Source organism: Peromyscus californicus, unplaced genomic scaffold (genome assembly GCF_007827085.1).
Source record: "Peromyscus californicus insignis strain IS unplaced genomic scaffold, ASM782708v3 Scaffold_8__1_contigs__length_139910024, whole genome shotgun sequence".
In the NCBI taxonomy this organism is placed as follows: Eukaryota; Metazoa; Chordata; class Mammalia; order Rodentia; family Cricetidae; genus Peromyscus; species Peromyscus californicus.
The window spans coordinates 57686372-57829963 of NW_026294606.1; the positions used below are offsets into that span (position 1 = coordinate 57686372).

The 143592-nt window shown below is 46.7% G+C and overlaps 1 protein-coding gene and 1 long non-coding RNA gene across 13 annotated transcripts; one reads left to right on the forward strand and one right to left on the reverse strand.

Moving 5' to 3' along the window:
• Positions 1 to 9008: 9008 nt before the first annotated feature.
• Positions 9009 to 15584, reverse strand: LOC128103024 (uncharacterized). Its single transcript, XR_008215615.1, has 3 exons — positions 14453 to 15584; positions 14239 to 14332; positions 9009 to 11761 (listed from the first exon to the last, which is right to left on the reverse strand). It is a non-coding gene; the product is annotated as an uncharacterized LOC128103024 (long non-coding RNA).
• Positions 15585 to 15694: 110 nt separating this feature from the next.
• Positions 15695 to 102757, forward strand: Pfkfb3 (6-phosphofructo-2-kinase/fructose-2,6-biphosphatase 3). 12 transcript variants are annotated; one of them, XM_052727070.1, is made up of 18 exons: positions 15695 to 15888; positions 79984 to 80109; positions 81561 to 81657; positions 84065 to 84131; positions 84621 to 84695; positions 85655 to 85711; positions 87862 to 87986; positions 89741 to 89948; positions 90268 to 90414; positions 90576 to 90680; positions 92098 to 92227; positions 92560 to 92622; positions 92728 to 92792; positions 93411 to 93497; positions 94355 to 94528; positions 96654 to 96676; positions 98819 to 98871; positions 100193 to 102757. In XM_052727070.1, exons 1-17 carry the CDS (start codon positions 15747 to 15749, stop codon positions 98859 to 98861), a joined length of 1734 nt encoding a protein of 577 aa, XP_052583030.1. In that variant the 5' UTR covers positions 15695 to 15746; the 3' UTR covers positions 98862 to 98871; positions 100193 to 102757. The 12 variants fall into 12 exon arrangements, with proteins under 12 accessions (XP_052583030.1, XP_052583032.1, XP_052583031.1 ...); XM_052727074.1 differs by lacking the exon at positions 15695 to 15888 and adding an exon at positions 70195 to 70697; XM_052727078.1 differs by lacking the exon at positions 15695 to 15888 and adding an exon at positions 75714 to 75960.
• The last annotated feature ends 40835 nt before the right edge of the window (positions 102758 to 143592 follow it).

Genomic DNA, 143592 nt, shown 5'->3' on the forward strand with positions numbered 1-143592 from the left:
ACAAATATTCTTTGCATCTTAAATTTAGGAAGAAGTGACCACAACAGAGGTCCCAGGAATACCCCCTAGGGCAGTGGTGCTCAACCTTCCTAATGCTACCACCTTTAATACAGTTCCTTGTTGTGATAACCCCCACATAAAATTATTTTCATTACTTACTTCATAACTGTAGTCTTGCTACTGTTATGAATTGTAATGTAAATTTATGTTTTTCTGATGGTCTTAGACAGCCCCTGTGAAAGGGTCATTTGATACCAAAGGGGTTGTCACCCACAGGTTGAGAAACACTGCCTTAGGGCATACCGATCTTGTCGCCAGAATGGACTTGGTCACAATCTTTCCCCCACTGGCTTGATTCTCTTGTTTTCTTTCTGTTTTGTTTTGAAACGGTCTCATGTAACCAGGTTGGTCTTGAACTCCTGATCCTCTGGATTCTACCTGCTGAGTCCTGGGATGACAGACATGAGCCACATGCCTGGTTGGTATGGTTTTTATCTGTCAGTTTGGCCACTGAAGTGTCCTTATTAGGGGTGGGGTGAAACTTCACAATGAAGAGTTGTCTTTTCCTTGTGGGAATGATGAGGTGACATGAAGAAGCCTGCGGAGCTGCCCTCCCCAGAAGCCAGGCAGCAGAGAGGAGCAGCCACTCCATCCCTGAGATGGTGAGCCTGATTTCTGGGAAAAGGGCAGCAGGGCTCCTCAGATGTAAATAGGTCATTAAGACTCAATTTGCTAAGACTGAAGGCTCTGGGTTCCCAGGGGGACTAACCCCAAAGGACTGTGATGTCTTTACCTTAGCATGCGGCTGGAGGAGAGGACCAAGTGCCCCAGAGAAGGATGCTGTGGTAACAGCAAGCAAACAGACATAGAGGTGGGACTCTCCTATGCCCTTGTCTGGCTTAATATCTAGGTCAAGTCATTCCTCCAGTGGAGGGCAGCTCTGTTGTCAGTGAAAATAGGATGAAGTCTTGCCTCTGAATCAAAAGTTGTCAGGGCTAGGCTTCATGGGGCAGACTTGTAATCCTAGGCACTTGAGAGCCGCTGCAGAAGGGTCAGGAGTTCAAAGACTGCCTGAGTGACTTATAAGTGCCTGTCTCAAAATTTCAAAAAGAGCGGGGCAGTAGTGGTGCACACCTTTAATCCCAGCACACGGGAGATAGAGACAGGTGGATCTCTGTGAGTTCGAGGCCAGCCTGGTCTACAGAGCGAGATCCAGGACAGGCTCCAAAGCTACAGAGAGAAACCCTGTCTCGGGGAAAAAAAAAATTTTTTTTTTTTTTCAAAAGGAAAAGAATATAGAGGATGTAGTGTAGGGCTGCAGTTCAGTGGGAGAAACCCTTGTCAAAGCCCTGGGGGTCCTTATCACGACGAAAACACACACACACACAAATAATAATAATTATAATTTTTAAAGGTTGTTGGGATGCTATGAAAGTGACCCTGTGAAGTCTGTAATATTGTACAGCAAAGGAAACAGCCAAGAGGCCAGCCATACAAGAAGAGGAGGTAATGCCAGTGACATCTCATCAGGAAGCAGGTATCTGAATGTAGAAGGAACTCCACAAACTCCACAGCAAAAGCAAGCAAGCAGTCAGCCAACCAACAGTGGACAGCCAGTAGAGCTAGGAGACAGTTCTCAGAAGAGAACAGACAGATAACCCACAAGCAGATGCCACACGTTCAACATCACCTTAGGGAGATGAATTCAAAGCCACTAGGAGGCACCACTTCACCCCAGTCTGAATGGCTGTTAAGTATGTGCCTGTGAGGACGTGGAGGAAAAGAAACCCTTCAGTGTTGTTAGTGGGAATATGAGTCAGCCGTTACGGAAAACGGTGTGGAGGTTCCTTAAAAACTAAGAATAGACCTGCCACATGATCCAGTATTCCCACTACCAGGTATATCTATTCAACGAAAATGAGAGCAGTATAATATGCACTGTGTATTACTTTGTTGTTTCTGCTGTTTTAGATAAGGACTCGGTATAGCCCAGGCTGGCCTCGAATTCCTTATTGTAGCTGAAGAGGACTTTGAACTTCTGATCCTCCTGCCTCTACCTCCCAAATGCTGGGTTGCAAGCAGGTGCCACCATGTTCCATTTATGTGATATTGGGGGTAAACCCAGGGTTTGGGGCATGCTAGACAAGGATTTTACCAACTGAACTATAGTCCAGGCCTTATTTGTTTTTTTGAGACAAACTCTGAAGTCCAAACTGGCCTGAAACTCACTATGTAGTCCAGACTAACCTCAAACTCCTAGTGATCCTCCTGCATCAGCTTCCAGAGTGTTAGGATTATAGATGTACTATGCCCTGTTGGAATCAGTATTTTTGTTATTTTCTGTTGTTGGTGATTTTTTTTTTAAATTTTTGAGACAGAATCCCTCTCTGTAGCCCTGGCTGGCCTGCAGCTCATTATGTAGACCAGATTGACCTTGAACTCACAGAGATCCACCTGTGTCTGCCTCCCAATTAAAGGCATGTGCCACCACTCCTGGCTCTTGGTAATTTTTTTCTTTTTGGAATAGGGTCTCATGTAGCCCAGGCTAGCCTTGGACTCAATAGGCAGCCAGGGATGGTCTCAAACTCCTTATCTTGCCTGTACCTCCAGTGCTGTGGTTACAGGCACATGTCACTATAGCTAGTTGAAATTAATATGTTTTAATTTTTAAAAAGATGTATTTATTTTTTATTTTATGCATGTGAGTGTTTGCCAGCATCTGTGAGTTACAGATAGTTGTGAGCCACCATGTGGGTGCTGGGAACAGAACTTGGGTCCTCTGGAAGAAGAGCAAATACTCTTAACCACGGAGCCATCTTTCCCACCTTTAAAATAAATAAGTAGAAGAGATAACTGCACTCACTCCCCTGTGCTCTCTGCAGTCCTATTTCCTGTAGACATTCAATGGAAAGAACTTGTCAGCTGATGAGCACATAACAGAAGTGTGGTACAGATCCACAACTGAATACTTTCCAGCCGCGAGGGAAGAGATGGGAGAAGGCTCATCAACATGAAAATAATAGAAGCAAGAGGTTCTGGTCTGTGATTACATCAGTCCAGTAACAATGACTGCACCTTTCATAAAAAGTTTTCATCACAAAGAAGTGGTAAGTGGCTGGGCAAGGAGGCTGGGGTGAGTGGATCTCTGTGGATTCCAGACCAGCCTGGTCTACTGTAGTGAGTTCCAGCCAAGGGTACATAGTGAGACCCTGTTTTAAAAAAATAAATGAAGGAAGGAAGAAGGAAGGAAGGAAGGAAGGAAGGAAGGAAGGAAGGAAGGAGAGAGAGAGAAAGGAGGAAGGGGAGAAAGAGGGGGAGGAGACGGAAAAGGAGGACCCAGACATAGAAGTAGATGCCTGTAATCCCAACACTCAGAAGGCTGAGGCAGAAGGATTGCCAGGAGTTTCAAGATATTCCCATGGAACTGGCAAACCAAAGAGGAGGCATTCACATTAAACCTGGGGTAAGCATCACACATTGTATGTGTGGGTCAAAACATTAAGCGACCCCATTAATATGTGCAATTTTTGTTTTTATATTTCTGTTCAATGTTGATTCATAAATAAAGAAAAAGAGAAAACTTGATTGCATTCTGACCTAAGGAGGGTTTCCTACAGTAGATGAAGTTCAGCCATGAGTCTTGTATGCTCTACTCCTCCTGTGGCTCCATCTTTACAGTGGCTCCATCCTGTCGTCTGGTGAGATTCAGAGGTACCAGGGAAGCCTTCTGTAGGTGCCCTTTCTCTCTGAAGCAAGTGTGTGGTCTAGGGGCACACATTTCCAGAAGCGCAGGGTTAGGCTGCACCTGCAGGATCTTAGTCAGGCAGTTCCCGGCACCCACCTCAGGTGACCCTCCAGCTCCCAAGAGCTCCCTGCATGTATGGGTTGCACATAAATGCATGGCAGGCACACATACATACATACAAGTAAATAAATCTTCAAAAAAAAAAAAAGAATCTCTTTCGAGACCAAATCCAATGCTGACTTCAGCAGAGGAGGAGAAAGGATAACTAATTGAATCCTTCCCATCAGGGATGTACATAAAAGTTGATATGGATGGATAGAGATAATATGGATGAATTGATTTACTGAGACAGTCCCAAAATGCATCCCAAACAGACCTTGAAATTGTTTTGTAGCCCAGGCTGCTCTCACACTCATGAGCCTCCTACCTCAGCCTCCTGAGTATTACAGATATGTGCATTACAGATATGTGCATTACAGATATGAGCATTACAGATATGAGCATTACAGATACATGCATTACAGATATGTGCATTACAGATATGAGCATTACAGATATGAGCATTACAGATACATGCATTACAGATGTGCATTACAGATATGTGCATTATAGATATGTGCATTACAGATATGAGCATTACAGATATGAGCATTACAGATACATGCATTACAGATATGTGCATTACAGATATGAGCATTACAGATACATGCATTACAAATGTGCATTACAAATATGTGCATTACAGATATGAGCATTACAGATATGTGCATTACAGATATGAGCATTACAGATACGTGCATTACAGATGTGCATTACAGATATGTGCATTATAGATATGTGCATTACAGATATGAGCATTACAGATATGAGCATTACAGATACATGCATTACAGATATGTGCATTACAGATATGTGCATTACAGATATGAGCATTACAGATATGAGCATTACAGATATGAGCATTACAGATACATGCATTACAGATATGTGCATTACAGATATGTGCACTACAGATATGAGCATTACAGATACATGCATTACAGATATGAGCATTACAGATACATGCATTACAGATATGTGCATTACAGATATGAGCATTACAGATATGAGCATTACAGATACATGCATTACAAATGTGCATTACAGATATGTGCATTACAGATATGAGCATTACAGATATGTGCATTACAGATATGAGCATTACAGATACGTGCATTACAGATGTGCATTACAGATATGTGCATTATAGATATGTGCATTACAGATATGAGCATTACAGATATGAGCATTACAGATATGTGCATTACAGATATGTGCATTATAGATATGTGCATTACAGATATGAGCATTACAGATATGAACATTACAGATATGTGCATTGCAGATATGAGCATTACAGATATGAGCATTACAGATATGTGCATTATAGATATGAGCATTACAGATATGTGAATTACAGATACATGCATTACAGATATGAGCATTACAGATACATGCATTACAGATATGTGCATTACAGGTATGTGCATTACAGATATGTGCATTACAGGTATGTGCATTACAGATATGTACATTACAGATATGTGCACTACAGATACGTGCATTACAGATATGGCATTACAGATACGTGCCACTACACCGGGCTCAGGATTTGAATTAAACAGGAGGATTATTTGCGAGAGAAAGGATATGCGATCTGTGAAGCCAGGTCAGGCTGACTGAGGCCATGGACACGCCCACAAGCCATTGCTGCATTAGGCCCATCCCCTCCCAATGCAAACCAGCTGCCAATTGATCGCTGATTGTTTTAATAAATCACTAGCAGAAGAGGGTAGAATTCTAATAGGCGCTCCACATTCCCAGCTCTTGCATACAAATCAACTAACTTACAGGGTTTTGCAGGTGTAATTAAAGTCAATTAAGTAACAATTGACTTTAAGATTGTCTGAGGCAGAGGGCTGGAGAGATGCGAGGGTAGACTGGGGATATAATATTATATATTATCAGTTGGTGGAGTGTTTGCTTAGCAGGCACAAAGCCCTGGGTTCTGTCCCAGCACCTCATCAACTTGGTATAGTTTGCCCATGTCTGTAATCTCAGCACTTGGAAGTTAGAGGTGAGAAGATCAAGTCAACTTCAGTGCAGGAGGTAGAAATGAGTTGGAGGCCAGCCTGGGCTACAGACTCTGTCTAAAAGGGGAAAAAAAAATGTTGAGGGGAGTCTGAGTCCCTTAAAGCAAATTTTTCTCTAGAAGAAGTCAAAGTGTAAAACCCCTGGATGAATTCAGTCCCTGACCCTGGCCACCAGAACACCACATGGTGAGCAAGAAACAACTTCCAGGGGTGGCGTTGGGCTGACGGCACGGGAGAAGGGTGAGGGAAGTGAGATGCTCTTCTGTTTCGGCCAAACGAATCTCAGGACTGTGCTCGGTCATGTGGATTAGCCCACCCAAGCGAGGGATGCCTTTAGAGGTGATCAAGAGACCCCACCCCCAGTCCTCTGTGTGGCCTAGTACCTCACCGGAAGGCTAGGAATGCAGATACCTGGGGTGTGTGTGTGTGTGTGTGTGTGTGTGTGTGTGTGTGTGTGTGTGTGTGTGTGATCCAGCTATCTTTAGGGAGTTAATTTAAATGTTCACCCAGATTGAGAGACCCTGTAATCCCAGCACTTGGGAGGCTGGCGAAGGAGGATTGCAAGTTTGAGGCCAGTCCAGTTTGCATGGTGTAAGGCCCTGTCTCAAAACAACACCAAAAACAAAACCACAAAGGATTAGGGGTGTCGCTTAGTTGGTAGAGTGCTTGCCTAGCTCTAGTATTTGCAAAATTGATCCTAACACCAAATAAAGAGGGTGTCTTGGCACTTGCCTGTAATCCCAGTGTTCAAGAGGTGGAGGCAGGAGAATCAGAAACTGAAGGTCGTCCTTGCAACATAGCAGTTTAGAGAAGCCTGGACTATGTCTCAAAACAAAACAAAAAAATTATGGCCCTCAGGGCACACAATGATTTCACCGAAGGTGACAATCCTGTGGTGATAGACAAAGAAAAGGTGGAGGAAGTCTGGAGCCTGGCCGTGTCTCCTCGAGATCCCTGGCAATTAGGTTAGAGTTTTAAAACACCGCTGTGGTGAGCCAAGATCGCCCGAGGAGCCTTCTAATCGATACGCATTAGACGGGGCCGATGAGGCAGCGACACAGTTGAAAGTTTAGTGAGTAATGATGAAATTACATTCTCTGACTCATACTATATTGTCAAGGCCTGAGGACATCGTCCCAATTAAAATGGCTTCAGATCCATTCTCCGTGTCTGAAAATCCTCACAGACTGTGTTCCATACCTCTGCTGCCTTCCTCCAGTACTGGCCATGCTAACTTTGTTCTTCAGCTCTGGATGGCTCAACAGACTCACCCCTCCTTGGCCCACCCCATCATCAGGAGTTTCCCTTCCTCCCTCCTTCCCTCCCTCCCCTCTTCCCTTCCTCCCTTTCTCTTTTCTCCTCTCCTCCTTCTTCCTTTCTCTGTCTCTTTCGACTCTGTCTCACATAACTAGGTTGGCCTTGAACTCACTGTATAGCCAAGAATGACCTTGACTATTGTCCTGTTTCTGCCTATGGAGTGCTGGGGATTACAGGCATTGGGCACCCTGCTTGGGTTTTTTTTTTTTTTAATTGTTATCCTTTGTTTTTAAAGATTTATTTATTTACTGTGTACTCAGTATTCTGCCTGCATGTATTCCTGCAGGCCAGAAGAGGGCACCAGATCTCATTACAGATGGTTGTGAGCCACCATGTGGTTGCTAGGAATTGAACTCAGGACCTCTGGAAGAGCAGCCAGTGCTCTTAACCGCTGAGCCATCTCTCCAGCCCCAGTTTGTTTGTTTTATATGCGCTAGAGATCTAACCCCAGGGTTTGTGTGTATAAGGCAAGCACTTTACCAAGAGAGCTCCATCCCCAGTCATCACTGGGTGTTTTCCCACCAGTCCCTCCTAGCAGGTGTCTTGATGCTTTCTTCGAGGACACACCAGAAGCACCCTGAGTTATTGGCCGATTCCAGTTGGTAGCAAGGGAACAAATGTTCCCAGGATTGTTAAACAACAACTGAAATCAGGGGGTGCTGTCGTTACTTGAACATGGAATGGAACAAAGCCAGCTGTGGTGTTCTTTGTCTTCTGTTCCCAATTAAAAAACAAAAGAGAGGTCAGAATATGTCAGTCAAACCTGTTTTCACTCATAGGCCTTCACATACTAATTGTGTGGGGGCTCCCCTTCAACAACCCAGTCTCCTATTCTCCGGACGCCAGATGGTCATCCTACGATCCTGTCCCATTCTGATGGAAGCCACAGTTTGAGAGGCTCAGCATAAGACCCAAGAAAGTATTACAGAAAGGGGTGGCTGACAGATGGCTAGAGGTTGAGAGCACTGGCTGCTCTTCCGGAAGACCTGAGTTCAGTTCCCAGAATCTACATGGCAGCTCACAACCTTTTGTAACTTCAGTCCCAGGGTAACTGATGTCCCTCTTCTGGCCTGTGTAGGCACTGTAAAAGGTGGTGTACAGACAAGATGCAGGCAAAACACCCACGTACATGAAATAATACAATTTAAAGAACTTTAAGAGATTTAGCTCAGTGATAGAGTGCTTGCCTAGCAAGCACAAGGCCCTGGGTTCAATCCTCAGCTCAAAAAAAAAAAAAAAAAAAAGAACTTTAAAGTATTTGAGGCAGTGGGTAAAGGCACATACTATCTGGCCTGATGACTTAAATTTTATCCCTGGGCCCCATATGGTGAAAGGAGAGAGCCAACTCCCACAAGCTGTCCTCTGACCTCCATATGTCTGTGGCATGTGTGTGCCCACACACATACACACAAACACAAGTAAAATAAATGTACGAAGGAAAAAAAGGAGAGTGTTGAGTACCTAGCTTACCCATACTTCTGTCCAAACTGGCTGTAAAATCAGGATGCCTTACTCTTCTTAAACTCCTGCCTTCATTTCCGGGTTCAGTTACTTACTAGAATAACTCAGAACTGGAGATGGCCATTTACTTAGTATCACAACTTTTTTTTTTTTTTTTTTTTTTTTTGGTTTTTCGAGACAGGGTTTCTCTGTGTAGCTTTGCGCCTTTCCTGGAACTCACTTGGTAGACCAGGCTGGCCTCGAACTCACAGAGATCCGCCTGGCTCTGCCTCCCGAGTGCTGGGATTAAAGGCGTGCGCCACCACCGCCCGGCTACAACTTTTTATTATGAAAGGTTTGAGTCAAGAGCGGCCACTGGGAGATGTATAAGGATAGTTAAGTGTGTGGGGATGCAAGGAGCTTCTCTGGGCTTACCAACTGGGAATCAAATGGAATTTCATCCTAAGGCATTTTTTCCCCCCCCGGAGCTGAGGACTGAATACAGGGCCTTGCACTTGCTAGGCAAGTGCTCTACCACTGAGCTAAATCCCCAACCCCATCCTAAGGCATTTAAATGGAGGCGTTCTTGCACTACCATAGCTGATTAAATCATTCATCATGGGTGATCAATTCTGCTCTCCCCACTGGTCCTGGGACTTTGGCTGAGGGTACCAACCCCCTAATCATATCTTAGACTTTCCAGCCCCCAGCTCCCAGCTTGGAGCCTCAGTTTCCAGCCGTCTCATTGGCATAGAAATGAACTCATCAGCCTGAAGCTCTAGGCTGAGAACTTAGATGAAAGACCAGATATGTATGTATGCCTTACAGTGTGGCCATCAGCAATGGAGTCTGTGAATGAATGAGTTCCCTGGGGTACAGGTGCCAACGGGAAGGAATAGTGCATCTCAGCAGACACCTGCTCTGCCTCTACTACAGCAACTGGGATGACACACCTGATGTGTGCATTCTGTGTAACAGCCCCCAGACCTTAGCAAAACTGACTCCATGATGGAAGTACCATTCAGGCTGTAAAACACAGCACACAGACAGCACCACCAGCCAAAACAAAAACAAAGTCCTAATCCATCAACGCCCATTCTTCTGGGAACGTCTCTAAATGTACTAGCCTTCCTTTTTTTACTTCTGTAATTCCACCTCTCGCTAATTATTCTTGTTAACTGAAGTATGTCAACGCAGGACATGTATTTTGTGCTTAAAAGCTCACCCTGAGAAAGGCTTGGGCTACAATAGGATCCTGAACATTCAGTGTTGTTGCTGGGAGGCTAATAAAGACTTTCTATTGGCTTAAACCCTTGTCCAAGTAGCCTTCTCTGGTGGATACCCTACAACAGTCTATCTGTCATACTCTTTTTTAAAACATTTGGGTGTGTGTGTGTGTAGAGGTCAGAGGAAAACTTGTGGAAGTCAGTTCTCTCCATCTACCAAGTGGCAGAGATCCAATCTAGTAGTCAGGACTGGCAGCAGGTGCTTTTATCCCCTGGGCCATCTTTCTGGCTCTTGACATATTCTTTATCTGGATCAATTGGCCTTAGATGAAGTCTTCAGTGACAACCAAGTCCATGAGGCTAAGTCCACATCCACTTCACATCATAATCACAGCAGGGAAAAGGTCAGAGGGAGTAGACCGTCACCCATGGCCCAGAAACTGGAACTCTTCCCATAAACCTCAGCTCCCTACTCCTGAGACAGACTGAAATCCATGTTTCCAACAACAGTGGTCTGAGAACTCATCACCTGTTCTCAGGCGAGAGAGATATCCCTTTTGCTGTTGGTTGAGAAAGTTCTACAGCTGAATGCAATGGGTTAAAGCCAAGCAAGCAGGAACAAAAAGGTGAGAGCAGAAAAAGAATCACTGCCTGCAGTTATAAGGCAAGCACAGGAATTCTCCCCAGAGCAACAGGCTCCTGAGCAAAGCAAGTGTGGAGGTTTACCCAAGGGGCGCACATGTTCGAGAAAGGACTTCATGAGAGGCTCATCCTGAGCATGCTCCCAAAGGTCATAGTTCAACCAGGGAAGATCGTGGACACGCATTTTTGGACATTCTTAGTTTAAGGTCTAGCACAGATATTTGAAAAATTATTCTGGCGCACAGGAGCACATTTGGGCATGCTTAGCTCATATTGTAAAGATGGTGAACGGTGCCCCCACAGGCATGCACAACTCAAACCATAACATTCTAGATAGAAAAAAGGAAAGGGCACTTTGAAGGTGTAATTCTGTAAGACTGCCCTTAGAGGTGCCTGTCTCATGAGGCTGCTAACAAACCTTCATTTGAGACTCGCTCCTCATTCTTGAGGGGTTCAGGATAGACGTCATTTTTCTGAAAGTACTTAGCAGTGGAGCGGAGGGCCTTGTACATTCGTAATGAATTGAGTGTAATATGTTTTCTGAAGTTACACATATTTATTTGTATATGTGTGGACAAGTGTGCCAAGGTACATGTGTGGAAGTCAGAGGACAGCTTTTGGGAATTTCCTTTCCCCTTCTGGAATGTGGGTCTTGGGACTGAATTTGGGCCAGTAGGCTTGGCAGCAAGGCCTTGATCCTGGAAGCCACCTCTGTCCTAAGTTAAGTATGCTTTATCGCTGGCTCCGTTTCCACATCAGCATGTGCTTTAGAATGTGTTCCCTGGGGAAGGACCTTCCATACAGCATTTTAAAGGGCTCGAGCTTGAATTTCTCTTTGGGAGCAGCTCTGCTGCGAACTAGAGCAGGAGCTAGAAGTGTTAATCAATTTTCATGAGCTTTTTGACACAGTTTGGTCATTGTAACCTTACATGTACAGTTGGCTCTTTCAGCTCTGCTGGATGACTGAGGTCTCCATGTCGTACGTCACCCCTGTTCTACTCCTGAAAAAAAAAATCCATAAAATCGAAGAGATATTAAATTCTCCTGGGGCAGATGGCAGGACTGTAAACACCATGTGTCAAGCTCTTTCCAGGCAGCACGCCTTTGGCTTGCATTGTCTCTTCCGACGGGGACAGGTGGCTCACTGATGTGTGCTAGCAGTTTGGGTGTGTGAGCTTCGCTCTGTTCTTCTTTAAATGTGAAATCTTTACTACTCCAAGAAGCTGGCCGTGCAGGGTGTCTTTTCTGTAGAACTTGTCCTATAAGCAGATTTAACAATTGCTTAGGCCAACCTTTCTAGCTTACCTTGATCCTTTTGCCTTCATTCTATCGTCTTCTATGTAGATGTAGCAAACTTACAGAGAGGCAGAGGTGTACACAAAGGCAGCTGGAGAATTTCTCCAGTCCCAGCTGCATGCTTAGTGGCATGGTCTCTCACTATTTACACTTTTCTTTATTCTTGAACAACGACAGATGATCATATCTAGTGTTATTTCCAGCCTCCGACTCCCTTCTTATTCCCACTAGACATCCTCCTCCACACCCACGCCTTTTCTTTTTCCTGATAACCCACTCAGTCCAGTCAGCGATGCCGGTGTGTACACAGGTGTGGGACTATCCCCTGGAGCCTAGGAATCCTCCCAGTGACGCTCCCCTAGACAGAATGAGTCTCCCTCCCCAAGCAACTGTCAGCTGCCAGTAACTCCTCATTAAGGAGTGGGGCCTGAGTATGAGCTCATCTCCCCAGCAGCTGGGATTTTGGCTGGTACTTGGGTCAGTCTTGTGCAGGTAACTGAGTTTATGCGTGTAACAGCCATGTTGTGTCCTGAAGGCAGCATTTCACCATGCTCTTCCCCATCCTCTACTCTTACATTCTTTCCACCCCCTCTTCCTCAATGTCCCCCAGACAATGGTTGAGAGGGGGTCTTCTCATATCAGTTTAAGTCTCCCCTCTGATGCCTTTGCCATGTCCAGCTGGTGCTTTCATGGTTCGTTAGTGCCTGGGGCAGTAAGGACCTCCTTTTCCTTATTCAGTTTCCTTCTGACGGCACTAGGAAAATCTGCCTCTTTCCAGAATGAACAGGAACCACAAGAAAGTATATCTACGTCTTCCTATACAGTTAATGCCCTCTCTTTTCTTAATTCTGGTGCCAAAGTCAGGTCTGTTACCTCAGCTGAACAGAAATTCGGTCAGATCGATGTACTTGATGTTTACCATTAGCTGTGGAATTGCACTTGTCAACACACCACGAAGGACCCTTTGGCTGGAGTGTGTCTAAATTATTAGCTCCAAGCATTCTTGTGTTAGAAACTCCGTCATCTAACTCATACAAATTTAGAGAATGATTAGGTTAAGTGTCTGGCAATGTGCTTAAAGTCAGATGGTACCTGTGCCTGGTCTTGTAACATTTACCTATTAGATGGTTGTCTTTCTTCAGAAGATTGGGAACTTGGCTTGGGGTCTAGATGGTCAGTGACTGCCCTGTAGTGTAAGTAGTAGATTCATTTCTTTTTTCTTTCTTTTCTTTTCTTTTTTTCGAGACAGGATTTCTCTGTGTAGGTTTGGTGCCTGTCCTGGATCTCACTCTGTAAACTAGGCTGGCCTCAAATTCACAGAGATCTGCCTGGCTCTGCCTCCCGAGTGCTGGGATTAAAGGCATGCGCTACTGCTGCTGGCCAGTAGATCCACTTCTAAGACGGGAATAAGATACTTACTGATTTTGGTTAGTGTACTGTTGTGAGTTTGAGGCCAGTCTGATCTACAGAATGGGTTCCAGGATAGCCAGGGCTACACAGAGAAACCCTGTCTTGGAAAAAGAAAAACAAAAAGTATTTGGCTCTAATATTCAGTAAAATTCAATATTTCTCTCTAGCTATAACAAAGGTAACCCAAGGCTCTTCATGGGAAATCTAGACTGTACTAAGGGGAGCCAGACAGGGTGTGGAACCCTTTAGGCCACAACACAAATGCAAAAACAAATAAAAAAAAGACTAAGAAAAAACAAAACAGCCTGAGAGAGAAAGACCGACCTTCCTTCCTTCCTTTCTTCCTTCCTTCCTTCCTTCCTTCCTTCCTTTCTTTTCTTTTTTTTTTTTTTTTTTTTGCTTTTCGAGACAGGGTTTTTCTATGTAGCTCTGGCTGTCCTGGAACTTGATCTGTAGACCAGGCTGGCCTCCAACTCAGAGATCCAAATGCCTCTGCCTCCCAAGCGCTGGAACTAAAGGCGTGCACTGCTGCCACCCCCACCACCCAGTGAGAAAGATTTCTTACTAGCAGCAGATAAAGAACACTTGAGAGTCATTTCCAAAGCAGTGCCCTCCTTGAAGAAAGGAGGCATGGGGACTTGGGACAGAGGTTCTGACCATCCTCCTGCCTCAACCTCCTCAGGGCCAGGGCTGAGTAGTCTATATACTCATATAAAAAGGCACTTTCAGGGCAAGCACACTCCTGAGCATTCTCAGTTATAGGTTACAGTCTTGAACATGCTCAGTTTAAGGTCATTGTTCAAGAAGTAAAGATGGTGGACACATTTGGGGTGCATGCTTAACTCAAGGTAATGGAGCAGATGTTCAAAAGCATACAATTGGCAGCAGGAACACTTTGGGGACATAAAGGTGGCAGACCGTAAAGCCTTTGGGCATGCACAGCTTTCATTGTAAAGATTTAGTTGGAAAGAAATAGTACAGGACACTTTGAAGGTGTATTGGTTTAAGAATTTGACCCTGATTCACTTACCTAGCAGGGCAGTGAGTTTACACCTCAGGATGGTTACTTCCTTCTGTGTGGCATTTTCTTTCTTCAAAATGAAGGGTGGCGTTTCAGTGAGAACCTGTGAAACACAGCAGACTAAGACCCTGATTCTAATTAGAAGAAGAAAGGAAGAACGGAAGGACACCCCCATACTCACTCCACCCCCCCATACCCCCAGCCGGTTGGAATTTCAGCTCACCTGGACAGGTCTGGTCGTTGCTTGGAGAGGCAGCCTCTTGTCTTTGAACGGATATTTTAAATACTAGAAGTTCAGGTGACTCTTGCTTTCTTCAGAGTGTAACACAAAATAACATTTTCCAGCAAGGCGTGGTGGTGCATTCCAGGAATGCTCTTGAGAGTATGAGACAGGAGAAGCAAGAGTTCAAGGCCAAGCCTGGTCTACTAGAGAGTTCAAAGCCAGCCTAGACACAGGAGAACCTATCTCAAACAAACAACCACAGAAAAAGGAAGGGAGGAAGGAAGGAAAGGAAAAGAAAAGGAAAGAGAAAGTATACTGCTTCCTTTGACAGAAATTAACTTTCTGAGGTGGAGTGTCTCACAGGCTGGTTTTGAACTACTGGACTCAAGCCAGAGCTTTCTATGCGCTTTGACTACAAACTGAGAATTAATTTTTTATTCTTTTTTCCTTGTTTGTTTTGCGAGGTTTGCTTGTGTAGGCCAGGTTGGCCTAGAAGAGGCAGTAGTCCTGCCTCGCGCCCTCAAGGGCTAGGATTAATTACCAGCCTGAAGACACCATACCAGACTTGATTAGTAAGGAAAGCCTTAATTAACCAAAAACAGGATCCTGCTTTGGGACATTTGCATCGACCAACTATCAAGGCATTTGCCTTACTGTCGACCTCCCAGAGGCAAAATGTACTGAGTAAAGCTGCCTCCTCCTCCTTCTCGGTCCCTAAGCGACGCTTTCTCTCGACAGATTATCAAGTGGTGGGTGAGGAACTGTTTCAGACTCTGGAGAAACAAACCATACATTCACCCCTGTGGATCTTAAAGATGGACACTTTCATCGGGTGTTCTGGGTGTAGGTGCTGGGGGGCAGGAAACTGGGGCAGGAAGGGTGCTAAACTAGTTTAGTACGAATACTGTTAAATATGAGTTTGTCTAGGCTGCTCCTCTCAGCCTCTATTTAGTGTCTATACAAGTCAACCAGCCATTTGAACGCCTCAACTTTATTAAGGCAAAAAAAAAAAAGATAAAATTCCTCCAAGTCCCTTCCTTCCTTACACAGCCCGAAGGAGCTAATGGATGAGCTAATTGTCATCCCCTTCCAGGTGGTTTTCCTCCATGCTTGGCATCTGCACCGGCAGGCGGCACCTCCAGGGCTCTAGGCTCAGGGCGGGACCCGGTCGCCCACCCTGGCCTCCCGGCCGCCGCCCGCAGGCGCCCAGAGCGCACGGGTGACGCGACTCCCGCGCTTCCTGCTCCGCGGCGGGGCCTCCTCCGCACTGTGACGTGCCAGGCTGTGACCAAATATGTCCCTTTCCCCTCCCTCGCCGGCCCCATCGCCCGCAGGCCGCCTCGAGCCTCGGGGCTGCCACTTGGACGTCAGCCTGCCCAGGTGTCGCGGGCCAGCCCCCCCGCGCAGCGTCCTCGGCGCGATGCCCTTCAGGAAAGGTAGGGGGTTCCCGGGTTCTCCCCAGGTGCGGAGACCCTTGTCCCCTCGGGGATTCCGCCTTGCCTCCTCCCATCCTGCACTGACCATCCTGCCGCGCGTTACGCCCCTTCGCTTGGCGCCGTCCCCTCCAGCCCTGCGCTGTCCCCTTGAGCCTCGTAGTGTCCGCGGCTACACCACGTGGATGCGGGAACCCCCGCTGGGCTGGGAGGCGGAGAGCGCAGTGCTAGTGGAGGTACTTCTAGCGAACCCCAGGATCCTACGGCGTCCCAGCTCCGGAAAGCAGGCAGAACAGCCAGCCGGGAATTTCAGCGTTTGTTTCTGGGAAACTTGGGTCATTGTGATGGCCGGAGCTCGGCAGCCTGGGGCGGATAGGAGGGAGACTGCAGAGGGGAGGAGGCCGCGGCGTGTGCAAGGCAGATCCCAGGCTAGCTCTGCCTTCGCATTGTCACCCTGGGGAAGTCATTTTTTTTTTTTACCCCGCACTTTCAGTTTCCTCCGCGGCAAAATGGGCACAGGAAGAGAGCCGGCTGTGGGAGGACCGGCAGACAAGTATAAAGCAAACCGGTGCCCCGCTGAGGTCGGTCTGGCAGCCACACGCAGTGCCCGTCTAGGCTTTGCAGGCTCTGCCCACTGCCACTGCTGCATCTGAGCTCATTCACCTTGGCATTCTGCCCCAGAGGCCAGGAGATTCCTATGGCTCACTGCGGGGGTCGCCAGAGTATTTGGTCCCATTTTACAGGCAGGGCTATGAAAGCCCAGTGAGTCTCCAAGCCACTGTTTAGAGCTGGGCGGGACCCCGGGCCACGATGCTCAAGTCAAAGCCTTGGAATGGAAGTGGGAGCTGCAGAAGGGTAGAGTGACTGGGAGACTTTCAAACTGGGACTCTCTGACCTCTGCAGTTTTATTTGTGTTGAGAGGAACGTCACGAAAGGCTCGGCGGGGCTTGGTGGCACGTGCCTGTAATCCCGGTGCTTGGGCTGATGGGGGAGGGATGGAGGCAGGAAGATCAGAAGTTTAAGGCCATCCTAAACTACAAAGCAAGTGGGAGGTCCCCTGGGCGACTTGAGACCTTGCTCGAGACAAACAAAAACCGCCTAAGGCTCTCCCACTGGGCCTGCGGACTTGTGGGTAGAGACGGAAAGAAAGCCTGGCTCGCCAGGTGCTGGGGCTGTGTAGTGTGGCTCTCCGCCTCCACCCACCTTTCTTGTCAAGCTTCTCTTCTTTCATAACTCAGGTGAATGGGCAGGTTATTTCTGTGGTTGCTGGGAGGCTATGGTGGCCTTTGTCCCTCATAAGCACAGAGTGCTAAGGTACCATTCCCAGCTCCGGGCTGTGAAGAGGGCTGGCTCACACTCCTATGCTGCTGGAGATACGCAAAGGAAAGAACTCGGTCAAAGAGCAGGAGTGATAAGTTCTCTCTGGTCAGCGGTGATGTAAGCCCACAGCCACTGTCCTCAGGGTCTCTGTTGCCCCATGCATAATGTGACCACTTTGTCCCCAGACCGCCTGTCTTGAGGGTGTCAGAGTCCTTATCTCACCTCATTAACTGCAGTGCGAAGAGTCATTGATGACACACTTACTCACTTCTCTCTCTCATATTTATGACCTTGTGGTCTCCGGTGGGCAAATTAAAAGAAGGCAAAGGTGTCTGTTAGCCATCACAGTGCTTAGGGGATGGCCTTCCAAACTGAAGTAATTATGCTCTTCATTTTTTTTGTGGGGGGGGGATGGTGGAGTGGGTCGAGATAGAGTCTCACTGTGTTGTCCTGGCTGGCCAGGAGCTCAGTATGTCGACCAGGCTGGCCTCGAAATCGCAGATATCCACCTGCTTCTGCCTCCCAAGTGCTGGAATTAAAGGTATGAGCTACCACGCCTGGCTCTCAGGGACTTTAAAATAAGATTTTGCTTTATAGCTTGTTGTGGTGGTACATGCTCATTACCCTAGCACTTGAGAGGCAGATGCAGGATGAGCAGGAGTTCAGATTTTTAAAGACAGGATAGCGTGTAGCTCAGGCTGGCCTCACACTGGATGCACATCGGAAGCTGGCCTTGAACTAATCCTCCCACGTCCCAGGTGCTGGGATTTGCAGGCATTTGATGCCATTCCCAGATAACAGCTTTTTTTTTTTTTTTTTAAGAATTAGCTTATCTAGTGCATTATTATAAAGGCAAACTATTTGTCAACCGCCAACCAAATTTGGCTCTACATTTGTTCCTAGTTTTAATCTGAAGAACCATTGCCAAACTGTGGGGAAAGTATCACTTTCCCATTCCATGGTTACTTTCGGAAGGTCCCAGTGTGTGAGAAACTGCTTGGAGGCCATGCTGTCTGGATCTCCCAGATGCTTGGATTTCAGCCAAGGCATAGACTCGGGTGGGCTTTGAGTCTGAGGCAGAACTTCCTTGCATGTTAAATTGTGAGCTTAAAATGTTTAAATTTTATCTATTTATTTTGTGTATGTGAATATACAAATACACATACACCATGGCACACATGTAGAAGTCATTTCAGGAACCAGTTCTCTGTCTACGATGTGGGTGCTGGGGGTTGAACTCAGGCTGTTAAGTTTGGCTGCAAGCGTCGTTACCCACTGAGTAACTGATTTGTAAACCAGTTCTGAGTTATAAACTCTTAGCAATATCCAACAAGTAGGAATCTCTGGGAGCCGGGGTGTGGTTTGTGTTGGCATCCTGATTAACCATACGCTGTGACATGGTCAGTTAGGAAAGGGACCACTGATACTCATCCCAACCCTGGCAGACACGGGAGAACATATGTGTGCACACATACCTATATTTTTAAAATTTCGAGCCATCTGAACATATCAACTATTCAGAGTACAGTTAAAATGAAGATATGAAAAAGTCTTTGCTGTTTTCCACCCTAAGCCAAAGGCAATCAGATAGAGGAGGAGGTCTCCTCTGTGGCCCGATGGAGGAGGCTTCTCAGTGAGCCAGAGGCTAGGAAGCCTATCCTTTGATATAGTTCTGTCCTTAATATTTTTTTTATTATTGTGTGTGTTTGTGTATGATGTGTGTGCATTAGTGTGAATGCGCGTGGAGGTCAGAGGACAACTTTCAGAGTTGGTTCTCCTTCTCCTGTGGGTTCCAGGGACTTAGCTCAGGTCTTCAAGTTTGTGTGGTAAAGTGCTTTTACTTGCTGAGCTACATCCCTGGCCCTCATTTTTATGATTGACAATCATAAGGCCTGGGACCAGCACTGTAGGGGCCTGGAGGAAACGTAAATCAGGTAAGTAGAGGAGAGTTCGGTAAAGAGCTTTCTCTGAAAGATTGGGTAGGATATAGGAACCCCCCAGAGGTTAGCAAGAAGGCTGTGTATCCACCTCAGGCCTAAGATGTTGAGGGGGCAGTGTGGCTGGCTGACTGAAGTCCTGGCCTCTTGTGGAGGATGCAGGCATCTGGTGGGCTGCAGAGAGACCCTGGTGTCCTCTGTCTCTGTTCTCATGGCACTGACAGCTATGAAGCCCGGAGCCTGATGGTACTGTCCCTACAGGTCAATCTGCCTGGCTGTAGTGCAGGGTAGACATGCCCAGTGGTGGACAGTAGATGTGTTGGAACCACACATATCAACCTTAGGTCCTGGTTTTATGCCTCCCTTACAGGAAGCACACAGTAATATCGCCTGAATTCCATTAGGGCAAAGTTCAGCAGTCCCATGCCAAGTTATCCCTTCATCCTTGACACTGTGTGCCAGCATTTTCCAGGTAGTAAGTAAACAGACAGACATAGGGCTCCCTCCCTGGAGCGCACCTCCTATGATATCCAGCAAGTGCCAAGAGGAGAAGGTCAGAGATGGGCACAGGGCTACGAGGCTGGCTTTATTGGTAGAATTCGTGCAGAGCATGTACACACTAGGCCCCGGGTCCAATCTCCAGCGCTCCAAAAACTGAGTGTGGTAGTCTACACCTGTAATCCCAGCACTGGGGAGGTAGAGGATCACACAAGATCATCCTTGCCTAAATAGCAAGTTCAAGGCTAGCCTGAGCTGTCTGAGACCCCACTGAAGGAAGAGAAGGAGGAGGAGGAGAAATCCGAACACAGATTGAGGTGTGGTGACACATGTCTGTAATCTCAATACTCAGGAGGCCACGGCAGGCAAATCTTTGTAAAATCAAGGCCAGCCTGCATTACGTAGCAAGACTCTGTCTCATAAAATCAAAACCATGTGTGCGGTGGTGCAGTCCTACAATTCTAACCCTTGGGAAACGGAAGCAGGATTTTAGCAAGTTTGAGGCCAGCCTGGATTACATGAAGCCCTGTCTCTAAACCAACAAACAAGTAAAGGATCACTACTCTGCTGTTTTTCTCTACTCTCTTTAACACTACGTCTAATGTTTAAAAAAAAAAAATCCAGCAAACTAGTAAAATAAAAAGAAGCCCCAGCAGAGAGCCAGTTCTGAGTTTCTGTTTTTGAATGATAAAAGCCCTCCACTCCCATCCCACACCTACTAAGGAAATGAGACTCTGGACAGAGAGGGCTGTGGCCTGGCCAGCTGCGGTGAATGAAGACACGGCCTCTCCTTGGATTTGGTGTTGTGGTGGTAGTGAGGTACTTATACCTTTGCATCCCACCTTTCTGACGTGGACTCCAGTGAATGGCATGTTGTTGTTGTTGTTTTGGCACTTTGTAATACAGGTGGAGTGTTTGGTGAAGGGGAATACCCCCTCATACCCTCTGTGGCTCGGGCAATAAATGACCATCAGGATACTGGCATCAACTAGGCATCTTGTCTCTTGCATGGTCTCCAGGGTGACTGCGGCTGTGGTGAGGGAAGGTTTTCAGTCCCAGGACCGACTGAAGAAGCAGGGCTGCAGAAACTGGCTTGAGGTTGGCTTGAGTAAGGAGAAGTTAGGAAACATGAGTGCTGCAAGCTGCAGTAATATGAAGTAGGATTTCAGCTGATATGACAAGCTAACAATACCCGGGAGAAGCCAAGGGCCTTCCAGAGGTCAAGCTGGGGCTCAAGGAGTCTTGGTGATATTGGCTTTTGATTTTTAGCCATTTCTTGCTATGAATTTCTCATGTGCTATTAGTAGCTTTTCCATCATTTATTGGGCACCATTTCCCTTCTACTAAAAGAACATTTAGATAGCCTTCTGTGCAGTAATGCAGCTAGGATCCCTAATTTCAGGTCTCTCTGTAATTATCGTCATTAGCAGCATCTGGCCAGGACCATCCCCGGACGGACGAAAGTATCTTATCAGAGATACCTTTGTACTCTCTAAGAACAGACTTAAGCATCCAGACTATCTGTTTGTGAAGGCCTGGCAGATGTGCTAATTAAGCTTAACCTTTCCCTTTCCAAAGTCTTATCTCTACTTTTAGATCTACCTTTAACAATTAACTCAGAGCTAAAGGGTTTCTACTTACAGGTCCATCAAGCTGACTCAGGCTGCCCAGCCACCGAGTACACTCCCCCGCCCTGCCAGAAAGCAGTAGCCAAGATAGCTTGGACAGATAAGGGGCCAAAGGAAAAGAAGGCCGTTTTATTTTCACTCGTCGCTGATAGACTCCTAACACTTTAACCAATCACTTCTAAGAATATAGTTGAGCACATAAAATCCCCCTTGCTCAGATATTAACCAAATTTAGCCCTCAGTTGATTCTATTCCTCATTAGTCACTTCCCTTTGGGGTTGCAGCTGATGGCTGGCAATTACTATTCTTTTGTGTGGATCTTATTGCCCCTCCTTTTGACCCTGAGGGAATTCAAGCCTGGTGACCTTGCTTTAACCAGAGCATTGCTATTGCATGGGTATATAATTGTAAACCTCAGAGACTTGAGAGGACCAGACAGTAAAGAGAAAAGAGAAGGGAAGAACTAGATGGGGAAGAACTGAATAAAAACGACTGAGATGGGCAAGAACTAGATTGAAGGGGTAGAAGAGAGTACTAGAGGAACGAGATGGAAGATGAGGAAGAGCCAGATGGGGAAGAACTAGGGGGTAAGAATGAGATGAGAAAGACCGACCGAGATGGGGCAGAATTAGATGAAAGAATTAAGATAGTTTTAGAGGGAACAGCAGAAAGATTAGAGAGAATCAGGCTAAGTGTGAAAGGAGCTAAGTGTGAAAGCAGAAAAGAAGCTGTGTAGAGAGAGAACTGACTCAGAAGAATAAAGTGTGTGGACTAAAGAGTTTCGTGTACATAGATTCATTTCTTGTCATCAAAGATTAGATTATCAACTGGTTGTAGCTTCTTCCTGGACCCTGGGAGAGGGCTGTCGAGGGGCTGGACCCCCATAGTCCCCGTTACATGAGAATTGAGCAAACAAAAAGGGGGACAGGAAAGCCGTCAGCTAGACGCAGGGAGGAAGTCAGAAAGTTGTGGTTAAGTCAGGGAGCCACTGTGGAGGGAGGTGAGGTGGCACTCACTTCTGCAAGAACTTGACACCTTCCAGGATGGGGAAGTTGGTTATATAGCTCAGTAAGAGAGTGTATGCCTCACATGCAAAAATCTCTGGGCTTTGGGATTTCATCCTCAGCACCACAGAGAAGGAGAAATGGGGGGAGGGGGGAGGAAAGGGGGGAAATATCTGAGTCTCATAGATGACAGGGTATGGCTTAGTCTAGAGCAATAGTTCTCAATCTGTGGGTCGTGATCACTTGAGCTGCATATCAGATATTTACATTACAATTCACAGCAGTAGCAAAATTACAGTTATGAAGTAGCAATGAAATAGTTTTATGGTTGGGGGTCACCACAACATGAGGAACTGTGTTAAAAGTTCGTAGCATTAGAAAGGTTGAGAACTTGGCCTCGAGCCTGGGTTCTTGACTAAATTCCCTTTCAGGCCTAGTGTCCATCAAACAAAAGTATTTCAAGTATTCTTGCCTGGGCCTGTCATCAGAAGGGACAACAAATAAATAGCAGGTGAAAGTTCCAATAGTAGTGATGAGCTGGGGACCTGGCGCACTGGTAGGACACTTGCCTGGAAGCCTGAGGCTGGGGTTAGATCCACAGTCTCACGAAAACAAAACAACGCTAAGCACAGTAGCTTACACCTGGAATCTCCAGTGCACAAGACACAGAGGCTGGAGGATTGCTGACAAGTAGTGAGGTTCAAGGTCAGCCTAGGCTACAGCAGGAGACTCTGCCAAACATAAAACAAACAACAGCCCCCTAAATAAAAACATGGAGATGGCTCAGTGAGTAGGGGGTCCTTGCCACACAAGCCTGGTGGCCTGAATTTGATCTGCAGGAACCATGTACATAGAGGTGGAAAGAGAAAACTGACTTCACAAAGTTGCCCTGTAATCTCCACACTCATGTCACACATATACATCACACACACACATACACACACACACACACACACACACACACACACACACACACACAGAGAGAGAGAGAGAGAGAGAGAGAGAGAGAGAGAGAGAGAGAGAGGAGAGAGAGGAGAGAGATAGAGATGCACACACACACACACACACACACACACACACACACACACTAATTAGAGTTAAGGGCTGGGTCATTCAGAGCATTCACTCCTCTTGCAGGGGACTTAGGTTCAGTTCTTAGCACCCACACTGTAACTTGAGTTCCAGGGGGATCTGATACCCTCTCCTGGCCTCTATAGGCTCCTTCATGTAAACTCACACAGACAAGCATGCTAAGTAAATCTTCTTACAAATTAGAACTGTTCCAGACACGGTGGTGCATGCAGGGAGGCAAAGGCAGGCAAATCTCTGAGTTAGAGGCCAGCCTGGTCTACATAGTGAGTTCCTGGACAACCAGGGCCCTAGGACACCAGAGAGACCCTGTCTCAAAAGGAAAAGAAGAAGAGGAGGAGGAGGAGGAGGAGGAGGAGGAGGAGGAACTATGACCACCTCCCCCAAAACAAAATCAAAGGCTGGACATGTGTTTCACACCTTCAGCCCAGTGCTCGAGATCAGGACCCAATCTTCAAGACTGTCCTCAACTGCATATCCAGTTGCAGCCTGGGCCATATGGAGACGCTGTCTGATAAAGTTCAAAACCAAAACCAAACCAAAAAAAAAAAAAAAAAACCAAAACCAAATAAGTAGATTTTTTAAAACCACATCGTTTGAACTCCTCCAAAAACAAAGCAAAGGAAAGAAAGGGGAAACAAACATGAACCTCCAACTCTCTCAGCTTCTTCCCAAGTGCTGGGAACTAAACTTAAGGCACTTTGTGTGCATCCATGATCCTCATCTCCACCCTCAGAGACCCTGATATTAGCATGACTGTTTGAAAGATAAACAAGAAGAGGCTGAGAAGGGTTAGGTGAGTTGCTAAAAGCCTCGCAGCAAATTATGTGAGAAGAGAGCTGGGGCAGAGACCTCTGCATTCTGCCTTTCCAACGTGGGCCAGAACTGTCACATGCTGTGTAGTATGGCCTGGCATGGTCTGATCTGGTATGACAGGGTACGGTGTGGTGTACCATGTCAGGCAGACCCAAGTGGTGCACCAAGCCTCCATTAACAATCAAGTTCTTTTTTGTTGTTGTTTTTCCGAGACAGGGTTTCTCTGTGTAGTTTTGGTGCCTGTCCTGGATCTCGCTCCATAGACCAGGCTGGCCTCGAACTCACAGAGATCCACCTGACTCTGCCTCCCGAGTGCTGGGATTAAAGGCGTGCGCCACCACCGCCCCGGCTCAACAATCAAGTTCTTTATACAGAGAGAAGTAGAGAAACAGCATCAGACGCTGGGTCCCTCTGCATCTGTGAGAGATGTGTGCCAGCCCATGAGAGGTGCTTATGGCTCTGCAACCCAATTCAGGACCCCTTCTTTTGTCTTCCCAATATGGTCCAAAGAGCAAATCCCAAGACATCCTTAAGGAGGGAGCTGTGTTAGCCATTGAGTCTCTCATCCGATCCTGGACTCCAGTGAAGTGCCTTGTGCTGTCCTCCACTCAGGGCTCCTTAGGAGGATGCATTCAGGGAGCTCTCTTCTTTGGTGCCTAAGAGCCTTCTGGGTATGAACTGAGCTCCCTAGATTTGTGTGTGTGTGTGTGTGTGTGTGTGTGTGTGTGTGTGTGTGTGTGTGTGTGTGTGTGTGAAAGCCAGAGAACATGCTCAGTGTCCTTCTTCAGGTGCTGACCATCTTCATTTTTGAGATGATTTCTCAGCAGCCTGTAACTCTCCAAGTGTGCTAGTCTGGTTGTCTAGTAAGCCCCACAGAGCTGCTTGTCTCTGCTGCCCCCACGCTGGGATCACAGCTATGTAGCAGCCTTTTGTTGGTATTTAGAAAAAAAAAAAAAAAGGGTGATTTCTGGGGATCAAACTTAGGTATCCATGCCTGGAGCTATCCCCCTAGCCCTTCCCTGGCCATTTTCAGGGACTGTCTCTGACACCGGCTTTGACATGCTTCCCCCAGAGAAGGAGTCCGAGGAGTGACATCAGCCGTGGGAGGACCTGACATGACAATGTCTTCTACAGAGTTCACATCTGAATCAAATTAGGAAAAGAAATAAATGTCACAAGAACTCTGACGATGTTCTGAGTTAGTTTATGATCCTGTGTCCTGCTACATTCATAGTGATCCTTGGCTGCATGTGGAGCATGGGCCACGAGTTGGACACACCTAGTTCTTGCAACTCATTCAGGTAGGTTTTCTTCTTGTAGAGAGTTAAAATACCAACTGCTCATAAATCCTGGGCAGGGGGGACCGGGGGGGGGGGGGGGGATTGTGGGCCTTTGAAATTTCCAAGCTGCCGTGAACTGAGTCTTCCTTTCACGGTCCCAAGCCACTGAGAATATCCTTCGGGAGAGCCCTTTATTCTCCTCTCCATCCCAGCACTCAGCACAGACACTCACAGTCTCGCCATTGCCTCCATATCTGTGGCAGATGCCCCTCACCATGTGTCTTCCTCTCCTTATAGGGGGCTGATGAGATGGCTCAGTGGGTAATAGTCCTTGCCACCAAATCTGACAACTTGATTTTTGAGCCCTAGGATTCACACAGAGAGAACTGGCTCCTGCAAATTTTGTCCTCTGACCTCCACACATGTATCACGGTGCTCGGGATGTCATTCAGTTGATATAGTACTCAACTAGCATGCATGAAGCCCTGGGTTTAATTCCAGCACTCAGGAAGGCAAAACAGGATGGTCAGAAGTTCAATGTTATCCTTGACTACACATCAAGTTCAAGACCAGCCTGGGATACATGAGACACTCCCCCAAAAATAACAGCAGAGAAGGAAATCGCAAGTAATCACAGATGTCACACAAGAAGAGCAGGAGCAGGCAGGTGGAGACGCCCCTCTTGCCTGACATTCTGCAGGAGCTGTGTGGTCTGAGGGAATGCAGTAGCTCCATGTCTGTTTTACCGTCTGCTAATCCAGCCCTCTGACATAAGGGTTCCCGAGTGACCACCTAGAGGGACTACTTATTCCACAGGCCGATGGACATGTTCACAGACCAGGCAGTCTGTAAATATGCTTTCGTCATTTGTGCTCCTGTGAGATGGTTCAGAGAGCTGCTTAGGCAGGAAGAGGCAGTGGAGTGACCGGGAGCTAGGAAACTAGACCGACGACAGGTCACCTCAATCAGGCACTGTTTGAGTGATCTCAAGAAAGCCACTAAGATCACCGGACTCCATTTACCTAACTGTCAGAAGAAGATGTGCTAATGTGCTCCCAGCCCTGATTCTGAGGGCAGTGTTTTCCTGTTGCTTGGATGCTTATCACATACATACACCAAGTGCTTGCTTGGCCTTCAGAGCTTACTGGCTAAACTGAACACAAGAAGAGAACGGAGGGACTCAGTGGGTAACGGAGCTCAGTTGGTAGAGTGCTTGTATAGTACAGAGCCGTGGGTGTGCGCCACAGTGCCAAGTGTGTTGGTGCTTATCTGTAATCCCGGCGCTTGGGAGGCAAAGGCAGGAGGATCAGGAGTTCAAGGTCATCCTTGGTTACAAGAAGAGTTCAACCTCTGGCTGAGCTACTTGAGACTGTCTCAAGGGTGGGGGGAGGGCGATTCCATTTGCACTTTTGTCCTCCAAAGATTTTGTGCTGGATGTCTGTCAGCATCTGTAGGTGAGAAGGTAAGTTTTCAGGCAAATGTCATATGAAAGGTCCTGCTTCTGGTCTCTGGATTCCTTTGGCTTTGACTTGACAGCTGCAATGTATGTCGTAAATATACCTTCTCCCTTCACTGAGATTGCCTGCAGCTCTCTGTCTCTCAGAGCAGGCTGCCCTGCGCACAGGTCTGTTGTTACTTCAGGTGCCTGCAGGACAAAGCGCTCTTTGATAGGGTTCCCACAGTCTAAAGTCCCTCCTGCTGTCTAGGGAGAAAATGACTATGCATTTTTACACTTGGCTAAAAGGTTGGAAGCCCTCGTGTTTTCTTTATATGCTCGATGGCAGGCAACTTGAAATCTACAGAAAATAAGAAAGAAGACAAAACTGCTCAGCATTTCTTGTCCTCGGAAGAAATCAGTTGCCAAAGATTTCCTGCTTGGGAGCGGAGCTAAGGGTGAGAATGTAGCTCAGATGTTAGTTAGAGTGCTTTTTTAGGACGTACCAAATCCTGGGTTCAATTCTCAGCACCTCATAATCTGAGAGTGGTGGTGTATATTTATCCCAGCACTTCAGGGATGGAGGCAGGAGGGTCAGGAGTTCAAGGTCATCCTATGGCTACATACAAGGATTATTATTATTTTAATTATTATTTGAGACAGTCTTTCTGTGTAACCCATGCTGTCCAGAAACTCACTGTGTAGATCAGTTTGGCTTTGAACTCACAGGGATCTGCTGCCTCTGTCTCCCAAGTTCTGGGATTAAAGGGGTGCCACACCATGCCCCTAACCTACATAGAGAAATTGAGACTAGCCTGGGCTACATGAGATCCTGGGGAGAAAGTGAGAAGAGGCTGGAGAGGAACAGCTCAGGTCTGCAGAGCGCTGTCTCTCCTCCTGCTGACCCGTAACTGTATGTACAACCCCCCCCAGGGGGGAGGGTGCGGGGGCTGTGTCTAAGCAAGGAGGCTCCAGGGTGTCTTGTGTCTGGCAGTCAAGGTACTTCATAAGAGGAGACAGGCTTAGAGTTATCCTGCCCGCTCCTGGAGCTCCTTCTCCAGGTTTCTTCAGAAGTCCTCCTCATGGACCACTCAGCAGACAACCTCCGTTTGTATTTTTGCAGGCACTCTGTCAGAAGGAACACTGTTTTGACCCCCTGTCCCGAGGAGGATTTTTCAGAGGCTCCAGTGCCCCTGATGCTCAGAGACACTGAGATACCAAATGCTTTGAAGTTAGCTGCTCTTTCCCACGGTGGCGTTCGAGACTTTCTGTAACCTCTCTCCCTTAGGCTGCTTTGGCCATGCTAGGGGTTCATCCAGTTGCCCTGCACGGATGAGAAAGGGCTAGGCAGTTAGTGGGAGGCAAAGGGGAAGTTGGGAAGATACCTCAAAGGAAGCGTGGACTTTGAAACCGGAAGAGAGAAAGTGAAGGTCCGCTGTGGGATAGATACAGATAGGCTCCAGGGAAAGGCTGCCCTTTGTACTGAGATCTGTGCCTGCTGGGAGCCGGATGCCAACTTAGATCAGTGGGCACTGAAGCATTGGTAGCCGAAGGACAAAACTACACCCCTGATGGTTTTGTTTAGTTGCACTTTAGAACTAATTCAGGAAGTGTCTTATGTAACCCATGTTGGTCACAAGCTTAATACGTATTAAGGCTGCCCTAAACTCCTACCTCCACCTCCCCAAGTGCTGAAGGCAGAGGCATGTGTCACCATGCCCAATTTTCCTGGGGGAACTCTCCTTTCTTTTCTTTTCTTTTCTTTCTTTCTTTCTTTCTTTCTTTCTTTCTCTCTCTCTCTCTCTCTCTCTCTCTCTCTCTCTCTCTCTCTCTCCTTCTCTTCGTCCTTCTCTTCCTTCTCCTTTTCCTCCTTCTTCTCCTCCTCCTCCTCTTCCTTCTTCTCTTCCTCCTTCTTTTCCTCTTTCTTCTCTTTCTCCTCATCCTCCTCCTTCTCCTCCTTCTTTTTGGTGCTGCTGGGGATGGAGCCCAGGCCCTCAAGCATGCTAAGAAAGCATTCTTCTACTGAACACATCTCCAGTCCTCATTTTTACTCTTAAATTTTTTTGAGACAGGATCTCACTAAGATGACCAGGCTGCCCTTCCACTCATTCTATGGGCTGGACAGACTTCGTTCTCACAATCTTTCTGCTTTAGCCTTCCCTCAGAGCTGGCATCATAGGCTTGTGCTGTTAGATTCATCTTATTGCAAAGCTTTTCAAAAACATTTTTCAGGCCAGGTGTGGTGACACATGCCTTCAATCCCATCACTTGGGAGACAGAGGGAAGTGGATCTCTGTGACTTATAGACCAGCCAAGGATACAAAATGAGACCCTGTCTGAAGAAAAAAAAAACATTTTGAGATTCATTAATTTATATTAAGAATTTTTTTTTTGAGACAGGGTCTCTATCTGTTCTGGAACTCACTATGTAGACCAGGCTGGCATGGAACTAACTGAAATCTGCCTCCCTTTGCCTTCCAAGTCTTTTGTCACCATGCCTGGCAATTTAATTAAAAAAAGCCACTTTGTTGAGATGTTATTTATTTTTCTTTTATGGGTGTCTTGTGTAGATGTACATCTGTGCACTGTGTACAAGGAATGCCCAAAGAGACCAGAAGAACATGTCAGATGCCCCTGGACCTGGAGTTACAAACAGAAGTTGCCATATGGATTCTGGAAACCAAACCTGGGTCATCTAAAAGAGCAGCCAGTATATTCTTACCCTCTAAGCCACCTCTCTGGCCCCTGTAATTTAAAATTTAAAACATTTAAACATTTTGTTTTATGTCTATACACCACATGTGTGCATTACCTGCAGAGGTCAGTAGAGAGCATTGGATCCTCTGGAACTGGAGTTACAGATGGCTGTTAGGCCCTTGTGGGTGGCTGATGCTCTTCACCAATCAGCTGACTTTCCAGCCTTTAATCAATCAATCAATCAATCAATCAATCAATCAATTAATTAATTTTTGGAGACAGGGTCTCACTTTGTTACCCTGGCTGGCCTGGAACTCATTTGCCAAGTACCCTGGGCTGGCCAGGAACTCACAAAGCTCTTCCTTCGGCCTTCCAAGTGCTGGGATTAAGTGAATGTGGCACCATTTATTATGTTGTTCTGTGTGTGGGTATGTGCAGGAGGGCCAGGAGAGGGCACCAGGTCCCTGGAGCTGGAGTTACAGGCAGTGGTGAGCAGCTTGATGTGGGTGCTGGATATTGAACATAGATCCTCTGGAAGAGCCAAACACACTCTGTACTCCTGAACTATCTCTCCAGTCCACTGCAAAACTTTTAGAAAAGCTTGATGCCCCAGAAATTCCGATGAATAGTTTTGTTTGCTAATTTGGAAAGCTGCTTCCTGAAACAACTCATCCTTAGGCTGTATGTACAGCACATCCTGCTGTTTTCTAGTGTATTCCGTTTCACTGCAAAAGACTCTGGTTTTGCTTCAGTAAATTGACTCCAAGGCCACAGTCGTCTATAAGCCATGATTTTGAGGTCACTCTTCCATGTACCAGATTATCTGCAGAGGTTGGAAGTGTTAGCTCTCCTCCCTAGCTCCCTTGCTGCTAAAGTTCTGGGTATGGCTTAGGTACTGTGGAGAGTTCCATGTAGCCCAAAGTAAATGGTCTCCTAATGCCTGTATTTTGAAGGCTTGGTTTCCACCTTGTGGTGCTAGTGATATGTGGCACAAAGGTATTGTTGTTGTTGTTGTTATTATTATTATTATTATTATTATTATTATTTGCCTTAGTGTTTGTCATGCACGTGTGTCTGTGTGAAGGTATCATATCCCCTGGAACTGGAGTTATAGACAGTTGTGAACTGTCATGAGGGTGCTGGGATTGGAACACAGGTCCTTTGGAAGAACAGCCAGTGTTCTTAACTGCTGAGCCATCTCTGCAGTCCCAAAGGTGTGGATCTTAATGGTAGGAAGTTAAGTCACTGAGGGCATATCCTTGAAGGGGATATTAGAAGCTCAGCTTCTTCCACCTCCTCTCTTTGCTTTCTGGTCACCATGAGATGAGTCATGAGACTTTGTACATCATAAGCAAGAAAGCAACCGAACCAACTAATTGTAATCTGAAACCAAAATAAGCCTTTTTTCCTTGTGAATGTATAATACAGGGGGTGAGGGTGAGGCATGGATAGGTGTGTGTGGGGGGGAGGTGGGTTAGAGAAAAAGCTTAGCGGTTAAGATCACTTGTTCCTCTTCCATTCCCTGCTCCATTTCAGGCACCTCAAAACTACCTCTAACTCTAGCTCCAAAAGATCCATCACCCTCTTCTGGCCGTGCACGCGCGCACGCGCGCGCACACACACACACACACACACACACACACACACACACACACACACACTTTAAAATAAATTTATGATACCCTTATAAGTTGATTGGCCCATGCATTTTGTCACAGAGATGAAATGTTGACTAGCGCACTGAATGACTAGTAAACCAGTGTGAACTGAGGGTAAATGTTGAGGACGCAACAGTGACATGTAGCAGACTAAACCCATACCTGTGGAGTTTACATCATGACAGAGCTGGAGTGGGAACAAGATCCACAAGAAAACAGGTAAGAAAGTGAACACTGAGGTATAAGACCCTCTCCTGGCCTTCTGGTATACCTTCCATCTCCTGCACATACCCACACACAGGACAACATAATTTGAAAGACCAGGGAGTGTTACATGTGGGGAAGCACCAGGCAGAGGCCTTATGGCTGGAGTGGGCAGCTGAGCACTGAGGAGCTTTGTTGCTGCAGAGTGGGTATGGGAGCAAAGCAGGGGTGGCCTCGGGAGGCAGTGGGCAGCTAACACAGGTTCTCCACGACCACAGTAAAACCTTCACCTTTTGTGTACAAGGAGATATGAAGGCCTGGGATGGTTTTAATGAAGGCAGGTGTGGTGGTTTAAGTGAAAACGGCCCCCATAGGCTCACACACTTGCATGCTTATTCCCTAGTTGATAAACTGTTTGGGAAGGATTGGTAGGTGTGGCCTTGTGGGAGGAGGTGTGTTGCTGGGGGTAGACTTTGAGGTCTCAAAAGCTCATCTCAGGCCCAGCATCTCTCCTTTTCTCTCTGTCTATGGCCTGTGGATTAGGATGTAAAGCTCTTAGCTACTGCTCCAATGCTAGTCCTTTCTGCTTCCCACCGTGGTGATAATGTACTAGTCCTGGGCAATTGTAAGCAAGCCCCCAGTAAATGCTTTCTTTTATAAGAGTTGCCTTGGTCATGGTGTTTCTTCACAGCCATAGAACAGTAGCTAAGATGGGAGGATTCACTTGAAGTTGTAAATATACATTCGGTTGGGAACCACTTTCCTGAATCATAGGGTGAAGCTGTTCAATCTGGTAGGAGTTTCAGGCACAATGCAGGCAAGCAGATGATGGCTTAGGCCAGAGATGGTGGCACTCGTTGATGGATCTGAGTGGGAGAGAGAGAGAGTGAATCATCAATCCCTCCCACAGTTGCCTCCTACCTGAACTTTAGAGGTGTTGGGGCCACTGTTTTCTTTTTTAGCAGCTGCGCTGGAGTCGAGGCGGTAGACTGCAGTGTGCTGAGTGAAGCCTTCACTATAAGACAGGCACCTACTGTCTTCAGACCCTCTCTGGGGTTGCCTTCAGTCACCTGTGTGAGGTCATCATGACCTCTCTGAGTGGCTATGCCTCTGAGGTCCTATGTCTGATAGATGTTTTGAACAGCCCACACGAGGTCACTATAACCTGCCTGAGCAGCTTCAGCTTGTGGTCCAAAAGGACGGAGATTCAGCAGATAGCCTTCCAGAGAGAATTGTTATGCTTTGAGTCAATTACCATGTAGACTTCTTTTTGTTGGCATTGTTTTATTCTTGTCAAGTATATATGTGTGGGGTGTGAGTACATGCGTGTTTACATATGTGTTGGTGCACATGAGTGCAGGCACGTATGCTTGTCCACAAGCATGCATGTAGGGGACCAAGGGTGATGTCAGGAATCTTCCTCGATCACTCCACCTTACTCATTGAGGCCGGGTCTCACAGTGAAACCCAGAGCTCTCTGGTAAGGCTGGTCTCAATAGCCAGTTTGCTTTGGGGATCCTCTGTCTAAGCCTTCTGAGACCGGAATTATAGCTACGCTGCCATGAACACCAGGTATTTATGTGGGTGCTGCATATCTGAACGCTCATCCTCTTGTGTGTGCAGTAAGCGCTTTAACCACCGATTACCACACTAAGTCCCTGGCCTTCTTTTAAAGAAGAAACTGGCTCGACATGGGGATGAGTGCCTGTAAGCCTAGCACTTGGAAGACAGAGGCACACGTAAATAGATAAATAACAACAAAATCAAAACAAGAATTTTTGTTTCATCAACTTGTTGCCTGATAATTGCCTTATAATAGCAGCTGGGCGTGGTGTCACATATCTTTAAAGGCGGATCTCTAGGAGTTCAAGACCAGCCTGGTCTACACAGAGAGTTCCAGGCCATCCAGAGCTACACAGTGAGACTGTTTCAAACAACAGTGACAAAATAACCCTCTTAAAGGAAAGTCAGTGTGCACTCTGCCAGGAGTCACACTTTCTGTCACGTCATTTGTGGTAGCTGCAACGTCCCTGGAGAGTGCCAGAGGGAGCCTGTTTCTAGCAGAGATCACGATTTTGTTTGATACTGCTTTATATGAAAGCTTTGTTACTAACTGGTTAGACTGAGAAAAATGTCATAGTCAGCCAGGCTGTGGTAGTGCACTCCTTTAATCCCAGCACTCCGGAGGCAGAGCCAGGCGGATCTCTGTGAGTTCGAGACCAGCCTGGTCTACAGAGTGAGATCCAGGACAGCCAGGGATACACAGAGAAACCTTGTCTCAAAAACAAAACAAAACAAAAACAAAAAACCCAAAAAAACAAAAACAAAAACAAAACAAAACAAAAAACAAACACAGTCGCGTGGCATCTACTGCTTTATAGAAAACTGATTTATTCTCTAACCTTATAAAAACTCCCAAACCACTCACTTCAGAATGAATTCCCATAAGTAACAACACGGGCTCATGTTAGGGAAACTGAGCAAGGAGACTGTCCTTTTTTAAAATCTGTGGCTGTGTACTTCTTGGTTTCTGTCAGAAACAACTGAATGACCATAAGACCTTTCAAAACCAGGCTCTAGGCTGGTGAGGTGGCTCTGTGGGTCAAGGCATTTGCTGCTAAGTCTGATGACCTGAATTGAACCCCTGACACCCACACAGTAGAAGGAGAGAATGTTGTCCTCAGACCTCCTTGTGTCCTTTTGGGCACATTTCTCCTGATCCCAACATAAGTAACAGTTAAAAAACACAAACTCTTTCCCAGTTTGGGTGGTGTGTGCCGGTAGGCTATGCTGAGGAGGCAGAGGCAGGGCAAAAATCACAAGTTCCATGCCAGGCTACACCTTTTGGAGGAGCTGAGAGTGAATAGGATCAGAATGACCATTACATGAAATGCTCAAAAAATTAAAAATCATGCTGTGTGATCTGGGTAGGGTGGTCCATGCCTGTAATCTCAGCACTCAAGATGAAGTAGGAGGATTTCTGTAAGTTCAAAGCCTACCTGGGCTACATAGCAAGTTCTGTAAGTTCAAAGCCTACCTGGGCTACATAGCAAGTTCTGTAAGTTCAAAGCCTACCTGGGCTACATAGCAAGTTCCAGGCTAACCTGACTTTTGTTCAGCAATGGCACTTATTTCTGTGGAATTGCTAGTTTCAGGGTTAGAGTCTATGAGATTGCATCAGGCCTCTAATACAGATGGAAGTGCTGCCTTCCAAATAACGATTTAGATGTGCAGTGGTTGAAAGATCATCAAATATTCATGGTGTTATTTCCTTCTAAACTTGCCTATCTCATGGTAGCTAATACATGTAATCCCAGAATTTAGGAGTCTGAGGCAGGAGGATTACTGGTATGTTCAAGGCCAGCCCAGCCACCATGACCAGATTCTGGCTATTTTAATTAGGAAAATGAGATTTCTAATGATAGCATCTGATGACCCCCACGAGCAATGGCATTTTGTTAAGGGCAATCAGTGACGTCAAATACCAGTTCCTGGGGCCTCATAAAGTATCTACACAGATAGGCAAGTTTAGAAGGAAATACCACCACAAATATTTAATGTCCTTTCAACCATTGCCCAGTGAGCATGTACTACTTTAAAGAACAGAAAATAATTTTTGTATCTGGGCATGGAGGTGCACATCTATAATCCAGCACCAAGGAAGTTGAAGCAGGAAAACCTTGGTTTGGAGACCAGCCTAGGCTACATAGCAAGATCCTTCCCCGCATAAAGATAATAATAATAGCAAGGCATAATGACATATATGTATGAAAATGTCACAATAAAATCCATTATTTTGTATTTTCACTAAAAATTAAAAATCTATTTTTTTTAAAAAAAATGGTTTTTGAGGAGTCTCATGTAGCCCAGACTAACTCACTATAATATGGTCCTGAACTTTTGATTTTCCTGTCTCCACCTCCCAAGTGCTGGGCTTACAGTTGGGGACCACCACCACATCTGGCTTCCAAAAATTAATTTCATTTATTTACTTATTCATTTATTTATTTAGAGACAGAGTCTCACCACCTAACTCTGGCTCATCTGGAGCTCCCTATGTAGACCAGGCTGGCTTCTAACTCCTAGAAACCCATCTGCTTCTGCCTCTAGAGTGTTAGGATGAACGGCGTGTCTCGTTCAAAAAAAGTAACTCAGACGGCAAAAACAAAACAAACACATTTGTAGATTGAATGTCAACACATGGAACATTTTTATTCTGCCTATGTTTTCCGAGAGTAGGTATGGGGGGGTAGGGGCGATGAAGAAGGTAGGTTTATGTCCTGAAGTGGTTACAGGGAAGAGGACCCGGGAGAACCGGACGCCCCAGCCTGGGGTAGGTGAGGAACTCGGTCTCAGAGACCCCATACAGGGAGACAGGGACTCGGTCCTCCACCGTGTTCGCCTCCAGAAAAGCGCTGGGTACCACTGCGCAGCCTAGGTAGAGAGCGTCGCTGGCCCCAGCATCCCAGAGGGGTCAGCCGGGGACTCCCAGAAGTTGGCAGAGAAGGGGCGTGGCCTAGAGACAGGACCGCGGGGATTGGCTGCGGCGCACGGCGCACGGCCCACGGCCCACGAGCTGGTCAGCGCACGCCCCTCCCCTCCGGGGCCGAGCCGCACGCTGAGTTCACGTGCCCCTCGGTGCTCTCAGCTGTCTCACGCACGTGTGTGCGCGCCGCGGGGACCGAGGGCTTGCAGCTCCGGGGCTTCCCATCGCCACTCGCAGGCTGGGTCGCTTTCCTAGCAAAGAGTTTTCCGAGAAGCCCAGGGAGCGGCAGTGCTTTGTAAATAACTGGAGGAATCCCGGAGCTGGGTGCGGCCGGGGTGGGCGTGCAAACCCCACAAGAGGAAAACAGTTACCGAGAGAGATCTTTTTTAAAAAAAATCTGTTTCCTTTTTTTTTTTTTTTTTTTTAAATCTTGAACTTGGGCGATTGCCTAAGAGCACAAGGTGTTTTTAATCTTAGACAGTAGTACAATTGCTTGGCAGCAGGGTGTGCCAACCCCCCTGATCACGGACGCGATGTTCTGCAGAACATTTGTGTAAATAACCCACGGAAACCGCTGTAGGAAGACGGCCTCCGACCATCGATGTTCATTTTGGACCGGAAACGACAAGGCCAAAGTTATCTCTAGGGTAGGGCATCAGCTCTGGGAACCCTGAGAATGCCCCTTACCTTACCCTCTAGGTTCAGAGGACCTAGAATGCATTGTGTCTGTGATTACACACAGCACTTAGCTAAGAGGATGGGAAGAGTTGCTGAGCTGGTGAGGGTGGAAATGTCATTTGAGGCTCCCTTATGAGAACTGAGGATGTTCTACTCAGGGCAGGATAGGGGAGGCACATGACTTCTATCTGCTAGTATTTGGTAGCCTGTGTAAATAGAAGGTTTCGCTGGTCTTAGATGTAAATTTATAGAAGGCAAATTTGAGGTCTGTTACAGAAAAGTATAGGTTTCTGTTCAGGAACCAGGTCCAGCTAGATGTTCACGTTCATTCATGAGGGATGGGTAGCTAAGACTCAGTTTTCATCTTCCATACCCCAAGCCTTTGTGTCTTCATAAAACATCTATCTTTATAGAATAGATGACCTTGCAAAAAGCAATGTTGCCAGGAGGATTTCTGCACTGATTTATCGCTTTGGCCTGGAAGGTTTGTCCAGCCCTCTTGAGCTATGAGACTGATCTATTTACAGGTGGAAAAGGACTGCCCAGTGCTAAGAAAGGATGCACATCTCCACTTCACCAGTGATAGCCCTCTTCTGTGGTGGTTTCTCAGGTCATTGCCCTTACACTTACTGAAAGAATGATCCAGAGTGTGGGTTTAACGAATATGACAGGATCATGATATCCACAGCTGTTCACTGTTCCTACTAACCCCTAGCTTTAACTTTCTACCGCTTCCCTTCACACAGCTGATGAGATTTGGAAGAGCTGGGGCTGAAGGAGGAGCGACTTTGACCTGAGTGTATGTTACCTGGAAGGCAACATCAAATCCAGTACTCTAAAAAGTCAGGAGGGAGGTGCTGGTCTGATTCAGCTCTGTGGTCCCTAGGTTGTCTGTCGTATTTCAGACTTGAAGGGATATCTAGGTATGATGGTATGAGTGTATAATCCTGTCAGGTAGTCAGGAGGGTCAGGGGTTCAAGGCCAGTCTTGGCTTCATAGCAAGTTAGAGACCAGCCTGGGATACATGAGACCTTGTCTTAAAAAGATGTACACATACATAAAAACAAACAGGCCTGGTCCTGCTCCTGTTATCCATGGTCTCAAGAGGCAGAAACAGGAGGATTATGAGTTGAGGCCAGTATGGGCTACAAAGTGTGAATTCCAGGCCAGCCTGGGCTACAGAACGAAGCATGAACGTATTTTTTTTTTTTTTTAAGAGCTCTGGAAGTAGTGTTGGCCTGTTGGGCATTAGATGGGCCTTAGGGAGAATATATTTTCCATTCTTACTCTTGGACCTGGAAAAGTTAATGGGTCTCCAGGGTTCTAAGTAGAGCAGGACCTTAGTGAGTGGAGGGGTATATATAGGCAGCTCAACACTAAGCCACCATGAGGTCATTGGGAGTCTAGGAGACTGGTATCATTGAACATAGAGTAGACCTTTGCTTGAGAGACTTGATTGTACTGAGAGTGAATGTGTGAAACTTCTCACTGGTGGCTTGGAGTCATGGTGAGAAGAGAGGAGGGAACTGTTGGGATCTGTAGAAAGGCTTACAGATACCATGGACTCTTACTGGGGATGTAGCTCAGCTGCTAGAGTACCTGTCTTCATGAAGCCCTGGACCACATCCCTAGCACTACTACACCTGGGAGTGGTGACACTTGTCTATAAAATCAGTACTCTGGCGGATCAGGTGTTCAAGTCACCCTCAACTATCTTGAGAGTTTGAAACTAGCCAGAGGAGAATGAGACCCTGTTTTAGAAGCAAACAGCTGGGTGTGGTGACACACACCTTTAATTCCAGCACCAGGGAGGTAGACACAGGTGGATCGTCTGTGTAGTGGTGGCTGTTCCGGAACTTGCTCTAGAGACAAGGCTGGCCTCAAATTCAGGGATCTGCCTGCCTCTGCCTCCTGAGTGCTGAGATCAAAGGCGTGTGCCACCACCCATATGTTTTTGTTGTTGTTTTGTTTATTTTGACACAGGGTCTCTTTTATGCAGTCCTGGATGTCGTGGAACTAGATGTGTAGCCCAGGCTGTCCTGGAACTCACAATTCATCTGCTGCCGTCTCTGAGTTCTGACAGTATGGGAATGTGCCAGCATTATCCTTAACTCATCTTTTTAAGTTTGCTCTTTTTCAGCTGTGAGGTTTGTCATGTACACAGTCACTCAGTGCAGTAGCACACATCTTAGTGGAGGTAGCAATTTGTTATCAGGAAAGATCAGATAGCCTATTCAAAGCAGGGATGAGATAGCAAAGACAAGCCAGCACTTCCTGAGCCGGAATGTGTGGAAATCACTCGTCTATCATTTCAACTGCAAGTGTTCCATAGATCTGGCTGGAGCCCAGACTTCCCAGAGTTGGAAGGCTGACTCAGAAAGCGTGACTTGGGTACCTTTGCCTCTTCTGCCATGTCCGAGTCATTGAGGGAAACCTAAAAACCACTGGGTGTCAGGGACAGGCGCTGTGATGTCTGCTGGAACACCGTGGTCCTGTATTTGGGACTGTAAGGAAGTCCCTGCTTGCTCACTTTGTGAAATCATCAGCACATTTGCTGGGACTGTTCCCATCAAGGATGTTTCATGTATTTCCCAATGTTGTTTTGCATCATGGTCTAGATGGTTTCTGTAGCCCACTTCAGCAGAGGGGAAGGAGCTCATGCAGTCAAAGAGAATTGAACTCTGCTACAGGGAGAGGAAGGAGGTAGGTATGGGCTGTCTCCTTGGAGTAGTGTAGCGCGAAACTTAGATGGTCTTATTAACAAAAGCAAACCTGGAGCCAGGTATTGGGGTGAACGCTGGAAGATCAGAGAAGCAGAACAAGCCACAGCCACCTCACTTTGTCAGTTCCTCAGCTGATCCTGTTTATTCAGACTGGAAGCTTCTGAGTCCTCATCCAAATGAATCTCAGCTGAACTGTGCTGCTCAAAGCCTAAAAGCTTAACCAGCAAAATGCTTCTAGTTTCTGGTCCTCACGCCTTATATACCTTTCTGCTTTCTGCCATCACTCCCTGGGATTAAAGGCACGAGTCACCATGCCTGGCTGTTTCCAATGTGGCCTTGAACTCACAACGATCCAGACGGATTTCTGCCTCTGGAATGCTAGGATTAAAGGCGTGTGTGCTACCACTGCCTATCCTCTATGTTTAATATTGTGACTCTTCTGTTCTGTGACCCCAGATAAGCTTATTAGCATGCACAATATTTCGGGGAACACAATACCACCACAGAGTAGAAGCAGAGAAGTCAGGAACAAAATGGTGTTCCCCTTACCAGTCTGTGTTGGGTCACTTGGATGCCTTGTTCTTCCTCTCTGCCGCAGAATCAGCAAGAGAGTATGAGAAGACAGTAGAATGCCCACTGCTTCCTATGGCACTGACATTGGGAGTGCATGCAAACACTGTTTCTTCGTTACTGGTTTTCAGATGATACTGAGATACTGAGTGCTTAAGTGACTTATCTAACCGCCAAGTGACACAACAGTGTTGTGCGAAGTGACTTTTCCTGGGGACACAAAACACACTCATCTACTTACTCCAGAAAAGGAACCCACGACAGACCAAAGTACTGGTACCACATAGTCCAACTTGGTGAACCCAGAGTTTTATTGGGGTTACTTACAGGAGTGTGGCTGAGGGGTGACTTACAAGAGCAGAAACGACTCAAAGACAGCTGCATCATCAGAGCCCACCATCATGGGTCACAGGTCATGAAGGCTGAGAAACGGGAGCTCATTGCACAGGCTGCAGGCCCCTCAACAGGTCTGACAGTGTCCTACCCAGCCGTCCCCCCACCCCACCCCCGTCAGGTGCTCTAATCGCCAGGCTGGGCTGCTTTCCGAGGCTTCCAGGCAGCAGGTCTGGTGTGGGAGTCTTCTTTGCCACTTTTCTTGTCTGAGAGTGTCCTCTGCCTGGGCTCTGCTTGCTCTGGCATGGTGGGGCCTAGTGAATCCGGTCAGTTTCAGAGAGTTTTGTAGCTGTTGACAACCTTGCTTAAGGAGTTAAATGTTAGCATCTCAAAGGAAACTGTTGTACAACAAACAGGCACAAATCATTTGATCACTGCTTAATCTATTTTAATTAATTGTGAGTGTGCCTCTGTGTGTCTGTGTGTGCATGCATGTGTGTGTTGCCTGTGTGCATGCTTGTGTGTGTGTGTGTGTGTGTGTGTGTGTGTGTGTGTGTGTGTGTGTAGGCATGTACACACCAAGGTGCTCATGTGAAAATCAGAGGACAGCTTGGGGGAGTTGGTTCTTTTCTCTCACCCAATGGAATCCTGAGATGGGATTCAGGTTGTCAGGAGCCCATACCCTCCAGCTCTGTTCCCCCTTCCCTTTCTTTTTAAAACAGGGTCTCACTCTGTAGCCATGGCTGATCTAGAACTCTCTGTATAGACCAGGCTGGACTTGAACTCACTCAGAGATCTGCCTGCCGCTGTCTCTGTGCCAGGTAGCACAAGCTACCACACTTAGCCTAGATGTAATAGGCATCTCTTTGGGAATTCTGTTACAAGGCTTGACTTTTAGATTTGGGGATTTAGCTCAGTGGTAGAGCGCTTGCAAGGCCCTGGGTTCGGGCCTCAGCTTAAAAAAAAAAAGAGTTCTAATTCAGGCATGGTGGAGGTGGAAGGAGGATTTTCATGAGTTCAAGGCTAGCTTAGGTTATAGGATGGGAACTTGACCCAAAAAACAAAAACCAAATAAAGAAAAGAATCAAGGTGGAAGGCAAGGACCAACACTTGAGTGTTGACCTCAACGCATGCACCACGGACAGACAGACAGACAGACAGACACACACACACACATTAAAACAAAACAAATAAAAATTTAAAAATACAAATTAGGAAGAAGAGAATTTTGAGACAAGCATTGGCACATTACTCAGAAGGCTGAGGCAAGAGGTTTAAGAGTTCAAAGCCAACCTGGATTACATAGTAAACCCCTGTCAGAAAAAGAAAAATAATTCACTGATGAATATGACACAGACCTTGGCTGTAAGAAACTCATGATCTATGGAAGGGGAGAGATGAGTAAACTTACTAGACCATTGGGTGCTGTGGTGGGGTAAGCCCGGGGATTCTTAGGATTTCATCACCCTCAAGGGAAGTTTAAGAAGGTTAACTGGTGAGAGTGTAGGGGGTGGGGGGGTGGGGGTGGGGGTGCTACTAGTTAGAAGTCAATATGTAAACATCAGAAATAACTCAGTAAAACCAAAACAAGAATGATACTACATCTGAAATTGAGTAAAGATAATTTCAGTTACTTATGCTAGTAAACTGTTAGGTCTTCAGATGACACAGCCTGGAGTCATCTGAGAAGGAGGTCTCCATTGAGAGACTGATAGAATAGCTTGTGGGGATGTCTGTGGGGAGTTGTCTTGATTGTTAATTGGTAAAGGAGGGTCTAGTCCACTGTAGGCAGCACCATCCCCTAGGCTGGTGATCCTTGGCTGTGAGAAAGCTAGCTGAGCATGAACTTGTGAACAAGCCATCAGGCAGTGTTCCTCCAAGGTTTTTGCTTCAAGTTCCTGCCCTGATTTCTCTCAGTGATAGACTGTCACCAGCAAGTGTAAGCCAAATAAATCCTTTTCTCCCCCAGGCTGCTTTTGGTCTGAGTGTTTTGTCAGTGTAATATTGATACAGCTCCAGGCAGCCACTTACAACCAAGTATCTCTCTTTTAACTGGTAGATATTCTTCTGAAAATTTCTTTGCTATTCATACAGTGACTCCTTTTTCTGTAGCATTATATGGTATTTTTTCGTCTATTTTACTTCAAAAACTATCTCTTCCTACCTAAAGTATGTTTACAGTTAGACTTGTTATTAAAACTGTGCTTTGGCCGGGCGGTGGTGCGCACACCTTTAATCCCAGCACTCGGGAGGCAGAGGCAGGCGGATCTCTATGAGTTCGAGGCCAGCCTGGTCTCCAAAGCAAGTTCCAGGAAAGGCGCAAAGGTACACAGAGAAACCCTGTCTCGAAAAAAACAAAAAACAAAAAACTGTGCTTTTTGGGGTTTATTTTGAGATAGTCTTTTTTTTTTTTTTTTTAAACTATGTAATTAGGCTGATGACCTGGAACTCAGTATGTTGCACAGGCTGGCCTTGAATACACAATTCCTTCTGCCTTAGGCTCTGACTGCTATGATTACAGGCTTGTTGTCACCATATCTTGTTCAGATTTATGTTTTTTAATTCGAGTGTTTAGATCATTTATTGATGCATTTATTAACTACCTTTAAATACACAAAACCTCAAAGCTCTGACTGTCCTTATTCTTCTCAGAGTGAAATGTGTCCGTCAGTCTGTTCTGAGCCAAGTTAGTCTGGGTTTAGCTATGACTTGCTCCCTGAGGATTTCCTTGGTGATAGGCCCCAGAGTGTGGAGTTGTGAAGGGGAATCTTCAGATTTGGGGCACTGGTCATCCCAAATCTGTACTCCCCCGCCCCGCCCCCCCAGCTGAGAACCAAACCCAGGGCCTTGTGCTTGCTAGGCAAGCGCTCTACCACTGAGCTAAATCCCCAGCCCCCAAATCTGTACGTTTTAAGGGCCTGGTGGGGCTGGGGAGATGGCTCAGTGGGAACAGGCATGTGGACCTGGGTTCAAAGCCCTGGAATCTGCAGAAGGAGCCGGGTGAGTCTCAAGTGTGCCTGTAACTTCAGTGCTGTGGGGAGTGGAGACAGGGTTGCCGAGGCTTGCTGGCTGCTGGTCTAGCCCCACTTTCGGCTCGAGACCTAGTTCCCAGTAATAAGGTGTGGGGGTAGAGCAGGACACCCACTGCTCTGGGGCTGGTACTCGAGGCGTGGACTCCCAGCACTTAGGAGGTAGAGACAGGGGAAGTTCAAGGACAGGCTTGGTTTCACGCTGAAGCCTGAAAGTTTGGGCATGACTTTATTCCCAGTACTTGGGAGGTAGAGGCAGATGGAGCCCTGTAAGGCCAGCCTGGTCTACATAGCAAGTTCCAGGCCAACCAGAGCTACATAGTGAGGCCCCATTTCACAAACAAACAAAAACCAAAAACTCCAACGAAACCAGGGCTGGGGATGAAGCTCCGTTAGTATAATGTGTGCAAAGCTAGTGTGAAGCTCTGGGTTCCATTCCCAGCACATAAACTGGGCGAAGTGGCTGAGGGCTGTATCTCAGAGTCAGGAAGCGGAGGTAGTAAGATCAGAAGTTCGAGGTCATCCTCATCTACATAGTGAGTTTGAGGCCAGCCTGGCTATATGAGATACTGTTTTCCCATTAAAAAAAAAAAAAGGGTGTGTATGGTGAGGGGGTGCTGCTATTAGTTAGAGTGAGCCTTGAGAAGACCTGCCCTGCATTCATACCCCTGACCTAAGACAGGACCTCAGGCCTTTCTCCTCTACTCTCTTTCTGGCCTGGTAAAGCACACTGACATCTTGATGACCCCTGAAGATAATGAGAAACTTGTGAAGTTCCAAGGGATTTACTGATAAACTGTCTTATCTCAGTGTGGCTTCCGCAAGGCTGGAAGAATGCTGGCAGGCCTGACAGAGCACCAAGAGAATCTCAGCACATCACTTTTCATCCCTCACCCATCCCCGGCTTATCCTGGATTTGGGAAATGTGACTCTCCCCTTCTGTGTTTACATCATCTGGATGAAGGCATTCCCTGGGTAAACACCTGAATGCCCTGCCACCAGGCAGATCTGACAGTTCCTCTACCAACAGGTTTCTCAGCTCCCTCAAGAGACCTAGGAGTCAATGGGAATGGACTTCTTTGTGAACAAGCCCTGAGAAGCCCAATTTCAAGCATACTGTATTGCAAATGCAGCAGAAGTATAGGGATCAGGGACACTATGACGTCATGAGTCACCTGTTCAGATATTAAACCATAAGCAGTTCTCTTAAAGTCTCCTTGTGGGGGAAAAAAAGTCTCCTGTGGTCTGTTGGAAACGGGATGAGAACATTCATTCGTCCAAAAAGCTGAGGTTGGGGCTGGAGATGTAACTCCCTTGATACCTGTCTAGCACATGGCCTTGAGTTCCATCCCCAGCACTGAATAAACTTGAGTATGATCTCAGTACTTGGAAAGTGGAGGCAGGAGGATCAAAGTTTAAGGTCATTGTCTTAGTCACTGTTCTATTGCTGTGAAGAGACACCATAACCATAACCAAGGCAATTCTTATTAAAAAAAAAAAAAGCATTTAATCAGGGGCTTGCTTACAGTTTCAGAGGTTTAGTCCATCATTGTGCAGGGAGTGTGGTGGTACACTTGGAGCTGGAGCAGTGGCTGAAAGTAACACTGTGATCCAGGAGCAGATAAAGAGACAGACAGACAGATGGACAAGACAGACACAGACAGACAGACACTGGGCCTAGCATGGGCTTTTGAAACTTTAAAGTCCACCCACAGTGAAGCACTTCCTCCAGTAAGGCCACACCTCCAGATCCTTCTCAGATAGTGCTGTTCCCTCTTGTCTAAGCATTCAAATATATAAGCCTGTGGGGGCCATTCTTATTCAAACCACCACAGTCATCATAATGAGTTTGAGCCCAGTCTGAGATAGTGAGGCCATGTTGCAAATACATAAATAAAGGGCGAAGGTGTTGGGAACTGGAGCAACTGATTGATAGATCCCCATGGTGTGACAGTGATGTTGGGACACATGTGTCTGGTCTGTCCCTGAAACAAGCTTGTGTAACAAGCTCCTGTACCTTCCTACCTGTTCAGTCCCACTGAGACACTTAACGGTCCACTAGTCACCATCCACTGCAGCTGTTCCCACGACCCTGACACTACCTTTATGTTTTTGCTGGGAACATTCTCTCAATCCTATCCTTGCCATGCTTCTGCTTACTCCATCTTTCCCAACTCACCTCACAGTACATCCCTCAGGAAGCCTATCTTGATTACTCAGGTAGAGGAGCAACATTCTCAGTTGGGACTACACAGGGAGGCTCTGTCTCAAACATAAAATGGAGTAAGGAGTGGGGGAGAGAGAGTGTAGGAAGGCAGGCTTGAGCATCCCTTGTAGAGTCCATTTGATGAACACTGAAGTTTCACATTGGTGCTGGAGGCATTAGGGAGCCAGTGTTAGTTTCCAGGGCATGAGAAGGAGAAGACAAGGCTTAGGAACTTAGACTGTGTGCACAGAGACGAACTGGAGAGGCCATAGAGAATGTGATGGGAAACCTGGGGCGAGGGGAGGCTTTCAGAGTTAAGGTCTGAGCGGACACCTGGAAGCCTGAGGTGGAATGATTGTCAGTTCAAGTCCAGCCTGGGCTTCAAAGTGAGACCTTATTAAAAAAACCAGCAGTGTGCCAGGTGGTGGTGGCACACACCTTTAATCTCAGCACTTGGGAGGCAGAGGTAGTCGAATCTCTGTGAGTTCAAGGCTAGCCTGGTCTACAGAGGTGGTTGCAGGACAGCCAGGCCTACACAGTGAAACCCTGTCGCAAAACCAAACCAAACCAAACCAAAACAAACCAAACCAAAACAAACCAAACCAAAACAAAACAAAACACCATAGCATGGAGACAGTCGAATATAGATAATTTATGAAAGAAACTTATGAGCTAAGATTTGGTGACTTTGAGAATGTTCCAGAAAAAGCCCCAGACTTCACCAGGTTGACTTTTCTCCAAAGCACCATTTTTTTCTGGTGATTCCTCTGATCCTAATATTCTCATTTCAAAAGTGAGGGTTGGTGCGGTTAATTCTGGCCTAACACATCTCTAGACAGACTGCTTTACTCTCTGAGGCCTGTTTACAAGAGGGAACTGACACTTGGCTGGCCTGCCCTGTCTCCCCTTAACTTGTTTCTTAATCCAGAGTCAGGGTTCTTAAAAAAGCCATCGTCAGTAAACAATAAACAAGTTCCATTTCCCTCGGCCTCACAATGCTGGGTGCATTTGGCTGAGGACATCACACCTGGCGTCAGGGGACACCCGGCATCCAGCTCAAGTTCTGCCGGGTGAGGGATTCCGCATCCTGGGCTCATCTCCCAGGCCCCTTGGCCTAGAGCTATCTGTGGCTTCCAGCCAAGGCCCTGGCCTTGTTGGGCTTGTTTTCCAACCTAAGATCTTGGTTTCCCTACAGACATGGATAAGAGCAGAAGCCTGATGCTGGTTGTGATGGCGCAGGCAGGAGGATTGCTGTGACGTCAAGGCCAGTCTGTGCTACAAAGTGAGATTCTGTCACACTTCCCTCCAAAATAAACAAGCAAGCAAACAAAAAAACAAACCAATGATAACAGCAACAACAAAGAAAAGAGCAGAAAGAAACCGAGCAGGGCATGGTGGTGTAGGCCTGTAATCCCGTACTCGGGAGGTGGAGGCAGAAGGATCAGGGATGTAAGGGTGACCTTGGCTCAGCTTCTTTGAGCTCTGTGCACACACCCGCTGTGTCTCTGGTTCCCAGGCATAAGGTAAATGTGTCTTTCCAGAGAGTACAAATACAAGCTGCTCTCTCTTCCTATGGTGATAATTCCTAGGAGATTGAGACCCTTCATTCCCCAGCCCACCTCCCTCTCTCCTTTCTTTCTAGTTTAGAATAACTTTCTTTTTTCTCATTCTTCATTTGTTCTTTGAGAATTTCATAAATCCAGTGTATTTTGATCATATTCACCCTCTCCTACTCCTCTCAAATCCACCTTTACCTCTCTACTCATCCAACTTTGTGTCCTCTTTTTTTTTTTGTTTTGTTTGTTTTTAAACACATGGAGCCCATATCCTCTTGAATGTATAGCCTTCCACTGGGAACGTGCGACCTACTAAGAAAGAGCCTTGCCCTTAAGGAAAATGGACTTTCCCTCTCCTGGCAGCTACCACTGTCAACAGCTCTTTATGTAGGGTGGGATTTCATGCTCACATTCCTTCTCCATGCTGGGATTTGGTTGGCTTGAGCTTGTGAAGGTCTTGTACATGCCATCTCAACTGCTCTGAATTCCTATGTGCAGTTGCCCTGCTCTGTCCCAGAACACTGCTTCCTTGTAGTCCTCCACTGCTTCTGGCTCATAGAGTCTTTCTGATCTCTCTTTTGCAATGATTCCCAAACCTTGGGAGGAGGTAGGTGATATAGATGTCCTTTTAGGGGTGAGCATCCTACAGTCTATTATTCTCTACACCTTGACACACTGTGGATCTGTGTTAATCACCGTCTACTACAGAAAGAGTCTTCCCTTATGAGAGTTGAGAAATACACTCATCTGTGAGGATAGGAGTCAGTTTAGTACTATGCCCATTTACCAAAATAATAGTAGTAGGTTCTCCCCTGGGGCCTTTGACCTGTCTAGCCACAGGTTCTTTGACCTGACAGCAGTGCCAGATATAAGTTTAATATTGTAGATCAGGTCTAGACAGGGTCTTGTTCTATGGTCTTGAACTCATGCAGACCTTCTGCCTCAGCCTCTCAAGTGAAGGATTACATTTTTGAGCCACCATGCCTGACTTTATCTCTTGGTCATGCTGCATTTACATGCCATGTTAACCCCCTCTCCATCGCAACAACCTGAGCCATTTCCATATGCTGTGCCAACATCCTGTGTGCCTAAGGAATGCCTGGAATTGTTGCAATGGAGAAAGGACTAAGTATTTAATACAGGAACTCACTCAAGTGTAGGGAATTACAGTGTTGTTGGCATCATCTTATTTTTTTGTTTGTTTGTTTATTTGTTTTTTTTTTTTTTTTTTTTTTTTTTTTGAGACAGGGTTTCTCTGTGTAGCTTTGCGCCTTTCCTGGATCTCACTCTGTAGACCAGGCTGGCCTTGAACTCACAAAGATCCGCTTGCCTCTGCCTCCCGAGTTACTGGGATTAAAGGCGTGCGCCACCACCGCCCGGCGCATCATCTTATTTTAAGATGTAAAAATACCTAATAATTTAGCAACTGGGAGGTGTTGGTAGCAAGATCTGTAGGAGGTAAAGACCAGCCTGATCCCTCCTCCCCCCCTTTTTTTTGAAAGAAACAAAACCCACCTTTCTGATGTATATCAGATGTGTTCCCTTCTGTGCTGAAAGACTCAGTCTGTAAGAGAAGGAACTAAGTGCTGGGAAATTCCCTACTAAGTACCCAGGGAGCAAATAGGAGGGATGTTACCATCTGTTGAGGACAGTTAAGGGGCTGCAGCAAAGTGGCCACAAGAGGGAGAAGAGAAAGAACCCATCCCCAGACCTCCAGTCTGCACTCCGCCGCGCCGCCAAAGAGGCCGATGGAGGAGCGAAGGCCACTGGGAGAGACATGCAGAGACAGTGTTGTCTGAGCTCGTGGAAAGCAGGCCAGCAGGACTGGCGATGTAGCGCAGTTAGCAGAGTGCTTGCCTAGCACCCATGAAGGCTCCAGTTAAATCCCAAGAACTGCGTTAACTGGGCGGAATGTCATCTTAGCTCTCAGGAGGTGGAGGCGGGGGACCTCTCTCTCTCTCTCTCTCTCTCTCTCTCTCACACACACACACACACACACACACACACACACACACACACACACACACGCTGCAGGCTACCCAAACAGGCTCAGAATCCTCTACATAGAAGTCTAGGGCCAATCAAAGGCGCCAGCTTCAAGGGGCAGAGTGCTCAAACCCAGTGTTTGTTCTAGACTTCTAAGTCCTGAGATAACTGCCAAGTCACTGGAGTGACAGTCAGGCATGTGACCAGGCATGAGAGCAGGATATGTAATTCAGCTGTGAGGAATTTTGAGAAGTACCCTGGGTTCTGTCACTAGAACTGGGGGCAAAAACCAACCTCTTGATGTTCAACCCATTCTCCTTACTCAGCTTTTAAAAACAATTGCATTGGCATGGTGGTGAATGGTGTGTCTCTGATCATGACTCTTGGGAAGGAGACAGGAGGTCAGACTTGAATAAGTAGGCTTTACTAGCTGCTTTTCTCACTGCTGTGATAAATGACAAAGTCAAAACAAGCAAGAAAAGGTTTATTCAAGGCTTGAGGGCCATGGCTGAAGGTGTGTGAGATGGTCACGTTTCATCTGCAGTCAGAGAGCAGAGAGAGATGGATGCTGGCTATTGACTTAATTTCCTTTTTTAAATTCAGTTTAGGACCCCAGCCCATGGAGATGGAGCCACTCACACTCAGGGTGGTTCTCCCACTCCCCCGCTAAACCTATGGGGAAACATCCTCACAATGTCTCCATGGTGATTCAAAGCCAGTCAAATTGATAATGAAGCCCCCCCCTCCAGCAGGAAGTAACCATCACAGCAGGGCTGGAAGGGGTGGGGGTAGGGGTGTGGAGTTGGATTGGGGACACAGTGTGAGTTGGAAGAAAGATGGGTGGTGGGGGTGGTTGTTGCAGAAAAATGTGAATATACTCAATACCACTTGGTTGTGTGCTTATAGATGGTTATAACAATAAATGTTATGCCTGTATATTCACCCATAACAAGAATCACAGCAAAAGGAAGATGATTTTAGACTCCTCACTAAGCATGCTGGTGTGCCTATAATCCCAGCACTAGGGAAGTCGGGTTGCCACAAATTCTAGGCCATCCTGGCCTATATAGTTCATTCCAGGCCAGCCAGGGCTTGATAGAGAGACCCTGTCTTAAAAGAACAAACAAACAAACCAAGCAAATAAGCAAAAGCAGTCTTGGTTCCTAGCGTCTGGCTTCCTTACACCTTGCTTTTGGCTCTGTCTTCTTCCTTCAAGGGTGTTGTCTCCCTGGCCAGAGACCAGACAGTCCTCACTCCTTCCTCCCTTGTCCCTGAATTTCTCCGTCCCCAGCACACATACATGTGTCCATGCATACCTCCCCGTATGTACAGGCTGAGGCCGTGTGTAGACAGGCATAGGCTCCCAGGTCTGCAGCGTAGAGCCAGGTAGGACAGGGGCTGAGGCTCGTGGTGAAGAAAGGAGGGCATCTAATGGTCAGAAGCAAGCTGCTTTGTAGCCAGTGCTGGACAGGAGCAGGGTGATTGGGACAGTGTGGCTGGCAGCCTGTCTATCTTAGTGCTACAGCAGGGATTACTAGGAGTCTCCTAAAGGAGAGACCTTCACCTCCCCAGGTTCTCACAGCCTGGGACTCTATGCCATGGCTCTGTGTTCCACTTGGAAGCACAGTGGGTAAGCAGGGCAGCAATTGCCAGTCTGGAGCCCAGAAACTCAGCCTTGGTTGTATGAGGCAAGCTGTAGCCCATCCGGGCCTTTGTTCCTCCTCTGTTTCTGCTGCCACAGGCCAAAAATAAGAGCCTTGGTTTCAGGGAGAGATGTCAGTCTGGCTCAACTGGATCACGCCCAAATCGGGGTGAAGTTTGTCGCCAGGTCAGCAGTCTCAGGGTAGGAGGACAGAGGGTAGATCTGGTGCCATGCACTCCCTACCTCTCCAGGGACCCCACTTCGTTTGTGGCAGGTGCAGCCAGTGCACTGTGGATTCTCATGGGCCCACTCTGTGGTTTCAGGTTCTGAGTGTGGAATTGCAGAGACCCTGTGAGCACACACACATCCATACACCAGACATGCTCAGACAACCCCCTGCTTAGGAGATTATGTCCTTCCCAGCCATACCTATTCATCATCTTGGGGACTTCCAGTGGGTCAAGCAGCGGGGAATTTCTCTGGAAACTCCCAAGGAACTTAGTACCCTAAGAATGTGTCTAGTCTCCTCACAGGTCAACTCAGTTTTAGTTCTCAAAACCAACCAACCAAGCAGCCATTTTTCTTTTTCAGACAGGGTCTCTTGTAGCCTAGGGTAGCCTTGAGCTGAGTATAGCTGAGGATGACTTTATTACAGGTCTGGACCACCATGCCTGATTTATTTGGTGGGGATTGAACTCAGGGCTTTGTGCATGCTAGGCAAGCGCTCCACAAACTGATTTATATCCCCTGCCCACTTGATTTGGATTTTTGAAACAGGGTCTTGTTATGTAGCCCAGGCTGGCCTTCAACTCACAGCACTCTTCCTGCCTCAGTGTACTGGTTACTTGGATAACAGATATGCACCATCATGCCTGGATAGATCTCAATTTATTGAGACTAGAACAACCACAAAAAAATGTGATTAAATGGGCAGGAGGCCAAAGTCTTGCTTCCTAGCAGGTGTCTTGTGAGAACTCAGATGACTGGAGTGTAGCCTGTGGCTTTCCTGCTGATCTGTGGACACATCGCTATCAGCAGCCCACAAGGCCTTTCCATTCTTCCCGCACTTCCGTTGAGTCTGCCAGTGTTTGGGCGAGGATTATGGAGACAAGTTCCAGCCCCCTCAGTAATCATCTCCGGAGGCATCCAGGTGGGCTGCTCCGGTAGGCAGCTAGCATGTCTATTTTCTTAAGTGTTATGTGGGGCTTTCTCCCAAGATGTTTACCAATCGTAGATGATTTAGCAGGAGTAGGACTCAGATTGTTTCTGAAAGCATACTTTGACCAAGATTGGAGAGCAAAGATATGGCTCAGTGGTAAGCTCTTTGCCTAGCAGGTACGAGGTCTTGGATTTGAACTCCAACATTGGAAAACAAAATAAGACAACAACAATAAAAAATCCAAGCCAAAATATGTTTAAAAAAATGACCATAATGAGCCAAGTAGTGGTGGCGCATGCCTTTAATCCCAGCACTTGGGAGGCAGAGGCAGGTGGATGATCTCTGAGTTCGAGGCCAGCCTGGTCTACAGAGTGAGTTCCAGGACAGCTAGGACTGTCACATAGAGAAACCATGTCTTAAAAAAACAAACAAACAAACAAAAGACCATAATGACATTTAACATGAATCTTAAAAGGTCTTATTAATAAAAACAAACCCAGAGTCAGGTATTTGGGTGAACGATGAAAATTGAGAGAAACAGAACCAGCCACAGCTAATCTCACCTCGCCAATTCCTCAGCTGATCTCATTTCCTCAAACTGTAAGCCTCTGTGTCCTCATCTGAATGGATCTCAGCTGAACTGCTGCTCAAAAGCCTAAAAGCTTAACCATCTCTAGTTCCTGGTCCTCACGCCTTATATACCTTTCTGCTTTCTGCCATCACTTCCTGGGATTAAAGGCGTGTGTCACCATGCCTGGCTGTTTCCAGTGTGGCTTTGAACTCACAGAGATCCAGACAGATCTCTGCCTTTGGAATGCTAGGATTAAAGGCATGTGTGCCACCATTTTCTGGCCTCTATATCTAGTGGCTGTTCTGTTCTCTGACCCCAGATAAATTTATTAGGGTGCACAACATATTGGGGAAACACAATATCACCACAGACATACACTTGTAATTCATCCTGTGTGTGTGTGTGTGTGTGTGTGAGAGAGAGAGAGAGAGAGAGAGAGAGAGAGAGAGAGAGGTACATGTGATATAGGTATGTGTGTTGTATGTGCAGGTGCACACCACTGTGCATGCCTTTAGGGTCTCACTCACTCAGACTGGCAGGTGGCAGACCCCAGTGAGCCTCCTGTCTCCACCTCCCTGTCACTATTTTGGCCACACCCTGCTTTTTATGTGGATGCTGGGATTTGAACTCACATCCTCATGCTCACTCAGCAAGTGCTCTTATCCACTGCACCATCTCCCTCGTCCCCACATTTATAATTCAAATTGGGAGGTTGAGGCAGAAAGATCAGTAGTTTGAGGCCAGTACACAGTGATACATAGTGAGCACCAGACCGCCAGGGACTACATAGCTAAAACCTGCCTGAAAACAAATGAACAAATGTCGATTCGATAAATAGTCTTTTACATTTTTAAAGTCAACAACAAACAAAAATCCCTCACGTGCACACAAAACAACTCAAAGAACTGGGAAGAATGGAATACAGAAGTAGAGGCCGTCACAGGGCTGAGGTGGTGGCTATTAGGCTTTCTGTGGCCTTCCCTATCGTCTTGTCTGTTGTCGCTAGACCTATGGTGGGTTTCAGAGCTCAGCTAAAAAACTGCATGGTGATGGGCAGTGGTGGTGCACGCCTTTAGTCCAGCACTCGGGAGGCAGAGGTACGCTGATCTCTCTGAGTTCAAGGCTAGCTTGGTCTACAAAGCGCAGAGAAACCCTGCCTTGAGCCAACGAACGAAAGAAAGAAGGAAGGAAGGAAGGAAGGAAGGAAGGAAGGAAGGAAGGAAGGAAGGAAGGAAGGAAGGAAGGAAAGAAAGAAAGAAAAAGAAAGAAAGAAAGGAAAACAACAATAACAACAACAGCAAAACTGAAGCTGCATGGTGTGCATTGGTGGTGACCCGTGTTTATTATTCAGTGCTTCAGAGGTGGATGGAAGGGCAGCAGGAGTTCAAGGCCAACCTTGGCTATATAGTGAGTTTGAGACCACTGTCTAAAAAAAGAAGAGTAACCCCTAACCAACAAGGTGGATGATCTGGTAAAGGCTTTTGCCCTCAAGTCTTACTACATGAGTTCCATCCCTGGAATCTATCTGGTAAAAGGACACAATGGTTCTAGAAATTTGCCCTCTGACCTCTGCAATATGGACTGTGGTGGTCACTCCCCAGCCCCCCAAACTCCCTTAGATCATTCTCACATCCTTGTACTACATCAACAGTGCCTTCCTTCCTTTCTCCAATTGTTAATTAATTAATTTATTCATTCTTGAATCTCAACACTGTAGCTCAGGCTCGTTCCAAAATCCAGTGATGTAGTCAAGGATGGCTTCAAGCTCACTATGTAGCTAAGGAGGACCTCGAACTTCCGATCTTCCTGACTCCGCCTCTCCAGCACTGGGATGACCGGTATAAACCATCACACCCAGTTTATGCAGTCCTGGAGAGCAAACCGAAGGCTTCAGGCATGCTGGGCAAACACTCTCCCAGCTGAGCCACCTCCCCAACGCTGTCACCTACAGGGTTTGTGCTGTTTTGTTTCTTCAAACAGGGTCTCACTCTGTAGCTCAGGCCGAACTAGAATTCATTATGTTCAAGGTGGCCTTGGTCTCTTGGCAATCCTCCTGCCTCAGCCTCCAGAGTGCTGCTGAGATTTCAAGCATACATCACCTGGTATCTAGCTAAAAGACTTTCTTTCTTTCTTTCTTTTTTAAACACACACACACACACACACACACACACACACACACACACACATACACACACAAACATAAAAATGCAAATAAAATAACAGATCAATAAGACAAAATATGCCCAAACGAAGCAAAATGAGACAAAAGGTCTACAAACATACCACTGAGTTCATTTTTTCCCCCTTAGTTTTTCAAGACAGGGTTTTACTGCGTAGTTCCTGGCTGTCCTGAGACTCTAATCTGTAGACCAGGTTGGCCTCAAACTCAGAGATCCACCCGCTTCTGCCTCCCTAGTGCTAGGATTAAAGGCGTCCGCCGCCGCCACCACCACCCAGCATCACTGAGTTCATTTTGTGTTGGCCAACTACTCCTAGGCATGGGGCCTGTCCTGAAGTGTGGCTAATACACCCAGCAAGAGTCCATGGGAAGAAACGGATTTTTCCTTTGCCAGTGGGTATCAATTGCATATAGTTTCTTGGTTAGGGGTGGGAATCCATGTCCACTTCCCCTTTTCAGTGCTGGGACCCCGTCTGTCTTGATCCTGTGCAGACCTTGTGAAAGCCGCCACAGTCTCTGGGAGTTCATATGTGCATCAGTCCTGTTGTGTCTGGGAGTTACTGCTTCTTTGGAGTGGAGTCATCCGTCACCTCTGGCTCTTACCATCTTTCCACATCCTCTTCTAATGTAGATCCCTGAGCCCTGAGGGGACAGCTCTGATGAAGACATCCCATTTAGGACTGAGTGTTCCAAAATCTCCCAGTCTCTTCACATTTTCCAGTCATTGGTCTCTGTGTTGGTTCCCATCTACTGCAAGAAGAAGCTTCTCTGGTGAGGGCAGAGTGAGGCAGTGACCTATGGGTATAACCATTTGTCATTAGGAGTCCTTACTTCAGCAGAGTAATAGTGTTAGGTTCCCCTCCCCCCCAAGCCCATGACCTATCTAGTCTTAGGTTCTTGGCTACTTTAGCAGGGTTAGGTGTGGGTTCCATCTCACAGAGTGGACCTTTCTTTGGTGTTTGTTAAACACTTTCTTATAGGTACTGAAATGGTACTGAAATGGTACTGAAAGAGACTGCGAGCATTTACTCAGCATCCATTCTCCCCCTTTTCCATAGTAGAAGAATTCTGGGCAGTGGGCCAGCTAGGAGGCAACTTTTGTCCCCTTATTTGCAGCTAGGTGTGTGCTATGACTCAGGCTGGCCAGGGGAATTGAATGTGAAAGCCTCTCACTGCCAGAAGCACTGTTATCTATGCTACCCAGCTTATATGGTGCAGTATAATAGTCAGCAAATGGTGAGATGGGACCTTGGTGAGAAGTTCCCTGCCACTGTGGTGGAAGTAGACACCACTGGTTTCATTCATTGAAGGTCTTTTATTTATTGCTGTCAGCAAAAGCCAAGTCCAATGAAATGTATTAGTGATTATCTGTCACATTTTGTTTTTAGTGTTAAGAATTGAATCCCTTGTACATGCCAACCAGCTGCTGCAACGTTAAGCTACAGACTCAGTTGTTTTGATTTTTTTTTTTAAAACATGTAGCCCAGATTAGCCTTGACCTCCTGATTCTTAGGCCTCAGCTTCTGAGTGTAGGACTTACAGATATGCACCACTATGCAGTGCTGGAAATGGAACCCTGGGGCTTTTTGTATTCATTCAAGCACTCTACCAGCTAAAATACATCCCTGGCCTTGTTTGCTTTTGGTCTAGACATGGCTAGCTTGGAACTTAATATTTAGCCCAGGATGAACTTAAACGCTGTTCTACGTTGCAATAAAAGATCTTGACAAAAAAGCAATTTAAAGAAGGGTTTATTTGGCTTATGGTTCCAGGTTACACTTGATTATTGTGGGGAAGTTAAGGCAAGAAGTAAAGTATCATGTCCACAGTCAAGAGCAGAGAGAGAATAAATGAATGGATCCTTGCTTGCTCTCAGCTGGATTGCTCCTTGTTCTGGACTCTGTGTAGGGGATTGGTGCCACCCACAAGGGGCTGCATTTTCCTCTATCAAATAGCAATCAGACAGTCCCCCCAGTCATACCCATGGGCAAACCTGATCTAGATAATTCCTAAAACTCTCTTCCCAGATGGTTCTAGGTTATGTCAATTTGACAGTTTAAACTAACCAGCACAAATGCATAGTAATCTTCCTGTCCCAGCCTACCAAGTACAGAGATTACAGGCTTCATGGTTGATCAGAGGTATCTCTGTTTATTGTTCATTCATGAGCCATAAGAATTCTGATCAGGTCGAAGGTATCCCAAGTGGAGGAAGAGTCTCCTGAGGGGAATGTGTGGAGTTTCTGACATTTTATGCTCCACATGAACTTTAACATTTTCAAGTTTTAACTTTCCATTTTGTAATAACTTCAGATTTACTGAAATATTGCAAAATAGGACGAAGTATTTCCGACAGCCTTTACCCAGATTCTACAAATATTAGTATGCTGCTCTTACTTTTTAATGTTGTCTGTCTTTTTGTCTCTCCATCTGTCCACCCACCTATCTCTCTGTCCGTAAACACTTAACAGCATATTTCTTCAGAACAAGGAGAGGATTGAGCATGGGAGCTCACACCTGAAATCCTGTCACTTTGAAGATGGAGAAAGATTGCTGGGAGTTAGATGCCAGCCTGATGTATGTACTGAGTTCCAGGGCAGCCAAGGCTACAAAGTAAGAAACGGTCTCATAAAACCAAAACCAAAACCAAAACCCAAAACCAAAACCAAAAGTGAGACCAAACAAAAACAAAGCATACAGATAGAAACCAGGAAAGGAGTCTGCTCCAGAGCCCTTATCTCACAGGCAGACTTTGCTGAAGTTTCCAGTTTCCCACCATTGTTCTGTATTTACAGAAGGCAAACACATTTCAGCAGATGTGGGACTTTTAGCCAGGATCACAGTTTTGGGGAACTCATTTCTTTTTGTAGAACTGTCTTTCCTCTCGTGTGGGTCTCACACCCTTCGTATTTAAAAAAGTATTACTATATGTTTTAAAAAGAAATTTTAAAAGTTTTATGTTGTGGTGAAAACGTGATACAGAATTGTCCCCTTTAACATTTTCAAGTGTTCGTGTCAGTGGAGTTAAGTATATTTACCTCATTGTGCAACAGAGCTCTAGAATGTTCTCATCTTGCAAAACCGAAACTCTTTCCTTATTTTCTCTCCTCTCTCAGATCCTGGCATTTACCATTCTGTTCTACCTTTTTGCCTTAACAAGCCAGACTACTTAAGTATCTCAGATAAGTGGAATCACACACACTTGTGATTAGCTTATTTTGTTTAGCCTAATGTTCTGGAGGCTTAGCTAAGCTCTATTCTTTTGTGGGCTGAGTAATGTTCTACAATCTCCATATATCACATCTTATTTGTTTATTCATCTTTCAATGAACACTATGCCTCTGCCTCCTTGTTATTCATATGTAAGACCTGTGTAATGGTGCTTTGAATATGAATGTGCAAATAGCAAGTACCTCTTTCTCCCAGTCTCCCTTCTTCCCTCCTTCCCCCCTCCCCTCCCCCTTCTTGAGATCAAACCAAGGGCTGTGTATGTACTGAGGTAAGTGTTCTCCCACTAAGATACATCGCATCTCCATTTTTTGTCGTTGTTGTTGTTGTGTGTGATTAAAAACTTTGTGATGGTTAGTGTTAGCTGTCAACTGGATCACTGTCAACAGAATCACCTGGGAAATGGACCTTTGGGCATGTCCATGGAGGATTGCCTTGATAGTGCTAACTGAGGTAGGACGACCTGCCACTGCGGTGGTACCGTTCTCTGGATGAGATCTTGGACTGTGTAAGTGGAGGAAAGGAGATGAGCAGAGGTATGAGCTCATTGCTCTTTTCTTCCTGACTGTGGACATGTGACCAATTCCATCAAACCCCTGCTGCCTTGACTTCTCTGCCAGGATGAACTGTACCCTTGGATGCTCAGCCAGTTCCATCAAACCCCTGCTGCCTTGACTTCTCTGCCAGGATGGACTGTACCCATGGATGATGAGCCAGTTCCATCAAATCCATGCTGCCTTGACTTCTCTGCCAGGATGGACTGTACCCATGGATGCTGAGCCAGTTCCATCAAATCCATGCTGCCTTGACTTCTCTGCCAGGATGGACTGTACCCTTGGATGCTGAGCCAGTTCCATCAAATCCATGCTGCCTTGACTTCTCTGCCAGGATGGACTGTACCCTTGGATGCTGAGCCAGTTCCATCAAATCCATGCTGCCTTGACTTCTCTGCCAGGATGGACTGTACCCTTGGATGCTGAGCCAGTTCCATCAAATCCATGCTGCCTTGACTTCTCTGCCAGGATGGACTGTACCCATGGATGCTGAGCCAGTTCCATCAAATCCATGCTGCCTTGACTTCTCTGCCAGGATGGACTGTACCCTTGGATGCTGAGCCAGAATAAAACTTTTCTCCCCAGGTTGATTTCGGCAACAGGAAAACAGTTTAGTCAGGGACTGTAATCCCAGCAGTCGGAAAGTGGAGGCAAGATGATTTGGAGTTCAAGGCCAACCTAGGCTATATGAGATTTTGTCTCAGAAAACTAAAATAAATTTTAAAAATTAGAAATGGAAACTACTATTTCTACTTGGGGTATGAACTCCTTGTCTCTTTCTGTTAATTCCTACCTACCAGCAAGGATGGCTTCAGAGTCATTGCTTTCAAAGGACTTTTCAAAGGAAGGTCTCCCCAGTGACTTCTATACCCTTGACTACTGAGGGAATCAACTGTGTTACTGTTGTGTCTGAATCTCCACTTTCCCACTAAGGCTCCCGTGTTAAAGACTTTTTCCAGATGATTAGAGCTGAGGAGGGCTCTGACACTATCAATGGAATAATCCATTAATAGATTCATAATCCATTAATGGGAAATTAGGGGATGGGGCCTGGTAGGAGGAAGATCACCAGGGAATGTCCTGGGAGGGTGTATCTTGTCCCCAATCCCCACAGTATCTCTGTCTCTCTGATCTCTCTATGTCTCTGTTTATCTGTCTCTTTGTCTCCTGTCTGTCTGTCTGTCATGGGGTGAGCAGTCCCGCTCCACCATATCTTTCACTCATGGTACTCTGTCCCATTAGGAGCAGTGCTCCATATTAGGCAAGGATCTAGCCGATCAGAGCCTAAAGCCTCTGGAACCGGGAGCTGAAATACGCCCTCCCCCTTTTACGTTGTTCGTTTGTGTCTGGTGTTCTGTCATGGAGAAGCAAAGTGATGGACACAGTCAATGCATGCTCAGTCAGCAGCTTTAGACCCGGACTCACTCTGGATTGCACTCATGGACTCAAAGACTAAAGAATTCTTGAGAGCAGAGATTTTTCTTGTTCAGGTCACAGAGTTGGTGAGAGGTTGAGGTGGGAAGGGGCCACCCAAGAAATCACAGAGTCTCTTATTTTGTGGGGCTGGTTGGAGACCAGCTGCTTTGACTTCCATCTGCTGTATCTGTGGTCTGGATGCCACGGGGATGGTGGTAGGGTAGATGCCCACTGCTGCTCTTCCCTCAAATAAAACTCTCTGTACCTTCTAGCTAGCACTTAATGTCTGGTCATGGCATAGCACAATGGATACAGCTCCCTGGGGCTGGTGATATGGATCAGCAGGTAAAAGCATTTGCTACGCAAGTCTGATGGCCCCAGATCGATCTCTGAAATCTGTGTTGGAAGGAGAGAACCCAAATCCCAAATGTTGCTCTCTGACCCCCACATTCGAAAGATAAGACCTTGAGTCTTTGTAGCTAGCTGCTATTTTTAGCTATAGTCTTCTTCTTTTGGGGAAGTAATGTGTTGAGATAGGGTCTCACTCTGTAGCCCAGGCTAACCTGGAACTCACTATGTAGCCCATACGGATTCCAAACTCATGGAGATCCTTCTAAGTGACAGGATTCCAGGCGTGAGTTACCAAGCTTGCTATGTAGCTAAGGATGACATTGAGCTTCTGAGTCTCTCGCCTCCACCTTCCCAATGCTGGGAGTACAACCATGTGTCACCACGGCCAGCATCTACAGTGCTGAGGTAGAACACCAGGGCTTTGTGCATTCCAGGCAAGCACTCTACCAACTGAGCCACATGTTCTGTATTTTACATCTAGTTTTTTATCTGCTCCTCACAGTGAACAATCTGATAGCTCTACTCTGGAGATGTATTGATTTCTTTACCCTCTCTTTACAAGTCACCATGCAGAATTGAACAGGCTCTTATCTCTCACTATTCCAGACTGTCCCATTCTCTAATCTAAACATTACGCATCTAATACAGCCCAGCTGGAGTAAGTTTTCCAACATCTAGTTAGCATTGCTTTCCAAAACCTACATTTTTTTTTTTTTCGTGATCCAGCTCTATTTTTAGGCTGTTTTCCACTGGGAGAAGTAAGAATTGTACAAGGGGAAGAGCAGGGGAAGGATGCCAGCCCTGTTTGTCAGCTGGGAGTTGCTCCACAGCACGTGTTTGCGCCACAGGCACAGGCAGGCCGGCCTTGCGACACTCCCTCCCCTACTTTCTCAATGCCAATCCCTCTGAGCAGCGCTGGAACTCACTCTTCCCTACTCAGCAGAAGGTGGGATGTTTTGCAGTTCATGTTTTCCCCAGGCCTGGGTTGGCAGCTTCGGTTGACTTGACTGTGACTTCCCCTGCCCCCCAGTCTGCACTCATGCACCAAGAGTGAGTGAGTGAGAGAGAGAGAGGGAGAGAGAGGGAGAGAGAGAGAGAGAGAGAGAGAGAGAGCGCGCATGGGGGTGGAGGTAGGAGGTAACTTCTGGAGCTGGTTGGTTCTCCCAGCCACAGATTCAGAACCAGGAGAATAGAGCCAGTGCTTTTCCCTGCTGCAATGAAACACTCTACCAACTGGGGGTACCAAGCACACCCCCAACCTCAGTTCCCACTTTGTGAGCCATGTTCCACATGCATCTCTTAGAGTCCCCTGCAACTGTCTCTTTTTAAAGCTTGCTCTTAGAGGTGAAGACTATAGAGCTACTGACTGTCTTCAAAGATCTGCCTCAAACTTGAGAGATGGACTCAACCGTCCTCTCTCTAACTAATACCCACCCTCTGCCCTATCCTGGTGTTGGTGACAAAACTTTCCCTGGGGAGATGCAATGCACAAATCTACTTACGCCACACAGGGAACTTCCCCATGACAAACCAAAGTACAGATACCACCGAAGTCCAACTTGGGGAACTAAGGAGTTATATTGGGGTTACTTACAGACAGCTGTATCACCCAGGCCCACCCCAGCTTGGGTGACAGCTCACAAAGCTGGGAACCTGGAGCACACTGCACAGCCTGCAGGCAGTTCAACAGGTTGGAGAGTGTCCTTTCCAGGTGCCTCAGTTGGTCTAAATCTCCTTCAGGAAGTTTGCTTTCTGCTTCTTCCAGGCCGCTGGTCTGGTTTCCAAGTCGTCTTTGCAGATTTTCTCCTTTCAGAGTCTATTTCTGCAAAGCAGCTTGTCTGTCTGAGTTCTGGCCAGCTGGGCCCACATAGAGAGACCCTGTCAAAAAAACCAAAGCGAAGCCCAGCAGTGGTGGCACACACCTTTAATCCCAGCACTTGGAAGGCAGAGCCAGGTGGATCTCTGTGAGTTCGAGGCCAGCCTGGTCTACAGAGCAAGATCTAGGACAGGCACCAAAACTACACAGAGAAACCCTGTCTTGAAAAACCAAAAACCAAACCAAACCAAAAAACAAACAAACACACAAAAAACCCCCAAAACCCAAACCTATCTCTTTGTTGTGGAATAACTATAGACTCACAAGAGTTTTCAGAATAGCACATGGAGTACCATGACCTTTATGCTCCGCTTCTTCTGATTGAGACATCTTATGTAGCTCTAGAAAAACATCAAAATGAAATTGACATTGGTCTAGTACTGCTATTTGAACTATACAACACTCTGTTTTGGAAAAGCATGACTATTCTGAAGGTATAACACCTTTTTTTTTTTTTTTTTTTTTTTTCAGGGAGGGGTGTCAAGACAGCTCTGTTTAGCCCTGGCTGTCCTGGAACTCGCTCTGTAGACCAGGCCTTGAACTCAGAGATCCTCTTGCCTTTGCCTCCTGAGTGCCTAAAGGCATCAAAGGTGGTTGGCCACCACCACCCAGCCAACCCTTGTTAACACAAACATTCCGTGTCTTGATGGGGTGAGGAGGTTGACAGAGGATTTAAAAACCTTCTCAGGGTAGAGTGATATGTGAAGTAGCACACAAAACACCCACAGAAAGCTTTAGGAGTGTGGACCTAAGCAGAGTGTCATTAAAAAAGACAAGGTCTACCCGGCATGGTGGCACATGTCTATAGTTACAACAACTCAGGGCCTGAGGCAGGATCTTGAATTCAAGGCCAGTCTGTGCTGCATTTTATGAGCTAATTTCAAAATGTAAAACAATACCCAGGCTCTGGGGATATAGCTCAGTTGGTAGAGGGTTTGTTTATTGTGTGTGAAGTCTTGGGTTCAGTCCCCAGCACCACATAAACTAGACATGGAGGCCTGTAATCTTTGTACTTAGGAGGTAGAGGCAGTAGGATCAGGAGTCCTGTGTCAGGGCTGGAGAGATGGCTCAGTGGTTAAGAGCACTGGCTGCGCTTCCAGAGGACGTGGGTTCAGTCCCTAGTACTCCCGTATGTGACTAACAACCATCTGTGACTCCAGTTCCAGGGACTAATCACCCTCTTTTGGACTCTGTGGTCACTATGCACATATGGTGCACAGACATACATGCAGGCAAAATACCCATACACATAAAACTGAGAGAGAGAGAGAGAGAGAGAGAGAGATCTGTAGTCAGAAGTTTCTGTGGTCCTGCCAGGCCCTTGCAGTGTCCTGTGGCCTGCTTATAAAATAATCACTCAGAAGCTTATATTAATTATAACTGCTTGGCCATTAGCTCAGGCTTATTACTGACTAGCTCTTATGCTTAAATTAACCCATAATTCTTACTCAGTTCTGCCTTGATATCTTGCTTCCTCTGTGTCTGGCTGGTGACTCCTGACTCAGCCTTCTTCTTCCCAGAATTCTCATTGTCTGCTTATCCCACCTATACTTCCTGCCTGGCTACTGGCCAATCATCACTTTATTTATCAACCAATCAGAGCAACACATATTCACAGTATACAGAATGACTTCCCACAGCAGAGATCATTCGGTGTCATCCTCAGGGTATATAGAGAGTTCAAGGCCAACCTGGTCTATAGGAGCCTTTTCTAAAAACACCAAATAAGTAAATGAATAACAGTGTAGCAGAGTGGCACGAGGCAGTGTAGACCTATAAGCCATCACTCAGGAAGTCAAGGAAGGAGAACAGAGAGATCCATGCTTGCTTGAGCTACACAGGAGGATATAGTCTCACAAAACCAAAAAATTTAGGCCCGAGAGTTGGCTCAATGGTAAGTACACTTGTTCTCACAGAGGACCTGAGTTCAATTTTCAGAACCCACAGGGTGGCTCGAAATCATCTGTAACTCCAGGCACAGGGGATCCAGAGTCCTTTTCTAACCCTCAGGAGCACCAGGAACACATGTGGTGCGTATACATGCATACATACATACATACATACATACATACATACATACAAGGAACTCATATATATATATATATAAAATAATAAATAAATCTAAAAACTTTAAAGAATAACAAATAAAACAAATATAAACAACAAAAGCCAGACATAGAGGCTTTTAGAATTCTAGCACTTGGGAAGCTGAGGCAGGAGGATCAGCCTGGCCTCGACTACAGACTAAGAACCTGTCACAAATAACAACAAAACAAAGCACACACACACACACACACACACACACACACACACACACACACACACAAAACCCCAAAAAACCAAAAAGGAAACAACCAAACCCCCCCCCCACAAAAAAACCCCACCCACCCACCACCAACAACAACCACCCCCCAAAAGAATAGCAATAAAAACAAGGAAACATTGATCGGGCAGAGAAACTTGTTGGAGGGTTTGATGATTCTCCCCTTCCCCACAGGTTAGGCAAGTGTTCAACCACTGAGCTATATGACTAACCCTGGTAGGACTTGTGTAAGTTGTACAATCTGAGTTGATTCATCCGGAGCCAGGAAGTGACCACAGTGGACCTTTTTCACTCTGTAATAGTGAGACATTTAACTCAGATGGGAGAAAAAAGTAATGACATACACAAAAATAAGGAATTCCTTTTTAAAAATGGATTTCCCTCTCAGTGCAGCTTCAGGTTCATGGGGGAAAAAATAGATTCTCATTGCCCACCCACCTCCATCTATGTCTCTGTCTACATTTCTACTCAGCTGTGGTTGAAATCTTAGTGTGTGCTCCCCCCCATCCCATACACCCTTTGAAACAGGGTCTCACACAGCCCATTCTGGCCCTGGACTTCCATATAGCCTCAGGAGACTTTAATTTTCTTTCTTTTCTTCTTTTTTGAGACAGGATCTCTCTACATAGCCTTTCCTGGAACTGGCTACATAGACCAGGCTGGCCTTGAACTCACAGAGACCTGCTTTCCTCTTCCTCCCAAGTGCTGGGACTACAGGCGTGTGCCACCAAGCCTGTAGGGAAACTTGCTGATCTCCTAGTCCCCACCACCTTGAGTGCTGGGCCGACAGTAGTGGTTCCTCATGCCTGGCAACTTCCAGGTTTGAAAATACATAGATAAACACATAATCTATGAAGTGGATTTGGGAACCCCCTGTGTCCTCTGTGCAGCTCGCCTCCAACCTCTATGTCTATTCATATACAAGCCACAAATATTTCATTAATAAAGGTCACCTGCTAGGAGGAGCTCTGTAAATCTGAGGCCAGCCAGGTCTACAAAGGGAGTTCAGGACAGCCAGCAATGTTAACATAGAAAAAAAAAACAAAACAAAACCCTGTCTTGAAAAACAAACAAAAAGTCACCTTCCCTCATCTTTGGATGACGGAGACATAAAGGTTTGGTTTTGCTGTTTATTTGATGTTCTGCCTCACTCTGTCATACGTGGGATCTTTCAAGCAAGCAAACAATGACACTCGGGGTCTAATTAGCACCATGAGATTGCTCACAGCCTGCCAGAGCTTGTTACCTCCATCCCTCTTTCCCTGGGGAGGAGGTGTAGGCACCAGTGTGGTTTAAATGTTTAACTCTAAGTAGCTGGTGCAAGAGCAAGGAAATGGAGTTGCTTGTTGCTGCTGTTGATAGCCACATCTTGGCCGCGCTGGTAAGGGTTGGGTGACCCTGGCCAGAGAATGGGAACAAAAGTTACGGAGGAAAAGTGCTTCCATGTCCTTTTTGCTAAGGCTAGACCCGACTCACTGACTTCGCACATAGAGTACTACTCCATCCAGCAAGTGTTTGGTGGGTTGTGAGTATGAGGGTATCATTTTAGGTAATTGCCATGCTAATATCTCATGTACATAACGAGGCCTTTCTCTGTTCTTTCCTACCAAACAGCTTAACTGGCCCAGGTGAAAGTCTTCCCTTGCTTAGGGTCGTACTCAGCACCTTGGGTTTGGGTAGGTCTATAATGTGACCACCTGGGAGGGGACAGCTATCTGCTGCTGAGCCAAGTATGTGATCACCCTACACACACACACACACACACACACACACACACACACACACACACACACACACAAACACACACACACACACACACACACACGCACACGCACGCACACAGCCCTGTGTGCACACATGCACGCACACAGGGCTGGGGATATAGCTCAGTTAATGGAGTGCTTGCCTAGTATTCCTGAAACCCTGGGTTCGGTCCTCAGCACCAAATAAACCAAGCATGGTGGCTCATGCTTGTAATTTCTTGGCTAAATGTGGAGTTCAAAGCCAGCCCAGGCTACATGAGATTCTGTTTCTAAAACAGAACAAACTGGCCACAAACAAACCATCTTCCTAACTGCTTCCTTCCTTGATCTTTGGCTTAATTCCTTGAACTTTCTAATCTCCAATCTCCCCTTTACTCCTTCCCATAAACAAGGGGTGAGGGGCTGTGGAATGTGGACTAGATTGTTCAGTAGTTTCTTTTGGCTTTCATGGGGTCTAGATTGTAACGCGAGTCTAAGGGAAATTGTCAATCAGCCTTACCAATTGGAGTCGCCTGGCTGTAAGAAATCCACCTTAAAGAGTGTTCTAATTCTTGGCAGCCTCTTCTAAAGGGCTGAGTTCATAATATCCACCGTGGAGACCTGGGAGTTAGTGAAGCCCTAGGGGGCCACAGCTGAGGTAAAGATAAGGGTGTATTAGCAGAACGGAAGGAAGGAGTCAGGAAGATGGCTAAACAACAAACCTAAGGAGGCGAATTTTGGATGTAGTTGCAGCCAGGTTGTTTCTGCGGAGTATCATATTGAAGCAATTTTACCTTCCCTGAGCATGCTCATTTCCCTAGGGTTGCAAGCTGACCACTTCAAAAGACCCAACAAACAAGTGTGAGTTCAGCTGTGTCCTTCACATCCCATCTAGATCTAGCTATCTGGAACCCTACCGGGGTTAAGTCAACTTCCTCTTGCCTATCTGGTAGCAGAGGTGACTGGAGAACAGTCTTTGTTCTGGACACCCACTACCTTGTTGGCACCTGGGCAGGGAAAGTGCCCCAGTGAGAATGCTTGCCTACCTCCTGCCTCGAGGGCTGACCTTAAATGAAGAGATTTAAACATCTCCTCAGTCGCCAATCCGATCTGAGGGGATGGCCAGTTCAGGCCACGCTTCCACTGCTGCCAAGAGTCTTAGCTCGGGCCATCCTTGCCTACTCATGGAAATTTCCCTTGCATCAGGCTTCTACCTGACTCCGTAAAGCCCCCTTTCTAGTCATCTCTCTCAGCACCATCCCCCTCTGCCCACTCCCCAACCTGATCCCGCAAGTTCCCATTCCCACTGGCTCCCAGTCCAACCTGGAGATCTCCACTTCCCCTTCCCAGGGGAAGATCTGAGTGTCTCCCTTGGGCCCTCTTTGTTACCTAGCCTCTCTGGGTCTGTGGGTTGTAGCACGGTTATCCTTTACAGTTACTATCCACTTATAAGTGAGTACATACCATGCTTGTCTTTCTGGGGTCTGGGTTACCTCACTCAGGATGATATTTTCTAGTCCCCTCCATTTACCAGCAAATTTCATGATGTCATTGTTTTTAACAGCTGAGTAGTACTCCATTGCATAAATGTACTATTGGTTGAGGGGCATCTAGGTTGTTTCCAGGTTCTGGCTATTAAGATTAAAACTGCTGTGAACATAGTTGAGCAAGTATCCTTGTGGTAATGATTGAGCATCCTTTGGGTGTATGCACAAGAGTATCACTGGGTATATATATATATATATATATATATATATATATATATATATATATGCATCAGTTGTGTAGCTGGGTCTATGTGTGGTGGGACTCCCAGCAATGGGAGCAAGGGCTGTCCCAGGTGCATTGACTGGCTCTTGGGAACCCACTCCTCATGCTGGATTGCCTTGCCCAGCCTGAATATAGGGAGAGGTGTTTGGTCTTAGGGCAGCTTGATATGCCGTGTTTTGCTAAAGCACATGGGAGGCATGACCCTTTCTGCGTGATTATGGAGGAGGAGTGAATGGAGGGTGTGAAGGAGAGGAGGAGGAAGGAGTGGGAAGAGAGAGGAGGGAGGGGAGGCTTCGGTTGGGATGTAAAATAAATTAATTAATTAATAAAAATAATGAAAAGCAGATTAAACATATGATGCAAGCTATAAATAAAGATTGGTCTCTACTGGTGCCATTCCCACCCTGTTCTCCATGAACTCCCAGCAATCTGTTTCTAAGCTTTGAGGTGAAGGGATGCCGCCTGGCCACTGGACAGGCTTGTAGGTGTCCGCAAAATCTCAAGTGGGCAGCCAAGGGCACAGCAGAGGCCTGTAATACCAGGCTGAGAAGGAGCAAGCTCTAGGCCGGTCTGGACTACATGGGAAAACTCCCTCAAACAAAGAAAACAAACAAAACCAGTGGAAACTTTACCATGTGTCCAGGTGCACTATGGGTGTTGGGGAGCAGGAAAGGGGGGGTGTCTCCCGGCAGGGATGCACCTTCACCCACCCCCAGCTTCCTGCTCTGCACCCTGCACACCCAGTAAGGGGGACCCTTCCTGAAGACACGTACACTCGATATTTTCCTTGTCGAGTCAGTCCACTCTTATTTCAGTAGTGGAGACTCTCCCTTGGGCATTCTAGGGTGTCACCTCTGGCATTTGCTCTCACTGCAGAAAAACAAGTTCAAATGCAATGCACCGGGTTTCTGAACAGCTGCCTGAGCACAGATACCAGACGGTCAGCAAAGCTGGCTTGGGAGTGGGGGCAGGCTCTGAGGAGGGTGTCAGGGGGAGGATGCGGTGCGGGAATGGGGGTCAGAGTCCGGAGGTCTCCAGGGTCTGCTAGCCAGGTGGGCGACTCTCTGTGCTTCAGGTCTCCTGGGCGCTCCAGGTCTCCTGGGCTCTCCAGGCTGCTGGAGAAGGCGGAGGTCCCGGGCGGGGCAGGCTGGGTTGGGAGCAGAGCAGCTGCGCCCGCCGCCTGGGAGCCGGCGCCCTCCCAGCAAAGCATGCAGGACGTGCGCGACGTGTGGCAGCCTCTGCGCAGACTTTTCCACTGCAGTGTGGGGTTCCGCGAGCGCCTCCAATCACAGCCCAGCTTCATCGCGACGTGTGCAGCTCGCTGCTAGGCAGGGCAGGGCAGGGCAGGGCAGGGCAAAGCTTCTGTGCAGAGGCTTCACTTGCTAAAGGCACATTTAAAGTGTCATGCCTCCTCGCCAAAAGACCCCCACATTGTCGCTGAATGAATGGCGTGTGGCAGTTCACTGTATGCCTGTCATGTATCGCCAGCCTATGCAAAGTGCGAATATCGGGAAAGGAAGCGAGGGCATGTTCACATCAAACTAAAAGTGGCAGGGTGTGCGGGAGGAAGTAACATGAATTCAGGATCTGGCTATCCCTCGACTACAAGCCTCGGGGCTTATGGTCCAGTAATGAAGATGGGAACGGTATCTACTTTTTATTCACTACTCACAGAGAGAAAGGTCTATGGAATACGGCCCACGTTGAAAGGGAAAATAAAGATACCAACGACTCCCCTCTACCCCAAAGTTTATTTTCTTTGCTTTTTTGTCCCCTCCAAGCGCCAAGCAACGGGGGACTGGGTGAGGGGTGGCAAGCATAGGTTTCTAAGGGACAAATGTTTCAGAAAAAAATACGTGCCCGTGCCCGGAGGTGGCAGTGACAGCAGCGGCAGGGGACATAGTGGCTGAAGACACACAGGTGTTAACAGGAGGCAGTTCTGACCTGGGTCTTCTCTTGGACTGTGTCGGCCCCCAAAGCTTGTAACTGTGATGTTCGGTGTTGGGGCCCCACTGCTTGAAAGGCGGAATTGGGAAGATACTGTTTTAAGCATAGTGTCTGGAGATGCTTTTACCTCGCACAGGCTGTGTGTGTGAGGGGGTGGGTGGTGGGGCTGTCGACAGACTACATCGGACATTACCAGGTCCCTGGTCCCTTCTAAGCACAGCTTAAGAAAGTGGCTCAAATTATTTGGGGACTCGGTGCCTGGTGCCCTTAGGGGATATATCGGCTTGGGAAAGTAAAAGAGGACGAAAGAACCCGACTGGGCTGCAGGAGCAGAGCGTGGTGCCCTCGCCCGCCCGCAGGGGGCGGCAGCAGGCTGTTTCTTGGCCTTGCCCACCCTTCTCTCCACGTGAAAGGGGGCTGGGACGCAAAGAATGCGGCCCGCCCCGAGGCTGACGCGCCGCGCTACCGGTCAGATCTTAAAAGGCCGGGCAGTGCGTGTGGCATCCCGATAGAGCAGGAGAGGAGCAAGTGGCAGTGCTGGGTGGCGGGAGCGCGGCTGTCACTGCGCTGGAGCATCCCTGAGCTTCTGAACAGAGCCGATCAGCCAGCCAGCCAGCAGTGCGCGCAGCCGCAAGCCCGCGCCGATCTCAACCGTCTCGTGTCTCCGCTCAGGCGATCCTCCAAGACTTCGCACAAAGCACATTTTCCAAAGCAGCGCAAGGGAGCGCCCAGCCGCGTGCAGGCGGACGCACCCTTCCTGTCCTTTGTTCCGGGGGGATCTGCAACAGCTCTTCTCCCCAAGTCGGAGCCTCCTGGGGTGGCGGGTCGCCGAGTGCAGCTACGAAAATGCCTTTGGAACTGACCCAGAGCCGGGTGCAGAAGATCTGGGTGCCTGTCGATCATCGACCCTCGTTGCCCAGAAGTGAGTGCAGCTGCTCGGGGGGCTAGGCTGCAGACTGCGCCGCGTGCAGAGCCCGGCCATTGTGTGTGCAGCGGCTTTGTGCCGGTTCCCCTCTGCGGGAAGCGCACTCGTGCCGGCCGGCGGGGCGAGGCGGGGGTGGCGGCGGGCTGCGTCTCTCGGACTGGGCTGCAGGGGCGCTGTGGCTCCGGAAACCTCCTGTGTGCCCGGCCTGGCCGGAGATCACCGAGCCAGCGCCTCCCAGAGGCTGAAGAGACACGGAGACACTGCAGCTGGGGCGCGGCCGCCGTCGCCACCGCCCGCCCCTTTTCTTTGGGTCTTCTCAGGTTTACTCTCTCCCTCTCTCCCTCCTTCATATCTCTCTGCACCTCTGTATCTTTCCACGTTCACCTTCACTCCCGCGATTGCAGGCTCTTGGTGTTAGGGATGGTCTTTGGGTTTGGTGACTGCACACTGGTGGTGTTTTCGCAGGCGCACTCATTTACCCGGAGCACGGAATTTGCTGGCAGTTTGCCTTCGTGCCCCACCTGTTGCGGTCGGTAAACGATTTGGGAAGGTTTCGTTCAATTCCATCCCTAGCTGGGGAAAGGTGCATCCGGAACGGGCGGATGGAATTGCTCTAAGGCGATGTCTCTCTTCTAGGCAGCGCGCCCAGGAGCGCATGGGGGCAGACAGAAGTGAGCTGCCTAGTGGGCGTGTTGCTCAGGCCACGTTTGTAGCTTAAGATGTAACCATGGAATCCACTGGCAAAGCCGGGAGGTGTTTTCCTGTCACCTTGGGGACACTTGAGCACCAGGCTGCAGGGTAGGTTTCTCCACTGCCACGTTTCACAGGATGGCCATCACAGGACATGACAGCTCTTTTGCGTGCCTGCGTCACTGGCTTCCCTGCTGACCTGACCCCAGCTTCCCTGTGGTGCAGTATAAGACACCTCCAGGAGGTCCTCTCTGCTGGACCTGAGGACGTTGGTGGGACCGGTCCCCAAGACATGTCATGTCTCCTTTTCTTTTTTGGACAAGGAAGTCAGGGGCAAGGGCTTGGCAGGTCTTCTTTCCCCAAGCCCTGTCAGACACAGACACACACACACACACACAGACACAGACACACACACACACACACACACACACACACACACACACACACACACACACACACAGGACCGCCTTTATAAAAATGCTCCAGGAAGGAGCCAAACCTGGTGACACACCTATAATCTCATTGTGCTGTAACCGGGTAACCAAGAAGGCTGAGGTTAAGAGAATCATGAACCTGAGACTTTGCCCAACAAATAAATAATAACAACCACCAAAACAGGGAAAGTTGGTCAAGACCAAATTTAGACCCCTGTCCCTTCCGGACCTTTAAAATTATAGCATATTTTTCAGACTGAAATTGGCCACACAAAATAAGGGCTGGTTTTATATGTACGTGTAAAGGTGGGTGGTTTCATGTGTATGATCTTCCCTTGTTTGGGTCTTCAGGAACCATGACAACTTTTGCAAGGACCCTGAGTTCAGTGGGGCTGGTTCAGTAGTAATATTGAGGGACATCACGGTGCATCTGAGCGTCCCTCCTCCAGGCTTCAGAACCTGATCATTAGCCTCCATGAGCTAGCACGTCTGTCACGGAGTTGAGAGATTTGCAAAGAATTGCTGTCAGAATTATTCAGAGCTTGAGGTGTGTATCTAAAGCTGACGGATTAAGGTGACCAGCTCACCCGCTTCTGTAATTCTTGTGTGTGGTACTGGGGTGTAGCCTTCACATACAAATATCTACAGCCAGGGTATTTAGTGCATACCCATATTTTAAGTGCTGCTATCTTTCCTGTACTCAATTGACTGCAATAGAGAAATTATTTCTCTTGTGCTGACATTGGGAATCTTGTGGACTTTTTTTTGGAGACAGGATCTCTCTGTGCCCTAGCTGACCTGGAACTATGTAGACTGGGCTAGCCTCAACTCAGATGGGATAAAGGTATGTGCTGCCACACCCAGCCTATTTTGTGAATTTTCATTCACCTAAAGCTTTTCTTATTTTTCATACATGATCTGATTGAACTCACAATGGTATGGAGATGACCTTGAGACTCTGATTCTCCTGCCTTCTCTTTCCAGATGCAGGGATTATAAATGTGCACCACCATGCCGGAGTTCCTTCGTGCTAGGGATTGAACCCAGGGCTTTGTGAATGTTGGGCAAGAACACTTCTAACTGCTCCAGCTCCAGCCCTGTTACCATCTTTCCATTCGGTCTGCATCCATGTCAGAGGTTGGCAGCCAACTCCTGAGGCTTATTGCTGGAGGGCATGAAGAAAATTGTACAGATAAAACTAAAAGAATAGTCATAAAGAACAGACAAATCCGAAAGGCCTGGCATAGTGGTGCATACTTTTAAACCTAGCAGTCAAGAGGGAAGGGCAGGCAAATAGATCTCTAGAGTTCAAGGTTAGCCTGGTCTTGAAATTTAAAAAAAAAAAAGCTGGGTGGTGGTGGCGCATGCCTTTAATTCCTGCACTTGGGAGGCAGAGGCAGGCGGATCTTTGTGAGTTCAAGGCCAGCCTGGTCTACAGAGCGAGATCCAGGAAAGGCGCAAAGCTACACAGAGAAACCCTGTCTCAAAAAAACAAAAACAAAACAAAACAAAAAAGACTGGATGATATGTTTGCCCGTGAAGCACAGTAGTTCAATGCCAAGCTTCATTACCAACATTGTGGTAAAGGCTTCTTGCAAAACTGGAAGCTTCTGTCAGTTTAAGCCACAATCCAGGGAGACTTTACTGCATTTTGCAAATTAGCTTCAGTTCTCCACTAACTAGAGTTGCGCTGGGTGGTGGTGGCACATAACTTTAATCTCAGCACTCGGGAGGCACAGGCAGGCGGATCTCTGTGAGGTCGAGGCCAGCCTGGGCTACAAAGTGAGTTCCAGGAAAGGTGCAAAGCTACACAGAGATATCCTGTCTCAAAACCAAAAAAAGAGTTGCCTTTTCTGTTACCTGCACTGAAAATTTACAGCCTGCTACATAGTTGGGTGCTGTTACCTGCTTGGAACTCCAGTTTCCCCATTTTCAAGAAGATTATGTTTTTGTATATTCAGTGCATCTGGGCTGTGAGCTATCCCAACCTCAGGCAGTATGATGGGTGGCTTGGGATATAGTAGATGTAGGTACAAAGGAGCAAAGGGACATTATTAAAATTGACTGCACAGAGTTGCCTTCAATAGCAGCTACAAAAAAGTCTTCTTTAAAGAGTTTATTTACTTACTATGAGGAGGAGGGTGACACATGCCATGGAGAGTATGTGGAGGACAGAGGACAGCTCTGTGGATGTGGTTCTCTTATCCTAAGTGGGTTCTAGAGATTGAATTTAAGTCCTCAGGCTTGAGAGGCAAGTGCCTTTACCCACAAAGCCATCTTGCCCCGTCCTCAATGTTTTATTTTTCCTAAATACAGGGGAGTAAGATACCAATTTATCTTTGATTAGGATTTGACTACGTGTGAAGGAAGGTGGGTATGATACTCAAAATTTTATGGAATTCTATCTTGTTGGTGCCCAGCCAGGCATATTTATAGCAGTCATTTCAGGTGAGTTATGTGGCAGCTCATTGTCACAATCAGCTTCTGAAGCATCCCACTATTGTATAGAAAAGGAAAGGAAGGCGGGGCGGTGGTGGCGCACGCCTTTAATCCCAGCACTTGGGAGGCAGAGCCAGGCGGATCTCTGTGAGTTCGAGGCCAGCCTGGTCTCCAAAGCGAGTTCCAGGAAAGGCGCAAAGCTACACAGAGAAACCCTGTCTCGAAAAACCAAAAAAAAAAAAAAAAAAAAAAAAGAAAAGGAAAGGAAGACACCAAGAGATGAACATGTCTAAGGTCCAAGGTGGTGATGAGGCTTGGCTTTTAACCCAGTGTACTGGACTTTTGGCGCTGCATGCTTATTAGCGCTGCTATTTTATATTGTATTATCTCCCAAAGTTATCACTGAGTCACTAAGGCACCCCATTGCAGTGTGTGGCAGAGATATGGGGTTGTGAATTCAAGGTCATTCGTTGGGCATCAGATTATTTAGATATTAGGAGACAAGGGGTCCATGGTAAGCATGTACACTGTAACCATGAAGGAGAGCTGTTTGTTTGTGGGTTTTTTTATTTTATTTTTTCTTTTTTGAGACAGGGTTTCTTTGTGTAGTTTTGGTGCCTGTCCTGGATCTCACTCTGTAGACCAGGCTAGCCTCGAACTTACAGAGATCCGCCTGGCTCTACCTCCCAAGTGCTGGGTTAAAGGCGTGCGCCACCACTGCCCAGCAGAAGATATTCCAGCTCGTCCCTTGCGGGTGGGAGAGCAAGGAAAGAGATACCATGATAAATGAAGACATCATGGGAATAAGGAGAAGCAGAGTATTAGGGAGGTTCCCAGGAATCCACAAGGATGAATCCACTATAGACTATTGGCAGTAGTTGAGAGGGTGCCTGAGCTGGCCTACTCTGGTGATCGAATGGCTGAATACCCTGTCATCATAGAACCCTCTTCCAGTGATTGAAGGAAGCAGATGCAGAAATCCACGGCCGGGTCCCAGGCAGAGCTCCAGGAGTCCAGTTGATGAGAGAGAGGAGGGATTCTATGAGCAAGAGATATCGAGACTATGATTGGAAAAAGTACAGAGACAACTAGCCAAACTAGTGGACCAATAGCTGAGGAGCCCCCATGGTACTGGACTAGGCCCTCTGGATAAGTGAGGCAGTTGTTTAGCTTGAACTGTTTAGGGGGCCCCCAGGCAGTGGGACCAGGACCTGTCCCTAGTGCATGAACTGTCTTTTTGGAACCTAGTGCCCAGGGTGAGACATTTTGCGCAGCCTTGGTGCAGGGAGGAGGGGCTTGAACCTGCCTCAGCTGAATGTACCAGGCTCTGCTGACTCCCCATGGGAGACCTTGCCTTGGAGGAGGTAGGGATGGGGGTGATGGGTTGGTGGGGGAAGGCTGGGGGCGGGAGGAGGGAGGACAGGGGAATCTGTGGTTGGTATGTAAAATGAATAGAAAATATCTTAATAAAAAAAATCAATTTATTTCCATGTAGCACAGCTTAAAAAAAGAGAGAGAGAGACATCTATTAACTGTATTTTCCTTGCTCCCACATTGCCAAGTACGCTCTGCTGAGGCACGCTCTCTTCATATTACCCCATCAGACTTGGAGGGTGCTACAGGCCGATCTGATGATGCCAGGAGAAATGCTTTCGTCTAGTGAACAACCATGTGGCGTGCACTGCCTCCTGTTGCTGGTATTTATTATGTTCCGAGGGCCAGGCAGGTTAAGCCCATTTTCTGAGAGATCTTAGTGTGGTAGTATACCTATACAAGTCTTCTGTACAGCTCCATTTTTCCCTCACTTGATAGAAGTAGACTGAGGTGGTTCCTGTGGAAAGGCCTCACTTCTCTTAGGCAGCTGGGGAGATGGTCCCTTAGGGGTTCACAGCTGTCTGTCTGTCCTAAACAGATCCTTCTGTGTTTTTCCTTTGAGCTTGTAGGGAAACATAATGCACATGCTTACACAAAAGGATAGAGAGGATGTATCATCCTTTTCTTTTTTTTTTTTTTTTGGTTTTTCGAGACAGGGTTTCTCTGTGTAGCTGTGCGCCTTTCCTGAAATTCACTTGGTAGCCCAGGCTGGCCTCGAACTCACAGAGATCCGCCTGGCTCTGCCTCTGAGTGCTGGGATTAAAGGTGTGCGCCACCACCGCCCCGGTATCATCCTTTTCTAGTGATAACATTTTGCAAACTGTCTGGGTAGAACCAAGCATGGATGAGGTATGGGGGCCACAGCTAAGGATCTTCCCAAGTATATATTTGGAAAATAAGTTGTGGGTATCAGATGGTGGGATGGTTGAAGTCGGCTGTCTCAATGATCCACTTGGTCACATGCTATCAAAGATATTAATCACTTAGGAAGAAGTGTTGAGGTTAGGACTCAGGTGTGCATCTGCCTCTCAATTGAGCTAGACAAGCACTGTTCAAGTTGGGGGTTTAACTACCTGTCAGGTTTTCTCTTCCCATTATTTATCCCTCAGCCACCCTATCCTGTAGCTCCCCAGCTGGTCTTCTGGTTTTCCTTTGTGTGCATTTACCTGCAGGAAGCTGGCATAAGTCGCGAGGCTGTGTTAAGAACTAACAATGGTGGACCTAGTCTGTGGGTAGGCAGGTCTGAGCTCAAAGGGACTCCTCAGGAATGCTGGCCTCGGTTTGTCCACATGTCATCTTCCCCCCCCAAGCATCCAGATCACTGGTCTCATGAGTATGTAAGCAAACAAGCCTAATGACATTGTAGAGTGCTGGCTCAGCTCTTGGGATGTGGTGGCTTTCTGTGAATCTTACTTAAAGAACCATGGCCTTAACTATGGGCAATACTTTTAGTATGAATCTTCCCAGACTGCCACCAGGGCCTAGCTCTCTTGAGACAATGGCTTCTCTCCCCACATATTGGTTATTTTTCTAATTGCCATGACAAAAGCAACTTCTGGAAGGAAGTGTTTATTTTGACTAGTTTGAGGGTCCAGTCCACTGTGGCTGGAAAGTTGTGGTAATAGGACCGTGAGGCAGTCAAGTCTCTGCATCTCTGCCCAGAAGCAGAGGGATTTGAATGTTGGTGTTCAGCCCTCTTCCCCTTTCTTCAGGCCTACCCACACTCATGGAACAGTGCCACCCACAGTTAGAGTGGGTCTTCCCACCTCAGATAACCCAGTGGGAGACATTCTCATAGATAGCCCCAGGGGTGTGTTTCCATGGTGATTCTAAATCTAGTCAAGTTGACAAATGGAGACCAGCCATCACACTTTAACGGAACATCTGTGTATTCTTTATCCTTATTTAAGTTAATATCGAGATTTATTGCTAAAAACCCTGGTACAAAACATTGAACATTTAGATAAAAGGAAAGGAGGCATTATGTTTGTCTTAGGAAATCCTATGTTGAAGTCAGTATATTGAGTTGATTGGGGGAAGAAACATCCAAGTTAAGGATTGGATCCAGGGGATGTTGTGAGATGGAGGGTGAGGGGTCATGATTGGTGTCTCTTCTTCAGTGGTAAAAATGTCTATGAAGAAAAGAACCTGGGGCCAGGGGCAGGACATTATTTGTTCAGTGAGACCCTTGAGCTGGGTTATGAGCTAAAAAGAGGCTGTGAGGGGGATACTAGATTCATCTGAAAGGATTTGTGCATCTTCCCATGCTCAGATGTCTGGGTGACAAAGCTACACTTGCTTTGGCAGTTCTTTTGAGTTCCTCAGCTTTGAGCAGATGGGAAGAGTGGCTTTTGCTTTGTCAACTAAGAGAGTGATCTAGGTTTATTTGCACTTGAAATCCAGCAGCACTCTCCTGAGTCTACGGTATGGTTTTTTCCCTTCCAAAGTGTCTACTGCCAGAGGAGATTCGTTCCTGTGATTAGTAGATAGACTTAATCCCTGATCTGATAACTCAGCCGGCTTCTGCCTCTGTTTCCCTGACACAGTTCCAACAGACATTGTCCATGGACACATGCATGTATGGGTACCTGTCTCCAGGCATCTCTGGATGCTTTCAGTAGCAGTGGCTCAGTGGAGTCATAAGGGCAGGAGAAGCCACCATTAATTAGCTGGAAAGAACTTCTGTCTTCTAGGTATCTGTTCTTTCCAGGGCCTCTGGAATGCATTCCTGGGGAATGTTCCTAAGGGCTATCTTTGGTTTCTGAATTCTCTTGTCTAGATAGCCTCACACCCCTCACCCAGGTCCCCGTTATCGAAGAGATCACTCACCCCTTGCCATGCTTTCTTCTAATCAGACCTTAGTCTGTAGCAAAAGATCCACATTGGTGTCCCACTTAATGCTGAGACTTCTCATGAGCCTCTATCTAGATCTGACATCTGTCTAGGGTGGTGGCATGATTCTCATCTCTTCCTGTAGGCTATGCAGCCTGTGTCTGGGATGGGAGAAGGCCAGCTGGGCTAGAGTTGGCAGGCAGCCTCTTTGCCTTGTAAGCTTACTTGTCGCCAGGATGCAGGAGTCGCCCAAGAGACTCAGTGGCGAAGAGACAGCCAAGGAAATACTGGAACTTTAGTTTGTCTAGCAGGATTCTTTTGACTCCTTTCTGGAAACCTCTGTCCCTGGTGTTCCATCTTATTGAGATTCTAAAGACCGACGGGGCACTCATTCATCACAAGCAAGAGTGTCTCTGGGGAGCCTGCCCAGGACTTAGTGACCAGCTTATTTAGGACCCTCTGACTGGCCATTACCTTGGCAGACTCAGGCGTTCCTCTGAACCTGGCATCCATCAGATCCTGGCAGCAGAATGGAGGGATGGAGGAGGGTGGCCAGGGAGGATGTGAGAGGCACAGGCGTGGTGCCCAGCCAGGGGGCCCAGCATTCTGGGTCCCTGACCTACTTTTACTTGATAAACTCTTACCGTTTAATTTTTTTTTTTTTTCAAGAAAGTCTTTGGAGTTTAGCAAATGGGTTGTCTTCTCTCGGTTTCTGGGTCTCACTTCTGTCTGCTTCCCACCTGTTTGCTCAATTTACATACTGATTTAGGAAATCATCTCTCCCTGCTGCTAATTTTACCCTCCCTGGCCCATGTGATGGCACACGCCTTTAATCCCAGCACTCGGAGGCAGAGGCAGGTGGATCTCTGTGAATTCCAGGCCAGCCTGGTCTACAAAATCGGTTCCAGGACAGCCAAGGCTGTTACACAGAGAAACCCTGTCTTGAAAAACAAACAAAACAAAACAAAAAATTTTTTACCCTCCCTGGCATTAGGGTTCCATCCTTGTACCCCAAGAAATGTTCTTACACTATTTTGCTAAGAACTGGAATCACCATATGGGGCTCAGTTCCTCCATGTCTGATTGTACATTTGTGTTTGGAACTGCCATTGCCAAATATTGCCAGAAAAGTGAGACTGAACTACAAGGTCAAGGGGTGTGGTCACTAGGTGGGGATGGGGTGAAGTGTGTAGTCCCATAGGTCATCAGATGGCAGGGGCTTTGGGATGTGGAATGACATCATAACTTTAGTGCTATTCTTTTTTGTTGCTTTGAGATAGTTCACATTTTTGCCCAGGCTGGCCTGGAACTAACTCTCTGTAACCCAAGCTGGCTTGGAATTCAACTATGTATGGGATCACCTAGAACACTCAATTCTTCCTTCCTTTGTCTCCCAAGGACTGGGACTACCATACCTAACTTTGGTCCCATTCTTCACAGTCTGTCTTTGGGCATGGGACTCTGGCCATTAACTTTTGCTCTTTGACTGATGACTTCTGGCTTGGTCTTTGCAGCCTGTGGGCCGAAGCTGACCAACTCCCCAACGGTGATTGTAATGGTGGGCCTCCCGGCCCGGGGTAAGACTTACATCTCCAAGAAGCTGACTCGCTACCTCAACTGGATAGGCGTTCCAACGAAAGGTAAGCCAGGACTCAAGGCTAACGACTGGTATCCTCACGGTGGCGGCTCACAGGCACAACTGTCCTGAGTTACGGAGTCTGATCCATTTTCCCAGTTGGGTTACCTTCACCTTCATCAGGCTCCCTGTGGTGACCTTGTTCTCTGCGGGTCTTTTTTCTTTGAAAGTCTCATCACGTGTAGCTGTAGCCTTCCTTCAGTGACTGTCCTCAGCAGCTTCATGCTGCATACTATTGGTGACATTTTAATACACCTCTGCCCTGTCTTCCCAACTAAATGGGAAGTATCTTGAGGATAAAGATTAGCATCCCTCACTGTGCTGAGAATTTTTTTTTTTTATAATACTAGTGTTTGCCTCTAGGTCTGCATGTGCTAAGCAGTAACTGTTAAATGTGATCTCATCACCGCAGGTGTGCCAACAGGAACGTGGCTAATTTAGACATGGCAGGGGTAATTTAGAATTAATAGCTCAATAAGTAGGCTAGGCTGGCTGGCCAGTGAGACCAACTTTTGTTGGGATACCATAGGTAAAAATACTTATTTTAATATTTCTTTCTTTCTTTTTTTTTTTTTTTTTGGTTTTTCAAGACAGGGTTTCTCTCTGTAGCTTTGCGCCTTTCCTGGATCTTGCTCTGTAGAGCAGGCTGGCCCCAGCTCACAAAGATCCACCTGCCTCTGCCTCCCGAGTGCTGGGATTAAAGGTGTGCGCCATATTTTATATGTATGGGTGTTTAGCCTGCATATGTGTATGTGTTCTATAGGTATGCCTCATGCTCCAGACAGCCAGAAGAGGGAGTCAGATCCCTTGGGATTTGAGTTAAAGATGGCTGTGAATCTCCATGTAGGTGCTGGGAATTGAACCCTGGTCCTTTGTAAGAGCAGCATGTGCTCTTAACTGCTGAACTAACTCACCAGCCTGTCTTTTCTTTATCTGTCTGTCTGTCTGTCTGTCTATCTATCTATGATTTTGAGACAATGTTTCATAGCTCAGTGGTCTCCAATACAGCTACTGAGCTTCTTATCCCCCCTGTCTACATCTCTGTGCTGGGATTACAGGCATGTACCATCATGCCCAATGTTTTTGGTTGGTGCTGGGATCCAGCCCAGAGTTTCATCTATGCTAGACAGGCACTTTAACAACCGAGTGACATCCTTACTCCTACAGTTGAACTTCTTTTTCCTGGATTTTGACTGTTCTCAGAGTCTGTTTCTGGTTGGTCACACTGGGAGGCTGGGATTGGGATCTGGTCCCTAGGAGACAACTTCAGGTACAGCAAGAGTGATGGGTGCTGTCCTTTGGTCTGGACCCTGTTTCCCAGACTGTTACCTGGGGATGACAAGAGGGAAGTCCACGCTGTTTGCATATGAGATTCCTTATTCAGATAGGGATTGGTGGGCTTTCTCTTTGGTTCCTGATGGCTCATCCAGGACTGTCCTTGTCTTTCCTGTCTAGTGTTCAATGTGGGAGAATATCGACGTGAAGCTGTGAAGCAGTACAGCTCTTACAACTTCTTCCGCCCTGACAATGAGGAAGCCATGAGAGTCCGAAAGTAAGCCTGAGCTGCCGTGTGTTTCCTGTGTGTGTCTGTGAGTGTGTGTGTGTGTGTGTGTCTGTACATTGTGTGGAGGCCTGAGGAGGACTTTGCATGTTCCTTGGATATTGTCTACTTTACAATAAAATGTATATATACATATAGGTGAGTGTGAAGTGGGTATGTGTCCATGTGTGCGGAAGCCTGAGGACATCAGCTATATTCCTGTATTGCTTCTCTATCTTTTGAGACAGGGTCTCTTTACAAAATTATTTTTATGTGTACGGGCTTTTGCCTGCGTGTATGTTAGTGCCTGGTGCCTGGGGAGGCCAGAAGAGGGCATTGGATGCCCTGGTACTGGAGTTAGAGGAGGTTGTGGTCTTCCAGGTGGATGCTGGGAATCAGACCTGGGTCCTGGTAGAGCAACACATGCTCTTAGCTGCTCAGTCATCCCTCCAGCCCTTAGACAGGGTCCGCTGATGAATCCGGAGCTAGCTTGGCTGGCCAGAGAGCTCTGCCTGTCTCTCCATCCCCAGTGCTAGGGTTACAGAAAGTGGCACCGTGCCTGGCATTTAGGTGAGTGCTGGAGACGCAAACTCAAGCCCTCATGCATGTGTACAGGCTGGCAGTGCCTTAGCAACACTGAACCAGTTCTGAGGCCTCTTTTTAGAGGTAGGGTCTGTCACTGTAGAACTTAACAAGACTGGCTGGCTGCCAGTGAACCCCAGGGTTCTCCACCTCCCTGGCCCTGGGATTACAAGTGCGCACCACCAAATCCAGCAGCTGCTGTTTCTTTTTTCTCCTCCTCCTCTTCTTCTTCCTCTTCCTTCAGGGTAGGTTCTGAGAATCCAACTCAGGTTGTTGTGCTCGCAAGGCCAGCTCTTTACTACGGGCTAAGCTATCTGCCCACCCTGGGGCTTCCTTTTTTGAAGCCAGGTTCTATAAGAGGAAGAAAAGGTCAGTCTGCACGCTGGTTCTTTGTTGATGGCCATCAGACCTAGCTAGTAGTAGGACAAGTCTCTTGGCCTCTCTGTGACGGGCTGCTTTGATCTGCTCCCAGAAGTATGAACTGAGCCACCCTGAGACAGTTCAGCAGCAGCCACATTCCAGGAGGGAACAAAGTCCCTTTCATTGGAAACCATCAGTTTCCATTTGCAAAAGAGTTCTTAAGCTACAGGTGACAGGTGGTGTTTTTCAGTTCCACGTGGTGCTGGAATCAGCTGGGTGTGGGAAGAAATCCCAATTACTGATGCCAGGCACAGCCCCAGGCATGCCCAGTGAGGCTCTCTGTGTGCTCTGGCAGCCATTTTTATTTTATTAGTACTGTTTTGTTTTGTTTTAAGTTAGGGTCTTGTTATATAACCCTGGCTGGCTTGGAACTAACTTATATAGCTCAGATCGGCCTTACACTCAAATCTGTCTTCCTGCCTTAGCCTCTGGAGGACAGCTGTTAGATGCTACCCCATCTGCTCAGCACTGGTTTTTATTTTTATTTTTAAGTTTTGAGATAGGGTCTTATGTAGCTGAGGCTGGTCTTAAGCTCTCTAAGTAGCTGAAGTCGAACCTCTGATCCTCCGGATTCCACTCTCCAGTATGAAAATTATAGACTGTGCCACCAAACCTGGTTTTAGACAGTGCCGAGGATTGAACCCATGGCTTTGTGCATGTTAGGCAAGCACTCTATCAAGTGAGCTATATCCCTTGCCCTTGGAACCCGTTCTTAAAACGCTCCCCAGGTTTAGTTTTTAAGCTGAGCATGGTGCACCGTTTCTCTGATCCCAGCATTCAGGAGGTTAAGGCAGGAAGACTGCAAGTTCTAGGCCAGCCTAAGCTACAGAGTAGGTTCAAAGCCAGACTAAATAACTTAGTGAGACCCTGTCTCAAACTAAAATGAGAAAAAGGTCTGGAGCTGTTGTCTTGTCATAGAACACTTGCTTAGCATGTTCAAGGCTTCGAGTTCAGTTCAGCAGTGCCACAAAAGAAAGACAAAGAACAAAAGATTAAAAAATTAAAAAAGAAGGCCATGCATGGTAACTGGTGCCTGCAATCTCCACATTGGAGAGGCTAAGGTAAGAGGATTCCTGGGAGTTTAAGGCCAGCTTGGGCCTACAGAGTTGAATGCCAGCCTGGGCAGCATAGCTCGACCCTGTCTGAAAAACAAAACAAAACAAAACAGTCTACAGAACCAAATACAAATGTTTCTCGGGGACATTGATCCCATCCGTGTTGCCGGGCATGATGGCTGCCTCCCTCAGCTGTGTGGAGGTGGGTGTCTGTGCTGGTCCGCAGGTCGGAGGCCTCTGGACCTAAAGAGACCTGGATACCCTGAGCAGCTTGGGACTAGAGCTCCAGTGTGTGTCACGAGGGATGTGGCCGCTTGGCTGGGCCTGCTCTGACCCGTGCTTTTCCTCCTGTGCGTTTGCAGACAGTGTGCCTTAGCTGCCCTGAGAGACGTCAAGAGTTACCTGACCAAGGAAGGAGGACAGATTGCAGTAAGTCTTGGGGAGCAGTGTGGAGAGCCCCTGTAGAGTGAGAACAGGGACAAATGGCTCTGAGGGTGGAGGGAACAAGGCTCATGGCTCAGGAAAATGTATCCTGGGATGGATGTTGGCACAGAGCTCTGCCACTCACGTGTGTAGTGGGCGTCTGGGCACCACCTCTACTGTGTTGCTGCCAGCCACAGCAACCAGGCGTCATTCTTTGGCCCCTCATTGTATGTTACTGCTTGCTAGGTCCCTGGGTCCACCCCACCCCCCACCCCCACCCCTGCTTCCCTGCTGTGCCAGAGAGAGCTGTGGGCCGAGGATGAGGAGGGAGTCTGGGAGCACTATGGAGAGGTTAGGGGACAGGACACAACTCTGTCTGGAAGAAGGAATTTGGGGCTTATTTCTGGAGACAACAGGTTGAATCCCTTGTGGTTTGGGTAAGCATCCTTACCAGTTTTTCTGAGCCGCCGCCGCCACTGCCTTCTTCTCTATCAGGTTTTTGACGCCACCAACACTACTAGAGAGAGGAGACACATGATCCTTCATTTTGCCAAAGAAAATGACTTCAAGGTGAGCCAGACCCGCCGCCTCTATCTAGCAAGTTCAGAGTGGAAAACACCTTGGGAGCGGCTGATTGCCTGACTCTGGCTTCAGCCTCTTCTCTCTCTCTCTCTCTCTCTCTCTCTCTCTCTCTCTCTCTCTCTCTCTCTCTCTCTCTCTCGTTGTTGAGGCAGGTCTCACTCTGTAGCCCAGGTTCATTGGAACACACTCTGTTGCCTAGGCTGGCTTCAAACTTGCAACAATCCCTCTGCCTCCGTCTGCTAAGCGTTAGGATTGCAGGTGTGAGCCCCACCCACCCCCATGGCTAGTTGTCCGCGTTTTGCTGCTTTGAAACAAGGTCTTCCTTGTGGCAAGGTGCCTGGAGACAGTGGAGCTCTCCCTCCCTGGCACAAGGTGAAGGCCATGGCCATGCAAAGTTGATGTTTTATGGAGTAATACTTTCCCAGTTCTAATCCTCCCCCTCATTAATATTTTGGTTAACAAACCAAGGCAAGTGCTTCTGGTGCTAAAGCACAAAAAACGGGTTTGACCGAGACATTCTCATACATGGGCATCATTACACTTTGCTCCTATTTGCTCTCCTGTCTTCTCTTGGCCCCTCCTTTCTCTGACGTACTGGCCCTCGTCCGCTCCCCAAATAGTCCCTTGGATTCTGCTTTCATGGTACATGTATTCCATTCACCTGCCGTTCCCCACCCCTCCCTTTAGTCTTCCTCCTCTGTCATGGCACCCGCCTCAGCGCACGCGCACACACACACACACACACACACACACACACACACACACACACACACATTTAAATCTAGATTTTGCATGTAAGTGGAAGCACGCAGTGTCTGAGTCTGGCTTACTTTGCATCTCCCCAGCCCCATCCTTTTCCTGCTAGTTTCCTTTCTTGTATCACAGCGACATCAAAGTTGGCCTTTTGTGGGTTGTTTTCACATTTCTGTCTTGCTTCCTTCCTCCAGGCATTTTTCATTGAGTCCATATGTGATGACCCTACTGTTGTGGCCTCCAACATCATGGTAAGACAAGTAGAAAGCCCTGTTTGTCTATGGCCGCTTAATACTGTGAGGTTATTTGCAGTCCTGGGGGAACCCAGGTCAGGGCCTGGATAATGACTACATCCTGAGAAGCAAACACCCTGCTCCATGTGTGGTTGAGTGTCTTTAGGTGGATACTGGGATGGTAGAAGTACATAGGGATATTAACTTAGCATAGGCTGTGACCTGGACGTGCTCTAAAGTGACATCCAGGCCATTTCCAAGGACTTTGAGGACAAGCAGCAGGTATACAATCTTGGTTGGGACATGGTAGATAAAGGGGACAGACAGGGAGTAGTTTCACCTGTCAGAAGGTGAGTGATGATGGAGTAGCCAGGTATGAAGGGCAGCTCATCCCATCATACAGGGGAGGCCATCCAGATGTTCACTTTCGCTTTCCAGTCCCTAGTAGGGAATAATGCTTTTATGTTAACCAAAGCCTCCAAGGCTCACTATGCCAAAGATCTCACTGTGTAACCCAGGCTGGCCTTGAACTCAAGACACCCTGCACCCTATTCCCTGAGTGCTGGAATTACAAGTGTGTACCACTACACCTTGCCCAATATACACCTTACTTTTAAAGGGATACTAACCATTTTTGCTTTCGTTCATTGGTCTTTTTCTTCGAGACAGTGGGAGTATCTGCAAACATTTCTAAGAAACAAGCTCCACTTCAGGAAGAGGCTCAAAGTTTGAGAAATAGGAGTGCTGTGCTCACAGAGGACTTTGCTGTCTTTCTTTGGGTTTATTTTCCCTGTTCCACTTGATAGTGAAGCATGGTGTAGCTGTGAAATCCTTTCCCCATTGTGTGGTCACTCCCGAGCTTAGGTAGGAGTTGTCTTCGTAGTAGCTTTCTAGTCATTCACATAGTTAGCTATTGGCCCTGATCCTCTGTGTTCAGAAATCTTTCTCTGATTAAACCTAAAAGCAGTTTTGCAGATTAGGTCCAGGGATTTGTGGCCTATATTCATGTTTTTGTTGTACAAGTCACACAATATGCAACTGACCTTTATAGCTACTTTTAGTGTGCAGTTCAGCAGCATTAAGTACATTCAGATTCTTGGGCAACTGTGTATGTGATGTGGCTCTATTGGTGTAGAGTGCTTGTCTGCCACCTACAAAGCTGTGGGTTCAGTTCCCTGCACTGCATAAATTGGGTGTGGTGGTGAATACCTGGAATCTCAGCACTTGGGAGGGAGAAGTAGGAGGATCAGAAGTTCAAGGTCATCCTTGGCTATGTGGTGGGTTTAAGGGAAACCTGGGGTACATGGGAGCTTGTCTCAAAGCAAGCAAACAAAAGAAAGCCAAAAGCAAAAAAGTTGGGAACCCCCTAATGTCCTTCTCCAGGCCTGTCCATCTTCTTGTCTGCCTTATAGTTGTGGAAGCATAAGATTAAAACAGTTCTGAGGGCAGGCATGATGGTGCCTGCCTAATCATTTCAGCACGTACTGGGCAGAGAGAGGTAGGAGGTTTTAGGAAGATTTAAGGTCATCCTGCTTTACATAGTAAGTTCAAGCCCAGTCACAGCTAGATAGTAAGACAGTGCCTCAAAAGACCAAAATCAGTCTGAGTTTCCCTAACATCCACCTGGGTTTCTCGGCAGAATTGTCCAATTATAGGAGACTCTGTCTGAGAGGGGCACCTCTGAAAGGTCTAGGCACCAGGTCTAGTTAGATGGCATCACACCGACCAGCACAGGTGGCTACTGCTTCTGTTGGAACAGGTGGAGAGACTCTGCCCAAGAGCAACACTTAATGTGCCTTTTGTGACCAAAGGCCTGCTCTTGGTGTGCTTCCGTGGGGTTCTGCTGAATTGAGGGCCAGGCTGACTCCGTTATTGGACTGACCTGCCTCCGCCTCCATGTATGGTCCAGATGTGTTCCTTAGGGGATCTCTGTGGGTTTCCTGTGTCTGTCCTTCCTGGACATCCTCCCTGTGTAACCATAAGGCCATCAGTCAACCCTCGGGACCCCTCCCCACCTCCCCGTTCTTTTTCTTCCTCTTAGATGCTGGGTAGGATAGTCTTTATTCTGAGAATTTCTGGGCTTTCCCCATTTGAAAGCCCAAATCCTGCTTAATCTCAGCAGAAAGCCTTCCAGTGTGATTCATCAGCTGCTCTTTGTGATGTTACAGGAAGTTAAAATCTCCAGCCCGGATTACAAAGACTGCAACTCGGCAGAAGCCATGGACGACTTCATGAAGAGAATCAGTTGCTATGAAGCCAGCTACCAGCCTCTTGACCCTGATAAGTGTGACAGGTGCTTCCCAGAGCTCACTCCCTCAGTTATCCACACGAGGGCTTGAAATGTCTTCTTTTTTTTTTTTTTTTTTTTTTTTTGGTTTTTCGAGACAGGGTTTCTCTGTGCAGCTTTGCTCCTTTCCTGGGACTCACTTGGTAGCCCAAGCTGGCCTCGAACTCACAGAGATCCGCCTGGCTCTGCCTCCCGAGTGCTGGGATTAAAGGCGTGCGCCACCACCGCCCGGCTTGAAATGTCTTCTTGATGGTCCCATAAACAGCTCCCAAATATGTCTGTGAACTCTAGAAATGGCTTTGGGAGGGTCCCCGAGGCCCTGTCCTTTGGCGGAGGAGCTATTGGCAGTTGTTGGCGGCTGAGGGAGGGAGGGTCCCTCTCCTTTGAGGACATGACCGCTGCTAGGCTGCCCATGCCTCAGTGGGTGGCCTCACCTCTATGTGTGAAGGGCTGCACTAAAAGCACACGAGATGGGGGCATTTAGGAGAAGACAGTCGTGAGTGGGGAGGTTCAAAATGAGGGAGAGCTCATCAGTTAAGAGCACCTCCTGCTTTTCCGCATGACAGGAGTTCGGTTCCCAGCAGCCACATCAGGCAGCTCACTACCAACTGTAATTCCAGCTGCAGGGGAATCAGATGCCTCTGGCCTCCACAAGTTCCTGCACTCATGTGCACAGACCCACACAGATGCATGCATATATACATATACATACGTATATGTTAAATTAAAAATAATAAAAAAGAAGTCTTTAAAACGTATAAATATATAGGCCAGGTGGTGGTGGTGCACACCTTTCATCCTAGCACTTGAGAGGCAGAGGCAGGTAGATCTGTGAGTTCGAGGCCAGCCTGGTCTACAGAATGAGTTCCAGGATAGCAAAGGCTACACAGGAAACCCTGTCTGTTCAACCCACCCACCCCCCAAAAGTATGAATGTATGAAAATGCCTTCTTCAACTACTCTCTGCCTTGAAAAGATACTTACTAGGTTTTTGCTTGTTCATTTGTTTGTTTTGACTGGGTCTCACTCTAACCCTGGTGGGACTGGAACTAGTTATGTAGATTCGCAGATCTGACTGCCTCTGCTTGCCCAGTGCTGGGGTTAAAGGTGTGTGCCATCATGCCCAGCGAGGTTTGCTTTGCTTTTCCCTGGACATCTGTACATTTATTTGTTTGCTTGTGTTGGTGCTTTGGGCCTGTATGTGTGCATGCATGCATGTGCCCTGGAACACACGTGTGAAGGCCAGGGAGGCCTTTTCTCTCCTCCTGCCTTGTGATCCCAGGGGATCAAACCCAGGTCATGAGAGTTGGTGGCAAAGCAACTTCATGCTGAGCCATGTCCCTGGTCTCTCCACCTCACTTTTTAACAGTCTTCACTGAATCTGGAGCTCACTGATTTGGCTAGACTGACTGGCCAGTGAGTTTCAGGGGACAGCCTCTCTCTGCCTCCCCAGCTCTGGGATTACAGACCGTGCTATGCCTTGCTTCTTAAGAAGGTGCATCTGCACTTGACGTACAAATTTTGTGCTTATCCATCACTGAGGGAGCCATCTCTCCAGCTCTGATACCTTGGCTTGAACAGCCTGGCTGTGGGAATTGTTGCTTTCATTTACTCTCTGACTCTAGGGAAGACTCACAACGGTCACTGTTACAGGCGCCCAGGAGCAAATATTCCAGAAGCTGGCTAGGCCTAGGGTGAGGTCTGCTGTCCTCCAGGGCTAGGGAGACCTGGATGGCGGTCCTCAATGATGTTTCTTTGCAGGGACTTGTCATTCATCAAAGTGATTGACGTGGGCCGGAGGTTTTTGGTGAACAGAGTGCAGGACCACATCCAGAGCCGAATTGTGTACTATCTGATGAATATCCACGTGCAGCCCCGGACCATCTACCTGTGTCGGCACGGCGAGAATGAGTACAACCTGCAGGGCAAGATTGGGGGCGACTCGGGCCTGTCCAGCAGAGGCAAGAAGGTAGAGGAGAGAAAACAAATGATGGGCTAGGGACTGACTGGAGGCCGGAGGGTGGTTGGCTCCCACCAGGTGGTAGAGTAGAAGGGTCCTTAGGAGGGTAGGATGCTGTGTATTTTTTTGCTGTTTTTGCCGTGCTATATACTGTGGGTATTTGCATGTGTCTATATGTGTACATGGGAGTGTGGACTAGAAACGGAAAAGTAGAGTCAGGCCTCTTGGTCTCTGATAAGGTTTGAGTGGCACTGGAAGTTTGGAATATACCATAACCCATGGAAAGAGCTGGAGTTGGGGTGACCTCTGTCTCCTCTGTTCCCCTCAGTTCGCCAATGCCCTGAGCAAGTTCGTGGAGGAACAGAATCTGAAGGACCTCCGTGTGTGGACAAGCCAGCTGAAAAGCACTATCCAGACCGCGGAGGCGCTGAGGCTCCCCTATGAGCAGTGGAAAGCACTCAATGAAATCGATGCTGTGAGTCACGGGCCCGCATGGCTGTGGGGAGGCCTGGCTGGGGGTGGAGAGTTCTCTCGAGGGGCCTCTGGAATCTTTCCTGGTGGCTTCCTGAGACCCCCTTTTATTTGAGGTGACACTATGGGGGAGTTCCTTGGCATGAATGTTGGTCTCCCTGACAGGGTGTGTGTGAGGAACTAACCTATGAGGAGATCAGAGACACCTACCCTGAAGAGTACGCACTACGTGAACAGGACAAATACTACTACCGATATCCCACGGGTGAGGTGAGCAAGAGAAGGTCCATTCTTTTGTCTGTTGGCTTTTCTTTATAATGGTCAGGAGCTGCCACATGTGTTGTGTATGGAGGTGGCTGAGAGAAGGCTTTGGGGGCCTCAGCAGAATCAGGTGAGTCCCCACACGGCCTCTACAACCCACCCCATCTCTCACCAGTTCTGTAAGCTCATCTCTACTACTACTTTGGTCTTTAAATCTCACTGAAGAGAACCCTGTAAAAAGCCCCAAGGGAAGTGCGATGTGTGTCCCACACGGAACGAGAACTCTTGTGTGTGTATGTGTCTAATGATGTGTGTGATGTGGGAGAGAGCAAAGAGGATGGCTGGAGATTCACTCCAGACCAAAGCTTTTTCCTGGATGCCAGGAGACATGGTAGACAGGCTGGCTGTGCGGATGTCACGTTAGATGGCTTGTCCCGGGTCTGGGCCGATGTTGGTAGAGAGAATGGCTGAGCAGGCAGCTGCTCTTGAGTTGGAATGAAGTGTGCTGAACCATGTGGTACTCTGGCAGTTCAGCCAGGTGGCTATGTTGACACCTAGTGGGTGTCCTTTTGAGCCCTTGTCAAGTTCCCATGCCTGGTGGGCCACCATGCTGCTTTCTGGTCTCACTTTGGTCTTCACTCACCGTAACTCTGGTTAGAAGGAGAAAAAGCATGGACAGTTCAGTGTGAGGAGGACTTGGGTTGCTTTTTTATGTTGCAGCTTTGTGTTCCTTGTGTAGCTCAGAAGTGCCTTGCTTGTAGTCCTTCGCAGTGCTGGCGTCACAGATGTGCACCACCGTACCTGGCTACATTTCTGTTGTTTGAAACAGGATCTTCTTCAATGTGTGGTCCAGGCTGCCTTGGGTTCATGGCAGTCCTCTTGCATCAGCCTTCTGAGTGCTGAGGATTACAGACACGCACCACCCGTATTCCAAAAGGAAATGGCAGACATGTTAGCAGTCCATCTAACATCTCGGAGATCCTAGCTCTGGTGACCACAAACTCCTTGTATCTAGAGTTGCCTGTTCTGGATGGTGCACAGAAGGCATCCTTCGGTGTATGTAGATGGTGATGCTTGATGTCTTCCATCCACTTGACTGACATAACAGATTTTTGAGGTTCTCTCAGGTTGTGGCATGTACCAGGACTTCATTTCTTTCAATGACTGCCTGAGTCATCGTCCATGATAGAGTCTGATCTTTCTCCCGCGCTCAAGAGGAAGGAGTTCAGACAGACAGGACTGTAGGCTTCCCTTGTGTTTCCTAGGAGTATTTCATCAAAGGCAGAGCTGAACACTTAGGAAGGATGGATGTCTGCATGTGTGGGGGGATGGGCTGTGAGCTGGTCTACGATGAGGGTGCAAGGGATTGCAGGACTCTTCCCTGCCTACCCTCTCCTAACGTGCTATCCCACCCCTTTGTTCTCAGTCCTACCAGGACCTTGTCCAGCGCCTAGAGCCTGTGATCATGGAATTAGAGCGCCAAGAGAATGTGTTGGTCATCTGTCACCAGGCTGTCCTACGCTGCCTACTAGCCTACTTCCTCGACAAGAGTGCAGGTATTGAGGGCAAGCCATGCCCAGGAATGAAGGAGGAGGAAATGGGCCCTTGGCTGCAAGTGGGAGGGGACCCATCTTTTCTTACTTTGTATCTGAATATGGATCTGCCTCACAGCCCGCTGAGGGGTCTGTACCTGCTGCCTACTGAACAGTGTGGCGCTCAGTGGGCGTCGTCATGTTATAAACCAGCTTGAGAACCCTTAAGCCTCCATGTGACCAAGGGCCTTTGGGTTAGGCGTGAGGCTCTCACAATGAGCCTAGGGATGCCCCCTGAGTGTCTCCCTTTGCTTCAAGGCTCTTATTTAACTGCGATGACATATGTCTCATTTCAGAGGAGATGCCATACCTGAAGTGTCCCCTTCACACCGTCCTGAAACTGACACCTGTGGCCTATGGTGAGTAGCAGCCCCGGCTGGGCCTGAGGTCTCCTGGGGGCTATGGGGCTGCCGATGAGGACGATCTCTCTAACAGAAGCCATCTTCCCCGCCTTTCACCTTCAGGGTGCCGTGTGGAGTCCATCTACTTGAATGTGGAATCAGTGAGCACACACAGGGAGAGATCAGAGGTGAGTTAGGCTCAGGTGCATGGGACCCATGGGAAACTCTGGGTCTGGTTTTCTTCTGGAGGGTTCTCACTGAGTTTCTTTGAGGCCCACTGGCCAGCTACCATGCTCCACACCTCTGTTCCTAGCCTGTCTTTTCCTGTGACTTCATGGGTTCTGTCCTGTTCTTTCTGTTCTCTCTCTGTCTCTCTCTCCCTCTCCCCCGCCCCTCATTTCTACTTGACTGGGAAGAATGAGTTAAACAGGGAGTTACTTCCTTCTCTCAAATATTACCTTAGTGCAATAGCTGTTGCCACTTTTGGCAGCAAAAGCTATGCCTTCTCAGGTACCAGGAGCCTGGCTCAGACAGGACTAGCCGGTCAACTGCACCATCTGCATGCATCAAGTTCATAGTTAGCAAAGGTTGATAGGAAGCAGGACTAGAGGAGGGAATCCCACGGGCCGCCGAGGAATGGTCTTCAGGAGACTGAGTACCCAGCTGCTGTTATTGTATTCCATATCAGGGAGGTCTGAGATTTTTGCGGGGAGGGTGTGTGTGGTTGTGTTGGATTCCTTACTGGGCAGATGGCTTATCTGTCCAGGTCTGTGTTGTGAAAGTGGGTTTAAATTTGCTTTATGCAGGCGGTCAAAACACATCACTTTACCAGTGTAGTCAGACCTTCCTCTTACACCGAACTTGACTTTCTGTCTGTGGAGTCCGCAAAACAGGTGACTTCCCCATTCCCAAGGAGCTTGGCCGTCAGACTTTGGTAGGAAGGGTACATGGGTGCCAGCCAGTTGACTTACTGCCCAGCTTGCACTGTGGACGACACTGGAAGAGGACTGCGTCCCTGGGCTGCCTTGCCCTGTCTCCTGGCCCCAGCCCTCTGAAGCAGGGCACCTGGAAGCTGTGCTCATTTAGCTGACTGAGGACAGCTCCAACACTGGGTTTAGACATGAGATGGGCTCCAAGGGCCTCAGAATACCTCCTTGCTGAGTGCTGGGGCTGAAGCGGCCCTGGGCTTTGAGATGCTGGGCCATGCCATGGACCCCAGAAGCCCACTCTTCTGTCTCGTCATCCTCTACTGGAAGGTGGACAGCTCATCCTGGCTGACAGACCGCTGTCTGTTTCCTGCACCTTTGGTCTCCTGCTCTACCTCCTAGGCTGAGGCTGGGTACTGTTTCGGGGAGCACAGTGTATTCCACAGGTGCTTGTGTGTGCCATAGACCCAGATGGAAGGGAGTAGGCCCTGACACCTTTCCCCTCCCACACCTGTGATCTCGGAGCCAACCATCTCTCCCGGGCCCTCTGTCGGTGGGGTGGCTGGGAGTAAGGATCTTTTCTCTGACCCCCTTCTCTGTTGTGGTTGTAATTTTTTCCTCCCCTGCTTTGCACATAGCGAGAAGTTCTGTGGCAGCAACAGCTCAGGGTCAAGGCCACTCACCTGGGTGTCCCTCTGGTGGTCCTCGTACAGATCACCAGAGGACTGTGTGTGTGTGTGTGTGTGTGTGTGTGTGTGGCTTTTGTCCCTCCCTACCCACTCCTTGTAACTGTCGCCTTCTCTCTTTTGTCTTTGTCTGCTTAGGATGCAAAGAAGGGACCTAACCCGCTCATGAGACGCAATAGTGTCACCCCACTAGCCAGCCCTGAGCCCACCAAAAAGCCTCGCATCAACAGCTTTGAGGAGCATGTGGCTTCCACTTCTGCTGCCCTGCCCAGCTGCCTGCCCCCGGAAGTGCCCACGCAGCTGCCCGGACAAGTCAGTGATTCTGCTTTAATTACTCCCTACAGGGAAGAGTGAACAGGGGAGAGACGATCCCCAGATCTGGGACTGTGTTTGTGTTGGCAAGTGAGGATGTGCGCCTGTGTTTGGGGTGGGCTGTGTGTGTGATGTGCAGTAGACAGTGTTTGTGGGTGTATAGCGTGTGTACGTGCATTTGTGTAGTGTGTGTACGTGCCTTGGGCAGGACATGAGGTGCCCTCTCTGAAGATCTTTCCTGGTCAACAGTGACTCTGTCTATCCTTTCTGAGGTTATGGCTCTTATTCTTCATTGAGCAGAATCAGACAGAGTAAAAGAAATTGTAAAATATTCCAGTCCTGTGCACATTTGTGAATAGCAATTCCCAGTCAGGAGTCTGTACGTACCATGGGAGTGATGTCTTCTTACCCCAGAGCTAACTCCTTTGCTATCACCTCTCTGACAGGAAAAAGCTGAGATTCCCACAGAAGAGCCTATTCCTTCTCCACAACCAGCATACCTCCCCCCTTAGAAAGAGCCCAGAGCTGGAGAGGCAGCTGGATTGATAAAGCTCTTTCCATGCAGCTGTGGCGACCCAAGTTCAGATCTCCAGAACTCAGGCAAAAAGCTGAGAGCAGAGGGACATGCCTGTAAAATCACTGGTGAGAGGAGAGGCAGGAACAGGTGGATCCCTGGAGGCTCACAGGCCAGCTAGCCTGGCCTACATGGTGGAATCCCAGGATTGCAGTAGGAGAGCTTTAAACAAAAGGTGGCAGGCTGCTGAGGATTGACATCCAAGGTTGTCCTTTCACGTCCCTTCATGTGATGCTTGTGTCCATCTGCATCCCTGTACGTGGATGCATGTGCGCACAGTACGTGTATACATACATACACAGGACCAGGCAGCCAGTATAGCCACCTTTTCACACAGCAGCTAGATTATCAGAGTAAAAGCAAACAGAACCCAGCCAGAGTCACTATTTCACTAGCTTGAAAGATCAAAGGCTGGAAGAGTTTGTCTGTTGAGCATTGAAATTTGTTTTCAGAACACCAGTCCTTCAAAGATAGCCAAGAGCCTTTGCAAACATGAAATAAGAGACCTTACCCTTATCCCTTGCTGACTGTCGTCTCCATGCCCGGCCAACTCTGGCTGTGTCTGCGCCTCCCAGCACTTCTGCTGACCCCTGAACTTCCCTTTAACTTCCTGAGGTCTGGAATGTGGTGTGGAGAACCACCGAGGCCTCCAAAGCTCATTTAACTGCCCCAGGCCTCAGTTTCCTAATTTGTGGAATTGGGGAGCAATTATACCCTGCAAAAAAAGTGGCTCGGACAAGGTGATTTGTGCAGTACATGTAACTTGGTCTGGCACAAAGTAAGGGTTGGGTCCAGGAGGATGACAGATGGGAGCTAGGAGACCTGGCTTTGATTGTAGCTCTGCCATTAGCATGAGTGTAGATTTTTCCCACTCCTTGGCCACAAGTTCTTGGTATATAGTTCAGGCTGTCTTTTATGAACTTATGGTCGTCCTATCTGTGCCTCCTGAATGTAGGATTTTGTTTTTTTTGTGGAGGACAGGGTCTCATGATGCTTAGAGATTGGCCTCAAACTCACTACGTAGTTGAGGATGACTTCGAACTCCTGATCCTCCTCCTTCCTTCTCCCAAGTGCACTGCCGTGCCTGTCAAGTGTAAGATTTTAATGGCCAGGCTCTTTCGCTTTGGAAATGGGCACAGGACTGGGTGGGAAGACTCCAGTAGATGTTCCTTTAGATCTGAGAGTTTTCTATTACAGCCAAGCAGAACTGACATTGATTGCATCACCATGCCCTCTATCCTGGTGCATTGTGGGAGTCTTCTGTTGCGGAGACCTGAGGAGATTAACCTGGGCCTGGGGCAGGGACATCCAGAGCTACCCTGATCTGGTCATGGAGGATTCTGGCAAGCGCCCAGCCTTATCTCCCCCTTCACAGATGCTTCTGAATTTATTAGGACAGCCCTTCAGGATTGCCAGATCCTCAGGAACAGATGTCTGGGATCTATTGGCCGGGTCAGACATGGGAGGTGTGTGGGGCTCATCTCACCAGCTGCCATCTGGCCTCCTGACTGATTTTTTTTTTCTCTCTCTCCTTACCTTGTCTCCCTGCAGCCTTTGCTAGGGAAAGCCTGTCTGTAAGTATTTCCTGCTCAATAATTCTGTCACTTGCATTCACTCTTGCTTGTTGCCAGTTTGTCTCCTGCCTGCTGAAGTATTTAGGATGAGGACAGTTTGGGTAGACTCTGAGGTTGTCCATAGAAGAGAAAGAGTTGCGAGGAGAGAATTCCCAAAGTTTATAGAGAAGGGGTGCAGAAAGGGGATGTGTTGTGGCCAAACTAACAATGTTCAGCCCACTCCAGTGCCATCAGCCACAGGGTGCTACTCCCCAGTCCCTCTCGGGGTTCTAGGTTGTGTCTTGAATGGTCCTAGGCTGGGACTTCACATGATGTTGTTTCCCGGTTGGGGTCAGATTTTGATGGCGAGTGAAACTAGTGTTTGCTGTTTCTTCTTTTCACTCCCTTTCCCAGAGGAGCACCCTTTTATTCTGAAAGCAATATTTATCCAGAGCCTAATAAAAAAGCAAACCAACATGGGAATCTGTCTTGAGGGCCTGGAGGTGTGCCTGTCAGCCCTGCCAAGGGACAATCTCTGGAGACATCCGGATAGAAACTGTCCTTGGGGATCCCACTCCACTGAATCCACAGCCCCGACTGCTGCCCTGTCAAGCTTGAGAAACAGGTGTGGGCGGGCATTTAGGAGAGCTGTGTAACTCATAGAGAATGGGACGGCCCATCCTTTGTATCTCTGGCCCTTAAATAAGAGATGGGCAGGGCAATCCTCATCCTGTTTAACAAGTAAGGTCAAGTGACCCGCACACCCACCAACTGGTAGGCATGGAGCCAGGCCTCAAACAGACGTTGGGCCCTAGAAAGCTAGTGTCTTCCTCCCTGTAAGCTTCTTGGAAAAGCCCAGGTGCTGTTTTTCTGTCTCTGATTCTTGAAGCCTGAGGGGTACCATGAGCAGCCACTGGTCTGTGGGTTAACTAACTCCCATAGCTTCCCGTGCAGCCACTTCCCAAGGGAGAGGGCAGGCCTGGCTGTTAACTTCCCTCTCAGAAAGGGACGGTGTGCTCACCATCCTGTGTCTATTGTGGACTGCTTGAGGACCAAGGGTTCTCCTTGCAGAACCTTTGGGTTGGAACCTGTGGTTCAGCTTGTTCATTTCTAATGTGAATCTAATAGTGTTTTTGGCTGGAATGTCTTTAGTGAAGCAAAAATGTAGTCTACAGACTCATCACCCCTGCTATGGTCACATTCTATTCTGGAGACCCAGAATCTAGCCCAGCCCAATCCTGTGACCAAAATTAATCAATTATTGTTTTACTGAAATAGTATCATCTTAGTTGTCTTATCTAGCCTGGAACCTACTGTGTATCCCAGGCCTCAAACTCAAAGCAATCCTCCTGTCTCACTCTCTGAGTGTTTGAATTACAGGTATGCATGCACCAACTTACCTGGCTTCCAGGATTTATTTTAAAAGCCAGATCAAACCAACTTTGCCACAGTCTTTGGAACATTAGGGAAGTTAAACCAGTTTTATGACTTGAACTTCATCGTGCCTGTAACTCATGGCAAATATCTGGCACCTAGGAGGGGCGTGATGGGCGATTGCTAGATTATCACCACTTCTGGCCTCTAGCTTTAAATATGCATTTAGGTGGTCCTTTGTGCCCTCTGCCCCGTGCCATTGGATTTTTACTTCTCAGAGCAGCCAGAGCACTCAGACTTGAGCTGAGACGCCCCAAAGGCCTGATGCCTATCGTCTTGGTCTCCTGATAAAACTGAATGATACTCAGACACTGCTCTCTGTCCTTAGTATCTTCCTGGGAGCTGTTGCTATGCTTGGGATCAAGGGACCACCTGCCATTTTCAGTGCCTCTTCCATTTTAAAATCACAGATGTACACGAAAATGAAGAGACCACTCAGGCTGGCAGTGTAGCTCAGTTGGTAGAGGGTTTGCCTAGCCTGCAAGAGGCCCTGAGTTTGATTCCCCCCAGCCCTGCACAAAGCAGGTGTGGTGGAATGCATCTATAATCCCAGCACTCAGGAGGCAGGAGAATCAGAAAACCAAGGTCATCTACACTACATAGAGTGTTTGAGGCCAGCCTGGGCCAAATGAGACCTTATCTCAAAACCAAACAGAAAATACTAAAAAAGGTTTTGTTTTCTCCTTTTCCAACCTCTTTTGTTTTTCTCTTCCCTGCTATGCTTGAAAGACGAACTGTCTGTCACATTTTTTCAAAGTTTTCTCCTTACTAACCTGGGAAAGGTAATTGAGCTGGTGCATGTCCCTCTGTTTCCTCCTGCATCTGAGTCATGGCTTTCAGCCGAAGGGCACTGTGGCTTGTGTACAGATTGGCCGTTGTGGAGTATGTGGCTCGTGTGTCGGTGCTCGGTGGTCTTTCAAGCAGTGCCATTGATGTGGGGTCCTTGCCCATCCATCTCTGCCTCTGTGTGTTCTGAGTCAGGGGCCCCTGAGGGAACGATGTGGACATGACTCACTGTGTAGCTCCTCATTGTGACTGTTACATTGTCATCACATGTGAATGCTGGAGGCCCTGGGCCTGTGGTGTGGCAGGAGAAATGGTAACACACGCACGAGATCCAGGGCACTACTAGAAGAACCCCTATTTTAAACAGGGCACTGCTACCTGGATCCCCGAGTCTCAGTCAGCTCAGAACTTAGTGTCCCTTGTCTAGACATCCACAGTTAGGCTCCTTTATTCTGTGGCCTGAGAGTAGTTCTTGCACCCCTCCCTGCCTGCCTGAAATCCATCTCTCCATGATCCTGCCCCTGGAGTTTTGAGGGCCCAGATGGAATACTTTTATTGACCTTTTCTTTTTTGAAGGGTTAGATATGGAGGTTTTAGGGGAGAGATGGCTGCTGGCCAGTGGTAGTATTCAAGGCAGGTGACTTAAGAACATTTTAAAAGGGAACTTGATACCAGCTGATGCTTTGTGAGACTTCTTGCTAAGGGTACATGGGTTAAGGCCTGGCAGACTTGAATGACAGCCTCCGCTGGGCCTGCATTGGATGGCCAGGTATCCCACAGTCTCTTGCGTTCTGTGGAGCTCTGTGCCCAGACTTGGGACCCCCATGTAGCTGAGTACAAGGCTCTGTTAGCTGATTCCAGAGAGGAGCTCTGCTTTTCCAGACAGTCCCAGCTGATCTTGACCTGGCTGTGACCAATGTTAGAAGGCCGTGTGGCACGGAGAGTGGCCCTCGGTTCCTAAAGGGGAGGGTGCATGACTTGTCCTCTCTAAGCAGCATTGTCTGACCCCTGGAGCTGCAGGCTCCCAAGTCACCTGCCTGACTTCTCCATGCTCTTCTGGCTGGAATCTAGCCCAGTGCCAAGCAGAATCCTGGCCCACGTCTCTAGTTTCTTCTGTAACCTGGGGTATTTTCTGTCATGTTCTGAGACCTACTAGGGCTCCTCTACATGTTTTGTGATCATCCTCTGCCAGGGGTGTGTTCTTTTGGGGGGAACGGAGGGAGGAGGGTGTCTTGTGGCATGGCTTTGAGCCTTCTGCTCGAGAAGCACAGTCAGAACACGGTCATGACTCTCCCTTCCTCTCTCTCCTGAAAACAGAACATGAGGAGCCCCCAGAGTGGCGCTGACCTTTCCCAGAGGCAATGAAGCTGAAGTGTGGGTTCCATTCCGTTTCTACAGCCTCCTTGTGCCCATTCATCTACCTGAGTCCAAGCGATCCCAAGAACTTCTGGACTTGGGGAGAATGGAGGTCTGCTGGTTGAAAAGTAGGAGCACCCCCTGAGATGCTGGGGTGCCAGAGACAACTAGGAAGTTGTACAGATCCCAGCTTCCCATGGCGAAGCTGCAGACCTCCCCACACTTTGTTCTCCTGGGACTTCCGGGGTGTCTGACCTCACAGACTCTTCTGAAGCATGGGGAGGAGTACAGTTCTGGAAGAGGTGACCCCAGGCCCCTAAGCGGGGCATAGCGAATGGCACCGTGCTGTTTTGTTTTGTTTCTCTGGATCCTGGCCTGGCATGCTGATAACTGGGAGAAGAGGCTGGCAGAGAATCCTGAAATTCAGAGTGAGTTAGACCCCCGTTGCCAGAGGCTCAGGGATGTTCAAACACTCATGTGGCTTTTATACATCTTGGCCTGGGAAGAGGCCTCAAAGATAAGGGACTTGGACACACGCTGCCCTGGGTGTGGCAGTTCTCCTTCTGAGGAGTTCCTGAGCTGAGGCTCACTGGTCAGCTGAGCAATGACATGCCCTGGCTCCTCCACATGTCCACATGCCTTCTAGGTCTTGGGATTGCATCGGCGGAAGGAAGCATTTTGCTGTAAAAAAATCACCAGGGGCCCCTCTTCCCAGGGCTCTTAGCCTTCTGTTCTCCACCCTGGACCTGGAGTTACCTGAGCAAACCCTGTGGCTGGCTGTTTGTTTTGCACTTTCCCTCATTTCTTCCTCCCTCCCTTCCTTCACTTTTTTCTTTTTGGGCAGAAGTATGACCTGAAAGTCACATTTCCCTTCAGGAACTTAGATGGCAGGGTGTTGGCCCTTGGAGGCTTGGAGCTGTGAATGGGAAGAGCTGGAGTGTCTGTGAGATGGGGAGGCTCAGAGCCTTCGACTCCAACTTCACTCAGATTTCCCAAGAAGGGACGGTGGCCCAGGAGAGGCTCGTTCCAGGCCGCTGGCTCCTCAAGCAGCCTCATGTTGTTTTAGCCTAGTATCCGTTGTAGGCCGGACACTACCCTGCTGGGCATCTCCAAGAGCAGACGCTCCTCCGTGTTGGCTTCATGATGTCTGAGACATTTTTGCATGGGTGAAAGCAGTGCTGATGTAACTACCTATTGGTTTTGTCTGCCTGTTTCTCCCCCTTTATCCACCCAAGTTCTGCGGGGAGGAGAGGACAGCCTGAGCCTAGAAGAAACCTTTTGGAAACTCAGTGGTTTTTTTTGCCCAAAGGAGCCTTTATAAGGATGCCCCACAGCTGGTGCCGATGGTCCCTTTCCTTTCTGCCTTCTGCCTGTGAGTCCTGGGGAATCCTATCGTCCCCAGCTCAGGGGACAGGTCCTGGGGTGACACAAGGGCTTGCTTCGGACGTTTCAAAGTCACTTTGTGTCTTTCACAGCTAACCACTCAAGTTCTCAGTCCAGCCCACTACCCTTTAAGTCTGTGGTCACCAGAGAGAGGATGATGTACATAAGACGTGGACTGTTTCCTCTTAGTGGCTTGAGTCTTGGTAAGGATATATGCAGTGCCCAGGTGTGCACAGGCTGGTAATACGTTTAGACCTGGGGGCCTGTGGCATTGCATTTGGGGTGTGGACAGGATCTTAACTGTGTAACTCAAACTAGCCTCAAACTTACGGTGGTCCCCCCGTCTCAGCCTCCCAAGTCCAGCATTGGGGTGTTATAAGCATGAGCCACCAAGCCTGGTAGTGTGGCTTTGCGCTTGAAGGTAGTTTTAGATGTTCCCCTCCCTTCTGAGCATATCTACTCTCTAGTTACAGAACCAACTCTTAGCACATAGAGGAGACACTTAAGGCTGAGACAGGTAGGGGTGGTCACCTGTGACTGAAGTCAGTCCATCAAGCGAAAGCTTTGCCCGCTGTGACTTCACACTCTGTGAAGGTCTGTGGCTAAGATCAGGCTCGGGAGACCTTGAAGGGGTGGAACACAGCTTGATTTGAAACGCAGTGACTGGATGATTGGGGCGGCATCACTCAGAACTTCCACACTCCCACCAAAATCACAAAATAAAATGGGGACCAATGTTTTTAACTTTGCATATTTGTTTTTGGGGGTAAATTTCTCCCATTCCCTTCAACCATGGGCAACACCCTTCATCTGTGGGGAGAAGAAAAACTGTTGGAACCACACCAATGATATTTTCATTTGTAATACTTGAAATTTATTTTTTTATTATTTTGATAGCAGATGTGCTATTTATTTATTTAATAAGTATAAGGGAGCCTAAAAATAGAAGAAAGCTGTATAGATTGGGTTTAATTGTTCATTGGTTTGGGGCCTTTCAATGTGCGATTGACTTCTTTGTGTTCTGTGTAATTGTCTCTCTCAATTGACCTGGGAAGAAGCTATGCAAGCTTTTAAACAGGATATGCCTTTCAGAAATTTGTAGATTTTGCAGTTGCTAGAACAATAAAACCTGGTTGAGATACACCGACGAGACTCATTTCTGGGCCTTTTGCAGGCACACGTGTCAGTTTTCTTTTTAAGCACTGTGTGTGTGTGTGTGTGTGTGTGTGTGTGTGTGTGTGCGCGCGCGCGCGTGTGCGCAGACGTGTAGAGGGTAAAGGAAAACCTGGCAGGAGTCGGTCTCTTCCAGCCTCCAGAGATTGAACTCCGGTCGTTAGGCCTGTCAGCGCCTTTACTTGGGGAGGCAGTCACCTTGCCAGGCCACACAGCAGTGTCTTTAGCTGAGATTTGTGGCCCGTGCACCTGTCAGCGCCGCCCCCCCCCCCCCAACCCTGTATTTTCCTTTCAACAGGACACAACAGATTGTCAAGTTTATACATTTGGGAAATAATAAAACGTGTTAATTTTAAATTAATAGACTTTGTTTTTGGTTTAGTTCTCTCTCTCTCTCTCTCTCTCTCTCTCTCTCTCTCTCTCTCTCTCTCTCTCCAGAGTAATGTAATATATACATAGCTCAGGCTGGCATCAAATTTCTGATCTTCCTGTCTCCGTCTCCCAAGTGTTGGGATTATAGGCATACAATACCACACCTAGACTCCATTTTAAAAAAAATCCTGTGTTCATGTGTATGTGCAAGTGTGAGTATGTCCACCTGGAGAGGTCAGCTGACCACTCCAGGTGCTGATGATCCTTGCCTTCCACCTTGCTTGAGATGAAGTCTCTTGATTGCTGCTGAACATGCTAAACTGCTAGCCCACAACCCAAGGATTCCCCATTTTCCCCCTCCCGCCATCTCAGGAGCATTGAGACTCAGCTTTATGTGGGTTCTGGGAATCTGAACTCAGGTTGGTTTTGGAGCACAAGTACTTTACTCACTGAACTATCTCAGTCCCTCCACTCCCTGTCCTAGAACTGGAGGTTAAAATTAGGGATTCATGAATGCTAGATAAGAGCTGTACCACTGATGCTTCCCACTGGGCTTGACCAGCTCCTACCAACCAAGTTCTCTGGCAGCATGCCTGTGCCCCTCTTCCCCCAAATAAATGACTTTTCAAACTTCAGCAACTTCTTTGTCCTTATTGATAACCAAAAGTTAAGGGCTTGTTGTTGTTTTTTAACTCCCAAGAGAAAAGATCTTCATCTTTACAGATTGAGGAAAATTGAAGACTGGATGAGGATGAATATCTAGTGTGAACCTTACATACCCCAGAAGTTGCCCTGATGTCCAAATACTTTCCACTCTTCTAACTAGCAAAGAGAACAGCCTTGGGGCATCTCCATGCTGGAGTGACTCCTGAGGTTGTCGTCTGGAAGTGGGACAGACAGCAGTAGACTTCCGTGTTCTCTGGCTCCCAAGCTGCTCATTGGGTGTTGGATCTGGGGGATAGATAGAGCTTTGCAATCTGGTCCCATCGTTTAGGTTATCTTCCAGGAGAATAAAAAGACTCCTAGGGCTGTGGATAGAGTACTTGCTTTGCTTCTGCAAGGCCCTAAGTTTAAATCTAGTGTGCTTCTTTCCCTGATTAAATGAAGTTTAACATAAATTTAAAAGAGTGAAGTGTGATGCAATATACCAGTAATCACAGCACTTGGGAGTCTGAGGCAGGAGGATCACGAGTTTGAGGCCAGTCTGCGCTATATAGTGAGAGTCTGGCAAAATAAAAATAAATAACCCCCGAGAAGTATGGATAAAGAAAATATGGCTTATAGACAAAATGGATTTTTTTTCAGCCATAAAGACCAACGTTATATTGTTTGCAGGAAAAAGGATGCAGCTAAATAAAATGACATTAAGTGAATTAAGTCAGCCCCAGACATTGAATGTTTTCTCCAGCTTATGGATCTTAGACAGGCAAGTCTGTGACACATTTGCTTAATCAACGATCGATGTGGGAGGGCCCAGCCTACTGGTGGTGGTGCCACCTCTAGGCAGCTGATCCTGGATTACATAAAAAAGCAAACTGAGGGAGCCATGAGGAACAAGCCAGTAAGCAACATTCCTCCATGGTCTCTGCATCAGTTCCTGCCCGCCCCCCCACCCCCCCACCCCCGTTCCTGTTTTGATTCTGCCCGGAATTCCCTTTGTGATGGATGGACTGTAACTGTAACCTGGAATAAACTCTTTCTTTCCTAAGTTGCTTTTGGTCATGGTGTTTTCCCATAACAATAGAAAGCAGACCAGGTACAGTCCATTACGGCAGCGTGCCGCACAGGTCAGAGCTTGAGGGAGCTGGATACGTTGCCTCTGTAGTCGAGAGGGAGAGTCAGATGCTTGCTCAGTTTGCTTTCTCCATTTTATTTAATCTAGGACCCCTTGTCCAGGAATTGGTCCCTCCCACAGTTAAAATGAATCTTCCCACATAACAAAGATAATCTCTGACAGACGTGTCCATTCTATCAATTTGACAATGCTAACCATGACACTAAGGAAACAAAGAAAACTAATGGGAAGGTGACAGCTTTAAAATAGGAAGGTAAGGGGGTAAGGGGAGAAATATACTCAAAGTATATTATATGTTTAGATGAGAATGTCCTCATGCAACCCAGGACCATGTACTATGAATACATGCCAATTAAAATATTAAAGAACAATAGTCTGATATGATTAAAATAAAAACCCACAGGCACACCTTGATGTGTGTTATAAGATACTATGGTCTAGTCAAAGCTCCCTGCTACCCTGAATAGTTGACCAAGTTTTCCAGTATGGTTCGTTAAATAATTCCAAGTAAAGAGAGTCTCCGCTGTGCTTGGTGAAGAAAGGAAAGAGCAGCTGAAAGCCCAATGAGGCACCTATCTTGCCTGGGGTTTCTCCCCAGCTTGGGGCAGGAAGCACTTGGTCTGAGCCGTCTAGACTCAGTTCCCAGTAAAGTCAGATACTCGCGCCATTCCCCTGCAATGAGCATTTCTAGGCAGCCACATGCTTACTCCACACTCTTGCTCCATCTGACTCACTGAAGCCTTCACATCTTATTCTGTCAGCCAGAGCTACTGGCCATGGACACCAGTTTCTGCCTTTGGGAGTGAGAGTATTCATTGTTCTTTTGGCCCTGGTGATGTGTGCCTTGTCCTTTGAACAATGTGCTTTACCCCATAGCTAATGGGGCCTTGCTTGGGGACAGCCCTGACTAGGCCAATCCCCACTGATCAGCCTTTTTGACCTCTCTGCTGGGATCCCAGCCAAACTGGATTATGTCTGAGTGGTTAGATGCCACAACTCGTCAGTTTGAATTCAGTCGATTTTAATCAGAGTTGCACAACACAGTTGCCTAGCAAGATCTCACCCTGGGCAATTTGTGTATTTATTTATTTACATGTGTGAGTTTGTGTGGTGGTATGGACATGTGCACAGAGGTCAGAGGATCACATTAGGTGTCCTGCTGTATCACTCTGCTTTATTTCCTTGAGCCAGGGTCTCTCATTGAACCTGGAGGCAGGCAGGGTAGCAGCCACCAAGCCCCAGTGAGCCTCCTCTTTGCCCTGTACAGTGTTGGGATTACAGGGTGCATGGGGCCATGCTCTGCTTTTTTTTTTTTTTTAATGTGGGGCTGGGTATTTGAACTCAGGTCCCCAGGCTTGTATAGCAAGTACACTTATTCACTGAGTCACCTCCCCAATGCCTGTTGAGATTTATAATGTGAAGATCCAAAGTGTTCTGTGCTGCGGGAGGGCTTGCAGTGTCCCGTGTGATTCTGAGAGAGATAGGTAGAGAATCACTGGTCCAGAATGAGCATTGTAGGTAAGGGAGAGTGGAGTGTATTCACCTACATAAGACATCTGGAATGATTCATAGAACATTGGTTCATGTAGCAGAATGGTGATAGCCAGGAGCTGGGAGGAGGGAGCTATGGCAGTGGAAGTTTCTATTGCAGAAGATAAAAAGTTCTAGAGCTCTGCTGTATAAGATGTCTCTGAAGCCAATGGTACAGTATTGTATTTGTTTACTTTATTGTGTGTGTGTGTGTGTGTGTGTGTGTGTGTGTGTGTGTGTATGTGCGCCTGAGTGTATGTCTGTGCACCACATGTACACGGGAGCCTGAGAAGATCAGAAGAGATTTTGGATCCCCGGGAACCAGGGTTGGAGTTGGTTGCTAACCACCATGTGAATGTTGGGAATCGAACCTGGGTCCTCTGGAAGAGCAGTCAGTGTTCTTAACCACCGAGCCATCTCTCCAGCCCCACATTGTGCACTTTTTTTTTTTTTCCTGGAGCTGAGGACCGAACCCAGGGCCTTGTGCTTGCTAGGCAAGTGCTCTACCACTGAGCTAAATCCCCAACCCCATGGCTTGGGCACTTTAAAATATGTTAAGAAGATGGATTTCAAGTGAACTTCTTAACATACATACGAAAATCCTAACACAGAGAACATTCTGCAAAGTTCCCCACAAGGGCTCAAGAAAGCTTGAGAGGAGATGGGTGTGTTCAGCACCTCAGACAGGGTGATGGTACCAGGAATGTATGCAAACCTTTTGGCAGGTGGATAATTTCCTTATGTGACCCCAGCTGGCCTCAAACTTCTGATCCTCCCACCTCAGCCTAAGTGTTGGGATTTTAGGCGTACACAATCACATCCAGATAAAATTTTTGGTATAGATCAATTATCTAGTTTAAAAAAATACTGAGACATACACAAAGTTAAAAAAAAAAACCACAAAACAACAATAACAACAACAAAAACGAACTCTGGGCTGGAGAAATAACTTACTTGATAATGTGCTGGTTGTGCAAGCATGAGAGCTGGAGTTTGGTCCCCCAGTGTCCATGTAGTACCAGTCCATATCCCCAGCACCTGCAGACAGAGACAGATTCCCAGAACTCAACAGCCAGTCACCCTAGCTGAACCAGTGACCTTCAGGTTCAAGGACAGATCCCATACCAAAAAACAACGTGGAGACTGAGGAAGACACCTGATGCCAACCTCTGTTCCCTCCCCCACAACACAAGCATGTACACTCCTATATCACAGACATACACACACACAAACACAAAATTGTTAAACACCCACCAGAATCTCTTGCAAATGAGCACTCAGGGTAGAGGTAGGTTCTAATGTGAAAGATAATCTTCTTGCTCACAGGGCACAGCCTTCCAATGAGAGGAGCTCATCACAGCGTAGACATGTTTCTTAAAAGGCCAGTGTGCCTCTTTCCACACAGCTCAACCTCATCCTTCTCCAGTGTCTGTTTCCTTATCATACGCATCTTGAAGTCAGGTGGTCAGAGATGCTTTTAAGCTGTAATAACCCAAAGCATAAAACCATCTTCCAGCCCCTCAGGATAGTCTCTCTAGGTGTCTTAAGTTCTTCCCAAACTCTTGAGTTCTAGTAATCCCCCTGCCTCAGCATTCTGAGTATGTGAGACTACAGGCACATGTCACTATTCTGCTTTCTTCTGGTCTTTCTCTTTTCTTAAATTTTTAAAATTAATTAATCAATTAAATTTTTCCTAGACCCATCACAGTTTCCTCTCCCTCCCTCCTCTCTTCCCAGTCCTTCCCTCATTCTCTCCCTCCCTCCATCAATGCCCTCTCCCTTCCCTTCAGAAAAGTGCAGGCCTTCCTTGTATATCAGCCAGCCATGGGATATCAAGTTACAGCAAGACTAGGCACTTTCTCTCCTATTAATGCTGGATGAGGCAGCCCAGCAGGAGGAAAGGGTCCCAAGAGCAGACAACAGAGTCAGAGACACCCCTACTCCCTCTGCCAGGAGTCCCACAAGAAGACCAAGCCACACAACTGCAACACATGTGCAGAGAGCCCAGGTCAGGCCTATGCAAGTTCTCTGGTTGGCTGTTCAGAGTCTGTGTGCCCCCATGAGCCCAAGCTAGTTGATGCTGTGTGTTTTCCCGTGGTGTCCTTGGCCCCTCTTGCTCCGATAATCCTTCCTCCCCATCTTCCATAGAATTTCCCAAGGTCCACCTAAGGTTTGGCTGTGGGTCTTTGCATCTGTTTCCATCAGTTGCTGGGTGAAGGCTCTCTGATAACATTTGGGCTAGGCAATGATTGTAATGTAGCAGAATATCATTAGGAATCATTTCATTGACTTTTTTTCCTTCTTTTTTGCTGGTCATGTTTGGTTCTATCCTAGGTCTCTGGGCTGTCCAGCCTCTGGGTCCTGGTCCACCAGGCAGTGTCAGGAATGGGCTCCCTCTCATCGTATGGGTCTCAAGCTGGACTGGTTATTGGTTGGCCACTCCCATAATTTCTGCACCACCTTTATGCCAGCATATCTTGTAGGTAGGGCAAATTATGGGTCAGAGTTTATGTGGCTGGGATGGAGTCCCAATCCCTACACTGAAAGTCTTGTCTGGTTACAGGAGATGACTGGTTCAGGCTCTGTATCCCCCATTGCTAGGAGTCTTAGCTAGGATCACCCTCATAGATTCCTGGGAGTTTCCATTGCATCAACTCATCCCATAGATGCCCCCAATTCCAGTCATCTTTCCCAGTACTCTCTTCCTCCATCCTCCCCAACCTGATCCCTTCTGTTCCCATGCCCCCCTCATTCAGACCTCTCCCCGAGTCCAACTGTGATGTCTACTCTATTTCCTCTTCATAGTGAGATTCATGTGCCTGCCCCCTCTTGAGCCTTCCTTGTTACTTAGCTTCTTTGGGTATGTGGATTGCTGTTGTGGGATATTATTTTAACCATGTAAAAGTGTGTTACATTTGTTTATGCTGCATTTGTTTAATGACTTAAGGATATGTGTTTAATTATGTAAAGATGTGCTGCATCTGTTTCATCCTGCCTACCTAAGGTGTCTGACTGGTCTAATAAAGAGCTGAACAGCCAATAGCTAGGTAGAAGAGGGGCAGGTAAGGCTGGCAGGCAGAGAGAATAAATAGGAGGAGAAATTTAGGCAAAGACAGAGGAATAAGAGAAGGAGAGGAGAGAATGAGGGAGCAGCCCAGGGCCAGGCAGCTGCCAGCCAGCAGAATGGACAAGCAGTGAAAGTAAGATATACATAAAGAATGTCAAAGCCCTGAGGCAAAAAGGAGATAAAGAGAAATAAGTTAATTTAAGTTAGAAGAGCTAGCAACAAACAAACAAACAAACAAATAACAAAGCAAAAACAAAAAACCGAGCCTAAGCTAGACCGAGCACTTATAACTAATGAGACGTCTCCATGTCATGATTTGGGAGCTGGTTGGTGGCCCCCCAAAAAAGCCTGGTATAGATTGTGGCATGGTTATCCTTTACTTTAAACCTAATATCCACTTATGAGGATATGTTTGTCTTTCTGGGTGGGTCTGGGTTACCTCACTCAGGATGATCTTTTCTAGTCCCATCCATTTGCCGCCTGCAAATTTCATGAGTCATTGTTTTTTCAACAAATGAGTAATACTCCATTGTGTACATGCACCACAATTTCTTTACCCATTCTTCAGTTGATGGACATCTAGGTTTTTTCCAGTTTTTGGCTATTATTAATAAAGCTGCTATGAACATAGTTGAGCAGGTGTCCTCGTGGTATGATTGAATATCCTTTGGGTATATGCTCAAGAGTATCATTGGGTCTTGAGGTAGATTGATTCCCAATTTTCTTTCTTTTTTTTTTTTTTCTTTTGTTTTTTTCGAGACAGGGTTTCTCTGTGTTGTTTTGGTACCTGTCCTGGATCTTGCTCTGTAGACCAGGCTGGCCTCGAACTCACAGAGATCTGCCTGGCTCTGCCTCCCGAGTGCTGGGATTAAAGGCGTATGCCACCACCACCTGGCTGATTCCCAATTTTCTGAAAAACAGCCATATTGATTTCCAAAGTGGCTGTACAAGTTTGCACTCCCACCAGTAATGGAGCAGTGTTCTTGCTCCACATCGTCTCCAGCATGAGCTGTCACCTGTGTTTTTGATCTTAGTTATTCTGAGAGGTGTAAGATGGAATCTCAGTTCTAGTCTTTTTCCTTGAAAATTATCTTTTGAAGCCAGGCAGTGGTGGTGCACACCTTTAATCCCAGCACTCGGGAGGCAGAGCGAGGTGGATTTCTGTGAGTGTGATGCCAGCCTGGTCTACAAAATGAGCTCCAGGACAGGCACCAAAAATACACAGAGAAACCCTGTCTCGAAAAAAAAACAAACAAAAAATTAATAATTTTTTGAGCAGTTTTGAATTTCCTGGGCAGAAACTCCCTGTGTTTCACAAAAGCATAATCATTGCTGAAAAGGCTCAGAATTCAGGGTACTTGAGGAAAATAATACTAGATATTTTATTATATCTTATCATATTATATTATCATACAATTTTAACAATATATATATACTCTTTTGCTGAAATTTGAGTCTTCTACATAATAATCAACCTCCACTGAGAAGCCATCAGCTCTACTTCAGTCAGGGGCCAGGAATTTGGGATTATTCCTCAATGTCAGTTTTTAATTCTACTCCAAGTTCATTGAGGCTGTTGTCTTAGTTGCTTTTCTGTGGCTGTGATAAAATACCCTGACAGAAGCAACTTACGGGAAAAAGGGTTTATTCCAGCTCATTGCTTAAGGTTCATAACAGGAAACTAAAGGGCCACGGGAGCTTGAAGCAAGCTGGTCACATCATATCAATGTTCAGAAAGCAGAGAAGGGAAAAATGAATGCATGCTCACAGCTCCATTCACTTTTTCTTCTTCATACAGTCCAGGATTTCCTGTTCAAGGAATGGGCCTGCCCACAACCCAGAAGATCTTCCCACAGAAGTTCATGTAATCAACAGAACCCCGATAGGCATGCCCTAGAGGCTCAACTCTCAGGTTAGGCTAGATTCTGTCTTGTTGACAATTAACCTTTACAGTTGCTTAAGGTAAGTCAGGCGTGGTGATGCAGGCCTGGAGTCCCAGCAATTAGGGTGTAGAGGTAGGAGGATTGGGAATTCAAGGTCATCTTGAGTTACATATCAAATCTGAGACCAGCCTGGGCTGCAAGAAACCTTTTCAAAAAACCCAAATGAACAAACAAGAATGTAGCCTATATGTAAGCACTTCCCTGCTTCTAAGGTTACTGCCATGTTACTCCATGACAGAGGTTCTCAGCCTCCCTAATGTTGCCATCCCTTAATCATGTTGTGGTAGCCACCAACCATAAAATTATTTTCATTATTACTTTATAACTGTAATTGTGCTACTGTTATGGATTGTAATGTAAATATCTGCATTTTCCAATGGTTTGAGTGACCTCTGTGCTAGGGTCGTTTGATCCCCCAAAGGGATCACAGCCCACAGGCTGGAAACCACTCATCTAAGACTGAGCTCCCCACCTGTTCCCTGGACCATTGTCTACTCAGTCTTTTATTTTAATTTTGTTTTTAGGCAGGATCTCACATTGTAACCTAGGCTGGCCTAAAACTGTCAAACTCATGACAATCCTCTTGAGTGCTGGGATTCTAGGTTGTGAATCACCACACCTTAATCTCCTGTTCATTCCTGCCTCTGTACCAACTGGTCCTCAGACCCTAACAGGCCCTCAGACCTTAGCACAACTGACTCCATGATGGAAGTACCATTCAGGCCATAAAAGTCAGCACGTAGGCAGCATCACCTGCCAAAAGAGAAACAAAGACCTGATCCATCAAAATCCGTAGTTCTGGAAAGTCTCTGAATGTACTAACCTTGCTTTTTGGCTTCTATAGTTCTATTTCTCACTAACTGTTCTTGTTAACTGAAGTATGTCAACTTAGAATATGGTTTTTGTGCTTAAAAGCTCACATTGAGAAAGGCCCAGGGCTACACTGGGATCCTGAATGCCCAATGTAGTTGCTGGCTAGCTAATAAAGATTTTTCTATTGTGTCCAAGTAGTCTTCTCTTGTGGATACCCCACAACAATGTCTGTGATTAACATAATAGCCAGAATGATCTAGAATGTGACATTGCTGGCTGAAGAGACTTCCTCAGTTTCTTGCTCAGGATAGATAGAGGCCATAGGCTAATTTAGGCTGGCCTTTCCGAGTCCCTCCATGTGGATTTGTGTCTGTGCGCTGTTCATCTCAGTTCCTCTCACCCACCTTGACTGCTCTGCTCTAGCCAACCTTGCCTTAGCCAAAGCTCAGGGTCTCTGTACTCCAGTTCCTACTGCCCTGAGCTTCTCCCCAGATATCCAAGGCCCTCCTTCAACACTTCATTTTAATCTCCACTTCAATGTCCGTCAATCAGAGACACCTTCAAAAACCAAGTCAGGCTGGGCGGTGGTGGCACACGCCTTTAATAGCTACATCCGAGAAGCAGAGCAGGTGGATCTCTTTGAGTTTGAGGTCAGCCTGGTCTACAGAGTGAGTTCCAGGACAGGCTCCAAAGCTACACAGAGAAATCATGTCTTGAAAAAAAAACAACAACAAAAAACCCACTAAAATCCAGGTCAGAGCCACCCCCCACCCACACACCCACACCCACACCGAGAGAGAGAGAGAGAGAGAGAGAGAGAGAGAGAGAGAGAGAGAGAGAGAGAGAGAGAGAAGAGAGAGAGCCAAAGTTATTTTTCAGACTTATAGAGAGGACTGAGTCTTATGAATGACAGGCTCTTGGGCATCTTCCTGCAGAGGCTGGCACTGAAATAATAATTAAGAACCTAATCATATGTGCCAAGTGCTTTCGGCCCAAGGTAGACAATTATCCTTTGAAAGATGGCAGTTGAAACTAGGTGGAATTTGTGATCCTGCTTTATTTGGCCTACCCATATCTGGTGGTAAATCCCAGGTCTGACAGGCTGATGTATTTCCAGGCAAATCACAGCCAGCTAGGCAGTACTCGGTGAGTCACCAGACCACAGGAATGGGAGCTGAGCTGCATATTCATTAGCAACAAGCTTTTTGTGGTGGTAGTGGGTGCTGTGGAGAGGCCGTCAGCAGCAAGTGGCCGAGACATTTTCATAAAGGAGTTATAAATCAGCACCCTCATGGAACCTCAGGGGCCAGGTACCTGTTCTCAGTATTCCAGTGTGTTACAGACCCAAGTCTGTTCTGCCCCTCACAGGATGCCAGCCATTGACATGAGCCTTGCAAAGGAGAGAGAATCTATTCTTGAGGTTTGGGAAAGAATATGGAGGTGGAAAGCAGCCACCCTATCTGCCGGAGGAGCATTGGTGGGGTGAAGAAATAGTGTTCTGAGGCATGAGGAGAGGTGATTGCGGGCAGAGAAGTCAGGTAGTTGGTGGCCCATGCAATCAAGCTTCATGGGATGCCTGTCCAGAAATTGTCAACATTAGCGTCTGATGTGGATGCAGTTTTGGTTTTCTATCAGGAGAAGGTCACCCATGGAACACTTTTACAGGCTGAAGCACAGGACAGATGGTTTCAACAGTTTGAGATCGACAGAAATAGCCTCTATGCTCCAGAAAAACCCCTTAAGCAATTGTGGTCTGACTGGTTCACCAGAGTGCTACCTGCGGGAGCAGGTTGGTGTGAGCAGAGGAATCAGCCACTTGACCCCTTAACCTGGTGACAGAGCAAGGTGCTAAAAGCCAGTGAAGGTACAGGGTTTGCACAGGTTTGCCCTCCATTCCCTGAGTTTTCTCCTCTCTAACACCTCCGAGCAGAGCTTGAGTGTTCTAGGATGTTTTTCAGGGGTTCATCTGTAGAAGAGTATCCTCACCTTTTGAAGTCACCCCTTCCAAAGTCAGGCTGGGGACTTTACCCCTCATTTGAAAAGTCTTCCTCAGCTTTGCAAAAATAAAAAATAAAAAAGGCTCAGCAGGTAAATGAGCTTACCACCAAAACCTGATAAGTTGAGTTCCATCCCAGGGACACACATGGTGTAAGGAGAGACCGGATTCTGCAAGTTCTCTGTTTTCCACACATGACTCTTTCCTCCCTCTCCCTCTCCCTCTCCCTCTCCCTCTCCCTCTCCCTCTCTCTCTCTCTCTCTCTCTCTCTCTCTCTCTCTCTCTCTCTCACACACACACACACACACACACACACACACAAACACAAAAGTGTAATAAACATTAGATTTTTATAAAGGCAAACCTCACATTCACCCCAGAGGCACTAACTATAATGAACTGTTCCCAACATGGGAGTCCCCTTGAGACAAACCTTTCATTATTAATTCCAACATTATTATAAATCTCAGGAATTTCTGTTTTCTCTTGTCTTCTTTATTAAAGACAAAGCCCAGATGGTTTAATTGGGAACAACTGAAACAATAAAGCTTGTAGACGAATTGCTAAACGGTCTTATTAAATAAAAAACACGGAGCCAGATATTGGGGTTAAGGCCTGAGAGAGATCAGGGGAATAGGAAAATCCACAAGCTAACCTCACCTCACTGATACCTTAGTCTCCAAAGCGAGCTACTTCCTGTCTACTCACGCCCATATGCCTTTCTGTTCTGTTCTCTCATTGGCTCTCTCAGCCCAGCTACATCACTTCCTCTTCCTGCCAGCTCTGTCACTTCCTGTCTGTCTGTACAGACCTCCAGACCTCTATGGTTGGTGCTGGGATTAAAGGCGTGTGTCACCATGCCTGGCTCTGTTCCCCAGTGTGGCCTTGAACTCACAGAGATCCAGACAGATCCCTGCCTGTCAAGTGATAGGATTAAAGGCATGTGCTACCATTGCCTGACTTCTATATCTAATATAGTGGCTGGCTTTTTCCTCTGATCTCCAGGGAAGTTTTATTGGGAGACACAGTATATTGGGAGACACAATACATCACCACAAAAGCTCGTGCCTCAATTCTTAGAACTTTTGGTGTGTAGACTCCTTACACTGTGTGTGTTGTATATACGTGTTCAAATGGATGTTGCATGTGTGGGTCAGATGTTGTCTTCAACAGCTCTTTTTTATTCTTTTCCTCTCCTCTCCTCCTCCTCCTTCTTCATTTTTTGCTTGTTTATTTTTTTCAGACAGGATCTCATGATGGAGCCCAAGCTTCCCTGAAAATCACAGAGATCCACTTGCCTCTGTCTCCAAGAGCTGGGATTAAAGGCATGCGCCACCATACCCAACTTTCTATCTTATGTTATGAGACAGAGTCTGTCACTGAATCTGGAGCACATAGGTTTGGCTAGACTGGCTGGTCAGTGAGCTCCAGGAATCCTCCTGTCTCTGCTCCCAGCACTGAGATTACAAATATGTGTCTCTGCACTTACCTTTTATCTGGAGCCCGGGGTCAGATCTCAGGTCCTAATGCTTACGGAGTAGGCCCTTTACCTCGAGCTTTTCACCCAGCCCCTTCTTGCACTCTTAAGGGTTATTAAAGACCTTGAGGAACTAAATAAAAGTGAACTACTGCTATCTACATTTAGTGCATATGAAATTAAAATGGCAAAATTTAAAAATCTACTTAATTATTATCTGAAATTAGCAATAAGCTCATGTGTATTAAATGCAACATTTATGCAAATAACCATGATTTTCTAAACAGAAACATGTGAGAAAAATATCATGGACACGTTTAAATCTTTCCCTGGTGGATTTCCACACTGATTTTTGTATTCACTGTATTGTGATAAATGCTGGGGCTAAAATCAAAGAAGATCCTGCAGGCAGTTGGAAGGGGAGGAGTAGGTTAAGAGCTTTTCAGAATCTCAACTGAGCAAATTGCAGTTTTGTTTTGTTTTGAGACAGATGAGCAAACTTACTATGTGTCCCAGGCTGGCAAGTTCATTGTGGCATTCCTTAGATGTAAAATGAAGAGATCAGAGGAGCTGAGTTTTTAAAAACCTTATTTTGAAATCCCCTTAGTCATCCAGAAGGGTTGTAAAGCAAGTAAGAATTCCAGCTTACCCCGCCCTTGCTGCACTTAATGTAAATACGGTATAGAAAGGAGTGGAGCAAAACTTTGAGTTAACATTAGTGCAATCCTATTACCAACACTGTGACTTTATTCAGGTTTCCTGGATTTTCCTCTTTATGCCCTGTCCAGTTTCAGGACTGAGCTGTCACGTCTCTTCAGAAACCTTCTGAGAAATGTGACATTTCTCAGTCAATCTTTCATGACCTTGCTGCTCTGAAGAACAGTCAGGTGTTTTGTATATTGTTTCTCAATTCAAGTTTCCTTCTCATAGTCTTTTTATGTCAGGACATAATGATGTTGTGTGGATTTTTGTGAGGAGAACTCCACAGAGGGGAAGTGCCATCTTAGGGTATCATATTTGGGGGAAAAACTCCTCACAGTTGATGTGAACTTCGATAATTTTTACCCATCTTTTTCTTTTTTTGCTATTGTAATGAACATATTTTTCCTTCTGACCTTCAATTCTTTAGAAATGAAGTGTGTAGTTCAGCTTATTATCAAGGAGAAAACAATTAATTCAACTCTCCGAAGACTGAAAACAGCGATAGCAAAGAAATGTGTGCATGTATTTTATTCACTTTTTTTGAGACTGGGTTTCATGTAGCTCAGGCTAGCCTCAAACTTACCGTGTAGTTAAGGCTGGCCCTGAAACTCCTGACCCTGCTGCCTATACTTCCCAAGTGCTGGGATTAAGATGTCCACCAGCTTGTCTCTGTGGACGTATTTTAAAAACACTATAGTTACACGTAAGTTTTTTTAGAGGAGACTTCTTTGAGGATATCCAAGTATCCTGCCCTCCATGAAGTCTCCCCTCTAATTTAGGTGTCTGTTAGCTATGTTCCTGCAACAGGAAGGAGGGGCCTTCTTATTGTGGCATTCCGAGTGATTTCTGTTTCCTTTTCCTCTTTTCCAGTTAGTGCTTGTAGTTCTTCTTAAGGGAAATAGTCTCATCTTTCTATTTGTTAATGGAAATGAATTAACCACATCACTGTAGACTTGTGACTATTCCTTGCTGATGAGCTCTGGGACACCTGAATCAGCTCTGTGGCTCTCTGACTTCTAAGATCTCAGCTCCCACCATCCGGAGTATTTAAGGTTTATTCTTGACTATGACAGGCCTGGCCAGGGAACATGGTCATCTCTCAGTGGGAAAGCAACTGCCTCCATTTTGTTTTGATCCACAGACCAACAAAGGTCAGTCTCACTCTTATTTTCCTTCTGTGCATAACTGTTATGACACTCTTGAACGTTGAGGTGGCCTGGTGGTATAAAAATAGTCTCACTAAAATGCCCTTAAATCAGTTGTTTAAGACAACAAAAATAAGCTGGAGAAATGGCTCAGCTGTTAAGAACTTGCTGCTCTTCCAAAGGACACAGGGTGTAATTCCCAGTTCTCACATGGTGGCTCTTTGCTGCCTGTAACTCCAGTGCCAGGGGATCTGACGACCTCTTCTGACCTCCCTGGGCACTGCATGCACGTGGTGCACATGTACACATGTAGACAACACACACACATAAAATAAACAAATCGTTTTGTTGTTGTTGTTGTTTTGTTTTTGGAGCTGAGGATTGAACCCAGAGCTTGCTAGGCAAGCTCTCTACCACTGAGCTAAATCCCCAACCCCAAAATAAACAAATCTTAAAAACAACAACAACAAATCATCAAAGTGTGGTGAAAACCTCTGACAGCCTCATCACAAGAGAAGCAGGTTAGTCAGATAGAGCTAGTCAGATAGAGGGTAGCCTGGGTCACATAGTGAGACATTGTCTCAGACAAAAACAAGAACACCCTCCCCCCCACCCATACACACACAGCAAATTCAGTTACTGCCCAGCCTAGACGAGTGAATTTTAGTTATTCTAGTGAGACTTGGGAGGCTATCCCCCACGAGCAAGTATCTCTGGAATGCAAGTCATTGTACTAAGAATTAGAGGCAGAAAATATGAAGAGACTTGGCAATTCCTTGTCAGAGCAGGCATCTAGCTGATTGACTGCAAATGTTCAAGTCAACAACCAAAACATTTGTGCGGAGAAAACAAGAACTTCCGTCTCATTAAAGGAAAACAAAAAGCAGGTCACTTAAAAAAGGCATGTTATAGGACTCCAATTTGCAGTAAGGCTCGTTAAGGAAAGGAATGGCTCAGCTGCCTTTAGCCTACTGGCTATGGGTGGGATAGGACCTCTGTTGGTCTTTTCTGTGTCGAACACCCAGATTGCAAGCCCAGTGCCACTTTGAGATCTTTGGCAGCAATTAACTCTGCAGCTCACACATGATTGAACCTGTATGATAATGAGTATTCAGAGACGGGTAATGCCTGGGGGGTGGTCACCAACCTAAGACAAAGCGCCTGTGTGGTCTGGGCAGGCGTCTCCATGACGGGTAAGGTGACCTGCTGACGTCCCACGCAACCTAAGTCAGAAGCTCATTTTTTAGTAAAAGGGGGACCTGTAGGTCCCTGGCCCCCGTTTTGGGTAACTGTTGTCTTGCTTGCTGACTTTGATCTTGATATCCTCCCTATGCTAATTCCATGCTGGGTTCCACCCTCCTGAATGCTTAAGAGAAGTTCCTTGTCTGTATATCCTGCATAATGGGCGTTAACAGCTTAGATGCAAGATTGTAAAACATCTGTAGCGAACTTCTGCCCTCCGGGTTCTCCCACTGTGCTGTAAGCCTGTATTTAAGACATCTTCCCTCCTTCAATAAACAGCATCCGGCATAAAAAAAAAAAAAAGGCATGTTATAAAGGGTGGGGGAATATAGTTCAGAGCTTGTCTAGCCTGTGGAAGGCCTTGGGTTCACTGCCCAGCTCTACAAAGAGAAAACAAAAACCAAACCAAACCAAACAAAAAAACCAAAAACAAACCCCAAAGGCTTTTTGTCTGACACATGTTGATACTTTGTACACAACTTCCCAATGATTAGAGATGGAGCTGCCTTGGCTGGTCAATTCTTTGCAGTTAGTTTTGATACAAAAAATTTAGCATCTTTGGTATAGCTTCAAGATTTGGGATAATGGAATTCAAAAATCCCATAATGCATCACTCGATGAAATTACTCAGGATTGAGAGAAACAGAAAGCGGTAAAACCAGGTGGTAACAGCTTCAGAAACAGTCACTCTGAGCAAGCTCATCTGTGGGTGCTGTCACATGAATTCCATCAACTGGAGACAGTTGCGTCCTTTGAGGTTTTGCCTGAGGGCTGAGGCTTCTGCTGGGGTCCACTCTCTGGCTCCTCCTCCTCCTCCTCCTCCTCTTTTTCTCCTCTATGATTCATTTTGCAGGTTTCAAATGGACTAGGCAAGATGTGGGGAGAGAAATCACTGTTAATGTCATTTTATAAATCTGGGGGCTTATTGTCTATTTATTTTGTCCTCAGCCATGAAGGGAACAGGGGAGTCTCTTTCAGCTGTCTGTGCCATTCCAGGCCCCAGGTGGGGAACACAGAGCAGACAGTAATTCACATGGGAGGACTGTGGGTACACTCTGTATGGCAAACACAAGGGGAAAAAATTCAGTGAAGACCAAGGTGTCTTTCCATCACAGGCTGCAGGACTATGCATTTTGTCAAAAAGTGGATGGGAGTGTCTGTAGACATTCTGGTCTTTCTGAACCAATTTCATGGCTTACTCATTAAAAAAAAAAAAAATATATATATATATATATATATATATATATATATATATATATATATATATACACATATATATTTCAAGACAGGGTTTCTCTGTGTAGTTTTGGTACCTGTCCTGGATCTTGTCTGTAGACCAGGCTGGCCTCTAACTCACAGAGATCCGCCTGGCTCTGCCTCCCGAGTGCTGGGATTAAAGGTGTGCGGCACTGCCACCAGCTATTTTTTTTTTTGAGATTTTATGTTTGTGAGTGTTTTGCCTGCATATATGTGTGTAAACCATGTGTATGTATGTGTGCACGTAGTGAGGCCGGAAGAAGGCATTGGGTCCCTTATAACTAGAGTTACAGACAGTTGTTAGCTGTGGATGCTAGGAATCAAACCGGGTATTCTGGAAGTGAAGTCAGTGCTCTTAATGGCGAAGCCATTTCTCTAGTCCCATGGCTCACTCATTTTCAGAGAGATTTTAACCCTATTCCAATTCTGACCACGCCTGCAACTGTGGGCACAGAACAAGCATAGGTTGAATGAAAACAGGTATTCTGAGTCAGGTTAGACTCTAAAGCATACTTTAGTCCAGTCAGGAACCTCGACTTTCTCACATAGGAATAAATGAATTCTATTGTAGATGTATCATATCTGGACAAGCGATTCTTGGTCCTTTAAATCAGGAGCTCACAAAGGGCTACGCTCAAACAAGAAGATGCAGAGGGCAGTTCAAGCAAAGACATGTGAGTCTAGGAGAGATGCCTTCATCACTCAAAAGTGGTGCCGTCAAGAAGTCAGAACTGAGTAACCTCGGGGTCACTTATTCACACATTCAGGATTTATGGAGATCCTGCTATTGTCCACGATTGTGCTAAGAAATAGGAGCTTTTGCAAGAGATGAGAGAGGGCTTGGAGATGTGGGTCATTTGGTAGAGAGCTTACCTGGCATGGATTTGATCCCCAGAACCTCATAAAACCAGATATGGGGGCATATGCTTATAATCCCAGCACTTAGAACGTGGAAGCCGGAGTATCAGAAATTCAAGGTCATCCTGGGCTACATGACGCCCCCCACCCCAATGCATGAGGGTAGAAACAAAGTATCCATTCTTTCTTATTTTTTATTTTTATTTTTTGTGATACCTGATACATTTATTTGGCTTGTATATTACAATTAAAACAAGCCTTTAAAACTGATGCTTGTGCTTCAAGAAAGCCAAGATGGTGAACTTGTATTAAATGTTATGCATATGAGATTTAACTACTTAGGGCAATTTAGCATGCAGAAGTTACTTATTTTAAAATCTCTTAATTTTACACACAAAGGGACTGTACTTTTTCTGTGTGACTTTGAAGAATAGAATTAAAGCCATCCACAGGGGTTTTGTGTTGGGCTTAATATCCAAAAGGGTGCTTGAAGAAAAGTATCAACTCTTAACAATGTGCACACACTAACGATAGGTGCTCCTTAGTCCTAAAAGTCCAGATGGCTGGAAATGAGAGCATCAGGATCTGTTAATACAATTCTCCCACTTGGCTGATGAGAAACGAAAGCTCACATAGAAACCGGTCAGATGTATGCACCTGTCACTGAACGACAACTCTAGATCTCCCCATTCTTGTTGAGCAGCTTTCCTGGAAACAGTATCCCATCCCACCATGGGTCAGAGGCTGCCACCAGCAGCAACTGCTATTGGCCAAAGAAGAGACAGCTCCCAATGCCTGTTTCTCATAGACTCTCCATGCAATAATCCCTTCAGCCTCCTCTTTCTCCCCTTTGGTCCAGGTTGCTTTTCCATGGTTTCTGTTCACCTGGCTAGACCCAAGGTTGCTCAAAATCTCTCTTTTAAAGAGTAAATATGCAATTGCTTCCTGGCCTTTGGCTAGGGTCAGCTCTAATACCTGTGCTGTCTAGTTTTTCTGTCAACTTGATACAAACTAGAGTCATCTGAAAGGAGGGAACCACAATTGAGAAAATGCCTCCATATGATCCTCCATATGAAAAGCGTTTTCATAATTAGTGATTGATGGGGGAGGGTCCAGCTCATTTTGGACGCTGCCACCCCTGGGCTGGTAGTCCTGGGTTCTATAAGAAAGAAGGCTGAACAAGCCATATGAAGAGACCCATTCCATGGTCTCTGCTCAGCTCCTGCCCCCAAGTTCCTGCCCTTTTGAGTTCCTGTCCTGACTTCCTTCAGTGGTGAACGGCAATGTGGAAGTGTAAGCCAAATAAACCCTTTCCTCCCCAAGTTGCTTTGGTCATGGTATTTCAGCAATAGTAACTCTAAGTCACTACCTATTCTCATTAGTTTAATATCAGTCAGATCTGCCTGTTGTCCTAGGATAATATATTACTGTTTTTCAGACTGTGTCTCAGGTAGCACAGGGTGGCCTCCAACTCAGGAATTGAAGATGACTTTGAGCTTCTGAGCCTTCTGTTTGCACCTCCAATTGCAAGCATTACAGACATGAGCTACCCATCACACTAACCTCATGTTGTGCTGGGAGTCGAACTCAGAGCTTCATGGATGCTAATCAAAGACTCTTCTTACTGAGCTACATCCTCAGTCCATACTAAATGATTTTGGACAGGGAAATGGGACAAAGAGCTTGCTGTGTCCATTCCACACATTGACCTGGTATTGGAGTACTTCCCAGAACATTGCCCCATCTCAGGGGACTTAAAAAAATAAATAGTTTGCCATGGTACTTTAATGAAGAAACCTTGGCAGTTTTTCCTCAAAGAAAAGTCTGAAGCAGTTTGTGTTCACATGAAAACCACAGAACGTAATCCTTTAATCCCAGAACAATCAGTTTTGACAGCAGCTCATCAGAGAAACATGTCAGTTTTGTGAGCTGGGTGCCAACTCCTGGGAAGGTGACAATTTGCAGATGAAACCCAAACGCTGATGCCCATCTGGTTGTATAGACACGGAAACGTCATAGGTCCCACAGTAGATAGGGGGCCGAGGCAATTATAGAGCCACACCATGGGAAACATTGACTTCACTCATTGAATGGAAGATGTCAAAACAGCTGTGTTAGAGCATGGTGCTACCTGTCTACCTGTGGCATCAAATATCTTAATAAAGCTCGCTCCTGAAGGACATTCTATCTTTCAGAATAACCCCCTCTACTCCTCTCTCTGTCTCCTTTCTCTTCCTCCCTTCTCTACCCCAAGATCTACCAAGTCTTCCTCCTGTGCTTTTCTAGAAAAGACCTTACGTCCTGGTGTTTGGATGCTGGCACACGTCATGGTGGCCAACATTTGTCTTGGGTGGACAACTTGGGTTCAGCTCCCGGGGGAGGAAATGTGGTCCTCAAACATAAAAAGAAGTAACATTTCTTTTCTTTTCAGAGCCGGATCATGACCCCAGATGGGAAGACTTCATCTCTCAGGCAGGCTGATTTTAACTACATAACAAAGCCCTCTTCTTGTCGGGAAGAGAGACGAGGACTCCAACAATTAGCCCTCTAAAATGTTGCTCTATAAAAGCAGTAGGGAGGAAATAGGCGGGGGCATCCATCCGCCCACAGCTTTTTGGCTAGCCCAGGCCAAGGCAAAACCAAAGCAGACACATCTAGTTGGTTCAAGAGTTCAGCTCTCCCTGCAGTAAGAGGGAAGGCTGGCTTCAGGTGGCTCCCCTTCCTCCTGGTCCAGGCCTCTCCATCTCCCACTGTGATGTTTCACTTTCTAGACAGAATCTCAAGGCCCCCTTCTTACTCGGGGTGTCTCACGTGACCTTGCCTTGCCTTTCCTATGACTTGGAAGAAGTGGTTCTAAAGAATGAAAAAGAATAATAATACATATCTGGCTGCCCACTAGATATTTTAGTCTCAGAACACCACGTTCCTCCCTCCCTGCAACCTTATGAGCTAATCATCTCGCTTGCTCGAACCTGTTGTATTTAGGATATGACAAAAGTTGGGCTCAGGGGTTTAAAAAGGGTTGCTTCTGATCACACAGGTTATCACAGGCACATCAGTAAACAAACCATGACACCATAGCTACCAGGGAAGCATGAAGCCAATGTCTTTCTTGTTTTGCTGGATCTGATTTGATTAGTCAGTAAGATTTCAGAAACATAATCCTTGGGGAGCAGAGTCTACTGAGCTGAGGAAACTGTCCTATTCTTTTGTCTTAGTTATTGATTATTGTTATTGTAGAGGAGGGATCCCATGTACCCTAGGCTGCCTTCCAACTCACTATGTTGGATGACCTTGAACATCTGATTCTCCTGCCTCCACTTCCACAGTGCTTGAATTAGAAGCATGCACCCCTGGTTTATATGGCGTTGATGATGGAACCCAGGGCTTGTGTATGTTAGGCAAATACTTCACCAGCTGAGCTATACCCTCAGGCTTATTCATTTATTCAAAAAAAATTTAGATTAGCATACAAAGTAACGGGTTTCATTATGACAATTTTGTGCATCTGTATTCTAACTTGTCTCTCTCCTCTACTGCCTTCCCTGGGGCCCTGCCCTACTCAGGCTGTGTCTTCCTTTTCTCAATATTTCTCTGGGAATCATTCATTTCTAGTTTACATTCCAGGATGATGTAAAGGTGTAAGGTGTCGCCTTTTCTGGCTTGGAAATGGTATTCTCTCCTTTTATTTTACATACGTATTTATTATTTATTAATTACTTTTTTTTGAGGCAGTCTTACTCTGTAACCTGGCCTGGAACTCCTGGCAATCCTCCTGCCTCCTTCTGAGTGCTGAGATTTTACGCATGGGCAGCTACACTGGTTTTCTTTTTTTTTTCTTGATGTATGGACTTGTAGTTTTGTTTTTGTTTTTTGTTTTTTAAATATTTCAGCAGGACGTGATGGTATGCACCTTTAATCCTAGCACTCGAGAGGCAGAAGCAGGCAGATCTTTACGAGTTCGAGGCCAGCCTGTTCTACTTAGTGAGTTTAAGGACAGCCAGAGTTACCTAGAGACTCTGCCTCAAAAAACAAAACCACCATCATCACCACCACCACCACCACCACCAAATGATTTCATGTCTGTTACTGAGTACTTGAACACTGACTCTGGGGATGTCTTAATACCATTTATTGGATGCCAGCTACCTGGAAAGCATTGTGGAGGTGACAGAGGGAATCTAGAGGTGGCCTGAGGGACAGCATGAGTGAGCTGACCTGAGCTAGTTCTTAATTTTGGTCACACTCCAGAGTCAACTGTGATCTTTCTAGAGTTTGATCCTTACCCACAGTCTGTCTGGATTGGTCCAGCTGACCCTTTGCTCAGGCTTCATGGGTATTTTTAGAAGTTTCCTAGGTGATTTTAGTATGCAACAAAGGTTAACAACCATTGCCCGGAAATGACCTAAAATACCTTCCTGTGCTAATATTTTGTAATTTGAAGTCAGTGTGAGGAGACTTCAGATATTCAGAGGGCAGGGAGAGGGTTCTCCTTGAGTCTGTGGTAGGCCTAGTCATCTATACCTATCCCACTGGGCATTGTCTCAGGGAATAGCACAAGACTCCCCTCACTTGGGAAGAGTACCCCCCTCTCTGGAGTTATCTGAATCCACCAATCCTTAATGACTTAAATTTTTTTTAAATAAAAAATATTTTATTTATTCCATGTGTATAGATGGCTTTCCTACATGCATGTCTGTGTACCACGGGTGTGTCTGGTGCCCATCAGCATTGGGTCTCTTGGAAATCGAAGTACAAATGGTTGTGAGCCATCATGTGGGTGACTGGAAAGGAACCCGGTGCTCTTTTTTTTTTCCGAGACAGGGTTTCTCTGTGTAGTTTTGGTTCCTGTCCTGGATCTCACTCTGTAGACCAGGCTGGCCTCGAACTCACAGAGATCCGCCTGGCTCTGCCTCCCGAGTGCTGGGATTAAAGGTGTGCATCACCACTGCCCGGCCAAACCCTGTCCTGAGACCTTCCCTCTAGCCAGCCTTGCTTTGGATTTTTTTATGGAGATAGAATCTTGCTATGTAATCAAGGCTGGCCTCAAACTTCTAGGGTTCCTCCCGAGGGCTGGGTTTACAAATACAGTATAGATATATTTGAACAATTCAAGACTGGGTTTAAAAAAAATGTCTATAAGGCCAGATATGGTGACACACGCCCTTAATCCCAGCACCCAGCAGGCAGAGGCAGGCAGATCCATGTGAATTCAAGGCCAGCCTGGTCTATGTAGTGAGTTCCAGGACAACTAGAACCACATAGTAAGACTCTGTTTCAAAAAACAAACAACATCAAAAACCCTAAACAACAATAAACTACAGCTAGATATGGTGGTCCGTCTTTGTAATTCCAGACCTTGGGAGGCAGGGAGCAGAAGGATTTCAAGTTTTGGGGTAGCCTGGACTATAAGGAAAAACAACAACAACAACAACAACAAAAACCAAACCTCTTACCTGAAAAGAATTATGATTAGAGTATGGAAAATTATATTATAGTTACAAATAGTGAAATAGACACACATGTTCAAATCTGAACATATCTGAAGTACATACTATTGTATAGGAGGATGCCATCTTCCTGTCTTCTTTACAATGAACAGCAAAAAAGGCTAGAAAGGTACGTAGTCCACTATCAGCAGAGGTCATTTAGTTTTGCCGAAGTTGGCCATTGTAACATCAGCCTCTGGTATTTTAAAATAATTTTGTGTATTGTTTTCATACACGTCTGTAATATATTTTGATGACATTCATGACCATTCCTCTTATATCTCCGTCCCTTAGGGATCTGAATCTTCTTCTACCCAGAAGGTTTCCCCTCTTCCTAGTTTGATATCTGTTTTCTTCCTTTTATAATCCACTGAGTTCAGCTAGGCTTGTTTGCATGTGCAGGGTTGGGGGTTATTTACTAAATCAGGGACAACTTAGCCCTGAAGAAAATCTTCAGCCCCAGCAGCCATTAACTACCAAAGCTCCTTAGCTAGAGGCCTTCTTGTTTTCTGTGAATTTCTCAGGATCTTTTATACTATGAACATGTACATCTATTGTGTACTTAAGAACCATAGACTCTTTCATCTTGTGAAAGAGACTTGAACTGCAGGTTTCCTTCTACGTATCTGCTCTTGAAGCTGGCCCCCTATTGAAAGCCAGAAAAGAAATTCGCTGTCTTTTTTTTAGAAGACCAAGATGGTCTTAGAAAGCAATACTAGTTAGGCAGTTGCTCTTGGAGGTACTAGTTATCCAGTGAGGTACACATTTGCTAAGGTCAATAGTCTTGCCATCGTGGACAGCAGGATATGGTACCCTAAGGGGCCTGGATTGGCCAAGTGGTAATGCCATCCAACAGCCAGCTGGTGAGGGATGTTCTGGGCTGTGAGCTGGGGGTTCTCTACACTCTTCCGTCTTGGCTGCTGGTGTCGAGAAGAGAAAGGAAAAGAAATGTGGTCCAGCCCGGTGAGGGGCGTGGGGGGCAGTGAAGGCAGTGTGTGGTATAGCTAGGCTGTCCAGGCATGTACCCCTTCCCTGCTTATTAGGTGTGGGGTGGGATTGAACTCAGCCCTTCATGCTTGTACAATGAACACTTTACCTACTAGTTCACTCCCTGGCCCCCAAAGAGTAATTCTTTAGTTGTTTAGCCTTCAGAACTTGGCCAAGCCAAACCTCTGATAGCTACCAGAACTGTTAGTGTCTGACAGTGGTCAGGCCTGACAGCATGGACTCAGCCACTCACTCTCAAGAGAGAAATATTATCGAAAAGCAGAGAAACCAGACTTATTCACTGTGACGACACTGGGAAGAAGAGCAAATAAAATGACCCTTGAAGTCCATATCTGAGGTCCTGACATGAGGTTTAGGTCTCAACAGAGGACTAGAGGTGTATATAACAGTCCTGGTCAAGTGCAGTTCTGTCCGTATGGACCCATCAGGATCGTGGTTCCTAGTCTTTCCCGCAAGGTGTTCTGACAAGTTGCCAGGACTGTGAAATCTCTTTCTGGGTGGCACTCTCCCTCTCTGGCTCACACCAGGTCCTGGGCTCTCCCTTGTGGTATCATGAGACTCGTGGAGAAATGTAAAGTTCTTGGAGTCCATTGTTTCAGCAGTCTGATACCTGAAGGGAGAGGCGCACGTGTGTCCTAGCTCCTGCCAAGACGGCTACGGTGGTGATTGATGGGACAGGCCTTGCCCTGAGCCGGTTGGGACGTACATTTGGGAGTGGAGAACACTGCGTTCTTTACATCAGCCATGCTAATGATGCTCCTGATGCTAACACGATGTGATGGCGTCCCTGTTTCTTCTTTGTCAGGGTCTCCAGGTTTAAAAAATTGACCGCAGCAGTCCATCAGCAGCAGCATCATAATTAAAGAAGGTGTTGGCAAGGAGGGCAGGGCGGCCTTGACATTTAGTCTGTTGTCTTCCTGTGCTCTCTGTGTTTCTAATAACATTGGCTGCGGTGTTTTAGTGGAAAGAGCCCCAAGCCAGGAGTAAGGGAAGCAGGCCATAGCCTCCGACTTGCTAGTAATGAGCTGGTTTGGAGTGAGCCACGTAAACTTAGAAAAATTACTGGTCTTTCACTACCCCTCATCATGACTCAGTCTCCGGCTCACATCTGAATTCAAGAGCCCAAGGTGTATGTACGTCCCTTGAACTCATTTTTTTTCCTAGTCTCAGTATCGAGGCTGCGCTGCTGGAGGCTGGGGCTGAGGAGGGAGGCTCAGTCTGCAAAGTGCTTCTCTTGTAAGCACAAAGGCCTGAGTGTGATCTCTGGAACCAATGGGAAGGTGCTGGGCATGGATGGCAGGTGCTTATAATTCAGGACTAAGGAGGCAGAGACAAGAGGATTTGGGGATTACTGTCACCCAGTCCAACCCAATTGGTGAGCTTTACGTCAAAGGAGGTGGAGGCCTTCCTGTAGATGATACTCAGGATTGTCCTCTGGCCTCTGTGTGCACACACATGAATACACACACACACACACACACACACACACACACACACACACATACATCTGTAATACTTTTCTGGAGAGAATTTAATTCTTCTTTTCCTGGATGGCATGACCCAATTTCTCTTAAATCAGAGGATATGAAGTCCCAGGGACTAATTGAACCTTTTTTTTCTGATAGGAAGGGACGAACCCCTAGGAGACCATGAGACATGTAGGTCAGTCAACCTGTTTCAGTCTTCGTCATCCCTGATTGGAAAAGAAAAAAAGTTGTGCATAATACACAGAGGGAATTCTGTCTCCTCCACCTGGCCCGGCTGGCCCAGGATTGTAGCATTGCCATCAGATTTGTAATGCCTTCTCACAGTCTGTCTCTCAGATACGCTGCCACGTGAGTCAGGGATGGTGATAGTCACACCTCTTCTCTCACGTGATGCTGTGTGTTGTAAGCTGGCGGATGCAATCATTGCCCTGGGAAGGAAAACTCCAACAACGATGCGGTGTTCCTCCCAGGTATATTTAATGCAGGCAAAGCTGTTGCAATCCTGAAACTCCATAGAAACTATTCAGTGAGTGCAAATCTGTAGCCAGAGAAGGCTTCTCACACTTAGCTACCCATAAGGTGGGAAGTCCAAAGTCAATTTATTACACTAGATTCTGGGCCAGGAGACCCATGTGCAGGAAGCCTGGTGGCAAGACAGAAGTAGACAGAGAGACAAAGAGAGACCACAGTTTTCGTATGTCTGCTCCTCACTCAAAAATAAACACTGAACCTTTTTAGGGGCTGAGAGTTGGCTAAATTGGTGAGTTCTTGCCCTGCAAGCATGCAGCCGGCCTGAGTTCCTTTTCTAGAACCCCCACCCCATTTTAAAACTAGGTATAGTGGTATGTGCTCATAATCCTAGTATTGGGGAGGAGACTGCAGATCTCTGGAGCTCACTGGCTAGCCAGCCTAGTTTAGTTGGTGAACCCTATGTCAGTGAGAAATCCTGTCATAGATTACAAAAAAACTAGACAATGGACAGTGCCCTAGGAAAGGCACCTGGAGCTGTCCTCTGACTTCCACACGTATCTACACACGTGCACATGTGTACCAGCAACTACATTCCAACCCACTCCAGCGGGATCTGGTCTGTTGAGTCTAGAGTGTGTGATAACCATTGATTACCTAGGAATCCGAGACCAGGGTGGTTTGGGAAGTTGTGTGGGTTGGACTTTTTGATCTTAACTCCAGGAAAAATAAACCGAGCACACTGAGTCATTCATCTTCACCATAGCTAATAAAGGTAGTGGGTTCCTGGCAGCAGTGTTTACATTCTTATTTTGAAACTATGAAAGCAGAAAGCCAGATATGACTTGGCCATGCAACTCATTAGAGTGGCCAAGATGGGGTTGCAATTAAGGACTCTTTTATAGAGGACTGTGTGCAGATGTGTGCCCAGCGTGCTCTAGGGTGGGGAGAGTCAGAAACAAGCAAACAAACCGTTCACAGGATACCAGCTCTGTAAATCACGGCATGTCCTGTACATTCTGTTTCATGGAATATTACACAGCTTGGGTCATCTCCCCAGACACACCTGCTATGAGAATTTCTGTGTACGTGGTTGTTATGGAAGAGTTCCCAGGGCAACCTAGTAAAGGCAAAGGGACAGAGTGTGAAGGCAGAAGAAGCAAGGCAGCTTTGACATCTACCCAATCCTTTGGGGGGCTCTAGTACAAGCTGCATCCACTGGAGACCAGGAACTGCGTTTCCTAATCCTTCTGGTACGCCTAGGTCTTGGTGCTTTCCAAAAAACACTTCCAGAGGCCCAAGAGCAGGTCTTGAAAGAGCTGGGGGTAGACAGAGCTAAAAACAGCATCCATGAGTCTGAGAGGGACATGTTAAAATGATGGAAGGGTGGAGGAGACAGGGCAGAGTCTCTTACTATATAACCATGGAGAAGTATGATGGGGCTCTGAGAATAACCATAGAAAGTGTGTGTGTGTGTGTGTGTGTGTGTGTGTGTGTGTGTGTGTGTGTGTGTGTGTGTGTGTATGTACATGTGCTCTCGCATGAGCACACACGCATGCAGGCACAATCATGTGGACACCAGAGGTTGATGTCAGGATGTCTTTTATCCCTTCTCTTTAGACAGGGTCACTCGGTGAACTTGGAGCTTGCCGTTTCAGCTGGACTGGCTGGCCAGTGATCTCAATGGAGTCACTTGTCTCTGCCCCACCCAACTGAGGTTACAGCCTGTACTGCCTTTTTATATAGTTTCTATCTGGCTTTCTATATAGTTACCAGGTCTCCAAACTGAGGTCCTCATGCAAACACATTACCCACTGAGCCATTCCCTAGCCCAGGAGAAAGCTCTTTATGAGCACTGATCAAAAACAAAGACTCACTGAGCTTGATCTTGGTTTTTGGTTTTTTTTTTTTTTTTTTTTTTTTTTTTTTTTTTTTTTTTGAGACAGGGTTTCTCTGTGTAGCTTTGCACCTTTCCTGGAACTCGCTTTGGAGACCAGGATGGCCTCGAACTCACAGAGATCTGCCTGGCTCTGCCCCCCGAGTGCTGGGATTAAAGGCATGTACCACCACCTCCCAGCTTGTTTTGTTTTTAAAATGAGAAATTTGTTACGTGATTGTGTGCAGGTTGGAAAAAAAAAAGCCTGAAAGGAAACAAAGCCCAATACTAATTCTGTTGTCATAGAAGGGGTTAAGGTTGGGGAATAAGAGTGAAAGTGCAGAGACATTTCGATTTCATTTTATAACTAGAATGAAAAGTAAACCGATGCACACAGGCCCTGCCTCGTGATAGGACAATGCACCCAGGCAGCTGGTAGACTTCTCTGCCACTGGTCCTAAAAACCAGACAGGCCATACTGAGTGAACTTACTGATGTTTCCCTTGAATGAACAAGATGCTGAAGTCTGCAATTAGATATAATACTGGACTGGAAATTGTGGCTTCACCTGTCTCCATTCCGGATGGCTGGCTGTCATCTCAGGCTGCTTTGGGAAAACATTCTTCGCCTGGTGTCTCTTCCTGCTTGAATAACTGTTAGGTGTTTGTTAGTCTGTCCTCTGTTCTCCACAGGGGACTGTCTGAGAGGAAAAGGACTCTGGTGTTTTGTCTAAAGTCAGGATCCGCAAACATGGCAGAACATGACGTTTTTAGGTAAAATAAAGTCTCTTCTTACTTCTACTTGGGGCTATCTATAGATTGGAGACAAAAATCTTTTTTCCTAGTCTATAATCAGCTGAGAAAGAACATGGGAAAGTCTGTAAAATGGTCCCCAACTTCCTTGCTGATATGAGGTTGGAAATGAAGCCGTGTTAAGTTCTAGGCAAAGAAAATCAAATGGCAGGTATGTCTAGGATAGGACAACTGAAAGATTTACATTACAGAAACTCTTATTTCACTCCATTTATCCATCCTATATTATCCTTCTACCTACCCACCTTATATCATCCATCCATCCATTTATTTTATAACTGTATCAATCAATATCAATCCACACATTCACCCACTCACCGACCATATCCATCCATCCATCTGCCCATCCATCCCTCCATCCATCCATCCACCTATCCATCCATCCATCCATCCACCCATCCATCCATCCACCCATCCAGTATAAGCCTATATATCATATTCTTTTTATTTTTAATTTTTTATGTATTAATGCTTTGTCTGCATGTATATCTGTTTGCCACATTTGGGTCTGGCGCCCATGGAGGTCAGAAGAGGGCACAAGATTGGTTGGAATGTGAGTCACAGGTGATTGATTATGAGTAGCTATGTGAGTGCTGGGAATTGGACCCGGGTCCTCAGCAAGAACAGCCAGTGTTTTTAACTGCTGAGCCGTCTCTTCAGCCTCATGGATTTTACTTTGTTTTTTTTTTTTTTTTTTTCCGAGACAGGGTTTCTCTGTGTAGCTTTGTGCTTTTCGTGGATCTCGCTCTGTAGACCAGGCTGGCCTTGAACTCACAAAGGTCCACCTGCCTCTGCCTCCCGAGTGCTGGGATTAAAGGCGTGCGCCACCACCGCCCTGGATTTTACTTTTAACATGAAACAACTTCAAGCTTAAAGAAGAGCTACAATACTGTGATGAAGCCCTTTCTTTCTTTCTTTCTTTTTTTACCCCAAATATAACGTTTATATAAAGAATTTCCCTATCCTCTTAGTTAGCTTCTATTTTTGACATTATCCACGTGTATATCTTAGTTTCAAGTGTCTATTTTTCCTTAACCAATTGAGACTAGATTGCATTGATCAGGCCACTCTACCATTTAGTATTTCAGTATAAGTTTTCCAAAAACAAGGAGACTTTCTCATACAACCATACCACAATGATCAAATTCAGCAAATTTAGCCTTGATAGAATTCTTTTATGTAATGCAATTTAAACATTGAGTGTCAAGAGTGTTTTCAAAGTTTCATTCATTCATTCATTCATTCATTTAGTGTGTGTGTAAGCATGTATACCATGGCACATATGTGGAGGTCAGAGGACAAGCTGAAGGAGTTGCTTCTCTCCTCTCATCATGTGGGTCTCTGGGATTGAACACAGGTCTTCAGGTTTATACCTTTACATGTTGAGCCATCTTGCCGAGTGAGCCCTGCCCTGAGTGTTTTAATATTGTCCTCTATAGCTTCTTTCCCTGGTAGGACAGGTTCAGGATACATATTGTGCTGTTATTTTTGTGGTAATATTCATTATTAATTTAGCACAGTTCCTTAAGGTTTCTCTGCATTTTCAAGTATGGACAATTTTGAAGAGCACAGGCCAGTTATTTTACTAAATGTTTACCAGTTTGGGCTTTATCTTGTCTGTCTCATGATTAGATTTTGTTTAAGTGTCCCAGTTTGAGTACTGTATATGTAATATGTCTCTCAGGGACTCACATCTGAAGGTGCACGGTGCCCATCTGCCTCTCATTGGTGACAATTCTCATAGCCTGCTCAAGGTTTTGTTTTTCCCATTGTATATATTTACTCTTTGTCCTCTTGAATCTAAATAGCCCTGTGATGGCTAGTTTTTGTGTCAACTTGACACAAGCTAGGGTCATCAGGCAAGAGGGAACCTCAGTTGAGAAAATGCTTCCACTACATTGGCCAGTAGGCAGGTCTGTGTTGTTTTTTTTTTTTTTTCCTTGACTGATAATTGATGTGGAAGGGCCCAGCCTACTGTGGGCAGTGCACTTCTGGGCAGGTGGGCATGGGTTATATAAGAAAGCAGGTCGAATAAGCCAAGGGGAACAAGTCAGTGAGCAGCATTTTTCCATGGATTCTGCTTCAGTTCCTGCCCTGACTTCCCTCAGAGATGGAGGGTGACCTGGGAGTTGTTAGATAAAATAAAACCTTTCCTCCTCAAGTTGCTTTTGGTTGTCATGTTTTTAATCACAGCCTAGAAAAGCGATTTAGGACAGTCCTCTTTGGAAAAACACAGATATATGCAAATATGTTCTATCTATCTATCTATCTATCTATCTATCTATCTATCTATCTATCTATCTATCTATCATCTATCTATCTATCAATCTATCATCTATCTATCTGTATATATATATATGTATATGTATGTATATGGTATATGCTGTGTGTGTAAGAATATGTATGATCCATGTAAAGGCTAAATGTCAAGATCTATTTCTTTATTGTTGTCCAGCTTATTTTTTTGAACAGAGTTTCTCACTGAAACTTGTGCTCACTAGTTGGATAGACTGACCAGCCACTGAGCCCCTAGTATGTGCTTGTCTTTGCTTCCCAGTATTAGGATTGCAGGTATGTGCCTTTACACACAGTGTTTACATGGGTGCTGGAGATCTGAACACAGGTCATCATTCTTGTGCAGCTAGTACTTTTCCTACTGTTCCATCTTCTCCAGCTCTGAAGCTCCCGTCTTTGCAGGGAGACTCTCCTTGCTTATTTGCAGCATTGACATATTGTCTCTGATATGTATTTTCTGGAACATGTATAAAAACAAAAATGTGCCGGGCGGTGGTGGCGCACGCCTTTAATCCCAGCACTCGGGAGGCAGAGGCAGGAGGATCTCTGTGAGTTCGAGGCCAGCCTGTCTCACAGACTGAGTTTCAGGAAAAGCGCAAAGCTACACAGAGAAACCTTGTCTCGAAAAACCAAAAAAAAAAAAAAAAAAAAAAAAATGCAGAACCATTTACTCTTTACAGGGAAAAGTGTCATAAGTTTCACTAAATTGTAGCTGGGCATGGCGGTGCAGGCCTGTAATTCCAGCATTTCAGAACTAGAGGCAGGAGGATTTTGTTTTCAAAGCCAGCTTGGTCTATGTATTGAGGCTGTTTCTGAAAACAAAAATAAAAACAAAGACAAAAGACAAACCTCTCAAACCGAAAATTAGCCAAACAAACAAACAAAACCCCTGCTGTTCTTCCTTTTAGATCTCTGGTCTGTTGGGCTGTTTTCTGTGTGATAAGGTCCTGCTGACAGTACAGTGACTGTGCCCTTTGCCACAAAAGCCATTGCATGTAGAAGCTGAAAAGGGTTTGAGCATTGAGAAATGGGAGGATAAATGTGTGGAGAGAGGAGATGGGAAGACTCACCATCCCTAGGGACAGACGTTAAGTGAGCTGTGTGTCTGGCCACTGGCTGAGGTAGTATACCTGGACATTAGAATGCAAGTCAGAATGTGTAAGAGTCAGGTCCATCTGCTGTGACTCTTACATGAGTGTGTGTGTGTGTGTGTGTGTGTGTGTGTGTGTGTGTGTGTGTGTGCATGTGTGTGTGTGTATGCACATGCTTCTGTGTGTACACAGGTTTGTGTTCACCTGTGTATGGAAACAGGAGGACAACCTTGGCTGTTGTTTCTCAGGAGCTGTCCACCTTGTTTTTTTGAGACAGGGTCTCTCATTTCCTGGAGCTTACGTAGTAGGCATGTTGGTTGGGTAGGGGGCACCAGAGATTTTCCTGTTTCTGCCTTCCCAGCGCAGGGATTATAAGCATGGGCCATCTTGCCTGGCTTTTAAAAAGTGGGTCCTAGGACTTGAACTCAGGTCCTTGTGCTTACAGGGCAAGCTCTTTGCTGCCTGGGACATCTCTGGTGCCCTGACAATTGTTTTTACTTTTATTCATTTACTTATTTTTAGTTCTTTGAGACAGGGTTCCTCTGTGTAGCCCTGGCTGTCCTGGAACTCTCTCTAGAGACCAGTCTGGCCTTGAACTCCAAGATCTGCTTGCCTCTGCCTCCTGAGTGCTGGGACTGAAGGTGTGTGCCCTTGCCATTACTATCTGGCAATTGTTTTTATCTCTAAATAACATTTTAAATGTATTTTGAATGAATTGAAAATGAATTATTTTTAATGAGCAGAAGAGCATTTACATAACAAGCTAGCTCTTGTAGTCACTGTTGGGGTAAACCTTCCAATAGGAGCTAGGTGTCATTCTATTCTGATCTGCATCTTAGAAATCACGAGTCCAACAAAACAGAGAGCGGTCCCACTAACTGGCAGAGTACTGCCGTCTTTGTCATGAGAATCTGGTGAGGGCTTTGTGGGTTCTCTTTTGTCATAGCTTGCTGAATGCCTGGAATCTTGAGACTGTTCAGTGCACATCTGGCTAAGAGAAACATCAGGAAGGTGTGATGAGATCACAGTGGATGTAGAGATAGGTCTACTTCTGGAAGCCGAGGTTATGGTTTCCAATAAGAAGGAAACCCGGAAGTCCTGAAATGCAGAGAGATAGGCCCCTCCGTGTTCAAGATTCAGTTCTCTGCTTCACGTCCCTCCTCTTTGGTCTTTGGGGGAAAAAATTCTTAAAAGTATATAGATGTAAAGAGATTTCAAAATATGGAACAAGAATCCTGTGTTGTCTCTCTGATGCTATGACCTATGACAAGCAGCTTCTCAGTACGTGGAGAGAATGCTACCTACTTCCTATTTCACACGAAAAGTGCAGTTGGCTACTTAAATACTTGTGTGGAAACTGGAGTAAGGTTTTTGAGATAGCTGATTGTGACACCTCAATGTTTAAAGCCCTTGGTGACTTTCTATTTTTCTTGGGGTTCTTGATAAAACCCCTATGCTCAGCTCTCTGTGTCCTGGGAGGAGGGAGTCTGGCCCTCACCTGACTCCTAACCACAACTCACAGTACACTGCTCTAGGCATAGGGCTTTTCACTGTCTCTTTCTTTTTCTCCCTCTCTCCTTACCTCCCTCCTGTTTCTCCCTCCTCCTCCTCCGGCCCCCTTTTTCCTTCTTTCTTTTTTTTTTTCTTCTTGAAAGAGAGTCTAACTATGTAGACCAGGCTGACTTTGAATTTACGTCTCTGCTCCTGCCTTTGTTTCCCCAGTCCTGGGGTCACAGGCATATGTTGCCGCTTCTGGCTTGCGTGGATGTTCCTGTTCTCGACGTCACTTGTAACATCTTTGTACTCGGTGTTACCCATGTCTGACAAGCATCCCTACTTCCTCTTTATCCAGGTGGTTCCTGATACATTCACTGTCATGGCACCAGGAAGGTCTTCCCATCCTGCCTCTGCATTCCCAACCCACATCTTCTTTAGACCCTCTGAATGCATTCACTGGACCCTTCGCTCCCATATCTTACAGGAGTCTCAGGGTTTTGATCACTTCATCATTGGTAAGATCATTTGATTCTTTTCCATTCTCTCACTAGGCTTGAACACCTCGAGGGAGATCCCTTACTCTCTTCAGTATCTAGCTTGGGGTAGTAAACGTCAGCAAACAATTGTCAAACAACTAAAAGGAGAAAAAAGTCTTATCAGTTTTCTCTAACTGTATTATTCTGCTTCTCTATTAGTTATTTTGTAGGCTCAGAGAAAGTTGAATTCAGAAACAGATGACTGAGATTGTGGAGAAAGAAAAGATGATCTTCAAATGTCCTTGACTAAAAGTAATTAGTCTTCATCCACTTCTACCATCTGGAACCTAGTTTCAAGTGCCAAGAGAAAATGCGTTTGGGTTCTTCTGGAAACATTAGTGCCAGTGAAATTTCTGAACCACCAAACTAAGGGTTATTTTTATTTCTCACATCTCAGATAAAGCCAGGTGGAGGGCTGAAAGAGCATTTGCATGTTAATTTAGTTCCCGGTGCTTTGGGTGATCGATAGTTGGCAGAACTCGGGCCTGGTTCCTTCAGCCACAGAAGGACTCTGAAGGCAGCTATCTGGGAGCATGGGAGCCAAGAGGCGAGAAGTCAGCCTTCAGATGTGGCTACAGAATAGCAGGGTGAACAGCATGGGAATGGTCCTCGGAGCAGAGCTGAGAAGCCAAGAGTTCTCTCAAAGCCTCTTCTAAGCAGGTAGTACAAAGAGCTGTTTAAACACAATATTTCATTCAGATACATTTGAACTCCACTCCTGGTCCAGTTCCCTCTAACTGCGTGACCTTGAACAAGATGTTCAACATCCTAAGTCCAGAGTCTCTAAAGAAGGTTATTGTTCGTACTAAATGAGTCGGTGAATATAAAACCTTTAATTAAAAAAAAAAATGAGTGTTCAGTAAAGGTCACTGGAATACTATTACTTCAAATAGCCCAGGGCCTTCTCCAGTGGGTGTGGCTTGTTGGTGTCGCCTATAGGAGTCTACAAGGCAGTTGTTGTGTGCTCTCTGCTCCTACACTTTAGACATGCATGTGTATGGTTAAAGCTAAGTTCAAGTGAACTCTGGCAAGCTTAAGGGGAAGAAGAATTATAAAAGAAGAGATCACAGAGGTGGGTGTGGAAGTGGGAGAGGAATTCATTCATTTATTTATTCAGGGCTTATGTAGACTTACGTACTAGTCTCTGTGACAGACATGCATCTGTAGAACTGAGAATGCAGTGTAGATAAGAGCCCCTGTCCTCATATAGGTGTGAACAACAGAGAAGACAGATGTGAAGCCATGAGTACCACAGGTGAGCATGTTGTGAAGAGGCACAAAGAGCCCTCAATTTGTGGAATGGGCAGCTACAGCTGACCTGATTTGGCAACTGGCCAGTGGAGGCAGGTGCTGAGATGATAAATGTTCTTCATATCACTTTGAAACCTGCAGAAATTAGTCTCCCCTGTCCCTTCCTTCGACTCTCTGGTAGAGGTTATCATTCTGATTGGCTCATAATTATATTGGAACACTGAGGTTAATTGAACCCTGAAGAGCACGTCAGATTTATGGATTGCAGCCAGTACTAAAATAGGTCTGCTCGGGCTCCAGAGATCTATGCTCGGGCTCATTTCCACCTGACTTGTTTCTTATCCCATGCATGCTGGTGGCTGTGTGGAAAGATTTCATATCAGCTCTTGAGTGAGCAGCAGGTCATATGGAGGAGACAGGATTTCAGATCTGGAGACTAGGCCTGAGGTCAAGTGTGATCAGACACATTCTTGGTAAAATACAGAATAAGACAATTCTCCATCTTCTTAATGTATTAATATGTCTTCAATGTATAAGGGAAGAAAAGATTGCAAGGCATTTTTCTTGATGACCACTGTTGGATTTATGGTGTCCTTGTAACTTCTACCTTATATGGAAGAGATAGATGATTATAATTGCTCTAAAAATGAGGGCTAGGAAGGTACCTTGGTTGGTAAAGTGCTTGTTGCACAAGCCTGGGAACCTGAGCTTTATCTCCAGTGCTCATTTACAAAGGTGGCATGTACTTGTAATCCCAGTGCGGGGAAGGTGGATGCAGGAAGATCTCTGAGGCTCTCTGGCCAGCCAGCCTTTCCAATGGGTGAGCTCCAGGTCAGTGAGACACCCCATGTCAAGAAACAAGTTGGACAGTTCCTGAGGAATGGCACTGTCTTAGTGTTCTACTATTGTGAGGAGACACCATGACCATGGCAACACTTATAAAGGAAAGTATTTAATTGGGGCTGGATCACAGTTCAGAGGCTTAGTTCATTATCATCATGGCAGGAAATATGGAGGCATGGCGGCAGACACAGTACCGGAGAAGTAGCTGAGAGTTCTACATCTGGATTCACAGGAAGTAGGAAGAGAGAGAAATTGGGCTTGGCTTGGGCTTTTGAAACCCCAAAGGCCACCCCCTGTGACATACTTCCTCTAACAAGACCACACCTCCTAATCCCTTTCAAGTAGCATACTCTCTGACAACCAAGCACTCAAATATATGAGCCCATGGGGGGCATTCTTATTCGATCACCTCGGACACTTCAAGTTATCCTCTGGCCTCCACAGACATATGCACAAACAAGCAAGTGCACTAGCACATATAGATGTATGACCCCAACACACACACACACACACACACACACACACACACACACACACACACACAATGAGAAGACAGATCAAAGCTAATTTTTAAAAAGGGGACCAGATGCTTTCCCTGATACTCTTCTGGGGCCAAGGGCTTGTTGCCTATGGTGAAAAACTCTCAATTCCCATCTGGCCTCACAGGCTTCTGGGAATGACTGCACATGGGAACTCAGTCTCTGCTTCCTAAAGAACCCCAGTCACCATGTAACTGACAAATACAAAGCCTTTTGCAGTTTATAAAGCACTTCCAATCCTGAACCAGGATACAGGCAATTCTATCAGCCATTTCCAGCTTGAGACTGCTCAAGAAAAAAAATTATGGAGAACAGATTAGAGTGCATTATAGAATGAATTGTTTCCTCTCATGAAAGATGAATTGGAATCCAAATTGCCAGAACTTTGAGAAGCGATTGTCTGAGTCATGTTTTTTGGTTGGTTTTTTTTTTTTTTTTTGGTGTTGTTGTTTTTGTTTTTTTGTTTGTTTGTTTTGTTTTTCAAGACAGGGTTTCTCTGTATAGCCTTGGCTATCCCGGAATTCACTCTGTAGACCAGGCTGGCCTCAAACTCACAGAGATCCGTCTACCTCTGTCTCCTGAGTTCTGGGATTAAAGATGTGTGTCACCACCACCTGGATGTATGGGTAACTCTCGCACCATCGTGGCTACAGTGCCTAACAGGAGCAATAGTGAGAAGGATTGTTTCACACTTTCAGAAGGATTTCCAACCATCATGGAAGAAGGCAGGGCGCACAGGTTCCATCTCTGGTGGTGAAAGCAGGAGATAGAGGTTCGTTCCCACAGTGGTAGACAGACAAGCAGAGGGAGAGCTAAGTCAGAATTAGGGCATCATAAGCCTCAAAGGCCTACTCATGGGATCTACATCCACCAGCCAGTCCTCCCCCACTAAAGGTTGCATGGCCTTGCAAAAATACTGCAGCAGCCCACTGGAAAACAAGGGTTCAAAAGATGAGCCTGGTGGGGGGGGGGGGGAGATGCTTTGGAATCAAACCCAAAGGTGACCTTATTTGGAGATGGGGTCTTTGCAAAGGCAATTAAATTAAAATGAGCTTATTAAGTTGGGCCTTCATTCAGTATGGCTTATGTCTTTAAAACAACATGAAATTAAAAATGAGCATAGACACATGCATGTACAAGTATAACCCCAGCATGGGGGATGGAGGGGAGACAGAAGGATGGCTGGGATTTGTCGGCCGCTCAGTCTACTTCCAGGTTAAGTGAGAGACAGGGTGTAAGGGAGTAAGGTAGAGAGAGAGAGAGAACAGGACACCCAGTGTCCCCCTATCACTTTTGAGCTATACATGGGTGTGTGCACCCAAATACACGTACAACACATACAACACATACAAAATTAAATATTTTCAGTAGATTAAAGCACCCACTTGCCCCAAGCCTGACAACCTGAGTTCAATCCCCAAAACTCATGGTAGAAGTAGAGAACTACCTGCTATCTGCTGACCCTTCCCACAGAGTAAAATTAAAACCAAATCACCGGAAAGCAAAACAAAACAAGACATTGTGTGATAATGAGAAGAGACACAAATAGGATGATATCTACCAGCCAGGGGAGAGGTAGGGACTAGGTCCTTCCTCAGAGTTGTAAAAGGAACCAGTGCTGCAAACATCTGATCTTGAACTTTAAATATATAACATAGGAAAGGGGAGAAACCTTATCCAGGAGTATGCTTACTCTGCAAGCATAAGGACCTGAGTTTGGTCCCCATAATCCATATTTTTAAAGAGCTGGAATTTGTGGTGGGCACACACGTGAACACACACACACACATGCAAATACACACACAAAAGAGAAAGGGAAAATCTATAGAGTATGATGGATTATATGCTAGATTAAGAGGGAAAGGACACTTATTAAAAGAATGACCCCGAACACCACACATAGACATTTGTAGATTAGAAGATGCTGCTACTTTAGTAACACGTCACACAAGAAGATGTAGCAGGTCTAACAATAACCATACCGTCACAACAAAGCAGAAGGTTGAGTGACATTTTAAGGTACCTACCCCAACATAATGTGACTTGAGCATATTAGGATCTGGTTGGTGACAGGCATAGATGCTGCTAATGTGTGCTGCCTATGTTCATAATTAGAATTGTGGTGGTTTGAAAGAAAATGGCCCTCAAAGGGAGTGGCATTATTAGGAGGTGTGGCCTTGTTGGAGGAAGTGAGTCACTGAGGGGGCAGACTTTGAGGTCTCTTTTGCTCAAGCTTCCCTTAGTGTGATAGCCAGTCGACTTCCGGTTGTCTGCAAGATGTAGCACTCTCAGCTCCAGTACCACATCTCCCTACATGGTGCCATGCTCCCTGCCATGATGATAACGGACTGAACCTCTGAAACTGCAAGCCACCACCTCAATGAAATGTTTTCTTTGTAAGAGTTGCTGTGGTCATGGTGTCTCGTCACAGCAATAGAAACCCTAAGTCAAGAATGCAAAGAACAAGTCAAAGGTTCATGAGAGCAAACAGAATTCTATCCCATTCTGGACTGCATGATGTCTAAGAGCCTTTTGAGATCTGTCATAAGTTTTGCTGGGTTGACTCCCTCATGAGGCTGATTAATGTTTTTTTTTTCTTTCCTGTCCCCATCTACCCACCCCCAACCCCCTCAACCTTTCATCTGGGCCTTTAGGGACTTCATGCTTTAGGGGCTTGGACTCACTGTCAACCAGTCTCTTCTCTGCATGCTCTGTTGTCACGGCAACAGGACCTATCTGGATTCCGAAAGTTCCACCTTTCAGTATCCTATGGACCAGAGTGTCCTGCTGCTCCTGATTTCTCTGCATAACTTGCCTGTGACTCAGCGAAGAAGGATTGAAAGGGTGGTGAGAAGCAGTGGATTCCACCAGCTGCATGACTCAGCCAAGCCTTCCTGGATGGGCTACAGACAGGAAGTAGCAATGATCCCTCACAGGAACCCCATCCTATGCCTTGTGATGGATCATCCACCAGTGACTCAGATCAGCTGGGCTCTGCCTGCGCAGGGTCACCCAAGGGCTAGTCTTTGGGAATTTTCCCATGAGCTCATCTTTGAATGCAGCTGCCACACAGTCTCCTCATTCCCCATGCAGCCCTTACAGTGCCTTTGCATGGTGAGAGAAGCTTTTGTTTGGATCCTGTGTTTTGAATGGAGGGATTATATCAGCATACAGGGAAATATTTTCTTTATGGCACATGGGAGGATTCTGTCCTTTTAAGAAATGAAGTTACAGTTTCTCAACCCAGAGAGTCTAGAGCACACTTCCTCTCCCCCTCCCCAGCCTCCATGCCCCAGAATCTCTGAAATAAAGATGTGTTTTGAAATTCGTGACATCTTGTATTTCATAAAATAAGGTACAGGAAAAGGGAGGCGGTGGGGCTGAGGCTGCTCAGGACTAGAGTGCTTCCTGGCATG

Bases quoted from the DNA above. Each gene is read 5' to 3' on its own strand.
- Pfkfb3 (XM_052727070.1), top strand. From the start codon at position 15,747: ATGTCCCTTTCCCCTCCCTCGCCGGCCCCATCGCCCGCAGGCCGCCTC. The intron at 15,889-79,983 runs GTAGGGGGTTCC...TGGTCTTTGCAG, and splicing joins CGCGATGCCCTTCAGGAAAG to CCTGTGGGCCGAAGCTGACC. The intron at 92,793-93,410 runs GTGAGTTAGGCT...TGCTTTATGCAG, and splicing joins CACACAGGGAGAGATCAGAG to GCGGTCAAAACACATCACTT.